Source organism: Bufo gargarizans, chromosome 4, assembly GCF_014858855.1.
Source record: "Bufo gargarizans isolate SCDJY-AF-19 chromosome 4, ASM1485885v1, whole genome shotgun sequence".
Lineage (NCBI taxonomy): Eukaryota > Metazoa > Chordata > Amphibia > Anura > Bufonidae > Bufo > Bufo gargarizans.
Genome location: NC_058083.1, coordinates 157,378,121 through 157,522,299, shown reverse-complemented (window position 1 = coordinate 157,522,299; position 144,179 = coordinate 157,378,121).

Below are 144,179 nucleotides of genomic sequence, written 5' to 3'. Positions count from 1 at the left end.
CATTAACTCTACTGTATAGGTGACATGAAATCAAATGTGTGTTGCCATTAATACTGGCGGCATACCTTAAAAAATACAATTACTTCCATCTCAGCCTTATGTAAATTAGTTGGTAAGTGCCCACGGGCTATTGATTTGCCAGAGAACTCCATACTCAGGTGCAGGCACCAACGTGGGAGATTGAAGGCAAGCGGTTGGAGATAAGGTTCAGTGAACCGTAAGTAGTATGTATTAATCACTGAAGGAAAACTTCTATACCCACGGCTCAAATAAGGATTGGGGTAAACAGATCTATCATATATTACGTAATCCGCTGCCTGCACAGCCATCGGAAAGCTATATAAAAAAGACTGTGTCAATGTAAGGTAATCGTGCTGCATTGAATCACAGCGCCGGCAAACAGATTCATCACGTATCATCTGACTTGTTGCTTGTTCACTTTGAATTAATTGGAAAAACGCAGGACATTAACTGCGCTAACACAAGACGATGGTGCTTTACTAAATCTTATTGCTGCTTATTTGATATTTTTTACAAATAGTAATTTTTTAGAGGGACTGGATTTCAAATCTTGCCATACAAGGTCAGAGACAGTGATGGCCACATGCGCGCTGCCATCTTAACTCACAAGTCCGGTGAGGCAGAGGTAAGCCCTTGCCGGTGCCTGTGCCGCGAGCCGGTCTGAAATAAATGTGGTCAGCGGGAGCAGGCAGTTCGGAGAACAGCCGCCAGGGGCCTTCATCGGGCTGTTCTCAGAACTGCCTGCTCCCGCTGACCGCATTTTTTTCAGACCGGCTCACAGCACAGGCACCGGCAAGGGCTTACCTGTGCCTCGCTGGACTTGTGAGTTAAGATGGCAGCCCGCATGTGTTCGCGGGCGAACACGGCGAATTGGCCATAACTGGTCAGAGCATTTTGTATTAATTGCATTATGTATTTTATATTATGTGTTATATTAAAGAACTATATATTTTTTAGATTAAATGTAATTTTGTTTAATAGCTGGCTATTTGTATATTTCTTGTCAGAGAAGTGCCATTGCTGTTTGTCTTTGATCCCCCAAACCACCTCCATGCCCACTTTCATCTTTTGATAGCTCAGCACTGAAATTTCACTCCTGCGCTGTGCATTCTGGATGCAGCATTCTCTGCCACCTGCATTATAGACTGAAATTCACTGTGCATGTGCCACCTCTGTAGAATGTCAAGGTGTAGAATTTCTATGGCAAGAAATGTGATGTAAGGGAAAGCTGATCCATCAATCAAGGTGAAAGGGGAGGGGGTTGGAGAGCTATTGGTAATGCTCAGTCATTACACTTCCCTGGCATGGCCACGGACACTTCCCAACTAACGTACAAGGCTTGACACAGAATTGAGCCTTTTTTTGTTTTGTTCTTTTAAATAAGCTAACTTAATGAATGGCATGTTTAAAGGGGTTGTCTCGTTCCAGCGTTACTACAACGAGATGAGACACAGTTCTGACCACCTCCCGGACAGGAAACAGCAGAGCACAGAAGTAATGAGAGCTACTGAAATGGCAGAGCGACCTGCTGTTTCCCATCTCGCTTTAGTAAAGGCAATATGAGACAACCCCTTTAAGTATGCTTAGACTTGATTTTATTACACCTATTCAGTGGTGTTATTGGTTTGTAATGTTAAAGGGTCACTGAGTTTTCATAAAACTTTTAATATATCATAGAGGCATACTATATAAAAGGTTTTGATCAGTGGGGGTCTGAGTGCTGAGAGGAAATGAGTAGGACTCAATAGAAACTGTATTGGCCCAGCTTGATTCCATCTCTTGAGAGCACAATATGCAAGTGCTTCTCTCTCCTTGTTCTAATGATCATTGGTGGTCTCAGTGCTCAGACCCCCATTGGTCAAAACTTTTGATATTTCACTTATATGACATATCAAAAGTTTCATGCAAACTGAGTGACCCTTTAAATTGTACCAAAAGCCTCCCTTCAAGAATCACATCTTTACATGGAAAAATGCTTCAAAAAGTTAACAATATAATACTATTAAGAAGAAAATGTCTCTGTTATGGATAGGAGGAGAACAAATTAACATGCCATGCTCACACACCGGCAGATTGCAAGGGCAGCATTGTGTATATTTCCGTCTGTTATATTGTTGAAAGGAGATTTGAGAAAATGCACAGGGCAGATGGCACACAGCACATATTTATACAGCAAGAATGTGAATGCCAGTGCTTACAAAGTGCATCCACGTATATGCTGTTTAATCCACTATATTTTCATCATTTTTACTTTATCCTACTCTGCATTAAATCGCTGAACTCAATGTATTTTACTTTTAGGGAATGACCACATGGAGCTGTCATGATGCAGCCATGATGCGGTTAGGAACCACAGCATCTCATTTTCCAATATCTTTATGGAGAACTAGGTTTCTGAGACAGACCTGGCACATTCCAAATTGTGATGATTGCACCTATCGTATGTGTGATTGACTGGAGGTAAAACATGTCCTGCTGCCTGTGGCTGCTGACCGCATTGTAGCTGCTTGAGTAGCCGCTTGCGGTATATGTTTAACATATTTTACCACGTCTCACTATTTTAAGTTAATCAGAGTGCTAAAGAACCACGAACTTCACAACAGTTCAAAAAACAATCCTGAGCAAAAATGCACCCTAAAAGCATGATTAGACATACATGATTAGTCGTACCCTTACAATGAAGGCCCATTAACAACAGACTTTCATTAAAACTAATGCCTGAAAGTCTAACAACAGTGGAAGGAATGAAATATTGAAAATGCTTAGAGATCAATGGCAAAGTGTGTAACTGCAAACCCTGGAAACATCTAATCTCCATTCTAATTAACCCAAATCGTGCCTAGGGTTATCTGACCACATCTTGTAGTGAGGACATCCTTTTCTTGACTAGAACAAAAGATTATAGCCCTTAAAATGGTTTTCCAAGTCTTTACAACTGATGACCTATCCTCAGTATACGTCATCAGTATCTGATTGGTGGGGGTTCGACACCCGGGACCCTCGCCGATCAGCTGTTTGAGAAGGCACCAATGCTCATGTGATTACTGCTGCCTGCTCTGTGCTTACCAAGCACAGCCTGTACATTGTATAGTGGCTGAGGTTGATATAGTGCTCAGCACCCTTCACTTCAATGGGGCTGTGTTGCAACTAGGCCACATGACCGACTGAATCTGATAAATATATTAGGTTATGCCCAAATGGCACAATTGTGCTGTGAATGTGATGTAGCCACCTTGTGCATGAGGGCCATGTGGCCGTACGAGCCACAACAGCATTATATTAACTAATTAGAACTGCATTGTTTAGTTGGTCTTCATCGTTAATGGCCACGTGGCTTTGCAGGTTACTGTGTGGCCATTAGCAATAAAGACAAAATAAACAATGCGGTTATAATTACTTAATATGATGCTGCTGTGGCTTGTACATCCGCGTGGTATTTGGATGCAAGGCGGTCACATCCGAACCACAGTATACCTGCTCTGTGTGGCCATACCCTTATGCTAAGCGCTTCTCCATGATTGAGACTCTTAACGGGAAGTTATCCAGTTCTACTATATGGACATAGTGGGGGATATTTTCCATGATCTGAAATTTGAGCCAAAGACAGTATATTTCACTCCATAAGAGCATTGTATACCAGACCAAACAAGGCACCTAGGATTTTGAGTAAAATACGAAAAAAAGTATTTTTCAACAGACCTCAAATCAGACCTTAAATCAGACCTCAAATCATACACCCAATCTTCATCAGACCCCCAAATCAGACCCCTAATCTTCATCAGACCTGATCATATCCCCAAATCAGACCCCCAATATTCATCCGACCTCAGATCAGACTCCCAAATAAGATCCCTATTCCTCATCAGATCTCAGATCAGACCCCCAGATCAGAACCTCATTCCTCATCAGACCTCAGATCAGATTCCCAAATCAGATCCTCACTCCTCATCAGATCTCGGATCAGACCCACAGAGCAGGCCCCATTCTTCATTAGACCTCAGATCAGACATAACCCAAATAAATGAACTTTCCTCTCCTGCTCCGGAGAGCACTGCTATACATAAGATCCAGCAGGTTCTCCCTGCACTCACGGCTCCCTGGACTTTTGCCAGCGCCACACTGCACCGTGACCTGACGTTGCACAGCGTCCGGTCATAGTGTGCTACATCCTGGTGCTGTACGCAGTCAGGACACAGCATTGCGTGTGCCTGGAGGAACACCAGGGAGCGGTGAGTACAGGCAGCACCAGGAGCATTATATTTACCGCTCCTTGGTCCTACTGTATACTAATGAACACTTCCATAATGGAAGAGCTTATTAGTATTCACTTCATATGTACTGACATTTTCCCCTCACTTTTAGGGGAACAAAGTGCATCTTGTGGAGCAACAAATACAGTATATCAAATGTTGCATGATGTTCTGTCACTTCAGTCTTGAGATGTTACTTCACCTTCTACACTACCCCTTTACTGGAAAAAAAAGTCACAGTTGATAAAAATGGCTTAAATCTCCTCGACAGGCTAACTGCATGCATTTCCCTCCTACTTTTCAAAACTGGAGAGAGTGTTGTAAAAATGGCAAATGTCGCTGAATTTTTGCTCAGGTAAGCAAAAAAAATCTCAAAGCCCTATCTACAGACTTTTTTAAACCAAACTTGTGGGCTTAATGGCTTTATAAATTTCCCTATACCACATTCTCTGATTCTTTGATGGGTGCAAACTTTTTGAGTGTGTGAAATGAGGATTCAGGCATGTGTAACTAAACTGGCGGCATAGTTTGCTCTTTTATATGGTGGGGCGGAACGTGTACACTATGTGTATGTACCATCAGTCGACTCAAGGCAGTGTTTCATCAAAGCATATGTCAGTTCCATTTTGCTATTGCTCTTTAGTTGACACATTAGTTCTAGCTATGAAAGAAAACTATATATTTCTCTTGACAGGTAATATAAGGAGAGTCAGTAACAGAAAACAGAGCAGAAACAGCTGAAGTGAGTTTAATTATGCAAAAGTCAGTTGCATTGTTAAACCTATAATATGCCTAAGGAAATTAAAGGGAAATGAAAATGAAAATGTGTATATATAGAATGTGTCAAATGATTTAATGCTAATTGTGAAAAAAATATTTGTATATATTAATCATGTAATATATTACATAAATGTATCTTTACAATATGTTTATTCAAAGGCAACAATGGTGGACGTAAGCTATACAAAATATACAGATGTAGCATGCAGCACAGCTGAACTAGTCAGTCCGCAGCTTCTGTTGTGCACTTTCTGGTCTCTCAGTGGTTTTACCTACATTTTTTGTTTCAGCTAACCTGTGGAGCAAAGAATTTCAGCAGTACGTCCATCACGCCGCTGATTCCACAAACTTGGCTGTGATCACCTCCCCCCCCCCCCCCCCACACATTTACTTAAGTCCTGATCGGATGTGCTCCTGTGTTTTCCTGTTCAGTTGCATAATATACAGACCAGCATAGGAAATTAACCCCTAAAAGTAACAATTTTATTGATATACCTTAAAAGGATCCTACTAGGGTCCACTATACATAACAACAGATATATATATATATATATATATATATATATATATAAAGATTTAGACGCAACTAATACTCACATCCAGTATCTGATAGTAAATAGCCTGGGGTAAGGGAATAATTATCCCTATAAATACCCCTATCTTATAGCCTCAGCCCAGGGAGGACTCTTGATGGTAGAGGCCCCCTGTCCACGTACCTAGACTGCTACCCCTTCCAATTCCCTATAGGGGTACAGAGAGGGGGTGGCACTAGATTACCCCAGGTTAAGGTAAGGATAGTTAATACGTCAATGGATCTAAAAATCAGCTGGATGGAGTGACTCAATAAAATTGTTACTTTTAGGGGTTAATTTCCTATGCTGGACTTGTTGACATAATTGTACCCCATTATATCAATGTCTATTGACTTTGCTGGAATTTGCATAATATACAGAAGCACATCCAGTCTGTCCAGTCTGAACTTCAGCCAAAGAGCCTGCAGCCAGTCAGGTGGTCACGCGATCACAGCTGAAAGCGCAGAATCTGTGGAGCAATAAGGGTAAATACTGCTGAAATGATTTCTAGCACAGGTTCACATTTAGGTAAAGCCCTGGAGAACCCCTTTAAGCTGGTCATCTAAATTAGAATTAAATCAGACTATTCTAATGTGTATGTGCTGTGGCATGTCGTTTCTTATAAATCTCCACTCTGTTACCTATCACCATCATAGGAGAATATGAACTCTTTCACAAAAGAATGCTCTTTGCTAGGTATCTTGAAATATTGGGGTTGCTGCTTGCGTGATTCCTATTGCCACCAATAAATCTAAGCCTTCATGCTGTACACAGGGCACAGCACAGAGTGCAGCAGCCGGTAGATGGAGACCAGTGAGCAGTGAGTACAGAGTCAGCACAGGGAGCGCTGTATTCACCACTTCCCGGTCCTACTGTACTAAGGAGCGCTTCCATAATGGTATTCGCCCCGTAAGACGCACTAACATTTTACCCCATATTGGGGGGGGGGGGGGGGGAGTGTGGCTTATATGGTGAAAAATATGGTAAATATATGTGAATAGACATATTGGGATACATTTTCTAGTTTGGCAGTTTAATGACCAATAATATTTCAAGTTCTTTGATTTTCAACAAGCTAACTCTTTAACCCCTCAACTGTCACATTAAATTAGAAAAACAGTCTAAAAAATGTCATTGTTTGTTGTAGATTTTGAATTGGCGCATAACTCAGGTGACTAAAGTGCATTTTAATCCCTTAGTGACATAACTAATTTAAGCCTTTAAGAGTCACTGTACTTTTACACAATTTAACCCCTCAAGGACCGAGTCATTTTTCACCTTAAGGACCAGACTGATTTTTGCAAATCTTACTTTTGTCACTTTATGTAGTGATAACTTTAAAACGCTTTTACTTATCCAAGCCATTCTGAAATTGTTTTCTCATCACATATTGTACTTCATGACAGTGGTAAATTTGGATCAAAATATTTCATTTTTATTTTTTTTAAAAATACCAAATTTACAACAAAAAAAATCACAACTTTCCAAATTTCAATTTCTCTGCTTTTTAAAAACAGATTGTGATACCTCATATAATAGTTATTACTTTACATTTCCCTAATGTCTACTTCATGTTTAGATCATTTTGTGAATGCCATTTTATTTTTTGGGGATGTTAGACGGCTTTTTAAGTATAGAAATCTTAAAATTTTTCAGAAAATTTCCAAAACCCACTTTTTAAGGACCAGTTCAGGTCTGTAGTCACTTTGAGGCTTACATAATAGAAACCACCCAAAAATGACCCCCATTTTAAAAACTACACCCCTCAAGATAAAGAAAACTGATTTTACAAATGTTGTTAACCCTTTAGGTGTTCCACAAGAATTAATGGAAAATGGAGATGAGATTTCAGAATTTCACTTTTTTGTCAGATTTTCCATTTTAAAGGTTAACAGCCAAACAAAACTCAATATTTATTGCCCTGATTCTGTAGTTTACAGAAACACCCCATATGTGGTTGTAAACTGCTGTATGGCCACAAGGTAGGGCGCAGAAGGAAAGGAACACCATATGTTTTTTGGAAGGCAGATTTGGATGGACTGGTTTTTTGACACCATGTCCCATTTGAAGCCGCCCTGATGCACCCCTAAAGTAGATACTCCAATAAAGTGACCCCATTTTTGAAACTACACCCCTCAAGGTATTTAAAACAAAATTTACAAACTTTGTTAACTCTTTAGGTGTTCCACAAGAATTAATTGAAAATGGATATGAAATTTCAGAATTTCACTTTTTTGGGGTAGGTTTTCCATTTTTATTATGTGGGTCTTTATGGTTATGATGATGTTTTGATGGTGAGGATGTTCTTTCTCTTCTCTCTGAAGGCTGTCAGGTCCCACTGCCCCACCTCTCCTTTTGGCTGATTGAAATCACAGGCAACAGAGGGGACTTGAGCTGTTAACACTTCATATCTCAGACTATTTAGGAGTCAGATATATAGGCCTGGTCTTCTTTGAAAACAAGACTGGCATGACAACCTTTTCTCCTCTACATCAGGAGATATAGCCTTTAGAAATCAGATCAGGATTGAAAGCAGCTGAAACCTGCTTTCAATTTCAGATGCTATTACTTCCATCCCGATTTATGAAGGCAATATCTCCCAGTGTAGAAGAGATAATGCTGCCATTCTGGTAATTTAATGCTTGGATTATCAGCTTTCAAACAAGACCAGTCCCATATCCCTTGCTACTACAAAGTCGTGGATATGAAGGGTCTCACAAGCGAACTGTTGCTGTGTAACTGACAGTTTTAATGTAGTACAATATAGCATGTATTGCACTACATAGGAAAAGGGGTCAGACCCCCAAAAGTTGAAGTCCCATAGTGGGACCCCAACATTTATTTCAAAAGTATTAAGTAAAACATTTCCCCTTCAGGCCATTTATTAGTAAAAAATAATGCATGGCTTTATAAAAACATCACATGATCTACTCTTTCAGGTGAACACTGTAAAAAATAAAAATGGGGCCAGAACAAACATTTTTTGTCACCTCACAAAAAGCATAATATGATGAGATCAAAAAGTCATATGTACCCCAAAATTGTATCAATGAAAACAGAACCTCATCCTGAAAAAATAGCCCTCACACAAGACCATCGTCAGAAAAATGAAAAAATATGGCTGTCAGAAAATGGAAACACAAAAGCTTGATTTTTTTTCTGTTCAAAAATACATTTATTGTGTAAAACTGAAAAAAACATCTGGCATTGCCATGTCCGTAACTACCTGCTCTATAAGAATATCACATGAGCCCTCCCAAAGGAAAGGAAAAGGGCCACATATAGGTGATTTCTAAGGCTTGTTTCACACTCCTTTCAGGAACAGCTTAATTCAGATCCGTCTCTGCTGGGCGCAAACGGCATTCCATCGGGCCCCATGGGCGAATGGGATTTTGACACGCTCCCTGCTGAACTGTGATTCATGCTCAGCTTAGCAGGGAGCATATCATGGCAGGCCTGGGAAGCTTCAGAAGTGTCCATGCTGCCATGGTAACCAATTGGAGCTCCATAATTTCACTGCGGGGGCTCTGATTGGAAGGCAGAGGGAGCTGTATCCCTCTGCCCTACCTAGCAAATGCCGCATTTGTGTTGATTGCAGCATCCGAGGGGTTAAATGATGAGGTTTGGCGTGATCACCATTCACCATAATTGCAGCTGGGTGCCTGCTGTATTATACAGACGGCACCTGACGGGTATGCACTGGGCACTGTAGCAGCCCGCTCCATACATTACCTCAGCTGAAGGGGTTAATAAAAATTTGTTTGTTATATATTTGATAAAGTTCATTATTAATGAACGATACTGAGAAGAATTTATTAAACTGCAAAGCATATCAATATGAGAAGGCAATATAAACAAAAGCATCAACCACAAGCGTTTTCTCATTAGTAGCTTGTCATATGAGATATGCTATCGCTATGATGATTTTGTCTAAATTAATTAGATGTGAGTCACAATTAAGAAACCAAATTTTCCAGTTCCAAAGTCGGATGAAGGTACCTTTGATGCAGACAGTAGTCTTAAATTAATGTATCATCAACTCTGACAAACCGAGAAATTACACATAGTCCTTAATTCACACCTAAGGGTACTTTCACACTAGCGTTTTTCTTTTCCGGCACTGAGTTCCGTCATAGGGGCTCAAATCCGGAAAATAACTGATCAGTTTTATCCCCATGCATTCTGAATGGAGAGAAATCTGTTCAGGATGCATCAGGATGTCATCAGTTCAGTCACTGAACGGCGAAAATACCACAGCATGCTGCGGTATTTTATTTGTCCATAATTCCGGATCAGTTGCCGGAATGCCAAATCCGGCATTAATTTATAGACCAGTAAAAATGTGAAAAAAATAGAAACGGATCCGTTTGTCCGTATGACAAACGGAGAGACGGATCCATTCTTGCAATGCATTTGTAAGACGGATCTGCATCCAGATTCGTCTACAAATGCTGTCCGTTTGCATGCAGATTGCCTGATCCGGCAGGCAGTTTTGGCGATGGAACTGCGTGGCGGATCACTCTGCCGCAAGTGTAAAAGTAGCATGTGAGGGCCGGATCGGATGCGGGTGCGTAGTGGAAAAATGTGTGATTTTTCTGCACGAGTGCAAAGCGTTTTAATGCGTTTTGCACGCACGTGAGAAAATCGGCATGTTTGGTACCCGAACCCAAACTTCTTCACAGAAGTTCGGGTTTGGGATAGGTGTTGTGTAGATTTTATTATTTTCCCTTATAACATGGTTATAAGGGAAAATAATAGCATTCTGAATACAGAATGCTAAGTAGATTAGGGATGGGGGGGTTAAAAAATAAATAAATAAATTAAACTTACCTAATTCACTTGTTCGCGCTGCCTGGCTCGTCTTCATTCTTCTTCTTTGAGGACCTGGGAGGAAAAGGACCTTTTGGTGACGTCACTGCGCTCATCACATGGTCCATCACCATGGTGATGGGCCATGTGATGGCTCCGCGCTCATGAAAAATGCAGCATCTTCTATATTCTGCTTATTTCACGCAGCCCTGGCCCCATAGAAGTGAATGGGGCTTCTCTGAAAAATGCAAGCAAGTGGGGATGCAATGCTTTTCTCACTGATGATTGCTGTTTGTAAACCTTCAGTTTTTTATCACGCGCATGAAAAACGCATCAAAACGCATTGTACCCGCACAGAAAACTGAACGCAATCGCAGACAAAACTGACTGAACTTGCTTGCAAGTGTTGTAAAACTGAACTTTTACTATGCAATTAAAATCTTCAAATACAGTAGAGTCATATTTTATGCTGGCAGATCATGAAGGGTTAAGTGTCAGGTCTCAATACAGATAACATCAGCTGGTCGGAATCAATATAGTTTTAGTAGCGTTTCATCATAACAAAGGCAGTACTAATGGTATGCTAGCCTATTAGTGCTTTTTACCTCAAATTGGCTGTAGTCGGAGCACCCACCCTGAGAAGACCGACCCCCAGCCAGCTGGAACCTCTGACCCGTTTAGAAAACCCTCATAGAGTATAAGCCCTAATTCCTCCAACGCGTTTTGCTGGGCAAAACCGACTCTTCCGGGAGCAGCGTGGCGGGCAGTCAAATATAGAGTGGCACTGGCAGTGTTTTGGAAAAACAAGGACTTCATATGAGAGGTGTTCAATAGGTTATCTACCTGAATATGAAAACAGCATTTTCGGAGAATATTGAGCTTACTACTCAATTTCAATGTAATTCCCCTTGACTTCAGCACACTTATTCCAATGCCAGTCATTGCTAATTGACCCCCATTGTATTTCGGATCTGGACTAGATCCTTCATCAGGTTACAACACAAAATTGTTGTTTGTTTTAATTTTCATGGATGATCATTCTAGTCCAGAGCCAGCTAAAATAGATTCTCTCAGCATTAATTAATGTAAGAGCATCAGGTACTTATGCACCTGACTGGTGGCAGAATGTTATTTGATTCTGCTGAGAGAGTATTTTATGCTGCACTGTAGGTATTTGGTTATGCTAGGGCGGTATTTTGTGCTGCACTACGGTATTGTAGGCCCCTCTACTTCTGTTGGATCTGCCCACAAACTTGGGCCACTTTTAGGATTTTCCAGGGTGGCTTTAAGTTCCCAGTTCACCCCTGAGAAAGCCTCAGATCAGGTGACTGGCATCTGCTCAAAAGCTGGATGCTGAATTTTTGTTCAGAGTTAGGGTCCATTCACACGTCCTCAAAATGGGTCCGCATCCGTTCTGCAATTTTGCGGAACGGGTGCAGACCCATTCATTTTCAATAGGCCGGAATTTGCTGTCCGCATCCACATTTACGGATCCGCATTTGCAGATCTGCACTTCTGCATCCGTGCTTCCGTTTCCGCCAAAAAATAGAACATGTCCTATTCTTGTATTCTTAGACTTTTAAGAGTTAGATTTACAATATATCTAACTTAAAAATATTAAATAACATTACAGCAATAAAATTTAAATCCAACTAAATTCTAATATAAATTCATGAGACCTTGAGTTTTTTTTTTTTTCATTTTGTTTTGCCTGTTTTTGTGTTACTGCAGGAAATTGCAGACATCACCAATGCAGCAATAATGGGGAAAGCACAGTATCAATGCATAGCAGGCAGACCTAGGCTTATCCATAGGCGTAGGTGTCTTGTGACTATAGGAGACTCCGTCTGCCTGTTATATTTGTGTCTAAAACATAGAGACTAACTAAACAATGGCTGAAAACAAACAATTGTAGTAGCAACTAGCTCAATGGTACATATGTAATGGCACTTTTTTTTTCTTTTTTACAATGTTTTTAGCAGACAGTATAAATGTTACCTGGTACGGTGGTCTAGTTATACAGACGTTTGCTGCACGTCCCTGCTGTTTTCTTTCCTAGGCTAAAAGACACCGGCACATAACACTGTAGCATGTCTGGAAAAGCATTATGCTACATTGATGTCACTGTTATTTTAAAGAGATTTCTGCACCTAATAGTTTTAAAGGGCACCTGTCACGCTGAACATGGTGTCTGAGCTGCCGAGCAGGAGGAACTGAGCAGTTTTGCATTTAGTTTTTTTATGAAAAGATCCAGTATAACTTGTGAATGAAATACAAGTGTGCTGGCCGTGCTGTGCATTGGGGGACTGCAAAGCACGGGCACCATCCATGTGGCCTGCATTGGGCCCGCAGTCTGTCCGTTTTTTTTTTTGCGGTGCGGAGGCACGGACCGAAATGCCACTGAATCGCTCCGTAGTGCTTCCGTGGCCTTCCACTTCATACCTCCACTCCATATCTTTCATATTGCTGACCCATTCAAGTGAAATGTCTGCGGGGTGCAATAAGGGCACGGCCGGCACATTTTCGCTTGCATGAGGCCTTATACTGAATCTTTTCCCATACTATATATTATAATCTGCTCAGCTCTTCCTGCTCTATTACAAGCAATGTGTGGATTATTTTGCATTTTCATGGTGACAGATTCCCTTTGATGCAGACCTCAATGTTCTACACCAGGCATGCTCAACCTGCGGCCCTCCAGCTGTTGCAAAACTACAACTCCCATCATTCCCTGACAGCCTACCTACAGCTATCATCCTACAGAAGGGCATTGTGGGAGTTGTAGTTTTACAACAGCTGGAGGGCCGCAGGTTGAGCATGCCTGTTCTACACCATATCAATGGCATTTGGTTGTTGTATTATTATTATTTTTATTAATATTTAATAATTTATTTTATTTCATATTATGATTTTGTTCAGCAGTAGAAAAAAGCTCAGCAACAAAAATTAGGGATAAAAGAGAACAAGATGGCTCATCCATGAACACATTATTTTGCACATATATATTGCTGGGCTGAGCAGCAGTGACTGAAGTGGAAATATTGGAGAGGGAATTGGCTCCCTTCTAAAGTGGCTTTCCGGATGACAAAGGTTGAACACTGCTGTCGTTCATAGCTTCATGTACTCATAAAGCTTCTGGTGCATAGAAGCAATCCAGGCTGCACTTGTACATTTTGGAGATGGCACTTTGCTTGCTATGTCCTAATATATTGCAAATAAAAGCCATAATAAGCATGTAATAGAGAACATTATACCACTCCCACACTATTCTGCTAGTAAATGGCTGAAGAGAAATGGAGCAAAACACCTTCCCTGCCTTGGCTGACATTGCACAGAGTGAACAGGCAGAGCAGCTGTGCAGTAGCTTGTAAAAAGGGAAAATGCAGCGCCTGTGCGAGTTCTGTGTATGACAGTAACATATGGTTTTCAGATATTTGAAACCATCAAATCATAGACACAGAGATGAAAAGATAGGAAAAAGGTGAAATAAAATCTTGTATTGCATCTGTCTATCTAAATAGATACAACTCTTAACTTAGTAACACAACATAATTAACTTATTAATAACGCTATAATTAAGCGTACGGCAGCTCTCACCTGCTCCACAGCATCCTCTGGGCACGGACACCGCACCTGGACGTGGGAATGAATGAAATAACTTGAAAAGAAGAAGAAGTACAGCTCAGTTCGGGTGCAAATAAGTGGCTCTTTTATTCCAGCAGTTATAAAATTTCCATGTAACAAGGTGTGAACAGTGACGCGTTTCAGACCTCTATAACATAAGGATCCTTCTTCATGACAAACATGTTATATAGGTCTGAAACACGTCACTGTTCACACCTTGCTGCATGGAATTTTTATAACCGCTGGAATAAAAGAGCCACTTATTTGCACCCAAACTGAGCTGGACTTCTTCTTTTCAAGTTATTTAATTAATAACGCTATAGTAACAAACCCCAAATACCAGGATGGGGCATAACTAGCTGATTGCTGGGGATTCGACCGCTGGGACCCCCACCGATCCCAAGAACAGGGATCCCATTTCCACATTTGGAGCTGCTGGTTGTGCATGCGACTCCATTCATTCTCTAGGAGAGTGCTGGAGATAGGCAAGTACAGCGCTCGGCTATCCCCAGTGCCCCAGAGAAAATGAATGCAGCAGCAATGCACATGTACGACCTGCCACTTCCATAATATAAGGGAAAGGAGTGGTAGGGGTCCCAGTGGTCAGACCCCCGGAGATCAGCTAGATATACCCTATACTGTGCATAGGGAATGACTTCTACATTTCCTCAACCCCTTTAACTCTTTCATGACCGGGCTCAAAAAAGGCCTGAATATCTACCCCCATGGTGCCTCACGCTGTGTTTGAATTCAGGAAAACTGTTATAAAATTCTAACCAGATGGTATAACACGCCCGATAAAACATCACTCTACTCTGACACCGCTTCGGGCGCCTGCTGGAGGCACTGTGGGGATAAAGGGGATAAAGGTACTTTCCTACACATCTGGTGGTCTTGTCCCAACATACACAAGTGGTGGATGGAGATCTTTGCATCATCTAATAAGATCTGTGGGTCAACTGTCCTACCCTCTCCACAACTAGCCCTCCTATCCCTTCATACTGCAGACCAGAAGGTAAAACCATCATATCTCTTTATGCAAATGTTAATAGCTGCCCGCCTATTGCTTCCCACCTACTGGCTCCAGGCCCAAGTCCCAACCTTGGAGGATTGGATCCAAAAAATGGACCAACTCCACAGATTTGAAGAACTTTCCTCCTGGGAAAAGCGATCCCATAAGGAATTCCTCAAAAAATGGTCACCATGGTGGAACTTCAGAAACCCGGACTATTGTCTGACCTCTTGGCTCCCGAGCTAAAGACCCGCTTGTCCAGAAGAACCCATTCCTCCAGCAATGCTTCAATTGTCCCCATAACATTGTTCCTCACCTTTCTGTGTCGCCTAGAGGACGTTATAAAATGCTTTATGTGTACTGTCTGGATCCTTGCTGTATCACTCATACACCTGCATAATACCTGTCTCTTTAAATGCCCAGATATGTAAAGGCTTGCATGCCTATGCTTTGATACCTTGATTCTTGTAATCCCCTGTTTCATGTTGAAAAATAAAAAATTTTAAATAAAAAAAAAAAAAAAAAAAAGGCCTGAATATCCAGGCAACTTTTTATGATTTTGTGCACGTGGTGGATTAGTGACCGTAACTTTTTTATTTGTTTGACTACCAAAATAATATTTGCGATTTTATTCTTTACTTGACACTTAGGACTTTTTATTAGAATGTTTTTTTTTGAGTTTTTTTTTCTTTTTTTAGGGTTAATTTGGGGAAAAACCGTTAATTATCATTAAGTAATTTTTTTATTATTGCTTTATTATAGCTTTTTATTCTTAAATATTAAAACTGAGACAAAAATGAATTATTGCAATGGGTTCACTATTTTGTGACGATTGTTTTCATATATAACATGTATAGGTTTGAGAGAACTATGGACTATGGTGACGGTTTCTGTTAGCGACTGCATTTTTTATTTAAATTTTTTACTTATATTTTAATTAGTTTTTGGCAAATAATATGTCGCCCAGGACCTCTGGAGGACACTGACTCCCCCCCCCCCACATTTTCCACTGTAACTGGGGCATCCACAAGAGCCCCAGTTATAGGGGCAAACAGCCCCCTGTGGAGGCATGACACACTGGCATAGCTGATCAGGGTCTCCATAGACCCTGCAGCTCTGCTCCTGCCCCTGCTCCAGACACCCCCAGCAGTCACGTGACCACTGGGACTAACAGAGGAAGCGGCTTCCTGCTCCTTCCACTATGCACTCGTACGGCGCTCTCCTGCTGGCACAGGAAAAGGCAGAAGCGGTAATAAACCGCTGCTGTCTTCTCCTCAGGGTCCCTGCTGTGTCTGTCATCTGGGACCCTACCTGCTCCTGCTAGATTGCAGGAGCTTTAATCCCAGCGCTGCTGGGGGTGGAGGGTTTTAGTATCTCCCTTATGTTTATCCTGTATCTGAGTCTGTATTAATTCAACTTAGGTGTTTTGATATCCATATTCTTAATTGTTGTATGGTTTTTCCTATATATAACTTGGGGCATCCACATTCAATAGCATAGATCTCTCCTGTGTATTTACAATTAATGTACTCCTTAATTTTATACTTCTTATTGTCCACTGGATTAGTGAACTCTTTTTTAGATACATCTTGTTGCAAAATATACAATCTCCACAGGGGTAAGAGCCCCTTATCGACAACTGTGTTTTTTTGTTCTTTTTGGTTTTGCTGGTAGTGACTACGCACCAAGTTGTCTTTTAGGTTTCTACCCCTTCTATATGTAACTGACTTTTTCATGTTATACATTATATGTACCAATGCATCGTATTATTTTCCGTTGTTTACTTATGACTTTGTAATAAAGTAGTTCTTTCAGTATTTTTAGCTCTATTGTATGCCTTGTGCAAGACGTTTAGGATAGGATAGGTTAGGTTAGCCTCCGGCCCTAAATCTTCTATATAAAAGCTGATATTCTTGCTCAAAACCTTCTTGGGTTGAGCAATTTCTCTTTGCTCGTAGGTACTGACCTACCGGAATGCCTTTCTTCAAGGCCGGTGGGTGATGACTCTCCCAATAGAGAAAATTGTTGGTTGAGGTGGTCTTCCTAAACACTTCTGTTTTATAACTCCCATCAGGCTCGAGGGCAATCTTTAGGTCCAAAAAATGAAGATTCTTTTTGTGTATTTCAGCAGTAAACTTTAGTCCTATTGTGTTGTTATTTAGTGGCTCTACAAATTGTAAAAAGTGTTTTTCAGTGCTCTCCCATAAAATTAAAATATCATCTAAGTAATGTCCCCGTGTTTAGTTAAATCAATGTGCTTTTCCGTGAATACTATCCTCTCCTGCCACCACCCTAAAACAAATAGGCAAAACTCGGTGCACAAATCGTCCCCATTGCTGTCCTGGTGATCTGTAAATAATAACTACCATTAAATATAAAATATTTTTGTGTTAACAGAAAGTGTAAAAGTGACAACACAAATTGATTGTGTTCACAATATTGTGTCCCCTTGGTGCTTAGAAAATATTGGATTGCTTCTAATCCCAAACTGTGCTGAATACAGACTGGCAATCATTGTCGTTTTGTTTACCTGTATGCCCTGAAACCTGACAAGAGTGTCTTTCGCGTCCTTCAAATAGGACGATAGGCCGGGCACAAAAGGGGATATCATCTGGTCCACATAGCTGCTGATGCCCTCACATAAACTCTGGTTCCCTGAGACTATTGGTCTCCCTGGGATGGGATTTATTTTTTTGTGGACTTTGGGAATAGTGTAAAAAGTCGCTATTGTTGGTCTTGGATTAAAGAGAACTTTATATTCTTCTTTTGTTATTAAGTTTCTTTCTTTTGCTGACAGCAAGATGTTTTTCAATTCTCTAGTGTATTTTTCAATGGATTTTCTTTCAAGAGTTTATATGTGCTGGTATCTTGGAGTAATGTCATTACCATCGTTTTGTAATCCACTTTGTCTAGCAGAACATTTCCTCCTTTATCTGAGGGCTTGATCTCCAATTCATTATTATTCATAAATTCACCCAAAGCTGCTTTCTCTTGTTTAGTTATATTATAGCCTATCTGTTCTTTCTTTGATTTTGTTTTTTGGAGATCTTTGGTTACTAGGTCCACAAAAGATTGAATATTCCCATATTTAGTAAAGGGGCGGGGGGTGAATTTTGATTGAGGAGTTAGTGTACTAAAGGGGGCTACTGGTTTATTGTATTCTCCCCTATGTTCTTTCTGTAATTCTTCAAGTATTTGTATAGCTTCCGCCTCACTTCTAATTAGTTCATCACCATCCCTCTCTTTATTTTTATATTCCTTAGGTAACGCTAGTTTTCTAGTGAATAAATTCACATCCTTGACCAAGGTGAAACAGTCAAAGTAAGGTGATGGTGTAAAGGATAAACCTTTTCGTATTAGAGTTTTATGTTCTGGTTTTAAAGTAATTTTGGATAAATTAATTATCTACATTCCCATATATTGTTGATCAGCAGCTATGTCCTCGGTTGATATTCCCACTTGTCTCTGTCTCATAATTGTATTCCCAGCACTAAAGAAGACACCATTGACCCTGTGGTAACACTAGGTTATGATACACTGTGGGAAAGAGACGCAGATGGAAAGGAGGGTGGTGAGTGTGATGGTGGCCGCCCACTCTCTCCATCCTGTAATCTCAATTCTCCTTGATTTTGCAATGGATTTGTCTGACATATTTTTGATTGCTATTTTGATTATTGTTTAGATTTGATGCGTTTTTCTCTGAGTATAACCTGGTCTGTTTTTAGCTTTTCGCTCTATTCCCAATTTCTGATTGGATACACTCCCCTCTGATTCCGATATTTCTGACTCAGAGATGTTTGTATACTGTACAAAATTTTGTGTGTAGTTATTTGAAAATCTAGACCCCCCTGAAGCTTACTTTCTAAATTTCCAAACTCTGCTTGGGTACTCTGCTTGCATTGTGAGGCGTAGAGCCTAAATCCTCTGATATGTGCAGTAGACACGGGCTTGGGGTGTTAGGATCAAGTCCATGTTAATGCGCAGGGACGTACAGAGGGAACGAAGGGGGTGTACACAGTGTGGACGTCAGGTAAAAGGAGGGGTAAGGATGGGATTCCTGCAATTGGAGTCCTTTAACTTAGAACTAATACCCACATGGGAATATGAAAACTAGCTATACGCGTGATGTCACTAGCAGAGACTTTATAGAGCTATTCCCGGCTCTCTCAAACACACTCTGCTCAATTTCATTGAAGACGCCAGTTTGACTGGTGTCAGGGAGCAGTGTTTGAGCTTTTTAAGACAGCTAGTGCACATAGGGTATGAAGCAGCACCTAGGATCTAAATCATTTATACAGCGAAGGATTTAAAGGACAGTAAGCTGTGAGCTAGCGCGCAATTCCGGCTCATTATCCCCTAGCTAGTGAAGGTAGACTGTGAGTTAAATAACTCTATTGTAGAGAGAATAATACAAAGCAACCATGTGACACAGCTGATATTTTTAAAACACCTATATTCTGTTTATTTTATTTTAATAATGCATCTCATAAATGTTACGTTTTAATTAGAGATGAGAGAATTTTTAAAACATTTGATTCACCCGTTCGCCAATGTTTTTGGGGAAAAAATTGGTTCGATCTGAATAAATTTGCGGCGAATTATGCAAAAAAAAAGGCTATTTCCTGGCTGCTGAAAACCTTTGTAGAACACTGTGCCTTGTATTAACACGCATAGGGAGTCTGCTTTGGTAGTGAAATAATACTGTGAGTCCGTATGACACGCAGATGACAGGCGTCGCTCTTAGAATCACAGCATACTGACCAAATAACTCAAGTATCAACTCAGCTTTACAGGTCAATGTTTGCATCAAGAAGAAGCACACTCCTTTTACACCTGTCGTCAGCTGATTCCACATAGATGTCTACAGAACCTGTTCTATTAACGTTTATACAAATAAAGCCCCCCGACAGAGTGGAGAGGTTGTCAGCAGTAAGTCTGTGTTGACTTCACTGATTCATTTGCTTTTCCTCTTATCCGTCAGGACAATAACCCACAAAAAATGGATCCTGGATCCTGTCTGTGGCACATCCGCCTTCACTCGGTCAGCATTTGTTCAATAATCCATCAGTATAACAAAATAGCAAAAGACAGGTGCACTCTGCGGTATTACTAAATCCTCAAACTGGTTTTAAAATTGAGAGATTAGTCAACATGTCCTACGGAGTAGGACATGTCTAAGCCCGGGCACCGCGACAAGGTTTCTCAAGTAGCCCGGGACCTAACACTCTCCTACCTGTGCCAGTGGGCAAATACCAGGAGCCAGTGGGCAAATTACAGGAGCATAAGGCCGACTCACAAACAACTCACCAGTTACCTCCAGCATGTATCCATGCTTGCAATGGGAGGAGGGAGGAGTCTGCAAGTCCCACTCAAGACTGTCTGGTATGGCCCAGGCCTCACAGGTGCACCTAAATGTGGCCTGTAGATGGAAAACAGGCACATTTAAATTGGAGTTTATATACCTCCAGGAATCTCTATATATACAAACTGAATGGAATGACGTGGTATAGCAGGAGGTGCTCAAACCCACATGCAGTCGTGCATATATATAGGGGAGCAAATCCTGCACTTGTGGCCCGTTGCTAATGGCAATCCCCAGCAAAACATGCATACGGTGGAGGATGCCCGCAGCGAACCACAAGTACCACAATAGACATCCTACACAAGGTAACAATTGTGTGGATGTGATAATCAATATAACAATATAACAAAATAGCAAAAGACATCTACAGGCCACATTTAGGTGCACCTGTGAGGCCTGGGCCATACCAGGCAGTCTTGAGTGGGACTTGCAGACTCCTCCCTCCTCCCATTGCAAGCATGGATACATGCTGGAGGTAACTGGTGAGTTGTTTGTGAGTCGGCCTTATGCTCCTGTAATTTGCCCACTGGCTCCTGGTATTTGCCCACTGGCACAGGTAGGAGAGTGTTAGGTCCCGGGCTACTTGAGAAACCTTGTCGCGGTGCCCGGGCTTAGACATGTCCTACTCCGTAGGACATGTTGACTAATCTCTCAATTTTAAAACCAGTTTGAGGATTTAGTAATACCGCAGAGTGCACCTGTCTTTTGCTATTTTGTTATATTGTTATATTGATTATCACATCCACACAATTGTTACCTTGTGTAGGATGTCTATTGTGGTACTTGTGGTTCGCTGCGGGCATCCTCCACCGTATGCATGTTTTGCTGGGGATTGCCATTAGCAACGGGCCACAAGTGCAGGATTTGCTCCCCTATATATATGCACGACTGCATGTGGGTTTGAGCACCTCCTGCTATACCACGTCATTCCATTCAGTTTGTATATATAGAGATTCCTGGAGGTATATAAACTCCAATTTAAATGTGCCTGTTTTCCATCTACAGGCCACATTTAGGTGCACCTGTGAGGCCTGGGCCATACCAGACAGTCTTGAGTGGGACTTGCAGACTCCTCCCTCCTCCCATTGCAAGCATGGATACATGCTGGAGGTAACTGGTGAGTTGTTTGTGAGTCGGCCTTATGCTCCTGTAATTTGCCCACTGGCTCCTGGTATTTGCCCACTGGCACAGGTAGGAGAGTGTTAGGTCCCGGGCTACTTGAGAAACCTTGTCGCGGTGCCCGGGCTTAGACATGTCCTACTCCGTAGGACATGTTGACTAATCTCTCAATTTTAAAACCAGTTTGAGGATTTAGTAATACCGCAGAGTGCACCTGTCTTTTGCTATTTTGTTATATTGTTATATTGATTATCACATCCACACAATTGTTACCTTGTGTAGGATGTCTATTGTGGTACTTGTGGTTCGCTGCGGGCATCCTCCACCGTATGCATGTTTTGCTGGGGATTGCCATTAGCAACGGGCCACAAGTGCAGGATTTGCTCCCCTATATATATGCACGACTGCATGTGGGTTTGAGCACCTCCTGCTATACCACGTCATTCCATTCAATAATCCATCAGTATTGCTAAAGGCAAAAAAAAGAGTGCATCTAAAACAGAGATGACACGTGAATGGAATATTTGAATGTCTTCTGTGTTTTCTACCCACTCCTGCTTTTGGCTAGTTTACCACAAATCATAAGCCAATTCTGATGGGACCATATAGGCCTTAAAAATGCTACACAGACAGGGTCCGTTGTTCGTCTCGTTTTTCCTTCCTTCTGACAGATCAGAAGAAGTGTCAAATAAATGATGATGTCAGCCGAGCCGAAAGTCAAAATAGTGGACCAGTCATAAAGTGGGGTGGGTGGAAACAGCATGAGGAGACCACAGAATGGCCCAATGACAGGGTCTGGAGGTGGCAGCAGCATGAGGAGACCACAGAGCAGCACAATGACAGAGCCTGGAGGTGGCGGCAGCAGCATCAGGAGGAGGCCACAGAGCCGCACAATGACAGAGTCTGGAGGTGGCAGCAGCATTAGGAGGCCACAGAGTGGCAAGGTGACATACTGTGGAGGCGGGTGGCAATACCAGTACCAGCTGAAGATGGTGGGTGAAAGAAAGAGCACTTGGCATCAGATGTGTGGCATCAGGCGGGTAACAGCATCAGAATAGTAGCTGAGGCAGGTAGCCTGAAAAACCGGTCTCTTTTGTCAAATTGTTGGTGTGGCACCATGGATGATCTAGTCTGATGCTTCAGGCATTGGTGTGTGGAAATCATGGCTGATCTATGCCTGATTCATCTTGATGCAGTGTCCCACTATGTGCTATATGTGGGCACTTTAAACTCTTGCTAAATGTCATATCAAACGTATTGTGGTATCATGCTGTGATTCCCTTTAACAGGCTGGCGGTGTCATTTACCTTTATTTGCCATAGGTGGTGCTGGCATCACTTGTATATATAGCTGGGAGGGGGTGTAAAGTTAGTGTGTCCGATGCTAATGAAGAGATGAGGAAGTTAATGGAGGAGGTGGAAATTTGTATTTCCACCGAAATAATTCAAAAAAGATTTTACTGCATATAAGTGCAGCGCTTAATTCTGAATACAAGATTTTTTGTCCACCGAAATAATTCAAAAAAGATTTTACCGCATATAAGTGCAGTGCTTAATGCTGAATATAAGATTTTTTTTCCACCAAAATAAATCGCACAAGATTTTACCACATATTACAGCATCGCTGAATACAAGCTCCTGTAAAGGTCATAGAGCATCTCGGTCATCCGGCATCTATTCACTGCGCTGAAGGATTATTTTGAAAATGTGTAGAAGCCACACAGGGGCCCCCACTCTGCAGATTTATAATAAAGACATCATGGAGATTTTACCACATATAACTGCAGAGCTGAACACTGAATCAAATTAATTTTTCCGCCAAAATACTTAAATAAAGATTTTACCACATATAGCGGAGCATAGAGATGAAAAGGGTCTTCAAATCCCCCCCCCCCCCACTATACGGACTTCTCAGAAATGAGCCTCTGCTCCCGACAGCAGCTCCTGGTAAGGTCATGGAGCGTTTCGATCATCTGGCATCTATTCGCTCTGCTAAAGGATTATTTTGAAAGTGTGTTGAAGCCACAGATTTACGCTGCAGATTTATCATGGAGACATCATGGAGATTTAACCGCATACTGTATAACCGCAGAGCTGACTGCTGAATAAATTTTGTTTTTCGACCGAAATACTTCAATAAAGATTTTACCACATATAACCGCCGCACTGACTGACTGCTACCGCCGCTACTTCCATGAACCCCTGCTGCTTCCCAGGTAGGTAGGCTGCTGCAAAGCAGGAGCTCTACCCAGGGAACGTTTGGCTCCCGACCTCCCACTGCTGCCACCCTGCTGAATCCCAGCCATGCTTTCAACACATATAACTGCTAACGTGAGCTGAGAATATATTTTTCTGTTTGTACTAAAAAAGGCCACTAAACGCTTTCAACACATCTAACCGTAGCCGACGTGAACTGAATGCATTTTTCTTTTTGTACTGAAATAGACCACTAAACGCTTTCAACACATCTAACCGCCGCCGACGTGAATTGAGAATGTATTTTTCTTTTTGTACTGAAATACAAAATAACACATATAACCGCCACACTTACTGACTGCTACAGCTGCTACTTCCGTGAACCCCTTCACCACTACTTCCCGGGCAGGTAGGCTGCTGCGAATCCCCTCCTGACCTCCCACTGCTGCCACCCTGCTGACTCCCAGCCATGCTTTCAACACATATAACCGCCGACATGAACTGAGAATATATTTTTCTTTTTATACTGAAATAGGCCACTGAATGCTTTTGCCACAAATAAATGCACCAGTGAAATGCATATATATTTTTATTTTTTTACTGTAATACGCCCCTATACGCTTTCAACTGAAATAACTGCAGAAGTGAACTGAGCATATATTTTTCTTGTTGGACTGAAATAGGCCACTATACGCTTTCACCAGAATTAACTGCAAAAATGCACTGAGAATATATTTAGCTTTTTTTACTGTAATACGCCCCTGTACGCTTTCACCAGAAATAACTGCAACAGTACAGTGCGTATATATTTATCTTTTTTTTACTGTAATATGCCCCTATACGCTTTCACCAGAAATAACTGCAACAGTGCAGTGCGCATATATTTGTATTTTTTTACTGAAAGAGGACCTCATGTACTATATGATGTCTGGTTTTCATTTTTTACCTTAGTCATGGGATAACCCCTGACCCAAGGACATTGATGCAGATTTTACCGTTTGCCATGGCAAATATATATGTAGCAAAATCCCCAGAAAAACAGAAATATTTTGCTACAATAATCCACAATAGAAACCTTACACATCTAAGCTTAATGAAAAACCATATGTACTATTGTTATTTCAACCCCATGTGTTGAATCACTTCATGAGCCCTCTGTGTATCGAAAATATGTACATGTGCTAATGCTGTCAGCCATGTAACAGAAGCATACTGTTAAACAATGTCTGCTCTGTGCCGCATAAAACAAGCACATTTGTTACTTGTTGACTCAAAAGGAAGATTACAGCAAATCCAAATAATGTATTCTTAAATCATATGGAGAACAATTCAATAATATTTGTCTGTATGACTTTGATATCGTCTTAGTCTGACATAATTCCAATTTCTGTCATTCCTTTTCATCTCAGCGTATGGATGTATCTTGACTCCCTGAACGCTGCACTTTAAAGGCTTTGTCATAACTGTTCTCCTGTACGGCATGATAAGAATTATGGGTGCATCGGCAGGGTAATATATTCTCTTTGAAACAGCGTACTTTCTCTATCTAAATGGGAGATTTAACAGCAGAAAGAAACAAAATTCATGTGCGTATCTTCTAGGGACAGAACACAGGGTTTGTGCTAATGTCAGTGCTCTTCCCAGCAGTAGTTAACGCTGTATTGAGACATTTCATATTATATATTTTTGGTCTTGTGATATATATTTACTTTGATTATGGAAAAGAATCCTGTTACAATAGTTACATAGTTAGATAGTTGATACGGTTGAAAAAAGACATACCGTATTCTTCGCCCTATAAGACGCACCTAAGCTTTAGGCCTCATGCACACAACCGTTTTTTTTTAAGGTCCGCAAAAACGGGGTCCGTAGGTCCGTGATCCGTGACCGTTTTTTCGTCCGTGGGTCTTCCTTGATTTTTGGAGGATCCACGGACATGAAAAATGAAAAAAAAATCTAAGTCAAGTTTGCCATTGAAATGATAGGAAAAAACGGACACGGATCACGGACACGGATGACAATCTTGTGTGCATCCGTGATTTTCACGGACCCATTGACTTGAATGGGTCCGTGAATCGTTGGCCGTGAAAAAAATAGGACAGGTCATATTTTTTTCACGGCCAGGAAACACGGATCACGGATGCGGCTGCCAAACTTCCGTGCAATTTCCGATTTTTCCACTGACCCATTGAAAGTCAATGGGACCGCAGAAAAACACGTTAAACGGGACAACGGCCACGGGTGCACACAACGGTCGTGTGCATGAGGCCTTAGAGGAGGACAAAATATTTTTCATTACACCTCAGGTCAGACCACCAATCAGACCCCCAATGTTAATAAGACCCACATAAGACCTCAAATCAGACCCCCAATCAGACCTCAGCTCAGATCCAATGTAAATGACCCCCAATAAGACCTCTGATAAGAGCCCCATGCCTCTCATCAGCCCCCATATCAGCAATTATGCCTCTCAGCCCCCATTATGCCTCTCAGCCCCATTATCAGCCATTATACCTCAGCCCCCATTATGCCGCTCAACCCCCATTATGTCTCTAAGCCCCCATTATGCACCCAGCAGCCTCATGTTTTATAAAAATAAAAAACACTTACCTCTCCTGCTCCTGGCTGCCGCCGCTCCTCACCTACATCGCGATCCTCTTCCTCCTGCTGTCGGTTGTGCTGTGAACTGGCGCGCACAGCGTTAGGTCACAGAGAGCCCTCAATGGGGGTTGAGCGGCATAATGGGGGCTGAGGACCAGGAAGCGGTGAGTACAGAGCCTTCACCGCTTCCTGCTCCTCTGATACTAATGAGTGCTTCCATAATGGTATTCGCCCCATAAGATGCAGGGGCATTTTCCCTCCACTTTTTTAATGCGTCTTATGGGGCGAAAAATACAGAAGTTCATCAAGTTCAACCAAGGGATAGGTGGGGACCCGAATCCCAGAAGGAAGTGAGACTCAGTTTTCATAAGCATTAATGTTGTTTACTTTTAAGAATTCAGCTAAACCCTTTTTAAAACTGTGCACTGTTCCTGTTGTGACCACGTCCTGAGGAAGTCCATTCCACAGATTCACAGTTCTTACAGTAAAGAAGCTTTGACGCTTCAGAAAACTGAACTTTTTCTTCTCCAATCAGAGGCAGTGCCCCCTTGTCTTTTGAGGGCATTAAACATGGAACAGTTTTTTACCGTATTTTTTGTATGGCCAATATATATATAGTTGTATAGGGTATTCATGTCCCCCCTTAAAGGTCTCTTCTCAAGACTAAATAAATTACATTATTTTAATATTTCTTTATAACTAAGACCCTCCATGCCCCTTATGAGTTTAGTCGCTCTCCTCTGTACTTTTTCCAACTTCAGTGCGTCCTTTCTATGGACTGGTGCCCGGAACTGAACTGCATATTCCAGATGCATGAAACACTTTGTAAAGTGGTAATATTACATCCCTGCCCGGTGAGTCCATGTCTCGTTTAATGCATGACAATATCCTAGGTGGCCTTAGAAGCAGCTGATTGACATTGCATGCTGTTATTTAATCTACCACCCACAAGGACACCCAAATCTTTCTCTATAATTGACTCTCCCAGTGTTACATCACCTAGGACATATGAAGCACAGAGATTATTACTACCAAGATGCATAACTTTACATTTGTCCACATTGAACCTCATTTGCCAAGTTGATGCCCGATCACTCAGAGTGTTCAAGCTTGAAGTTTATGGACATCATAGCTTAGTGTCATCTGCAAAAATAGAAATGGTGCTATTAATCCCATCCTCAATATCATTATTAAATAAATTTAATAATAGAGGGCCCAGCACTGAACCTTGGGGTACACCACTTATAACCCGGGACCATTCTCAATAGGAATCACTGACCACAACTCTCCTGCAGCCAGTTTTCAATCCAATTACAAACTATACTTTCCAAGCCTATAGACCTTATTTTGCCTATTAAATGCCTATAAGGGACAATATCAAAAGCTTTTGCAAAATCCAGAAACACTATATCCACAGCCGCCCCTCTGTCCAGGCTACTTCTCACCTCCTCATAAAAACAAAGCAGATTAGTCTGACAACTTCTGTCCTTGGTAAACGCATGTTGGTTATCATTTATAATATTATTTACAGTCACATACTCATGTATATAGTCCCATAGGAGTCCTTCAAACATTTTTCCTAAAACAGAAGTTAAACTAACTGGTCTATAATTACCTGTGGAGGACCTTGATTCTTTCTTGAATATGGGCACCACATTTGCCTTGCACCAATCGCTTGGCACTGTACCCTAGAGAATCTTTAAAAATTATAAACAAGGGCACAGCAATGACTGAACTGAGCTCTTTAAGCACTCTTGGGTGTAATCCATCTGGACACAGAGCCTTGTTCACATTTACCTTATTTAATTTACCTTGGACCATATCTACAGTTAGCCAGGTGAGTATATTACTGGATGTACTAACAGCCCCAGCACCACAGATATCAGCTCCTTTCTCTTTTTTTGTATATACTGAGCGTAAAAACCCATTTAGTAACTCTGCCTTTTCCTTATCTTCAGTGACTACCTCCCCTTTAGGACCCCAAGTTGTCAACCTCTCCTCCCGCCCCCTCAGTACTGTTAAGACCCAAGTTCTCCAACTTGGTCTCTCTTTTGTACCGATTCCTAATTTCAATAGATTTGACGTCATTAAGGACCTCAACCTTTTTGTTCGCAAGCTCCGTTGGCACAAATTTCATATACTACAGGAGAAAAATCTGTGTCGTGAACTTGGTATCCCTCTGGACATTCTCTCAGACATGCGTTTGCTCTACGATCTTGAAAGGGAATCAGAGCAGCGGGAGGGTTCGGGTCCGTTCACTAGTTTAAAACTTAAAAGCAACAAAATGCCACCTAGTGAATTGTCCTGCGTGGATGTTTTTCTAAACACGGTCTCACAACAGATCGAGGACTTACGCCCCCCTCATTTTTCCAACCTTGACCAGGCCCATGCCACTGTTATTTCTGATCTTGAAAGTTATCGCTCTATAGTTATCGAACCCTCAGATAAGGGGGGGAATACAGTGGTCATGGACCATGGTCAATACAGGACCATGTGTGAATCTTTATTACAGGATTCCTCCACATATGAAGTACTAGCTTGCGACCCCTCTGATGACTTTAGAGTGGAACTTAAAGCAATTTTGGATGAGGCCAGGTCATCACAAATGACGAGTAAAGATTTTTTCTACCTGCTTATCCCCGCATGTCAACGTTTTATTGTCTCCCTAAGTTACACAAGGGAATACATCCACTAAAAGGGTGACCCATTGTATCGGGGGTGGGGAACCTCTGTCAAAATGTAGGGATTTATGTTCACCAGGTTTTGGCCCCTTTTGTGACTGCACTTCCCTCCTATACCCGTGACACCACGGATCTGTTAAAACAGCTGGAAGGGATTCATATTGAAGAGGGAAGTTTATTAGCAAGCATTGACGTTGAGGTGCTGTACTCCAGCATTCCCCACTCCCTAGGTAATAAAGCAGTGGAACATTTTCGTATCCGCGGCTGTCAGTACCCTGCCCACAGTCTATTCGTCCTCCCCCTACTGGAATTCACGTTGACTTGAAACATGTTTTCTTTTAATGGCAGGGTCTACCACCAGCTCAGGGGCACAGCGATGGGGAGTTCTTGTGCCCCATCGTATGCTAATTTGTTCCTGGGCTGGTGGGAAGAGACCCTGGTCTTCACGGAGGAACGGTCTGCATCTATGGACCAAGTGGGACTATGGGCGAGGTACATTGACGACAACTTCATCATATGGAATAGTAGTGAGGTCTCATTCCATTCCTTGGAGGAGATGCTTAATGACAACAACATTGGGTTATGTTTCACTTGTGAAGCAGGCAGCAAATGTCTGCCTTTCTTTGATGTTCTTATCTCTAAAACAAAAGGAGGCAAGCTTGATACGTCTGTATACAGAAAACCTACATCCACTAATACCTTGCTTAGGTGGGAGAGTAGTCATCCGCTCCACTAAACGCGAGTTTAGGCTGATGACCTACGAGTTAGGTTTCGCCAGCGAGGGTATCCAGATAGGGTTTTGAGGGGAGCCTTTAGGTCAGCACTACAGGAAAATAGAACTAATCTCCTCACCCCTAAATTCCACCAGTCACAGACCCCGAGGCTAATCCACCTAATCACTACAAATGATAGGGCGGCATCTGAAATTTGGGAGGTCATTAGAAAAAACTGGGGCACTCTTCTGATGAACCCTGACTTGAGGGAGGTTGTGGGAAAGCACCCACACCTTACCTATCGTCATGGACACAGCCTTCACGATAGACTGGTTTCCAGTGAATATACACTCACCTAAAGAATTATTAGGAACATCTGTTCTATTTCTCATTAATGCAATTATCTAGTCAACCAATCACATGGCAGTTGCTTCAATGCATGTAGGGTTGTGGTCCTGGTCAAGACAATCTCCTAAACTCCAAACTGAATGTCAGAATGGGAAAGAAAGGTGATTTAAGCAATTTTGAGCATGGCATGGTTGTTGGTGCCAGACGGGCCGGTCTGAGTATTTCACAATCTGCTCAGTTACTGGGATTTTCATGCAAAACCATTTCTAGGGTTTACAAAGAATGGTGTGAAAAGGGAAAAACATCCAGTATGCGGCAGTCCTGTGGGCGAAAATGCCTTGTTGATGCTAGAGGTCAGAGGAGAATGAGCCGACTGATTCAAGCTAATAGAAGAGCAACGTTGACTGACATAACCACTCGTTACAACCAAGGTATGCAGCAAAGCATTTGTGAAGCCACAACACGCACAACCTTGAGGCGGATGGGCTACAACAGCAGAAGACCCCACCGGGTACCACTCATCTCCACTACAAATAGGAAAAAAAGGCTACAATTTGCACGAGCTCACCAAAATTGGACTGTTGAAGACTGGAAAAATGTTGCCTGGTCTGATGAGTCTCGATTTCTGTTGAGACATTCAAATGGTAGAGTCCGAATTTTTGCGTAAACAGAATGAGAACATGTATCCATCATGCCTTGTTACCACTGTGCAGGCTGGTGGTGGTGGTGTAATGGTGTGGGGGATGTTTTCTGGGCACACTTTAGGCCCCTTAGTGCCAATTGGCCATCGTTTAAATGCCACGGGCTACCTGAGCATTGTTTCTGACCATGTCCATCCCTTCATGACCACCATGTACCCATCCTCTGATGGCTACTTCCAGCAGGATAATGCACCATGTCACAAAGCTCAAATCATTTCAAATTGGTTTCTTGAACATGACACCAGATCTCAACCCAATAGAGCATCTTTGGGATGTGGTGGAACGGGGATGCGCATCCCTTCGTGCCCTGGATGCGCATCCCTCAAATCTCCATCAACTGCAAGATGCTATCCTATCAATATGGGCCAACCTTTCTAAAGAATGCTATCAGCACCTTGTTGAATCAATGCCACATAGAATTAAGGCAGTTCTGAAGGCAAAAGGGGGTCAAACACCGTATTAGTATGGTGTTCCTAATAATTCTTTAGGTGAGTGTATACCCCCTTCCCATTCTGGCTCTTTGTGGCTAAGAGCAAATGTCAAGGGGTGTTACAGGTGCAGTGGCTGCATTGCTTGCACCCACTTGCAGACCGGGAAAATGTTCCGCAGCAACATCACTGGTAAGGAATATTCTATCCATCACTACATCAACTGCCGAACTCGTGGGTGGTATATCTCCTGACTTGTGAATGTGGCAGGGAACATGTGGGTAAGACCATCCGCGAGTTCCGCAGAAGAATTGGTGAACACTTAAATGATATTTCCAAGGAAAAAGACACACCAGTGGCCAATCATATTCATAGTCACCATAATGGCAAAGCTTGCGTGTCTATTATGGGCATAGACAGAGTTCTTCCCCCACGGCGTGGGGAAGGGGGGGGGGGGGACTGGGACCGTGCTATTCTCCAACGTGAGACTTGTTGGATTTATTATCTTAAAACCATGGCCCCATTGGGTTTGAATGAGCAGCTTAATTTTAGCTGCTTCATTTGAAAGCCATGCCTTTACCATTAATTTTATCCCCCCTTTTTCTCTCTATCCTCCCATTAATTCCCTCTTGGTCCTCTGATTCAACATTCAGCCAGTTGCTGCGTAGATAAGGCCGGTGGCTCATTGGTTAGCCATCTTAAGCTCTGTACTATTAGTCTTGTTGTAGTTACCAGAGGCTCTGATCACTATGAGTCTCCATTGCAACCTCTGATACCCGGCTTAACAGCCTGAGGCATCCAGGTTGCTATGCATACAGCCCACCTCCTGACCGTATATGTAACCGCCCCTGCTATGTGATGCACGTGCTGGAGCGCAGCATCCTGCGGCGCTGCGTTCCACGGCCGGATGGGTCTCATCACGTGATCTTGGCCATGTGATTTGCAGCATTCTTCTGCACTGCGATCCTTGCCGGTGGGGTGCGGTGCCACAGTGCGCCGCTCCTCTACCTTGCGTTCCACCGGTCGCGTAACTCCCTCTACTCGGCATCACATGACCGGAAGTAGGGCGGTCCTGGAATACCGGCTGCGCTGTTCTCTACATGAGCGGACAGAGTATGCACTCCTTACTGACAGCCAATTATTCTGATAGCATACTCTGGGTCGCACTTGGACTCAAGCAGGCTTAACCCATTGGTGTGCCTGCATACAGGTCATTTGTGGTTTTTGGGTGGCCTTGGTCCTACTGGCCTGCCTCCCCTTTAGGAGTTTCTTTTTATCTTTTTTTATGTAAGCTTCAACCACTGCCAATTTTTTTCTTTATACTTAACACTCTTTCTAATGCAAGCCTTCCCTTTTGCTTGCCATCATATGTGTACATCTCCCCTGATGAGTTCATGTGGAACGAAACGTGACACGTCTGGAGTTTACCTCCAGTAGGGTGTACTAGGGATACCGCCCGGGACTAGGGAAAGGTATCCAGACGGGTCGTCCCTTGCGGGGCAAGCACTTCGTATAGATAGGTAGGGAGATATTAGTCCCTGCCCCCTGTTAGGGTGATCTAGGGACTCTTTGCTCCTGACTCCTATCCACGCCGAGGTCAATCGTTGGCACTATCTCTGAATGGCATCTCAGTCTACTGTTTGGAAGTCCGCCTCATTGGAAGTGATTCGACTATCAACTTCTACAGCCTTTGATGGGTGAGAGCGTTCCTGTCACGGCTGAGGATGGGGAAAACCCTCAGCCGTGCGATGCCAGAAGATGGATGGTCGATGCAAGGCCAGGACAGGAATCAGGGAGCAGGTCACCTCCTATCAATCCCTAATTCTGACCCTGTCTTCTAGCCGTATGAGCCGACCCTGATGGTAGGAGGGCTCATACTCCGGAACGTAATATTCCTACTAGCCCTCAGGGTGGCCCTGGTCTAGGAGCAGGGTAAGACTACCTGTTCCTCCTAGATACGGATGAACAGGAGTCTCACTGGCCAAGCTATAAAGAAAGGGGAAACATAAACAGACATATGGCAATGGCAGGTAAGTGAAACTAGTACCACACCAACCTGCCACAGACACACAGCCTGGAACCCATGTACAAGTGCTGCTGTCCACAACAACACAAAGGACACAGCACACACCCCACACACACGGGAACCCAGGAAACCATAAGCTGCAATAAATAAAGAGACCAAAGAAGCATCTTCATAACACCATACATGAACCTATGACCACAAGGGTGGCCCCCACTGGCAGATGGTATATCACAGGAGGATGACTCCAGCTAGCCATGGCTGAAGTACCCCTCAGACTACTGATCACAGCAGAGGCTAAATAGCCCATGTAGCCACACCCACACACAGACACACCCAGTGCACACACACTAGGAAGGAAGTTAACCCTTCCAACACAAGGCAAGGGAAGACGGCCACTTAAAGGGGAATTATACAAATAAGCACACACTTCACCTGTTGCCGCGGGCAACGGTATGCGTGGCAACCATGTCCTGGGGATCAGCCAGAAGGCCGAGACACTGCCACCACATGCATACAACACCAAACGTAGTCACGGGCAACCAAGTGAAGGAAAGTGTCACTAAACACACCATAGGCTGTGACAGTTCCTTTTATATGACATCCTATACTGTTACCATTCAGTGTTTGTTTGTCCAGGCCCACCTGGGCTGTCTTATTGTTTGTCTTTGAGGGTTATACCCTGGTCAGCGCGTCTCATTTTAAACATATTTATTAAATGTTACGTTTAACCCCCTTTGTCCCCTAGGGGATCAGTATATTTTGCAATTCATTTTGGGAGTAATCTGTTAAGCTAATCATTGTATGCTTGGCCCTTCAGTTTGTGGTCTACCTCCCCTTTATCATTATTTAGGGGGCCTACCTGTGCTGACCTTGGTTTTTTAGCATTTATATATTTAATGAATTTTGGGGAATTTGTTTTGCTCTCTTTTGCCACCTGCTGTTCGTTTTGTATTTTTGCTAATTTTATCTCCTTTTTACAGATTTTATTAAGCTCTTTGTAATCTTCAAACGCTACAGCTGACCCCTCAGATTGGTAAATGCCCTTTTTTTTCTTTTATTGCCCTTTTTACAGTAGCTATAAGCCATAGGGGATAAAAAAGGTAAATGAGGCGCACAGGAACACACAAGGACCAACCAGAGGTGCACTCAGTAAAGTGGACTCACCCAGTCCACTAAAATAACGTGAAACTTGTGATAAATGAACTGGGCACTCTCAGGATATAGGGATCATACAGATATTTATTGATGTATAAGACAATAAAAACGACAATAAAAGAGAATGTGGCCCTCCTGTTGGAAATCTATGTATAAAACAGCACTTGCTCACTGTAGCTAGCACTCTGAATCTAGATGGGTATTATAAACTACACATGGCATATTCCTGCAATAAAACGACAATAAAAAGGTACATCACAAATTGTGTGAATCATTTTATTGTCGCGATCTACACTAGGATGATATCTGACACTGGGAAAGCTGGGTAAAAACTCAGTGATAAAATCTGACACTGGGAAAGCTGGGTAATAACTTGCGATCTACACTGAGTTATTATCCAGCTTTTCCAGTGTCAGATATTATCACTGACTTACTACATAATTATTACATAATATTCGCTATATTGCTCTATATTCGTTTTTTAAAATATTTGTAATTTTCTAAAATACGAATATATAGCAATATACCCTAAAGTGGGGAAAATTGGCTTCTACCTCACAGGATTTTGTTTTGCCTTCCTCTGGATCAACTTGCAGGATGACAGGCCAAACTGGATGGACAGATGTCTTTTTTCGGCCTTATGTACTATGTTACTAACACACAAGGAAAATCTATGAAACCTTAGTTTCTTGCTCCTTGTCTTAAACTCTGGTTCTTTAAACTCCACTTATTCACAAGCCCACTTAGTACAGGAAGCCCAGGTAGAGCGAGCTCAGGATGAGTTCAGTGGTGCAATTAATAGCACCTGGAAGCACAAACCACTCTCCTTAACCAGGTACACAGCAGAGAAAAAACAAATGGGTTTCAATGTCAGTGTTACAGACGTTCCCGTGACAGGTGGCAGGAGATAGGTGAGACTGGCAGCACGTGGTTTGATCTGACATGTTTTCCGTTTGGATCAAATTACGTCTGTGTTGTTTCTGGTGCTTGCCACACCTTCTTTTCCCAGGTGTGGCTATTAGGGACATTTAACCTTCTCTATTTATATTAGCTTCTCCCACAATGCTGTGCGGTTTATAGCTCTTGTTTGGACCTTTGGATAGATTGTGGTTGGATCTCGGCTGAGTTCCTGGTGCTTCCAGTGCTCCTTTGAAGGTAATTCTTTTCTTTCCCTTTTGTATTTTGTTTGGGTTCTGTGTTTTGCATTTCCTTATTGTTTGTATTAGGCCTGAAGGAGACTCCTGTTCGTCCTTCCTTTTGAAGGAACAGGTAGTCTCGTCCCTAGGCTTGATACGACTCTAGGTATTCCTGCGTATTAACTCACCTACCTTTGGGGTCTGTTCATACTGGTAGTCAGTCAGGATTTTGGTTAGGGTTTTCACTAGGAGGTGTTCATTTTCCTTCCCTAGTTCTTAGGCCTGATTCCCTGTTCCCCCCTTCCCTCCTATGCTCGGTGTGGTGTTTCCCTTCTACACTAAAGCGTGACAGTTTTATGGAGGTAGTGTTGTGTTGTGTGTGTCCCACATGCCATATTTGTGTCACTTTGGGTAGGTAACAGTGCAGCCCTGTACTCAACCCATACCACTTTCTCTATGTCAGTGTTTCCCAACCAGTGTGCCTCCAGCTGTTGCAAAACTACACCTCCCAGCATGCCCGCACTGCCAAAGTCTGTCCAGGCATGCTGGGAGTTGTAGTTTTGCAACAGCTGGAGGCACGGTGGTTGGGAAACACTGCTCTATGTATTAGCATGATCTGCCATAAATGGTGGCCCAGAACTTGGCGATGGTTCCTAACTTGACTAAGTGCAGGGGCCTAAACCTAGTGAGGTGAAAGAGTAGTCAGACAGAAAGAGGTCAAAACCAGACAGGCAAAACTAGTAATGAATTGGAATAAAAAAAGCTAAGTCTAAATCAGGCCACAATCCAAACCAGAGAGATACGTGTCACGAGGGTGTCAAGAGCCACGTCTGACTCCGTTATACCCGGGGTCAGGAAGTCGCAGCGGGTGGCTGCGCGCTCTGTCTAAAGATAGTGCTGTTTCTTAATGGTAGCTTTCTGGGTTTGCCTTGCAATCCTTTTTGGCTCACTCAGGGATCCGTAGCTTCTTATCCTCAGCTGTTTCTTGTCCAGCAATCCCAACCTCCTTATATTCCCCTCTCCCACTTCTCTGGTTGCCAGATATAGAGCTTCCTGCCTGGACTTCTATACTGACCCACTGGAGCTGTGTAGCTGTGATTCCTGGTTGTTGTTCCAGAGCGTTACCCTCCGGATCCCTGTTGGTAGTTTGTTGTCGCCCACCTGGGATTATATGTTTTGTCTGTATTGTCTGTCCTCTCCTTGGTGTTTTCCTTTAGTGTTAGTGGTGCTGACTAGTGTTCCCACCGCCCTATTCACTACGTAGAGCTCATCTCAGGGAAAGCCAGGGTTTAGGCACGTGATCGGCGTACGGGTGTGGAACCCGTCTAGGGACGTCAGGGCAGTCAGGTGCCAGCCTCAAGGTGAGTTAGGGGTCACCACCTTTCCCTCTCCCTTGGACAGGGCCTTCCCATTTCCCTCCCTTTGCGTCACGTAAGTGATCGGCACGCCGGTCATGATATTATATCTGGCTCATTCACAGAAACACAGGATGGTTTTGCTGCTCAATTATTGGAACTCTTCGATGCAGCAGAATACATAGTTTGGTGTGGAAGTAGCTCAACACAGGATCTAGGGTCCAACATCAAAAGAAACTACGAGTTCAAACATTTGATGTTACTGTAGACATCCAGGAAAGGATTACGAGAAGCCCGAAGAAATTGGTGCAAAAACTATCCCAGCATACAGAGTTTAAACAATGGTGGATTTATTAAATGACGGCAGTACAGTCCAGACCAGAAATCATATGCAGGTAATCAATCCAAATAATAACTTGTGCAGGAAAACTCACAAGGGACAGCCAGACCAGGCCAAAGTTCATATGCACAGAAATAGTCCGTGTAACGTAGTACCTAGGGACAAGACATTTCCAGGGTCCGATCCGAGGTCCAACACGAGACAAACTGTTCCGCATAGAAGTTTCCCACAGGCAGTCTCTAGAGATGGATTAAGGAAGTGGTCAGAGGTCATGCCCAGGTAGTCTGGAAGAATGTGAACAGCAACATACACCCGGGTTGTCAAAACAGCAGTGGGCACTGACCAGCCAGGGAGATCACCTCTTAAACACCTGCTAGCCAATCACAGAGTGCCATGTGTCTATTCCTCATAGGCCATATGATTATCCTAATCCCTGACACTTGTGCGGCCTTAGCTGGTCATTGATCACTTAACCTATGCCTACCCTCTAATTTACTAGAGTTTATGTACAGGTACATTCCCCATCAGCGGCCGGCGTGACGAATAAGATGTGCGTACGTTCGGCCGCATAACCCTTTGCGAACTTCCTCTCAAGCGTGCACGCGAATGCTCAAGCGGCCCAGCATGGATACGAGAACGCGTCGGCATGGATGCCGGAACCGCGTCCGCCCGCAAAGGAGTCAGAACCGAAGATTCCGCAGGCACATGCGTGACCTGTCCCGCTACTCCATTTGGGGCCCTCGCAGGCCGAGCCCCACGAGGATTCGTGGGGGCCCCAATTGACCGCGAAACAGGAGAGGTTCTTACGTGTACTGAAATTGCTTCACTTGAAGTCACACCGAGTGTCACTTATACAAGAGTTAAAGGAGAGAAATACACAGAAGTGTGTGATGTATTGCAGTTGGCTACTTGATGGTTGTAGAGAAACATTTGGACCTGTTACAATAAATTATGTCCGATGAAGCATGATTACATCTAACATTCACAGAATAACAGGTCCTGGCACTTAGAAAATTCACTCGAGCTACACTAACAGCCACTTCATGATCCAAAAACCAGCGTGGCTATGGATGGGTACATGGATTCTGGGTCTAGTATTCTTTGATGAAAATGTGAATATAGCAATGTCCATGGAGATCTATAGAATTCTATTGGAGGGCGTGGGTCTGTATTTATTTAATTTGTTTAAAGGGCTGATCTGGGGGCTGCATGTATTCTGGGGCACATATTTTTTCAAATTCTGCAATATTTTGGGTTTAATTTTTTACTGTGTTCACTGTATGGTACAAGATAGGTCATCAATATCAGATCGGTAGTGGTCTGACACCTGGGACATTCGCCGATCAGCTGTTAGAAGAGGCCGGCACTCCGTGAGCGCTGCAGCCTCTTCCTAGCCCATGTGACGTCAACATACATCGGTCACATGGCCTTGTTGCAGCACAGCCCTATTGAAGGTAATGGGACTGGGGTGCAATACCGAGCATAGCCGCTGTAGTATGTAAATCACTGTGGTTGGTAGATGCTGGGAGCCTGCTGTGCTCAAAGAAGCGCTGGTGTGCGTGGTGGCTCCTTGTAACAGCTGATCAGCAGGGGTGCTGGGACTCGATTAGGTCATCATTATATATTACTGGATAGCTCCTTTGACTTTATTCCGTGGATCAATTTCATTGCAGCAATTCAAAATTTATATCTATTTAATGTCTTGCTACTTTTACAAACTAAAACTTCTTTTCTGTGTGTGTTTCCATATTCTGTGACCCATAACTTTTTTGTGCAGCAAGCTGTAGTTTTTATTAGTGCTGTTTTGGGGTGCATACGACTTTTTGATCACTGTTTAGGACAGTTGCATCATTTTGCGTTAGGCAATGATTACATTTCCATTGCCTGTGTTTTTCATCACTGTAAATACATTTTGTAAATGATTTTATGACAAGTAGACATACTGTACATTAAAGCGGCAATTGTGTTATTATTATACTATAAAACATACACAAGTAATGAAGTGACATAACCTGGAGAGTGCATGTTTCTGACACTGTACACCTAAGTTATTAATTACACAAATGTCTGCCTGCCAAAAATACGATTTCAATTTTCATTTCTCTGCTTTGGTTCAACAGACACATAATGCTCCTCTCTGCTAGCAGGCCTTATCTTAATAAGTAGTTGCCAGGAACACAGCAGACTATAGCATAGACATTACTCCCTCCACCCATACTAACATTTTCTATGGCTCTGTAGAGTATAATTCCCCGACAACAAACCAATTCTAGGTTCTGGCCATAGTTATGAAGTCGTTAAATGCGTCCATGATGTCTAGGTCCTTTTCTGTTCTTCACAATAGCTTGCAGGCTTTTGCGCTATGTCAGGAATATTTTCAGCTAGGTTTACTAATCTTTCTCAGCTGGAATAAACTGCTAATTGCTTCATCGCAAGAAGTAAAAGGAATGCCAAGACATTCATTGTATGACACCTAGGATATACGGATGTGTTTACAAATCCTATAATACTTACAGTTAGGTCCAGAAATATTCGGACAGTGACACAATCTTCATGATTTGTGCTCTGCTTGCCACCACATTGGATTTGAAATGAAACAACTGAGATACAATTGAAGTGTCGACTTTTAGGGGTTGAACAAAAATATCCTGTGAAACGTTTAGGAATTGCCTCCTCATTTCAGGGATCAAAAGTAATCAGACAAATTAACATAAGATAAATAAAATGTTCATTTTTTAATACTTTTTAGACAATCCTTTGCAGGCAATGAAGCCTGGAACCCATGGACATCACCATACGCTGGGTTTCCTACTTTGTGATGCTTTGTCAGGCCTTTACTGCAGCTGTCTTCAGTTGTTGCTTGTTTGTGGGTTTCTGCCACAAGTTTTGTCTTAAAGGGGTTGTCTCATCATGGACAATGGGGGCATATCATTGGGATATGCCCCCATTGTCTTATAGGTGCGGGTCCCACCGCTGGGACCAGCACCTATATCGAGAACGAAGCCCTGCAAATGAAGGAGGGCGCACATCCATTTTTTATAGGGCCTGCGAAAATAGCTCGGCTATTTCCGTCGGCCCCATAGAAATGAATGGGAGCGGGGCCGCGCATGCGTGATACGCTCCCATTCACTTCTATGGGTTGCCAGCTTGGTGGTGGCCGGACCAGAGTCCTCCAGCCACCACCTTGCAGAGCTCCGTTCTCGATATAGGTGCGGGTCCCAGTGGTGAGACTCGCACCTATAAGACAATGGAGGCATATCCTAGCTATATGCCCCCATTGTCTATGATGAGACAACCCCTTTAAGAAAGTGAAAAGCATGCTTGAAAAGGTTGAAATATGGTGATTGACTCAGCCATTGCAAAATATTATACTTCTGTGTCTTAAAAAACTCCTGGGCTGTTTCCGCAATATATATTTGGGTCATTGTCCATCTGGACTGTGAAGCGCCGTTCAGTTAAAGGTACTTTCACACTTGCGGCAGGACGGATCCGACAGGCTGTTCACCCTTTCGGGTTCGTCCTTCCGCTCTTTTGCCGTGCCGCCGGACCGCCGGACCGCCACTCCGTCCCTATTGACTATAATGGGGCCAGGGGCAGTGCTCCGGCAAAGCACGGCAGTGCACGGCGAAAGGCCGCCGGACTAAAAGTACTGCATGTCCGACTTTTTAGTCCGGCGGCCTCTCACCGCAAACTGCCGTGCTGTGCCGGAGCTCTGCCCCGTCCCCATTATAGTCAATGGGGACGGAGCGGCGGTCCGGCGGCACGGCGAAATAGCGGAAGGACGGAGCCGACAGGGTGAACAGCCTGTATTTGCTCTCATGAAGTCTTTGATACTGAGTCCTACTTCCTGGAGAATGTTTTTCATTTGAGTGGATGTTGTGAAGGGGGTTTTCTTCACCATGGAAATGATTCTGCTCTCATGCACCACTGTTGCCCTCCATAACGTCCAGGCTTTTTTGAGTTCCTGAGCTCACCAGCATGCTCTTTTTTTTTACTAGAATGTACTAAACAGTTAATTTGACCATGCCTAACATTTCTGCTATCTCTCTGATGGATTTCTCCTTTTTTTTTTTTGCCTAGTGAGGGTCTGTTTCACTTCCATTGAGAGCTCCTTTGACTGCATGTTGTAGGTTCACAGCAACAGCTTCCAAATGCAAATGCCATATCTGGAATCAACTCCAGACCTTTTACCTGCTTAATTGATTATGGATTAATGAGGGAATAGCCCATTAAATAGGTTTTGAGATGATTGTCCAATTACCTTTGGCCCATTAAAAAAGAGCCAGCCACATATTAAAGAGCTGTAATTCCTAAACTCTTCTTCTAATTAGGATGTGAATACCCTCAAATTAAAGCTGCACTTTAAGCCTATATTGATTATATAACCATCACTGTCCAAATATTTATGGATCTAACTGTAGCAATCCTGCTTCAAAACAATAGGAGAAATAAGGAAAAATGAACATAGTATATATAATATGTACAGCACTGTGAAAAATTTTTAGGCAGACGTGGAAAACATGCTGCTAAGTAAGTACGCTTTCAAAAACAGAAGTGTTAATAGTTTATTTTTATGCAAAGTGAATGAAGAAGAGAAATCGAAATCAAATCAATATTTGGTGTGACTGCCCTTTGCATTCAAAACAGGATAAGTTCTTCTAGGTACACAAAGCTTTTGAAGGAACTTGGCAGGGAGGTTGTTCCAAACATCTTGGAGAACTAACCACAGATCCTCTATAGATATAGGTTTGCTCAAATCCTTCTGTCTCTTCATGTAATCCCAGACAGACTCGATGATTTCAATATCTGGGTTCTGTGGGGGCCATAGCATCACTCCTGGAACAACCTCTCTTCCATGTTTCCTCAAAAACTGTGTCCCAGTGTATCTAGAAGAATTGATGCTGTTTTTATACAGTAAGAAAAGAGTGGTCACAGCCATTTTTTCATTTGTTCATTCACTTTATATTTTGTTAATTGAAAAAAACAAACTATTAACACTTCTAATTTTTAGAGCATTCATATTTTGCTGCATTTTTCCATAACTGCCTAAAACATTTGCACAGTACTGTAAATCCATGAGATCTGGCATATAAATGATTCATGTTGGATAATTATGGATTTACAGCATAAAGAATAAATAGAATAGGAAATGAAACTGAAAAAAAAATAAAAATACTTAGAGAATCAAATACAGTATATACAAGCACTGGAGTACCTGGAGTCTACAGCAGCCTTTTTGTTAGTGCAATTATTCTAGTTATTTGGAGAAGTTTATTAAGAAAATGGAGTGAGGCATGAATGTCATATTTATGATTGACCACAGCCGGTCTCGCTAAGGGTTCTTTCATACCAGGTTTTTGTTTCAGCCAAATTAATCAGTTTAACTGATATACACTGTAGGCTTCTTTAGGACAAACAGATGCTAAAAGCGCATTCATTTTGTCTATTTTGCATTCTTGTCAGTTTTTCTTACTGCATGGAAAGTGAAGATGCTTTTTAATCCAGCAGAAATACTTACAATAAAAAAACTCCCATAACGGTGAACAGAACGTGGTTGCGCATACATGGCTGCTCTCCCTTCACTTCAGGGGGCCCGCTTTGGAGATAGGAGAAGTACCGAGAGGTGGGACCAACACCTATCTGACATTGATGGTATATCCTAATGAAATGCCATTAATGTCTGAGATGAGATACCGCTTTAAAGTGATTGCACACCATATCATTTGTTTTTTGTTTTTTTCAATCAGTTTGACTGATTTATTTATTGAAAAAAAAAATGAAGAAATGTGACTGCCTCTTACTGACACATTCTTTGTCAAAAAATTCAACCAATCACAGATCACTTGCCTTGTTTTTAAAAAAAGACGCAAACTGTTGCAGACTTTGCATCAGTTCTTGGAACAGATCCAGATTCTGTAAAAATAGATTTTGTACCTAAAAACAAAAATGTGATGTGAAAGAGGCCTAACATTACAACACCATTTTTCTACAGAGAAGGGGTGTCCCCTGTGCTGTATTCCCTAGTACCTGTTGAAGAATGCTGGCAGTCTTGCAGACTAGGGTACAGCTTCATAATCAGTACATTATTTTAAACATCTAAAATAAATCTAATTTATGACGCATGACACTTAAATTTTTGATTGTTTTTAAATAATGGGTTTGATTTACTATTACGAATGACCAGATTGAGCGAAAGATTGTGGTTAGTATAAACATATACAAATGCCCACTAGACATCATGCATTGAAGGCATGACGCTGTATAGTATCCCATTAAAGTAAAAGGCTCCAAACACTTCTATGGGGAGCATAGAGGTGGTAAAGATCCGTAATACAGCCAGGTACATAAAGTCTTATCCTGGCTATTAGAGATGAGTTAACCACATTCACCCAGTGGGCCGCAAAAAAACATGTATTGTCCCTGACCAAAGTTACAGCTCCATATGTCGGCACTACCATGCACTTTGGCAGACGCCGACAGGCTCAAAGACTGGCCCACCTTCTGTTCTACATACGTGTGCAGAGCTGATATTGCCCTTTTGGCAAAGAAATGATGGCTTGGGACTCTCCACCTAGGCTCGGCATAATCCATCAGTTCTCTGAAAGGTGCAGAGTCCACCACTTGGAAAGGGAGGGACTGCAGCACCAGCAACTTGGCCAGGAGCACATTTAGCTTCTGCGCCGTTGGATGAGTGCACGCATACTGTTGTCGGAATGACTGACGAGGAGGAGTAGCGGGAGCATCAGGACCAGCAAACGATGGGAAAAACATACAGCTCCCTTTAGCTGAGGTGGTGGAGCCTTGACTGCCTGAAATCGGGTGCGTGCCACTGGATGATGCAGCGGTTTCTGCGGCAGGCTGGACCACCACATCAGAGCCACGGTTCTCCTAGGCCACTTTATGGTGGCGCTGCATATGTTGACGCCACCTTGGCCACGCTTCACCTTCTGCCCACAGATTCTACAAAAGGCCATGTTCACCTCCTCCGGCGGCTTAACAAAAAACTGCCACACAGCCGAGTAGGTGATTTTACCCCCAACACTCTGCACTGACTGACTGCTACCACCTCTGCTTTAGTGAACCCCTTCACCACTACTTTGCGGGCAGGTAGGCTCCTACGAAGCGGGTGGTCTACACCGGGCACGTTTGGCTCCCGACCTCCTACTGCTGCCACCCCGCTGACTCCCGGCCACGCTAGCGACTTGCTGGCTCCGTCGCTGCCTCACGGGTAAGCTACCACCCTCTTCTCCCGATAATGATGAAGTCCCTAATTCACCTGGCTCCCAAGTGCGATCAGCTACATCATCATCATCAAGTACTGTCTGCACGTCACTGATGTACTCCTTAACGGTCTCTGGGTCAGGAGCCTGACCGCTCGAAATACCAGCTCCCACACCACTCTCCTCATCACTACTTGCCCGCCTACCGGAGGAAGCTGCAGATGTCTCCTCCACATCTTGGCTGGCCAGTTGTTGCTGACTGTCCTCTAGTAGCTCGTCCTTGCTGTATAGTGGAGCTGAGCCCACTGCATATAATACTTCTCTGGCTGAGGAAACAGGTGAGGGCACAGGGCCTGCTCCCGGGCCATGCCAACTAAGGGTTGTGTCTGAAAAACCCATCGACTCTTGGCTGGGGTTGTCTGATGTCACTTGGGACGAAGTGGATGATCGAGTCAAACATTCAAGAACTTCTGGGTTGCTGGTCAGGACACGACCGCTAGATGACACCGGGAGCTCAGGCCTCTCGCTGCGACTCCTGCTGCCATGCCCCTTCACTCTGCTGCAACCTGTGCCTGCGCCAGAAACAATTAGGCCTCTGCCACTCCCCTGTGCAGGGCCTGGCACTCATCTGTTAGATCAGATAAATAAAAAGGAAATTAAAATAAGCCCTTTTTTTTCCCTACTAATACACACCAAAAAGGTCTTTAGAACATATAACTACACCGCTGAATGGCAAATAGGCCCTTATTTTTTTCTACTTATAGAAGCCACAAAAGGTTTTAGAACATATAACTGCACCGCTGAACGGCAAATATATATATATATATATATATTTTTGCAACTAATACAGGCCAAAAAAGTGCTTTAGAACACATAACTGCACTGCTGAACTGCAAAAGTATATTTTTTGCCACTAATACACGCCAAAAAGGGCTGTAATTTTCTCACTTCACCACACAACGGCAAATACTTTTTTTGTGCCACTAATACATGCAATAAAGGGTTTTATAACATATAACTGCACTGCTGAACGGCAAATATGTATATTTTTTGCCACTAATACATGCCAAAAAAGGCTTTAGAACATATAACTGCACCGTTGAACGGCAAATATATATTTTTTGTGCCACTAATACACGCAAAAAGTGCTTTAGAACATATAACTGCACCGCTGAACGGCAAATGTATATTTTCTTGCCACTAATACACACCAAAAAGGGTTTTGGAGCATATAACTGCACCGCTGAACGTCAAATAATATATATTTTTTGCCACTAATACATGCCAAATTGGGCTTTAGAGCATATAACTGCACTGCTGAACGGCAAATATATATATTTTTGCCACTAATACATGCCAAAAAGGGCTGTAATTTTCTCCCTTCACCACACAATGGCAAATACTTTAATTGTGCCTCTAATACACGCCAAAAAGGACTTTAGAACATAAAACTGCACCGCTGAACGGCAAATATATATTTTTTTGCCACAAATACACTCCAAAAATGGCTTTAGAACATGTAACTGCCCCGCTGACCGGGAACTAGGCCCTTAATTGTTTTCACTTATACATTCCACAAAATGCTTTAGATTATATAACTGCACTGCTGAATGGCAAATAATATATTTTTTTTCCACTAATAAACGCCAGAAAGGGCTGTATTTTATCACTTCACCACACAACGGCTAGTAAGCCCTTTTTTCCCTACTAATACACGCCAAAAAATGCTTTAGAACATATAACTGCACCGCCGAACAGCAAATAATATATATTGTTTTGCCACTAATGCACACCAAAAAGGGCTATAGAACATATAACTGCACCGCTGAACGGCAAATATATATATTTTTTGCCACTAATACATGCCAAAAAGGGCTGTAATTGTCTCACTTCACCACACAACGGCTAATAAGCCCTTTTATCCCACTAATACACGCTACAAAATGCTTTAGAACATATAACTGCACCGCACAAAGGCTGCACCACTGAACGGCAAATAATATGTATTTTTGTGCCACTAATACACGCCAAAAAGGGCTTTAGAACATGTAACTGCACTGCATAAGGGCAAATAAGATGTAGAAATATTTCCTTATAATAAACTCTGTTAATGGCTGTATCAAACAGCACCTGCACCACAATAACAAGAACAGGTTTGCTGGAGTTACAGAGCTGTATAATGGCAATTTGGTTCCACAGTCAGTGCAGCAAGGTGTAATAGGATTGTTCCTGTTACCCAGGCTGTAAACTCCCCTACTGAATCCTGTTCTGCTTCAATACTGTGAAATGATTCCTCCCTATCCTTTCCCTTAACTTCTATACTGCAAAATAAAAGTGTTAAAGTCTTTTCTACCACTGTCCCCGCTGACAGTCTCTCCCTGCACTAAGAACACTGGAAAATGTCTTAATCCAAGATGGCTGAGGCTATTTATAGGGCTTGTGACATCACAGTGCTGGCTAGCTGCTGATTGACTGCATGCATGGAATTGTGGGTGATCGCTTGTTCCCAGAGTTCCTTGCTCCATGTCCAGCAGCACACGTGCAGCAGCCATTTTAGGAAAAAATGCGAAGCGCTGAGGAAATTCGAATTCGTGCGAATCAAGTTTTACCAGAAATTTTGATCGAATTCCACTTTGTCAACTTCGATTCGCTTATCTCTACTAGCTATATACAGTAGAGTGCAAACCAAACCTTAGAAGTTGAGATTTCACTTCATAGTTGCATAGTGGATTATTTTAATACAGAATTCTCACCAAGGTGATGGTATAAATCCAGGTACGGTATGTGGCAGCCGCACTTACCCTATTAAATTTTAATGTTTAAGTAATTGTAGAAAGTTATGTAGGTCAGGTCAGTTACCAAATGCATCACCAGCCAGCCAAAGAAGCCTTCTGCTGCGTTATGCAGACCTTTATAAAAAATGGATGTCAATGCAATAAACGTTAAGACATGCTGGGAATAGGTTAAAGAGGTCGTTACATATTTAATCATTTGGTTGCGTTAAAACCAGCCTTATTACATTCCTTTCCTGCTGTATATAAAAGAATGAGAAAAATGAAACCATTTATTTCAAGGTTGTATGTACGCTACCAACGTAAAAGATTATATAATGAAAAAATCCATTTAGCAAAAGCCCATCTGAGTTGTTCAGAGGCAGAAGCGCACTATAAAAGATTTAGATTAGGAATATGGCATGGTAGCAGGGGAACTGAATTAATCCCACAAAACATGTCAATTACTGAAAATGCGATGCCACAGTGTTCATGCTTTGATGTGTTTATGAATATAGCCATGCGAGTAAATGCTAGTGAGTTTTAGAGTTTATAGCACTGAATGGGTTAATAATAAAATCCACTTCATTGCATGGTGCAATGGTTTCTACTTGCTAAAAAAAAGGCAATTTTTATGCAATCTTAGAAATGATTGCAGACCATAGTACTGATTCCTAATTACATCTACGTACGTGTCTTGAGATGAGCAGAACCCTTAGGCCCCTTGCAGACAAGCGTGCCCGGATAAGGTCCGGATGCGTTGCGGCAAACCCACGTGAGTAGGTACCCAATTGCAGTCAGTTTTGACTGCGATTGCGTTCCGTTGTTCAGTTTTTATCGCGCGGGTGCAATGTGTTTTGCACGCGCGTGATAAAAAAAAAATAATGTGGTACCTAGACCCGATCTTCTTCACAAAAGTTCAGGTTTGGTTTCAAGGTAGTGTAGATTGTATTATTTTCCCTTATAACATGGGTATAAGGGAAAATAATAGCATTCTGAATACAGAATGCATAGTACCCACACGGAATCCTGACTATTCAGTTCTGCGTTGCGTAAAAAAACACAGCATGTTCTATATTCTGCGTTTTTCACGCAGCCCTTGCCCCGTAGAAGTGAATGGGGCTTCAGTGAAAAAGGCATTGGATCTGCAAGCAAGTCCGGATGCAATGTGTTTTTCACTGATGGTTGCTAAGAGGTTTGTAAACCTTCAGTCTTTTATAACGCACGTGAAAAACGCATCAAAATGCATTGCACCCACCCGGAAAAAAACTGAATGCAATCGCAGACAAAACTGACTGAACAAAATGGTGCGAGTTTCACTGAACGCATCCGGAGCCAATCCGTCACGCTCGTGTGAAAGAGGCCTTACCTTCCACTGCAGGGTTTGCCATGTGTGGAATTGATCAGATATTTTACTGCAGAAATTCTGTCACAGATTTCAATAGGCTTCATAACAAATATAACATCAATACTAGTCTTACATAATCCATTAATATATTTTTACGTATAATCTCATAATATCATTAAGTTTATCACAAGCAGCCGAATCCAGACAGCTACAGCGTCTGCTCGCCAACAAGGGATCATTCGACTTTGGTTTTATTCGACAATCATTGTTATTGGTCCATTTCTATGAAAGGAAGAATCACAATGTGAGTTTTCCAAAGGATGCAGTCACCATGCCTCTCATCTCATTTGTGGTGGAGAGAGATGATTTGTGGTTTTGAGCAAAGAAGTAGCACCTGACAACAGTAAGCCTAATTTTACATGGCTGATGTTTCAGTCTGGGTCCCGTCAGAGTTTGCACCAGGAATGAACAATGACCCCCCCCCCAAAAAAAGAATCCTTGCAAATGCCACCAAATTGGCTATCGTCACCACACCCCTTTTCCACCATCTTTCGTCTTTGCCCAGTCCATGTCCCTGATTTTTGCCACCAGTGATACTAGTCAGGCATTACAGTTTTATTTTATACTTTTTCTTGCTTTCTTTCTAAAAAAAAATATTATAATAATATGTAGGGATACTATTAGGTTTTCACTGGCTCATAGACTATAATGGACGTGATGGATTCGTGAACAAAAAATAGAGCATGCATCCGTGCTAAAAACACTGACCCACGGACCGTGCTAAAACACTGATGTCTGAATACACACATTAAAATGAACGGGGACGTGTGCTGTCCGTGGAGAACGCAAACGTAAAACACTGATGTGTGAATGAGGCTTAAGGCTTGTAAAACTGTTTATGGATAGAAGTATTGGTACACCTGCACATTGCAGATTTTATGACGTTCCATTCCAACTTCATAGACATCACTATAAAGTTGGCCCCCTTTGCATCTAAATCAGCTTTCACTCTTCTGGGAAGGCTCTCTACAAGATTTTGGAGTGTGTCTGTGGGAATTGTTGCCCCTTCAGCTAGAAGAGCAGTTGTGAGGTCAGACACTGATGTTGGACGAGGGGGCCTGTCTTGCAATACTTAAATAGCTGTTTTTTGTATATTTACCACAATATAATTGAATTAAAAGCAATTAAAACATGTAATGTACCCCAAATTAATACCAATCATAACTACAAGTTGTCGCTCAAAAACCAAGCCCTCAGCTCTGTAGAAAGAAATATAAAAAGTTATGGGTCTTGGGATGCAGTGATGCAAAAACATTTTAATGGGGATTTATTAAAAGCAGTAAAACAAAAACAAGTATGTAGCTAGTATCATCGTAATTGTACTAACCCAGAGAGTAATGTTATCATGTTATTTATGCCGCAAAATTTGCAAAGTAAAAAGCCATTGCCGGTATTGCTGTTTTTTTCAATTCCTCCCCAGCAAGAGTTAATCAATGAGTTATGTGTACCCAAAAATGGTGCCATTAAAAACTACAACTTGTCCCTCAAATAAAAAAGCCCTCATACAGCTACATTGAAGGAAGAAATAAATTAAAAAAAATATAGCTCTTGGAATGCACTGTATAATGATGAAAAAATGAAACAAAAAAAAATTGCTTGGTCACTCGTGCAAAATGCATAAGGGGAAGGGTTAAAAAAATTTATATACGGAAATTATTCAACACAAAAACATAATTTGTAATACTGTTAGTAGAGATGAGCGATGTTTTGAAAAATTCTTCATCACTTCAACAAGAAATTAGATTCATTACAAATTGCTTTTCATTGTATGAAGCAGGAGTAATACTGTGTTCAACGCTGATCATGGTATCTAAGACTCACATTCAGGTGCTCAGGGGTTAATCGTAGAGAGGCCGTCTGCTCCCGTCTTGATTGAAGAAATCCCACCAAAGGACTTGAGGAGAGCATGAAGCTGTCACCTAGAGGTGAGCGAATTGAATCAGATGAAGCAGAATTCGATCCGAATTTCAGGAAAAATTTGATTCGCAATGAGTTCAAATTTCCTCACGCTTCGTGGTAACGAATCACAAATGGAAGCTACAATGGTGACTACACGTGTGAGAAGATGGGGCAAGGAACTCTGGAAAGGAGGACTGACCCATAATGCCATGCATGCAGCCAATCAACAGCTAGCCAGCCCTGTGATGTTACATCCCTATAAATGCGGCGGCCATCTTAGAGTCAGACATTTTCAAGTGTTCTGAGTGCAGGGTCAGACGTGAGAAGGTGCAAGGGACAGCAATTGGAAAAACCTGATTGTGAAAAAAAAGTGAAAAAAACGAGCAGGGAAAGAATAGGGAGGAATAATTTCACAGCATCTTCGTGCAGGTAGAGACGTCAGAAAGCACTAGAGACAGTGCTTGAAAAGTGATTTACAAGTGCAGGGAAGGATTATTTGGGGATCCAAATAGCCATTATACAGTTCTGTCATTCCAGCACTTTGTTCTTGGGGTGCAACTGCTATGTTGAAAAGCCTTTAGTGGCTTATATCTTTTCAAACAAGAAAAATATATGCGCAGTTCACTTTTGCAGTTTTATGTGTTGAAAGCGTACACCAAGAAAAAAATATACACACTTCACTGGTGTACTTATTTGTGGCAAAACTGTTTAGTGGCCTATTTCATTATAGAAAGAAAAAATATACGCGCTTTACTTGTGCAGTTATTTGTGACAAAAGGGTTTAAAAATGTAGTAGCTTATTTCATTATAGAAAGAAAAAAATATACACACTTCACTGCTGCAGTTTTTGTGGCAAAAGCGTTTAGTGGCCTATTTCTGTACAGAAAGAAAAATATAAACGCACTTCACTGGAGCAGTTATTTGTGGTAAAAGCGTTCAGTGGCCTATTAAATTATAGAAAGAAAAAAAAACATGTACTTCACTGGTGCAGTTATTTGTGTCAAAAGGATTAAGTGGCCTATTTCAGTACAGGAATAAAAATATATACGCACTTCACTGGTGCATTTATTTTTGCTAAAAGCGTTTACTGGCCTATTTCTGTACAAAAAGACAAATATATTCTCAGTTTACGTCGGCAGTTATATGTGTTGAAAGCGTACAGAAAAAAAAAATGCACTTCACTGGTGCACTTATTTGTGGCAAAAGCATTTAGTGGCCTATTTCGTTATAGTAAAAAAATATATATGCACTTCACTGGTGCAGTTATTTGTGGTAAAAGGGTTTAAAAATGTAATGGCTTATTTCATTATAGAAAGAAAAAAATATACACAGTTCACTGCTGCAGTTTTTTTGGGCAAAGGGTTTAGTGGCCTATTTCAGTACAGAAAGTAAAATATATACGCACTTAACTGGTGCAGTTATTTGTGGTAAAAGCGTTCAGTGGCCTATTAAATTATAGAAAGAAAAAATATATGCATTTCACTGGTGCATTTACTTCTGCTAAAAGCGTTTACTGGCTTATTTCAGTACAAAAAGAAAAATATATTCTCAGTTTGGGTTATGTATGTGTTGAAGGCGTACAGAAAGTAAAAAAAATATACGCACTTCACTGGTGCACTTATTTGTGGCAAAAGGATTTAGTGGCCTATTTCATTATAGAAAGAAAAAACATACACACTTCACTGGTGCAGTTTTTTGTGGCAAAAGCATTTAGTGGCCTATTTCAGTACAGAAAGAAAAAAATATACGCACTTAACTGGTGTACTTATTTATGGCAAAAGTGTTTAGTGGCCTATTTCAGAACGGAAATAAAAATATATACGCACTTCACTGGTGCATTTATTTCTGCTGTAAGCGTTTACTGGCCTATTTCAGTACAAAAAGAAAAATATATTCGGCGGTTATACGTTTGTGTTGAAAGTATGGCTGGGAGTCAGCAGGGTGGCAGCAGTGGAAGGTCGGATGCCAAACGCGCCCGGGGTAGACCACCTGCTTCGCAGCAGCCTACCTAGTGGTGCAAGGGTTCACAGAAGTAGCGGCGGTAGCAGTCAGTCAGTGCGGCAGTTATATGTGTCAATTTTGTATTTCAGTAAAAAACAAAATATACATTCTTAGTTCACGTCGGTGGCGGTTATATGTCTTGAAAGCATTTAGTGGCCTATTTCAGAACAAAATGAAAAATACATTGTCAGTTCACATCGGCTGCGGTTATATGTCTTAAAAGCATGGCTGGGAGTCAGCAGGGTGGCAGCAGTGAAGGTCGGGAGCCAAACATGCCTGGGGTAGACCATCTGCTTCGCAGCAGCCTACCTGCCCAGGAAGTAGTGGTACAGGTGTTCATGGAAGTAGCGGCGGTAGAAATCAGTCAGTGCGGCAGTTATATGTGTTATTTTGTATTTCAGTACAAAAATTTAAATATATTCTCAGTTCACATCAGCGGCGGTTATATGTTTTGAAAGCGTTTAGTTGCATATTTCAGTACAAAAAGAAAAATACATTCTCAGTTCACGTCGGCAGCAGTTATATGTGTTGAAAGCATTTAGTCGCCTATTTCAGTACAAAAAGGAAAAATATATACGCAGTTCACGTCTGCAGTTTTATGTGGTGAAAGAGTTCAGTATCCTATTTCAATACAAAAAGGAAAAAAATATACGCACTTCACTGGTGCATTTATTTCTGCTAAAAGCGTTTACTGGCCTTTTTCAGTACAAAAAGAAAAATATATACGCATTTCACTTCTGCAGTTATTATTATTTCAGTACAAAAAGAAAATATATTCAGCGTTCACTTTTGCAGTTAAGTGGTAAAACCGTTAGTGACGTATTTCAGTAGAAAAAAATATATATTCAGCGTTCAGTGCTGCAGTAATATTTGTGGTAAAATCTTCATTGATGTATTTCGGTCGAAAAACTAATTTTATTCAGCGTTCAGTGCTGCAGTTATATGCAGTAAAATCTTCATGATGTCTCCATGATAAATCTACAGTGTGGGGGCCCCGTGTGGTTTCTACACACTTTCAAAATTATCGCTCAGCGGGACGAATAGATGTTCGATGACTGGGACGCTCCATGGCCTTCCCAGGAGCTACTGTCAGGAGCAGAGGTTCTTTTTTGAGACATCCGTATTATGCAGGGGGAACCTGAAGACCCTCGCCATCTCTGTGCTCCGTCATATGTGATAAAATCTTTATTGACATATTTTGGTCAAAGTTAGATGTGGTGAAACCTTTTGGAACATATTTCGGTCGAAAAACTAATTTTATTCCAACGTTCAGCGCGGTTCGTCGTCCATTTGATTATTATGAAATATGTTTTTTGCACTTGCACTTTATTGTTAATCATGTTTATGTAGATGAACAGATTAATGAACGTAGTATCCTCTGTGTTCATCCTCCATATGATGTCGCCTTTTCCCTGCACCTATGTTCTTTTAATCATGTTTGTGAGATAGTGTTTTGTAATTCATGCAATAAAATGACACTAATCCATAAGTGGTCTTGTAGTTGTTTGTAGGTTTCATATTATGGTGTATACCACAGGCTTATGTGAGCAATTCTATTCATGTTTTTTTGAATAGTATAGGAATCCCTGGTTGGGGCATATATTGGGTTTTGTGCGGTTATATGCGGTAAAATCTTTTTTGAAGTATTAAGGTTGAAAAACAAAATGTATTCAGCGGCCAGCGCTGCGGTTATATGCGGTAAAATCTTTATTGAAGTATTTTTGTCAAAAAACTAATTTTATTCAGCATTAAGCGCTGCGGTTATATGCTGTAAAATCTTTAGTGACATATCTTGAAGAACTTCACGACTCTTCCGGTTTCAAATCTATCTTGACGCTTTGTCTTTTCATTGTCTGTAGAAGTATCTGGGCCAATGAGCAGCCGATACCGCACTTGTATCAATCTTGACAGGATATGTCTCCAGGTGGAGAGAAATTGTATTTTGGAATGCTTTCTCCATTGTAATCACGTTGTTGAATAAACAGAAGACGGATTCTCTCCTGTCTTAGGCAACACTTAATGTCTATTATTAAATTTATTAAATATTGAATATTAAATTGATCCAAAACTTGATTAAAATTATAAGAAGGTAAACTTAAATTCGCCAATATATTATCCCAATCTTCGAGGGAAATTAACAGACAATCAATTTGCCAAGCCTTTTGTGCCGGAGAACGTGTATTATTAAACACTTTATAAAGTTGAGAAATATTAACTTCTGTTCTGTTCCATATTCCCTATAAATGAATAGACGAAGCGGCCACTCTGTGGCCTCCTCATGCTGCTGCCACCTCCACAATCTCTCGTCATCGTGCCATTCTCTGGCACCCTCATGCTGCTGCTACCTCCGCAATCTCTCGTTGTCGTGCCACTCTGTGGCCTCCTAATGCTGCCGCCACCTCCACGCTCGGTCATTGTGAAACCCTGTGGCCTCCTCCTGATGCTGCTGCCTCCGCCACCACCAGAATCTGTTATTTTGCCACTCGGTGGCCTTCTCCTGATGCTGCTACTGCTGCTGCCGCCACCTCCAGACTCTGTCATTATGCCACTCTGTGGCCTCCTACTGATGCTGCTGCTGCCTCCACCTCCAGACTCTTTCATTGTGCCACTCGGTGGCTTCATCATACTGCTGCCTCCTCCACACTCGGTCATTGTGCCACTCGGTAGCCTCCTCATACTGCTGCCACCTCCACATTCTGTCATTGTGCCACTCGGTGGCCTCCTCATACTGCTGCAAACTCCAGACTCTGGGCCTTCTCCTGATGCTGCTACTGCTGCTACTGCCACCTCCAGACTCTGTCATTGTGCCACTATGTGGCCTCCTGATGCTGCCGCAACCTCCAGACCCTGCCAATGGGCCACTTTGTGGTCTCCTCATGCTGTTCCCACCCTCCCCACTTCATGACTGGGCCACTATTTTTCCCTACGGCCTGGCTGACATCATTATTTGTTTGACCCTTCTTCTGATCTGTCAGAAGGGAGGAAACATGAGACGCAAAACGGATCCTGTCTGTGTAGCAGCTGTAAGGCCTGTATGATCCCATTAGAATTGGCTTATGATTTGGTAGTCAAAAGCAGACGTGGGTACAAAACACATAAGACATGCAAATATTCCATTCACGTGTCATCTCTGGCTTTAGCAATACTGATGGTTTTTTGTGGGTTAGGGCTCGTTCACACGACCGTGTGAAGCCCATGCCCGTGCTGTGGACCGCAAATTGTGGTCCGCAATGCACGGGCACCGACCGTGACCCAGCCTCATGGGGATCGTGGACCCTTTCACTTGAATGGGTTCACGATCCCTCCGTTCCGCAAAAAGATAGAGCATGGTCTATCTTTTTGCGGTGCGGAGGCACGGAACGGAACCCCAGGAAGCACTCCGTAGTGCTAGATTTGAAGTGAATGGGTCCGCATCCGTGATGAGGAATGCACAGGGAACGGTGCCCGTGTATTGCGGATCCGTGAATGGGAACCGCGTGCTCGCGATGGGCCCCATTCATTTTAATGGCAGGCGAACCTGAAAAACTTTCAGGTCATATTTTCAGCCACCAAATACTTACTAGAAGTCCTACAACATTCGCAGTGACATACCAGAGGGGGATCAATGGCAAAAATTCCCACAAAAAAGATGTATTTTAATCAGGGGCCATTTTTATGCATCTTAAAGGGAAACTCAAAAATGTGCGCTGCTGGAGCCTAGAAATTTTTTATTTTAGGCCACAGAAGTACGGGACCCAAAAATTAGGCATTCTTCTGACAGATGAAAACAAGTGATTATGTGGCTGGAGGTATATTAGACGGTCAGTGGATAACAATTTTACTGCAGGCCAGTACAGGCCCCCAAACATTAGGCATTCACCGGACAGAACAGAACAAGTAATTATGTGGCTGGAGGTATATTAGACAGTCAGTGGATAACAATTTTACTGTAGGCCAGTGTAGTACAGGCCCCAAGAATTATGCATTCACTGGACAGAAAAAGTGAATATGTGGCTGGCGGTATATTAGGTGGTCAGTGGAGGAAATTCGATTACACGTGGTCATCACAGGTATTGAATTCCTTCGAGATCCATGCCTCATAAATTTTTTATAAATGTGAGGTAGTCCACACTGTCATGAGCTAGGCGAGTGCGCTTATCGGTCACAATTTCCCCTGCTGCACTGAACGTCCTTTTGGACAGGACACTCGACGAGGGGCAAGCCAAGAGTTCCATGGCAAATTATACCAGCTCTGACCACAGGTCAAGCCTGCACACCCAGTAGTCCAGGGGTTCCTCGCTTCTCAGAGCGTCCACATCGGCCGTTAACGCCTGTCAGTCTAGGCTTTCCCTGAGGCTGTATCCGGAGGGTGGCTGTCGATGGGTTGGCTGTAATAATGATCTCATATCCGAAGTGACCAACACATCTTCAAACTGCCCTCTTCTTGGAGGCGCGGTAGGATTGGTACCCGCACCTGTTTCCCTGTGGGTGGAAATTCCTCTGCCAGCAACAGCAGAATGCAGCATCTCTCGCAACAAGGCCTGGAAATGCTCCATTCTGACAGCCCTCTGTGATGCTGGTAACATGTCCGCCATTTTGTGTTTGTACCGGGTGTCTAAGTACATTGCCACCCAGTACTGGTCCTTGCCCTTTATGCTTTGTATACGGGGGTCCCTCTTCAAACACTGGAGCATGAAGGCCCCCATTTGCACTAAATTGGAAGTGGTGGAGCACCCTGGCTCCTGCTCATCGCCCAGGAGATCCCCAAAAAGTTTAAAGTCCCCCTCAAAGCCTGCTCTTCTTACTACTCCTCCTCCCTCTAGCCACCATCCTCCTCTGACTCCTCTTCAGACTCCTGCTGACTTGTCTCAGATGGAGTAGCCCCCCTGGGAATTCATTCAGCATTGCGACTTCCTCATCTTCCAGCTCCTGCTCCTCGACGGCTTCATTAAAGACACGACGCAATGCACGCTCCAGAAAGAAGGCGTAAGGTACGATGTCACTGATGGTGCCCTGGATGCGACTGACCAGTTTGGTGAGCTCATCAAATGGCTGCAGAAGTCTGCATAAGTCGCTCATGAGCAGCCACTGGCGCTGTGAAAAGAAACCAATCTCCCCAGAACCTGTCCTGCAGCAGAGTTCGTACACGTAGTCGTTAACGGCACGTTGCTGCTGGAGTAGCCTATCAAGCATACACAAGGTGGAGTTCCAGCTCATCGAATAGTCACAAATCAGACGTCTGACGGGCAGGTGGTGTCGCCTGGCCTGCCGCAAGATGTCCTGGTCCCCGGGGTATTTGGCAATGAATTGCTGCACGACTAAGTTCAGGACGTGTGCCATGCATGGCACGTGTATAATTTTTTCCTGTTTCAGTGCGCTCAGCAGTGAAACAGGCACACCACTTTACTAACTGTCAAATTGAGTGGGGTGAGCCACTGATCGGCCTGTGACCACAGAGCTGAATTCAGTGCAGGACCGGTGTGGCTCTTGACTTAGAGGCACAACAGCAGCAGCACAGCATGGCAACGTCTGAACTGGAACGTTGAATAGGTTCTGGGGACCATGGGGGGTGCAGCGGATAAGGCGGTAGCAGTGGAAAAGGAGGAGTTAGCCGAGGAGGAGAAGGAGGATGGAGTAGGAGGAGGAGAAGAAGAGGCAGGCCTGCATGCAATCCGTGGTGGTAACACCAAATCCACACGGGTTACATGCTTGACGGCCGTCAGAAGGTTTACCCAGTGGGCAGTAAAAGTTATGCACCTTCCCTGCCTGTGTTTGCTAGACCACGTGTCTGTGGTCAGATGTATCTTGGCACCGACACTGTGTGCCAGAGATATATTCACTTGCCGCTGAACGTGGCCATATAGCTCTGGGATGCCCTTCTGGGAGAAATATTTCCTTCAGGGGACCTTCCATTGCGGTGTGCCAATGGCCACAAATTTTCTAAAGGCCTCCGAGTCCACCAGTTTATATGGCAGTAGTTGGCAGGCTAGCAGTTCCGGTCAGCCGTTGGGCAATAGGGTTATTTGGAATCATCAACTTTTCGCTCTCGAACATTTGGGCCACGGAAGCATGCCTTCTGCCAGATGAACGCGACGATGGCATGGTGGAAGGTGGAGTGGAGGACAAATGGGTGGAGAGAGGAGAAGGAGAAGAGGCAGGACGTGAAGCGTTGGGAGTGTGGCTTTGTGGGTTCTGATGGCGTTGCTCCCACTGGGATTGGTGATGGGAGGCCAGGTGCCTTCTTAAGGTGGTCGTCCCTAGGTGAGTGTTGGGTTTACCACGACTTATGCATTGACAGCACAGGCTACAGATGGCAATACTATTGTCAGCAGCTGACACGTTAAAAAAAGCCCACACTGCGTAGACATGTGTCGGTGTCCTGGGAGCACAAGATGTGACCGTGCATGGTGGATGGCTCGCTCCAGATACATTTGCAGTCTGCTTTTTGCCTCCTGTGCACTGCGAGTTCTGGCCTGCTTCTCCTTCTTCTCCTCCCTATCTGCTGCTCTGTCTCTCCCTCTGAACTCTCCTCCTCTTCCCCTCTTGTGGGCACCCACGTGATGTCCATCGACACGTCATCATCGTCACCTTCACCACCACGGACATTAGAGATCTCAGAGTAGGTAGCAACAGCGGGGACCACCCTCCTTGGGCTGATCTGGGTACTGTCGTCAGACCGCTGGGTGGCAGCCGTGGTTACCTCCTCATCCGATGCCAAGAATGGCTGCGTATTGGTAATGTCTGAGAATGGATGGGAAAATACTTCCTCTGACTGGAGTGGAGGGGCTATGGTGGTGGTGGTGGTGGTGTCTTTTGGGGTGCACACAGTAGAGAGTGAGAAGGGTGCAGATACAGAGGATGAGGAGGGTGCAGAAGCGGAAGGCTGAGTGAGCCACTCAACCAACTCTGGTGCATCCTTCTCCAACTTCCCACTTAGGCTCCGGCCTGGTGCAACTGCCCGACCCCTACCACCACTGTGGAATGGCCTGCCTCTTCCTCTGCCTGTCATTTTTAAAATGACCCTGTGCCAAAGTCCCTAGAGAAGAGCAGTATTTGTGGAAGCATATATATCGCAGGCCTCAATCAGTATTTGGTGGAAGCTGGTATATAGCACCTCGCAATCAGTATTCTGTTGAAGCAGGTATATAGAACCCCTTAATCAGTATTTTGTAGAAGCAGGCATATCCCACCCCTCAATCAGTATTTGGTGGAAACAGGTATATAGAACACTTGAATCAATATTTGGTGGAAGCAGGTATATCGCACCTCTCAATCAGTATTTTGTGGAAGCATGTATATAGAATCCCTTAATCAGTATTTTGTAGAAGCAGGCATATTGCACCCCTCAATCAGTATTTTGTGGAAACAGGTATATAGAACACCTGAATCAATATTTGGTCTAAGCAGGTATATCGCACCCCTCAATCAGTATTTTGTGGAAGCAGGTATATAGAACCCCTTAATCAGTATTTTGTCAAAGCAGATATATCGCACCCCTCAATCAGTATTTTGTGGAAACAGGTATAAAGAACCCCTTAATCAATATTTGGTGGAAGCAGGTATATCGCACCCCTCAATCAGCATTTTGTGGAAGCAGATATATCAAACCCCTCAATTAGTATTTTGTTGAAGCAGGTATATAGAACCCCTTAATCAGTATTTTGTAGAAGCAGGTATATCCCACCCCTCAATCAGTATTTGGTGGAAATAGATATATAGAACACCTGAATCAATATTTGGTGGAAGCAGGTATATCGCACCCCTCAATCAGTATTTTGTGGAAGCAGGTATATCAAACCCCTTAATCAGTATTTTGTGGAAACAGGTATATAAAACCCCTGAAACCTGCCAGATCAGGTTCTGTTATAGGGTGGGGGTGTGCCTATGTGCTGAAATGTCTCAATTGGCTGTCCAATTAGCCGCGAAACGACCGCCGGGCGAGCCGCAGGGCCATCTCTGCTCCCTATGCATGTTATTACAAGGCACAGTGTTCTACACCACTATAAAGGCTCTCAGCCGCCAGGAAATAGACTTTTTTTTAACGTAATTCGCCGTGAATATATTCAGATTGAACCAAATTTCCCCCAAAAAATTGGCGAACTGGCAAATCACATTTTTTTAAAATTCGCTCTAATGTCACCGCGTGATCATCCTGGCTGCAGGGAGTAACATCTTCACCCTTGCGACAGGTCCTTTGGCAGGTTTTCTTCAATCAAGACGGAAGTGGACGGCCTCTCAACGATCAAGTAGATGCTGTGAGTATATTTTTTTAAAATTTTCAGCCACCATCTTAGGAAAACTTTATTCGTTACCACGAAGCGCGAGGAAGTTCGGACTGGTAGCGAGTTGAGTTTTACCTAAACTTCAGGTCGAATTCCAACTCGAATGCTTTAATTCACTCAACACTAATTGATAACTATAGTATGCATTCCCCAAATTCCGAATGTAATTATTATTGCCTGGCATGTATTTTGGTGTCCTTGAGACACCCATCAGTATATTCCATGAAATAACAAGCACTTATGCACCTTGTGACTAAAGGCCTCATGCACACAACCGTTGTTCTGGTCTGCATCCGAGCCACAGTTTTTGTGGCTCGGGTGCGGACCCATTCACTTCAATGGGGCCGTAAAAGATGCGGATAGCACTCCGTGTTCTGTCTGCATCCGTTGCTCCAGTTATGTAGCCCCGCAAAAAAAATATAACATGTCCTATTCTTGTCTGTTTTGCGGACAAGAATAGGCATTTCTACAATGGGCCGCCCGTGGAAAGCACACGGGCGGCTTCCGTGTTTTGCGGATCCGCAATTTGCGGACCGCAGAAAACTGGAACAGTCGTGTGCATGAGGCCAAAGAAGGAAGATGCTCACTGAAGCTCAGTGCTAAAAACAGTACTTTATGGTAAGTAGAGATCAGTAACAATTTCACAAGAAATGTAACATTTATTTTTTCTACTGCAAGTAGACATAGATTTAAGTACATGAAAACCAAAGCAACCAAGGATTGTGAAAATACCTAGATTACCTCCCATTCCATCTATGTTAGTGGTGAATAGGAGCCATATAACAATGGGATCCTTAAGAGGTGACAGTGGACCAACTAATACATCCTGTTGGAATCTCCAAAGGTAACTCTACACTCTAAATGTACTGTGTATGTTTCCTAATGTTGTCCTTTGCTGAAATTCAAACTTCATTTTTCAGGCACTGTATATAATAATGTAAATGTGGAAATAATGTATTATTAATGTATGCCAAAACTGGCAAAAAAAAGTTGCAAACGTTATCACAAGTGCCTTTTTGCACCACCCTCGCCACTCTTGAAAGTGAATGGGAGAGTGGGTATGATTAGCAATGTTTTACTCCAATTTATCACTGCAACAAACCACATGTTGCATTTAATAAAACTGATGAAAAGCACTCCAATGCACAAAAAATTACATAGTAAACTGACATTTCAGTATTACTGTCAGGCAAATGCAGAAAACTGAGATAAGCTTGTTCAATATGACTGTCACATCACTATTTAAAGAGCACTGATAAGCCCGTATCAGACCTTGATAATAATATTCTTCCATAAGCTCTCTTATTCACTCACGCCATATTTATCCTATTAAGACATGTTCCTATATGTGGTCGATACAATTTTTAAACCTGAAATGTACATTCAATTTTGCTATGTATAATACCAGCATGTCCTCAAAGGAATATAGCGCCTGGAAGAGAATGTTAGGCCGTACAGGAAGTGAACACTGATTGACTATGTATTAAAGGGATTCTGCCACCAGGATTAACGATATGTAGATATTTATATGTGCCCATTAGTCTTCATGCAGTGTTTACAATGATCCCTCTGTTTATGCTCTGTGTGCCTTATATTCTTATAAAAAGCAATCTTATTCCTATGTAAATCACCCCTGTCAGGAGCCCAAGGGGTTGTCCCACGATCTCCTGGAGCCCAGCCCTGACCAGGGAGCATGTGCAGTGGACAAGTGGAAGACGGTGCCAGTAGTCGGCATGGGCTCAGACTACAGTGTCCACTGCGCCTGCGCGAGACTACAGAGCAGAGATTACATGACGTCAGGATAGTGCAGTGAATAAAATATGTAGTAGGCGGTGCTGGGCTCCGGATCGATGGGCGCGGCTGGGCTCCAAAAGATCATGGGACAACCTCTTGGGCTCCTGACAGAGGTGATTGACATATGAATAAGAATGCTTTTTATAAGAATATAAGGCACACAGAGCATAAACAGAGGGATCATTGTAAACACTGCATGAAGACTAATGGGCACATATAAATATCTACATATCGTTAATCCTGGTGACAGAATCCCTTTAAAGTAATCTACCATAGTCGTGGTAATAGGCGGTGAAGACCGCTCATGCTTGTACTTATGGAGTCAAAATAATGTTGCTCTGCCTTCCTGTTTTAGGGATGAGCGAACTTCAAGTTTTGAAGTTCGAGTTTGGGTTAGGGTATAAGCTGAACTGCGTTATGGATTCTGTTAGCACGGACCATAACACAATCCCATGACGGGATGCATAATGGAATACCTTTAAAGGAAGTCTATGGTCAGCATAACTGATCTGTCCTGTTTCTGTTATGTAGGAGATGACTACAATTAGTAATTCACTTAAGTGTTCGACTGACCTGTGTGTATTTACTTTTATAACTCAAGGGGTATTTTCATCTGGATGTTTATGGCCTATCCACAAGAAATGCAATAAATGTCCGTTAAGTGCAGATCTCACCTCTGGGAACCACTCCTATCTTAAGAATGGGACCACTGCTATGGGATTTCAGAAAATAGCCTAGTAGGCATGCTCAGTTACCTTCTGACATCTCATCGCAGTAAATCGAGAGATCTGCACATGCGTGGTCTGCTCTCTGTTCACTGCAGTCTGTGACAGGGTCCTGTTCTTGAGATAGGGGGTGGTCCCAGAGGTGGGATCTGCACCTATCGGACATTTATGGCGTTGCCTGTGGATATGCCATATATATCCAGATGGGAATACTCCTTTGGCTGGTGGTTTAACATTTAGTCAGACAATTTAAAGTAAATCAAGTGGTGTATGCTTTGTATGCCTGCTAACAGCTCATCTGCAAGGAGCTTGAATTCCCCTTCCTGTCCTTCTGTCAAATCTAGAGGGTGCATTTCCAAAAATAAAATGATATTCATTTATAAATTGATTATAATAATTCAGGCGCATAATTAAACAATGTAAATTATTATATTCATTACAAGAAAACCCCTAAATCTGTGCTGGATTGTCAGATGTGGATATGGCCTCTATGGTATTTTTCATCCATGTGCTGAATGTGTATGGTGTGGTAATGTGTAAAAGGCCTTCTTTAACAATACCTTTAAAGGGCATCTGTGCAGATGTACCTGTGAAACTGGCTGATGTGCTACATGTGCGCTTGGCAGCTGAAGGCATCTGTGTTGGTCCCATGTTCATATGTGCCCACATTGCTGAGAAAAATGATGTTTTATTATATGTAAATGAGCCTCTAGAAGCAACAGTGGCGTTGCCATAAGGGTCCATTCACACGTCCGTTGTTTCTTTCCTGATCTGTTCCGTTTTTTGCAGAACAGATCTGGACCAGATCTGGACCCATTTATTTTCAATGGGTCCTGAAAAAAATCGGACAGCACAATGTCTGACTTGAAAATGAATGGGTCCAGATCTGGTCCAGATCTGTTCAGCAAAAAACGGAACAGATCAGGAAAGAAACAACGGACGTGTGAATAGACCCTTACACATAGAAGCTCAGCGGTCTCTGCATCTGCCGCTCCCTCTGCACTTTGATTGATAGGGCCAGGTGTGATCACATTTTCACTGCCTAGCTCTGTCAATCAAAGTGTAGAGGTAGTGTCGGACTGGGGTGCCTGGGGCCCACCATACAGATATATTCAAATATTACCTGCTCACACAGCAGCCAGATGCTACCAGATGATTGAATATGAGGGTCCCTGTAGCAGCTTTGAGAAAGTAGGTCCTTGGGAGAAGAGGACACTAGTAGCTTTCCTCTATACTTAGAAGTCATCTCAGCTCTGATCGTGTCTATAATAATAAACTGAGTAGTGTCTTTAATAATCTACAAGTGTTTTATATGAACATAGGCTGGTTGAGGTGCTGCACATTGAATATATGTATGTAGTGCAGTAAGTCTACTGTGTTATGTGCTACTTGTGCAGGGGGTGGGAGACTAGGGGCCACCATGCTCAGGGGCTCACCAGGGGATTCACCTGTACCTCTGTGGGCCATTCCGAACCTGTGCACAGGGCACCTCAATTACAAAGAGAGTAGACTTTCTAGGCATAAAGGCAACGCCCCCGTTGGTCCTAGAGGGTCATTTGCATATATTAAAACATAATTTTTCTCAGCAGTGCGGGCACATATGAACATGGGACCAACACAGATGCCTTCAGCTGCCAAACGCACATGCAACAGGTCAGACAGTGTCATAGGTAGAAATCTGACAGATGCCCTTTAAGTGTGGTTTATTTGTCTACAGCTACAACGACTAGCTAATGCAAATCCATACTGCAGCGTTCACATGCCCTTTGGGAGACAAGAGGTTAAATCTTTCCTTCACTTCTCCAGCCTTTTAAAAATGCATTAAGAAGGAATAGAGAAATTATTAAGGAGCCCAATCGGCAGTGAGCCTGCTACCTTGTTTTTGTATCTTGCTCTTGCATAATTTAATAGAAATACATTAGCTAAATAGGCCAGAGCACTAACTTGTATTTTTACACACTGTAACTTTACTTTGGATACAGTGCCTTTTATTTAATTAGCTGTCCCATTAATTGCTTTGTTGTTTTTTCATTAGGTGTTAATTTCTTAGTAAGGTAGTTAGGTAATTATGGCCTGGTCAAGCACCTGACAGGTAATAGATCTACAATCCATGGACAGCCATTAAAAGGTCATCGCTGGTGATGCAAGCTCATTGTCCCGACTAGAGATGAGCAAAGCCAAATCGATTTACCTGAAATAGTGTAAAAACAAAAAAAATTATACTTACCTGAGAGTAATAATACAGTTTAAAATTAACAGATAAAAAAAATGAAATCGTACTTACCGCCTCTATTTGCTTGCGATGGACTGGCCACCGCCATCTTGATTGAATATCTCGGTCGAAATCCTGTGCGTGTAACGACGTCTTTTCGGGCCGTGCAAGATTTTGCGCAAGATCTTCAAGTAAGATGGTGCCAACCGGCCCGCCACGAGCGATTGGAGGCGGTAAGTAGGATTACATTTTTTTTCCCTGGTAATCTTAAACTGTATTATTACTTTCAGATGCTGCGATCATGTATGAATGCGGCGTCTAAGCGGAACAATGATGGGGAGCGGCACTATCGCAGCTCCCTGTCACTGCACCGGCTACATACAAAAAAATGTACTTTGTGACAAAGTAATTTGACATAAAGCAAATATTTTTGTAAAACTCGGCATAGCATTTTCAAAAAATTCGCTCATCTCTAGTCCTGACCTGTAAGTGCCAATTTAATATAAATACATTGTACGAAGAGAGAAATCTCATCATTTTCCCATCTGTGCAATGTCTTGGCAAACAACTGACATCCTATCTACATACTACGTACTTATGCAAACCACATATATTCTGCATATTGCACACTCCTACATATTTTAAAGGTTGATGGACTCCTAATTAGCTCTGTGTCGCCTTTTCAAAATCTCCTAATTGACTTTACGTGTTGCTGATGTAGAAGGGGACTGCATGTGTTCAATAACTCATCGTTGTCTACCATGCAACTCACTTTTCATCTAGATCAAGTTAATTCAAGCATTCTATTCCCATTGAGTGCAAGCAGAAGCAGAGAGCAGGATAATTCTTATTTGCATGATAAGAGTGTTATAGGAGTGTGTTTTCCATCATGTGATCTGACAGCCCAAGCCGAGAGCTACAGTGGAAGGATAATATTCAACTGCAGCACATATATTTATTAAAAATAACTCTGTATTATGTATTAGATTTCCATCTCCTGCCTTCAAGTTCGGCTTCCTGCTCAATACGTAAATTTATATCTTTGTTCTTTTGGGAAATGAAATTATCTCAAATAAATGTGAAAATAAATTTGATGATTTTATTTAAATGTGCAGGCAAGCACCAGTCTGTGAGAGATATGTGTATTTTAAAGCAGTATAATTATCCAGAAAGATTACGCCGTGCACAAACATGATTAACGCTACTGGTTTACGGCATAAAGGCAAAGTTTTGCAAGTTTGCTTTGCTAAGTCTGCAGTGATAATTGTGTGCTAATGAAGCAGCCATTTATTTCTGTGAATCTGTATTTTGACATTATGAAAAGCCATGCACAACCCATTCACTGTGTAATGCGGTCCCATAATTCAGTGCACAATTGATTCAGTATACAGTGTGGTCCAATAATGCACCACACCGTGCATTTGTAACACCCCAGAGTGGCATTACCACCTCCTTTTGTACCCCCACTATCTGCATTGCGTGATCCTGAGTCATCTCATAGATATTTATTGCCATTTCCTGCAATGTGTGTATGCATTTCCTTGCAAACCAGTGTTAAAGTGTAATGTGCCTGGTTCACCAGTAGATGGCGGCATCTAAGACAGAGATAGTTTCCCTGGAGTGGAACCTTCTAGTTCCTTCCAGCCCTCTCTAGAGCGAGGGAGGAGTTAGTTAGTTAGTGAGAAGTCTAGCCTACCTCCTCTTGGGGAAAGGTTGTGTGTTGGCTAGCAGAGCCCTTCCTCTGAAGCCTATATGGTTGCTTCTCCCCTCCTGGGCTTGCATTGCCTTAAACCCCAAGCTAAGAGAGCTTGATGCCAGAAAGAAGTTCCTAGGATTAAAGTAAGAGACAGACTACAACTAAGTAAAGTTCCAGCAGAAGAGGAAAGTTCCTGTTTACTCCAGCTAGCATAGCAGAGCTGAGAAAGCTACAGCAGAGCTGAGATTGTAGAAGAATTTTTGCTTGCAAGAGTTAATCCAATACCGGCTGATGACCAAGATACTGTTTGGAAACTGTTTGGATTACCGTTTATGCCAAGTAAAGTTGTGTTCAACGTTAATACAAAGTCTGGACTCCATTTATTCTACTTATTCACCACCCAAGTTCAACAGCCCCCCTTTGCTTCGGACTACATGACAACTGGGATTCAAGGATATCCATGTAGAAGCACCGTGACACATGCATACAACGTCTACAGAGACATTGTAGGCCACTCTACACCACTTTGGCAATCCTACATCTAGGTACCCACACTACCAGCTACAAAGGGGACTCCATGTCCTCGTTGTTTAACTGCAACGATTACTTGCTCTATAAATGGGACATATTTTATAGAAACCTCCTAAGGGGAAAGGGATACCCCAGATTCTGGCAATAGGCCGCTGCACATTCACTGTAAAATGTGGTCCCATAATGCAGTGCACAATGCATTCAGTATACAGTGTGGTCCCATAATGCACCACACAGTGCAGTCACTGTATAGTGTGGTCCCATAATGCAATGTACAGAGTACATACTGTCCAGTGTGGTCCCATAATGCAATGCACAGTGTATTTGCTGTTCAGTGTGGTCCCATAATGCAATGCACAGCACAATTACTGTACAGTGTGGTCCCACAATGCACTGCACAGTGCATTCAGTATATCATGTGGTCCCATAATGTAATGCACAATGCATTTACTGTGCAATGTGGTCCCATAATACAATGCACAGCACATTTACTGTATAGTATGGGCCCATAATACACTGCACAACACTGTCACTGTCCAGTGTGGTCCCATAATGTAATGCACAGCACCGTTACTGTCCATGGTGGTCCCATAATGTAATGCCCAGCATTTTCACTGTCCAGTGTGGTCCCATAATGCAATGCACAGTGTATTTGCTGTTCAGTGTGGTCCCATAATGCAATGCACAGCACAATTACTGTACAGTGTGGTCCCACAATGCACTGCACAGTGCATTCAGTATATCATGTGGTCCCATAATGTAATGCACAATGCATTTACTGTGCAATGTGGTCCCATAATACAATGCACAGCACAGTTACTGTATAGTATGGGCCCATAATACACTGCACAACACTGTCACTGTCCAGTGTGGTCCCATAATGTAATGCACAGCACCGTTACTGTCCATGGTGGTCCCATAATGTAATGCCCAGCATTTTCACTGTCCAGTGTGGTGCCATAATGTAATGTCCAGCATGTTCACTGGACAGTGAGGTCCCATAATTAGAGATGAGCACATTTCTCAAAAATTTTATTTGGCCAGTTCGCTGAATTTTTTCGAAAAAATTTGGTTCGATCTGAATTTATTTGTGGCGAATTGCGTTAAAAAAAGGCTATTTCCTGGCTGCAGAGAGCCTTTATAGTGGTGTAGAACGCTGTGCCTTACAGTAACACGCATAGGGAGTCTGCTTTGGTAGTGAAATAATACTGTGAGTCAGTATGACATGCAGATGAAAGGCGGCGCTCTTAGAATCACTGCACACTTCACTTATTTGGGCAGTCACAGGGCCAAAACTGACCAAATAACTTAAGTGTGAACTCAGCCTTACAGGTCAAATTTAGCATCAAGAAGAAGTGCACTCCTTTTACACCGTCGTCAGCTGATTCCACATAGATGTCTACAGAACCTGTTCTATTAAACACTTATACAAGTAGAGCCCCCTGGACAGAGTGGAGAGGGTGTCAGAAGTAAGTTTGTGTTGACGTCACTGATTATTTTGCCCTTCTTCTGATCCATCAGAACAATAACCTTCAAAAAACGGATCCTGTTTGTGGAGCATCCGCCTTCACTCGGTCAGCATTTGGTCAGTAATCCATCAGTATTGCTAATGCCCAAAAAAAACAGGAGTGGATGCAAAACAGAGATGACACGTGAACGGAATATTTGCATGTCTTCTGTGTTTTGTACCCACTCCTGCTTTTGGCTGCCAAATTATAAGCTAATTCTGATGCAAAATAGGGACCATGTTATGCAGGCCTTACAGCTGTTACATAGACAGGATACATTGTGCGTCTCATTTTTCCTTTCTTCTGACAGATTAGAAGAAGTGTCAAATAAATGATGATGTCAGTACATGTAGCGGGGGATAGCGCAAGATTCAAAACCAATAAAGTTGTTGGACAAGCGAGTCTTCAACCTTTATCCAGCAAGCACACACCAGTTAATTTTCTTCTTATAAAACATCCTATGAGACATCAAGAGAGTCATAGTGAAGCACTGTAGCAACCAGTTGTACCTGCTTCCTGATGTTATACTCACAAGCGGGAAGATAATATAGGCGTCTCAAAGGGAAGCTGTCTTTCATCACACTCCCTGCAAACCATTCAATATTGCTCTTATAGTGAAGATCCGTGAATAAAATTCATAAAAATGATTTATTATACTTGCATTCAACAGAATAAAATGCGCAATACTAAAATAGACATCAGTTTATGCTCCTGCCCGACCCGGGTTTCTCTCCAAATAGCTTCATCAAGAGCGTAACCTACAAACTTCCCACAATCCTTAAATCCCAAAATTACCTCCACCCATTACTCTTCATTAGCGTCTAGCAAGCTCAAATCCATATTCCAGCTTCCTTCAATTTAAAAAAAAACAGGAATCTGCACTGAAAATCTTTTTAGCACAAAAACAAAAGTAACCAATTTATAACACCAAATAGGAAATGTAACCCTAGTTCGATTCAATCTACTAGTTTCCCCGATGTAGAAAACAATTGCATCTACTCTGGTCCACTCAGTCTATGAGGCACGGTTTTAAATCAAACTCCACGTTCAGACCATGCGGTTGTATCGTACCCATTTCATATATCCATTTCACTTCGGTTCAATCAATTTTCTTTATAGTGTCACCACCTCGCCAGTTAGCCTGCACACGTTCCACCCCAGTGAATATAAGACCTCTCGGGTTTTTACCATGTGCGGTTTTAAAATGTAGCGAGACACCGTGAGTTTCTAATCCTTTTTTAATATCTCTTATGAGGACTCACATGTAATATCACCCACAATTTTTGTGTCCTTATTTTTCTTGTTGGAGTGCATGATAATTGCTTGTTTCACTTTCTGGGTTGCGGTTTTTACAAGGTAGGCAAAAACCGCACCAAGAAAATTTATTCCATTTAATCCTCTGTATGTACCAGACAATTTAGAAAATTAGGGACCTTCCTAAAAATAAAGTCGGGTCTACTGGGTATTACTTTTTCTATGACTGGGTCATTCTTCAATGTTGCCCAGATTATTGAATTTTTATTTAAACCCGCCTGCACAGAATACTGTGTAGAGAAGGAGAATCTAAAATCCTTCTTTTTTACAGCACTTTCATTATTTACCTTTTCCTCTCCAGTTTTTTCTATCTCCTCACTACATTGGATCAATTGTTGTTCACCGTATCCTTTTTCTTTAAACCGTCCCTGTATAATTAAGCTCTGATCTTCATACACCGCTACTTCTGAACAGTTGCGTCTTATTCGTTTTAGTTGGCCCTTAGGTATATCATCCAGCCATGGTTTGTAATGGCAACTGCTGGTATCTACAGTATATACCCGTTGACATCTATCTCTTTAAAAATAGGCTTTAGTTTTATACTGTCCCTTCTCAATGTAGATGGTCAGGTGGCTACTTTCACACTTGCGGCAGGACGGATCCGGCAGGCTATTCACCCTGTCGGAGCCATCCTTCCGCTGTTTTGCCATGCCGCCGGACCGCCGCTCCATCCCCATTGACTATAATGGGGACGGGGGCGGCGCTCCGGCGCAGTACTGTAGTGCATGGCGAAAGGCCGTCGGACTAAAAGACCTGCATGTCCGACTTTTTAGTCCGGCGGCCTCTGACCGCTAACTGCCGTACTGCGCCGGAGCGCCGCCCCGTCCCCATTATAGTCAATGGGGATGGAGCGGCGGTCCGGCGGCACGGCGAAACAGCGGAAGGACGGATTCGACAGGGTGAACAGCCTGCCGGATCCGTCCTGCCGCAAGTGTGAAAGTACCCTAACCGAAATGTTACTAATGCTACTGGTGAATTTTATATTCCAGGTGTTATTGTTCAAGGAACCTATCAAATTCTCTAAACCTGTTCTTTCCCTTTCCCACACTAACAGGCAATCGTCTATGTATCTTCGCCAAATTGTTAATTTACCCAATTGGGTACTGTTGTGTAGCATGGGGCTTATTCTCTCCTTCTCCCAGGCGGTCATGAAAATGTTTGCAAAACCCGAGTCTTTGTAGGAAGAAGTCCCCACTAAACCAAAAGTAGTTATGTCTCAGGCAATGCAGGGGTGACTTATTAGGGTCTTCCTTTAATACATCAGCAACAGCTCTAAGGCCCAAGTCCTTGGAAATTATAGTGTATAAGGAGGTAACGTGCGCTGTGGCCAGCCACAATCGGTCAATCTACTAGTTAATGAATTGATTCCAGAGACGATGAGCCGTCCGGGTAAATTTTTGGTAATTACAGGGGTGACAGAGTTCCTAATGGACAGATATTCATATTCTTTTTAATTGAGTACACCAGTACGGCGTCCCTCTTGTAGTAATACTTCTAATTGTGTTTTATATTCAATCAATGTTTTTTTTGTGAGGCGAAGGTATGTATCTTTATCGGCTAGCTGTCTTCTTAATTCTGCATCGTATTTCTCTATGTCCATTATAATCAAACCACCCCCCTTATCTGCTGGTTTTATTTTTATTTTTTTTATTTCTTTCCAAACTTTTTAATGCCTCCTTCTCCTTCTTAGGAAGGTTATGCGTCCTCAGTTTGCTTCACTATGTATGCGTCTCTCTTGATGTCTAACAGGATGTTTCTATAAGAAGTGGCGCACAAAATGGTGTGTGCTTGCTGTATTAAAGGGAGTCTTTCACCTAATCTGAGCGTTTTAGACTGCTCAGATCAGGTTATAGACTCTTTGACCCTCATTACAATCGTACCTTTCTCTTCTGTGTCCCTCGTCCAGATAATGAAAATAACACTTTTTAAACTTATGCAAATGATCTTCTGAAGGTGCCCATGGGCGGCGTTACTGGGCGATGTGCCCAGAAAAACACACCACCAGCCGGCGGACGTCACGAGCAGCACCAGAGGACGGCGGGCTGGGAACTGGCCCGCACCTGCGCACTGCTCTGCCCATTATGGGCAGGGGAACAGCTTTTCATATTGCGCATGCGCCGGCCAACTAAAGACAGCTGGCACATGGGGCATCTAATTCCCTGTGCGCTCAGAGCGCGTGCTTACAGTGGAGATTTAGAGGAGTGGACTGGGCGGGCACCAGGAGAGCTGATTGGACAGCGTCTCTGGCAAGGTGGTGATGGTAAGAAAGATGCTGAATGAGGCGCTCGGTGAGTGGAGCGATGCAGATGGTGCCTGGACAGGGAGAGGATGACATTCTAAAACAGATAAAGCTGTGATGGGGGAGCAAATTGAAAAGTATATAATGAGAGAAAGGAACCTATGTGATATACGGTGATGGGTGATATATGGGTGGTATGTATCGCTCACAAGAGGAGAGGAATCTTAATGTGTAGAAGTGAAGTGGAAATAGAAATAAAACTGCTATGAGTATTGGGATGACTAAACTAGGGCTTGGTGGAGTTGTATGTACTAAGAGTGGCTGGGGGTGTATAAGAATGATGTGCTATAGAGATTAAATAAAATGTATATAATATATTATATAAAATGAACAAGGCGTCATTGTGTATTTGAAACGAAATGGAGATATATTTAGAGAACCAGGAATGACCAAGTTAAATGGCCTAGATAGTGTAGAAGAGATCTATTGGGTGCACCAGTCAAAAGCACTTGTTCTCGAGGCTCTCATTAAGACCATATGGTTCAAGCATCTGTAGTTTGAAAATCCAGAACATCTCCCTCCGTTGGAGTGTTCTAAATCTATCAGAGCAACTGTCAGAAATGTGTTCAATAGGTGTGATGGAGATCCTAGTGGGATCTTTATCATGGGTAGCGAGAAAATGTTGCGATATGCTATGCTTCAGAAAACCCTGTGTGATGTTCCATCAGTGTTTATTCAGGCGTTCCCTCAAGGCCTGGATTGTGCGGCCGACATATTGCAGCCCACAATCTCATTCAAAGAGGTAGACCACATAGGATGAGAAGTTCACAAAGCTTTTTATGGGGAAATCTTCACCCGTGATGTTGCTCTTGAAGGTCTTGGTCCGGTGGGCAATGTTGGTGCAGCATTTGCATTGAGTATGGCTGCATTTATAACTTCCCACAGGATCAGGAAACCAGTTGGCCGCAGTCATGGTGATGGATTTCTTCTTTTTCAATTTGCTTGGGGCTAATAGGTTTTTCAATGTTCTCGCCCTCCTGATCGTAATTCGTGGCCTGGGTGGGATGGTCTCTTTAAGATAAGGATCAGTCTCTAAAATGTGCCAGTGTTTGGTTAAAATGTTCCTTAAAACCTCATGATTGGAGTTATAAGTGGTAATAAAAGCAGACTTGTACTTCTTCGGGTCTACTGTTTTCTTTGGTCACCAAGCACTCTTCTTGACTTTGACTACTTGCTCGCATAAAAGCACCATCAATAATCCCTCTGGGATATTTCTTATTATAAAATCTGGAACGTAAAATCTGTCTCTCTGCAATAAAATCACTCGTCGTCGAACAATTTCTTAGTATCCGTTTAAATTGGCTGAAAGGTATGTTGTCTTTCCATTTCTTGTAGTGTGCACTTTTATAGTCCAGGTAGCTGTTGCAGTCGACTTAAAAAAAAAAAAAGTCTTGGTAATAACTGTTTTATTTTCTAAGTATAGGACTAGATCCAGGTATTCAATTGAAGTGGTTGAGCTATTTGCTGTAAGTGAGGATCCAGGTGTTATCAAGATAGGAAATAAACGCCTGGGCCTCCTCATCACTGCCTTTCCAAATCAGGATCAAATCATCAATATACCGTTTATTAAAAACAATCATATCCTTCTAATAGTGTTCATTGAAAATAAATTCCTCTTCGATCCGGCCCATGTAGAGGTTCGCAAAACTCAGTGCGAAACGCTTTCCCATCGCGGTTCCCTTACGCTGTCTGTAAATCTTACCCTCGAAAGAGAATACGTTATGTGTCAAGATGAACCGGATTGTATCTAAAATGAACAGTTTGTGTCTTGGCGAGAGTTGGTGATTTGTTTTGAGATAGTGGCTTGCCGTCTGATGCCTGCCTCATGTGGAATATTGGAATATAGAGCCACTACGTCCAATGTCAACCAACAATATGAGGGGTCCCAATTAAATTCCTAGTGAGATGAGTTGGGACGAATCCCTTAAGTCAGAGCGGAGATTCGCAACATGTTTCTGTAAAAAAAAACATCTACGTAATGTGAGAGATTGCTGGTCAATGAATTTATGCCCGAAATAATGGGTCTTCCTTCTGGATTCTTCACATCTTTATGGATCTTTGGTAGATGGTAAAACATTGCCGTGTTGGGATGATCAATTCATTGAGTGGATTGAGGGGGAGGGATTCGAAGTTCGATGACGAGTGATTTTATTGCACAGAGCCAGATTTTATGTTCCAGATTTTATAATGAGATATATCCCAGAGGGATTATTGATAGTGCTTTTATGCGAGCAAGTAGTCAAAGTCAAGAAGAGTGCTTGGTGACCAAAGAGAAGCCAAAGATAAAGATTTACAGATAGCGTAAGCAGACCGCGATGGGGACGCGTTTCACGCTGAGTTTTGCGAACCTCTACATGGGCCAGTTCGAAGAGGAATTTATTTTCAATGAACACTATTGGAAGGATATGATTGTTTTTAATAAACGGTACATTGATGATTTGATCCTGATTTGGAAAGGCAGTGATGAGGAGGCCCAGGCGTTTATTTCCTATCTTAACGATAACACCTGGAACCTCACTTACAGCAAATAGCTCAACCACTTCAATTGAATACTTGGATCTAGTCCTATACTCAGAAAAAAAAGTTTAAGTCAACGGCAACAGCTACTTGGACTATAAAAGTGCACACTACAAGACATGGAAAGACAACATACCTTTCAGCTAATTTAAACGGATACTAAGAAATTGTTCGACGACGAGTGATTTTATTGCACAGAGCCAGATTTTATGTTCCAGATTTTATAATAAGAATTATCCCAGAGGGATTATTGATGGTGCTTTTATGCGAGCAAGTAGTCAAAGTCAAGAAGAGTGCTTGGTGACCAAAGAGAAGCCAAAGAAAACAGTAGACCCGAAGAAGTACAAGTCTGCTTTTATTACCACTTATAACTCCAATCATGAGGTTTTAAGGAACATTTTAACCAAACACTGGCACATTTTAGAGACTGATCCTTATCTTAAAGAGACCATCCCATCCAGGCCACGTATTACGATCAGGAGGGCGAGAACATTGAAAAACCTATTAGCCCCAAGCAAATTGAAAAATAAGAAATCCATCACTACAACTGTGGCCAACTGGTTTCCTGATCCTGTGGGAAGTTATAAATGCAGCCATACTCAATTCAAATGCTGCACCAACATTGCCCACTGAAAGCCAGGATAAGATTTCTTAATGAAGGACACGGAGCAGTTCATCCCTTCTGTGACTCCGTTCGCCCAGGCAAACGAGGTGCAGAACAGCATGACACCGCCGTGCCCTGCACATGTGGTATTCTGGAGGGGCACTGTGAATCGTCCCTGCAGTGGAGGCTGAGGACATGGTGGAGGATGAGAAGGTAGAGGTGGACATTTTCGCAGGACCAACGGCATGAGAACATGGAGGTGGAAGCGGTGTCACCTAGCCAAGTTGCTGGTGTGGCTGTGCAGGAGCCACATTCACCAAGTGGGCCGTAAAAGACATGTATTGTCCCTGACCGTAGTTACAGCTCCACACGTCGGCACTGCCGTGCACTTTGGAGGCTCAAGGACTGGCCCACCTTCTGTTCTACATACGTGTGCAGTGCTAGTACTGCCTTTTTGGCAAGTAAATGACGGCTTGGGACTCTCCACCTCGGCTCGGCACAAGCCATCAGTTCTCTGAAAGGTGCAGAGTTCACCACTTGGAAAGGGAGAGACTGCAGCACCAGCAACTTTGCCAGGAGCACATTCAGTGCCACTTAGGACAAAGTGGATGACCGAGTCAACCATTCAAGAACCGCTGGGTTGCTGGTCAAGACACGACCACTAGATGACACTGGGAGCTCAGGCCTCTCGCTGCGACTTCTGCTGCCACCCCCCCCCCCTTATTCTGCTGCGACCTGTGCCTGCGCCAGAAACATTTAAGCCTCTGCCACTTCCCTGTGCAGGGTCTGACACTTCTCTGTCTGAAATACTGTTAGATAAAATAAATAAGGAAAAAGGAAATTAAAACACCCTCAAAGTATGTAATTTTCTCACTTCACCACACAATGGCTAATAAGTCCTTTTTTTCCCACTAATACACGTCAAAAAGCGCTTTAGAACATATAACTGCACCGCTGAAAGGCAAATAGGCCCTTATTTTTTCCCACTAATACACGACACAAAAGGCTTTAGAACATATAACTGCACCGCTGAACGGCAAATAGGCCCTTATTTTTTTCCACTAATACACGCCACAAAAGGCTTTAGAACATATAACTGCACTGCTGAACGGCAAGTAATATATATTTTTGTGCTACTAATACATGCCAAAAAGGGCTTTAGAACATATAACTGCACCACTGAACAGCAAATAATATATATTTTTGTGCCACTAATGCACGTCAAAAAGTGCTTTAGGATAAATAACTGCACCACATAAGGGCAAATAAGATGTAGAAATATTTCCTTGTAATAAACCCTGTTAAAGGCTGTATCAAACAGCATCTGCACCCCGATAACAAGAACGGTTTGCCAGAATTACAGAGCTGTATAATGGCAATTTGGATCCGCAGTAAGTGCAGCAAGGTGTAATAGGATTGTTCCTTTTACCCAGGCTGTAAACTCCCCTACTGAATCCCGTTCTGCTCCAATACTGTGGAATGATTCCTCCCTATCCTTTCCCTGAACTTCAATACAGAATAATAAAATTATAAAAGTATTTTCTATTACTTTACCTAGTGCCTGCTGACGTCTTTCCCTGCACTAAATACACTGGAAAATGGCTGAATCCAAGATGGCTGAGGCTATTTATAAAGCTGTGACATCACAGGTCTGGCTGGCTGCTGATTGGCTGCATGCATGGCATTGTGGGTGATACCACGTTCCCAGAGTTCCTTGCTCCTTGTCCTAACACGCGCAGCAGCCATTTTAGGAAAAAATTCCACGAATCGTGAGGAAATTCGGATTAGATGTGAATCAAATTTTTCCAGAAATTCGGATCGAATTCCACTTCATCAACTTCAATTCGCTCATCTCTACTCATAATGTAATGCCCAGCATATTCACTGTCCTCGGTGGTCCCATAATGTAATGCCCAACATATTCACTGCAGTGTGGTCCCATAATGCAATGCCCAACATATTCACTGCAGTGTGGTCCCATAATGCAATGCCCATAATATTCACTGTACAGTGTAGTCCCATAATGTAATGCCCAGCGTATTCACTGTAGTGTGGTCTCATAATGCAATGCCCAGCATGTTCACTGTACAGTGTGGTCTCATGATGTAATGCCCAGCATATTCACTGTCCTCGGTGGTCCCATAATGTAATGCCCAACATATTCACTGCAGTGTGGTCCCATAATGCAATGCCCAGCATAATCACTGTACAGTGTGGTCCCATGATACAATGCCCAGCATATTCACTGTACAGTGTGGACCCATAATGTAATGCCCAGCGTATTCACTGTAGTGTGGTCTCATAATGCAATGCCCAGCATGTTCACTGTACAGTGTGGTCTCATGATGTAATGCCCAGCATGTTCACCGTACGGTATGTATTTAATTATATATCTACTGAGATTTTATCGGTTTACAATTTCTTTTCCACAGACCCAACATTCTCCAGTTGGTTCAATTGTTCTGTACTCTGCTAAGCATTATTTGACTTCATTTTGGTTTTCAGTGCATTAAAAAACTCATGAATAATGCAACACATTTCCAGCTCTGTGTCTACATGCAAATTCTCTGCAGTTAAGTGCCTGAAAATGCATGAAAAATGCTTTGGAATTCCTTAAAAACATAAGTGTCAGATTTACATTTTGCTACACTGATCATGCCCCGGTTTATAGCAGCATAGCTGAATATTGCCGCCTTTCCCACAATAGCTACCTGTAGAATATCTAATACAAATTATATAAAGGCGTTGTCCAATTAAAGGGGTTTTCTGAGCTTCTGATACTGACGACCTATCCACTGATCGGTGGGTGTCTGACACCCAGGACACTAGCAAATCAGCTGTTTGAGAAGGCAGCAGCACTCCTGTGAGCGTCGCTGCCTTCTCGCTTACCAAGCACAGTGCCGTACATTGTATAGAGGCTGTGCTTGGTATCGTGCTCAGCCCCATTCACTTCAATGGGACTGAGTGAGATATCAAGCACAGCCTCTATATGTATGGCACTGTGCTTGGTAAGCACGGGGAAGCCTGCGGCACTCCTGCAAGGTTATGCAAAAGAAGTAAAAAAACATGAGGTAGAAGCCCATTTTCCTCACCCTAGGGTGTCTTGCAATCATAACACTCCCTGGATCAACCTCCCTTCTCCAAAAATCTAGTAACTATGACCTGTAATATTATTATACTTAAAGGGGTTATCCAAGACCTATAATGGTCCCCCCCATATGCCCAGGCCTCTCACACAGATTGTACTTACCTCGCTTCCCAGCACCCGCATCGCTTATGATGCCGGCACGGCAGCTGCCTCAACTCCCTGTTGCGAGGATGAAAAAATCCTGCGTTGGGTCAGCCTATAGCAGGCCCCTCACAGGAACGAGCCTCCCTAGCATCACCTGCGATGCTAGGGTTGTTCGTTCCCGTCACGGCCTGCTATTGGCTGTAATGCCCTCTATATGCCCAGGCCCCTCACACAGATTTTACTTACCTAGCTCCCTGGCACCTGCGTCGCTTCTGATGCTGGCACAGCATGACACATATATTATTAAGGTGCACCACACCGTCAAACAAAACAAAGCTAGACTTAAAACTGACACAAAAACAACCTTAAATGATAAAAGACCCCCCCCCCAAAGTCTCTAGGAAAAACCTCTTTAAATTACCATGCTAGTGGAGAAGTGAGAATGTGGGTTGCCCCAAAATTATCACACTCATTCAAAGTAAGAGTCAAAGAAAAGTCAACAAATCAACCTGTCTTGCCACTGTTGATTACTAAAAGTCCTCAGAGCCACTGCCTTCTCAAACAGCTTATTGCCAAGGGTCCTGGATAGTGTTGAGCAAATCAAAGCATCCAAAGTGGAATTTGATCCGAAGTTTGATTCTCTGTAAAGCCGAATTTCCTTGCACTTCCTGGTAATTAATGATTTTTTCTAAAACGTCCGCTGCACGCGTTACAAAGTGAAAGTAAGGATCCCGGGAACATGATATGACCCATAATGCCATGAAGTCAGTTAATAAGCAGATAGCCAGCCCCTGTGATGTCATAGCCCTATTAAAAGCCCCATCCCACACGGTCTCCGCAATTTCACTGTAAGCTGAGATTAGGTAAAGATGTGACAATTGTTATGCACTAGGGATAGTGTTACAGAAAGCTTTTAATTGTAGAATATTGGATAGGGAGAGTGCAGGGACAGTCTAGGGAGATCATAGGGAGAGTTTTTAGGCAAAATCATCACACTCATTCAAAGGTAATAGTCAAGGTAAAGGTCAAAGAAAAGTCAAGAAATGAACTTGTCTTGGCACTGCTGATTACTAAAAGTCTGCACTGAAAAGCAATATCTGTATATAGTTAAGGCCCCTTCACACTGCCTGAACAACAGGCAGATTATCGCTAAGAAGTGTTCATAGGAATCGGCAGGTGTAGAGGTGCCACCGATTACCTGATAAATTAGCAAAACACTTGCTCATTGGATAATAGTGGTCATCTAGATCATCTTTTGCTGGCAGCAGATCGTGTTGTCTAAACACGCTCTGCTGCCGGCAAACAATAATTCAGTATGGGTGACGAGGGATGGCATTAGTGATCCCTCCTCCCCATACTGTGGAGGGGATCACTGCATGTAAATACAGCGGTCTCTTTCACTAACGAGCAGGTGATTGTCGGTAAGGAATACTTACTTCACAACAATCACCTGCTGAATTGACCAGTATAGAGAGTCCTTCACCCATAAAATCAGCACTTTGGAGGACTGTTAAGTGGGTACACATTACTAGCTTATGATGCATTCTAGACTCACTGGGTTTTTCTGAAAGCTGGCTCATTTAAATGTTTTAGGAACATTAAATTAGTCATATCTTATAAAACAAAACATTAAATAAAAGTTAATTCACCAGCAAAAAGGGCTAGAATTTAAATATAGACCTAATAAAAGTACACACACAGACTAAAACATGGATTTATTATCTAAACACTAAAAATACATTTAAAAGTTGTTTTCTCTATGATGTCCCAAAGACCCAACCTGATAATGGGTTTTGAGGTGAGTATCAGTGACCCATATAGTATTTACAATATTACAGCACTCGAGGGATCCCAGAACAGAGTTGTTTCATCAAGGTCAAAGAGAGCAGGCTGGTAAAGTGTCTAGAATTTTCTCACTCCAGCCAGCACCATTACATTATATATCTTGATGTTAGTCATGAGGGACTCCTGTACTCTTGCACTGACAGCTAACTGCCAGCACATAATGCCACTGAATATGATGGCTTGTTATGGGATGGAGTGAACATAGAACACTCAATAAAGGCAAAGGCAAATTATCATATTTACTTAAATTCATGAAAACTCTTACTTTCAATTTGAATATGGAAATGTGAAATAAGGAAAAGCCATTCTTTAGAAAAATGTATCCTGAAATAAGCTAATTTGTTGGGACACTGTAAATGAGGCAGCGGCATTGGAAAGATGGGACTGTGGACAGGTTTTTTATTTTCAATGGGGACACCTTCTAACCATTGGGGTTTTCAGCTCCTAGACTGGCTGGAAAACCCAAAGCTTTGAAGGCTTTCTGCTAGACTTCACCCACCTTTGTGGACCTGCAGAAAGAGGCATACTCACTTGCTCCCTGCTGCTGGGTTCTGGCTTCTTTAGTCCCTCTGCTGCCAATCACATGCTCCAGTCTCTACTCATAAATGTCAGGTTGACGGGGGCCACATGTGCTGCTGCAGCTAATGACTGGCTGCAGCAGTGACATGTTCCCCATGTGTCACATTATATATGGGGGACATATTACCGCTACACCAAGTCATTGGATTCAGCAACACACATGACCCCAATGACACCAGAAGTATACGAGCGGGGACTGGTGCAATTGAAAGGCAGTGGGGGACTGAAGTGGAAAATTGCCAATAAGTCTTCATACACCACTTATCTTTAAACTTTAAAGGGGTATTCCCATCTTCAGTTTTCATACTCACCTTCGTCCAGCGCGACATTCACTTCCTGGATTCGGCTGGGCTTGATTGACGTCTTCTCCCGGCCTGGCCACGCTTGCCTAGAAGACTGAAGTTTTTCTCCCGGGCGGGTCACGCAATGTCCTGAACGCGCACGCTGCCGCACATCCGCCATGGTGACTTATTCCTGGCCTGTATAGTACAGACCCGGCGTGCGCATTCATGGCTATGTACTGTACTGGCCAGGAAGAAGTCATCATGGCGCATGCGCGTCGGCGTGCACGTTCAGAACATTGCGCGGCTTGGCCGGGAAAGAATCTTCAAGCTTCTGCGCAAGCGTGCCCCGGCGGGATTCGACAGGAGAGGTGGCCGTAACCAGGGGAGACGACAGACAACAATCAGGTAAGAGTGGACTTATTTTCTCAAAAAGGGTGGGAATTGGGTGATAAAATGTATTTAGAAAAATTATCACTGTCAAATCATTAACAGATTTAACAGTGATCATTGTGATGGGAATAACCAGCACCCTGCCTAAGCTGTGTTCATGGCATTGCACTCAGCCAGCCAGAATCCTCTTCTGTATTGTTGCGGGGCAACCACCCTGAAATAGCTGCCTTCAGATGTATATTTGATTTGGCTTTTCCCCTTTTCATGTTCCAAGGCTTGTTAAAAAGTCAGGCTAGGAAGCCACTTCCAGAAGGTGGCGCTAGCAAGATGGTTCTCTTTCCCTGGGAGATACATTTTCCATATCCCCCCCCCCCCCCCCCTCCTCCCTTGGAGCATTGACAATAAGGCTGAGTTCACACGAGCGTGACAGATTTGGTCCGGATGCGTTCAGGGTGCGTTCAGTTAAACTCGCACCATTTTGCAAGCAAGTTCAGTCAGTTTTGGCTGCGATTGCGTTTAGTTGTTCAGTTTTTTCCGCGCGGGTGCAATGCGTTTTGATGCTTTTTTCACGCGCGTGATAAAAAACTGAAGGTTTACAAACAACATCTCCTAGCAACCATCAGTGAAAAACGCATTGCATCCGCACTTGCTTGCAGATGCAATGCGTTATTAACGCAGCCCCATTCACTTCTATGGAGCCAGGGCTGCGTGAAAAACGCAGAATATAGAACATGCTGCGATTTTAAAGCATTGCAGAAGTGATGCATGAAAAAAAATGCTCATGTGCACAGCCCCATTGAAATGAATGGGTCAGGATTCAGTGCAGGTGCAATGCGTTCACCTACTGCATTGCACCCGCGCGGAAATCACGCTCGTGTGAACTCAGCCTAAGTCTCCATACCATGAAGCACAGCTAAAAAGTCTCCATAAACAGCTGGTCTCTTTAAGGGGAGCCAACACCCTGCCTAAGCTCATGTTAGTTAGACGTTATTAACAGACCCTAAGGCCCCTTTCACACGGGCGAGTTTTCCGTGCGGGTGCGATGCGTGCGGTGAACGCATTGCACCCGCACTGAATCCTGACCCATTCATTTCTATGAGACTGTGCACACGAGCGGTGATTTTCACGCATCACTTGTGCGTTGCGTGAAAATCGCAGCATGCTCCTCTTTGTGCGTTTTTCACGTAACGCAGGCCCTATAGAAATGAATGGGGTTGCGTGAAAATCGCATGCATCCGCAAGCAAGTGCGGATGCGGTGCGATTTTCACGCATGGGTTCTAGGTGACAGTCTATTCACTGTATTATTTTCCCTTATAACATGGTTATAAGGGAAAATAATAGCATTCTGAATACAGAATGCTTTGTATAATAGTGCTGGAAGGGTTAAAAATAATAAAAAAGTTAACTCACCTTCTCCTCTTGTTAGCGCAGATGCCGGTCTGTTCTTTATCTGTGGGCTAAAGGACCTTTGATGACGTCAGATCACATGCTCCATCACCATGGTGATGGACCATGTGATTGGAGCATGTGATTGGAGCATGTGATCTGACGTCACCTCAGGTCATTCAGTCCACAGCTAAAGAACAGAGTGGCATCTGCGCGAACAAGAGGAGAAGGTGAGTTAACTTTTTTATTATTTTTAACCCTTCCAGCACTATTATACAAAGCATTCTGTAGTCAGAATGCTATTATTTTCCCTTATAACCATGTTATAAGGGAAAATAATACAATCTTCAGAACATCAATCCCAAGCCCGAACTTCTGTGAAGAAGTTCGGGTCTGGGTACCAAACATGCGCGATTTTTCTCACGCGAGTGCAAAACGCATGACAATGTTTTGCACTCGCGCAGAAAAATCGCGCATTTTCCCGCAACGCACCCGCCTCTTATCCGGGCAAAAAACATGACGCCCGTGTGAAAGGGGCCTAAGGCTGAGTTCACACGAGCGTGACAGATTTGGTCCGGATGCGTTCAGGGTGCGTTCAGTTAAACTCGCACCATTTTGCAAGCAAGTTCAGTCAGTTTTGGCTGCAATTGCGTTTAGTTGTTCAGTTTTTTCCGCGCGGGTGCAATGCGTTTTGATGCTTTTTTCACGCGCGTGATAAAAAACTGAAGGTTTACAAACAACATCTCCTAGCAACCATCAGTGAAAAACGCATTGCATCCGCACTTGCTTGCAGATGCAATGCGTTATTAACGCAGCCCCATTCACTTCTATGGAGCCAGGGCTGCGTGAAAAACGCAGAATATAGAACATGCTGCGATTTTAAAGCATTGCAGAAGTGATGCATGAAAAAAAATGCTCATGTGCACAGCCCCATTGAAATGAATGGGTCAGGATTCAGTGCAGGTGCAATGCGTTCACCTACTGCATTGCACCCGCGCGGAAATCTCGCCCGTGTGAACTCAGCCTAAGACTGGGCAGCGTTTATGCAGTTTTTGCATATTTTTTAACCCAAAACCAAAAGTGGACTAAGAAATGAGGTGACATAAAAATGTTCTTTTTAATTCTCTTTCCATTAGGTGAGCTTCTATATTGGGGCAGTTAGTTTCTCCTACATCATATTACAGCAATGCAGCATTGTGTCAGATATAAAGTGGATATTTACCAGAATAAAGCTCACTTAAGCAAGCTCTATGCAGACAAGATTTCAGCTCTGGAGTAATTGATGTATTGCATGCTATTCACCTATTTGGTGAATTCTGGGAGAAGAATTCCGGCCTAATTAGCGCCAATAGAACTGTTGTACATGCTTTGCACCACACTTGTTTAAGATGCTTTCAGACACTTTATGTGACTCGTCCACCAAGGCACATGCCTTAGTGGAAAGGGCTTGGCTGTGTGGGAATTGCAAAATTTGGCACGTTCTTTGGAGTAATCAGCCAATAAAAATGCAGTGTAAATATATGGGCAAATTTGGCATGAGGGTAATACTTGAAGTTCAGTTTGCATGAGTCTGCACTGGTATTAAATTTAGTACATTTTAAACCTACTAACTTTAAGTCCTAGTCATAAATCTGCAGTGGAACTCCTTAACATGACTAACCACGCCCTTTTCAAAACTGGACTGAGTGGTGTAAAAACTGAAAAAGTTGCAAAAAACCCCCTTATTTTGTATACTTTTTTAAAGCCAGAATTCTGGAGTGCAGGACTTGATAAACATCTCCCTTAAGGCTCGTTCACACGTCAGTTATTTGATCAGTTATTTCCATCAGTTATTGTGAGCCAAAAACCAGGTGCGGGGCAAAAACACAAAACAGTTGCAGATCTTTTTATTATACCTTATCTCTGTGTAGCTTCCATTCCTCATTTTGGCTCAAAAAAACTGATGGAAATAACTGATCAAATAACTGACTTGTGAACTGGGCCTTATTCTACACAGTCTATAGGCAGTATCGTACATAGAGAAGTAAGGGCCCCACAGCAAGAATCAAACCAGGCCCCCCCCCACACAGGACAGAAGGGTTTCTGCCTAAACCCTTTTCAATGGGACCCTTGTCAAATTTTTCCACTGCCTTATTTGCTAAAAGTTGTTCCTTTAGAGCAGTGGTGGGGAACCTTTTTGCTGCCGAGGGCCATTTGGATATTTGTAATATCGTTCGCAGGCCATACAAAATTCTCAACTTAAAAATGTGACTGCTGTATTTGGTCAAACATATAACTGACTTAGGAGTAAGTTACAGAAATTGTGCTTCAATTACTGTAAAAAAAATCTAAAGCGCTATATTTTTGCTGCACAAAATGGTGCCTATGTAAGTAGAATGGAAATGGTGATTTTTAGTTAAAACTTAACTTTTACTTTTTTATATATAGAATAAGGTCCCTAGATATTCTGTTATGGTACAAAGAAAGTGCATAATAACACAAGGGATACAAAAATAAATTTGTGCACGGCGGCACTTTACATACAAGAAAATTAGTGAGCGGCGGCACTTTGAATAACCAGTGGTCCTACCGTACAGTCCAGGATTCTCTGGTCACCATGGATGTTCAGTAGAATTTTGGTTTGCTGAAAAAAGCAATTAGGGCTGGGCGGGGGTATTAGTGGGTTAGAGGTACCTAGACAACCCTAGTATATGGGTGCTATCTCGACCTCCCAGCTACAAAATGGTGCCTGCACTATATACAGTCAGGTCCATATATATTGAATCAACACAATTCTAACATTTTTGGCTCTATACACCACACAATGAATTTGAAAAGAAACAAACAAAATGTGCTTTAACTGCAGACTGTCAGATTTAATTTGAGGGTATTTACATCCAAATCAGGTGAACGGTGTAGGAATACAGTTTGCATATGTGCCTCCCACTTGTTAAGGGACCAAAAGTAATGGGACAGAATAATAATCATAAATCAAACTTTCACTTTTTAATACTTGGCAGCAAATCCTTTGCAGTCAATTACAGCCTGAAGTCTGGAACGCATAGACTTCACCAGACGCTGGGTTTCATCCCTGGTGATGCTCTGCCAGGCCTCTACTGCAACTGTCTTCAGTTCCTGCTTATTCTTGGGTCATTTTCCCTTCAGTTTTCTCTTCAGCAAGTGAAATGCATGCTCAATCGGATTCAGGTCAGGTGATTGACTTGGCCATTGCATAACATTCCACTTCTTTCCCTTAAAAAACTCTTTGGTTGCTTTTGCAGTATGGTTTGGGTCATTGTCCATCTGCGCTGTGAAGCACCGTCCAAACGAGTTCTGAAGCATTTAGCTGAATATGAGCAGACAATATTGCCCGAAACACTTCAGAATTGATTCTGCTGCTTTTGTCAGCAGTCACATCATCAATAAATACAAGAGAACCAGTTCCATTGGCAGCCATACATGCCCACACCATGACACTACCACCACCATGCTTCACTGATGAGGTGGTATGCTTAGGATCATGAGCAGTTCCTTTCCTTCTCCATACTCATCTCTTCCCATCACTCTGGTACAAGTTGATCTTGGTCTCATCTGTCCGTAGGATGTTGTTCCAGAACTGTGAAGGCTTTTTTAGATGTCGTTTGGCAAACTCTAATCTGGTCTTCATGTTTTTGAGGCTTACCAATGGGTTACATCTTGTGGTGAACCCTCTGTATTCACTCTGGTTAAGTCTTCTCTTGATTGTTGACTTTGACACACATACACCTACCTCCTGGAGAGTGTTCTTGATCTGGCCAACTGTTGTGAAGGGTGTTTTCTTCACCAGGGAAAGAATTCTTTGGTCATCCACCACAGTTGTTTTCCATGGTCTTCCGGGTCTTTTGGTGTTGCTGAGCTTACCGATGCGATCCTTCTTTTTAAGGATGTTCCAAACAGTTGTTTTGGCCTCGCCTAATGTTTTTGCTATCTCTCCGATGAGTTTGTTTTGTTTTTTCAGCCTAATGATGGCTTGCTTCACTGATAGTGACAGCTCTTTGGATCTCATCTTGATAGTTGACAGCAACAGATTCCAAATGCAAATAGCACACTTGGAATGAACTCTGGACCTTTTATCTGCTCATTGTAATTGGGATAATGAGGGAATAACACACACCTGGCCATGGAAAAGCTGAGAAGCCAATTGTCCCATTACTTTTGGTCCCTTAACAAGTGGGAGGCACATATGCAAACTGTTGTAATTCCTACACCGTTCACCAGATTTGGATGTAAATACCCTCAAATTAAAGCTGACAGTCTGCAGTTATAACACATCTTGTTTGTTTCATTTCAAATCCATTGTGGTGGTGTATAGAGCCAAAAATGTTAGAATTGTGTCGGTGTCCCAATATTTATGGACCTGACTGTATATTACATATACTACAGGCGCCATTTTGACCACATATAGCAGTCAAATTTTTACATTCACAATGGATTATGGAAGGAAGCTCATCAGCTTTCACTCTCCCTGCCTCTTTCTTTGCAACTGGCAACTGTCCCTACTTTTATCCTTTTCTCAGCCTCAGATCTGCCCCCCCACCTCCATCAGCCTCAAATCAGACTCCCATCAGACCTCCCAGTCTCAAATTAGACCCCAATCAGACCCTCCCTAGCTTCAAATCAGGCTCCCATCAGACCCCCCAGCCTCAGATCATACCACCAGCTTCAGATCAGACCACCAGCCTCAGACCAGACCCAGATCACACCCTCTATCCTCAGATCAGACTCTCATCAGACCCTCACTAGCCTCAGATCAGCCTCAAACAGACCCTCCCCAGCCTCAGATCAGCCCCAGATCAGACCCCAAATAAGCCCCCCAGCCTCAGATCAGTCACCATCAGCCCCACCCAGACCTCAGATCAGACATTTAAAATAAATAAATAAATAAACTTACCTCTCCAGCTCTGGATGGTGCTGCCTCTTGACAGATTCACTTACCCTCCCTTGTCTTCTTCCCTCCGCACTGTACTATGACCTGACAGTGCACAGTGTCAGGTCATAGTGCGCATCTACGTGCACTACGTCCTGACACTGTATGTGTCAGGACACAGTGCGGGGCTGGAAGAAGACCAGGGATGTGAGGACAGCCAGTGCAGTGCTGTTCTCACCTTCCCATGCCTCCCACATGCCATAATGGAGGCAGTCATTAGCATTCTCACAATATGTTCTGGCAGAGGGCCGGGGGCCTCATGAAATGATCCTGCAGGCTAGATACGACCCTCGGGCTGGAGGTTCCCCACCCCTGCTTTAGAGGGTAGAGTCCTGACCAAGTTTTAACCTCCAGTAGAAGAGGAGATAATCCCAACTAAGACTGGGCCCCCTCTTGCCCTGGGCCCCATAGAAGTCGCATGGTCTGCCGCTATGGTAGTTATGCCCCTGTCTATAGGTGTGCCAGATTTATAGGCCACTGTGATAAATCTGGTGTAGTTTACTGTCTGTCTTTGGCCTCATGCACACGAATATTGTTTGTTTCAGTGTCCATTCAGTTTTTTTTGCGGATAGGATGCGGACCTAATCATTTCAATGGGTCTGCAAAAAATGCGGACAGCAGATCAGTATGTCCGTGTCGTAGCCCCGCAAAAAAAAAAAATAGAACGTGTCCTATTCTTTCCAGGCATTGTTACAAGACGGATGGCATACGGATGTCATCCGTTTTTTTTTTGCGGATGCTCAATTTGCAGACTGCAAAACACAAACGGTCGTGTGCATGTAGCCTTAGGCTAGGTTCACATATGTGTTGCGAAATCTCACAGTCTGTTCCAGATACTACCACACACTGCCGGATCCCCATTGACTATTATGGGATCCCACAGGGCTCCGGCTGCTTTCTGGCATAAATGCTGGCTTTTGGCCAGACAAAAATTCCTACTTGCAGCTGGATCCCCATCGGATCTCATTATAGTCAATGGGGATCTAGCGGTGCATGGCAGTATCTGATTATGCTGGATACTCTGTACTTCGGTAATGCTGGGTTCAGACCTGAGCGTTCTAAAAGGAGCGCTCTGTATGCGCGATTGTACCGGCGTTTGCAATCGCGCATACAGAGACAAGCGAACGCCCATTGTCACACGTTCCCGAAAGTCTATGTACGGGAACGCGCGACAAGACGCCCCAAAGAAGCTCATGTACTTCTTGGGGAGTTTGGCGTTTTACAGCGCGATCGTACGCGCTGTAAAACGCCCAGGTGAGAACCATTCCCATAGGGAATCATTGGTTTCTCCTTGTTGAGAGTTTTACAGCGCGTAGGAACGCGCTGTAAAACGCTCAGGTGTGAACCCAGCCTAAGTCTGTTCCTCTGCAGGAACACACTACCGGAGTTTACTACGTATATGTGGATGTAGCTTAAATTTACACTTTCTTACTTTTAGACAGTAGTAGTAAATGTGGGCCATTGTGCTGATTATTTGTGTATGGAAGTTGTAATTGCTGGATGAAACAGATAATATCAGACATTTCCCTGTCAGCAGATACTGGAACCCTTTTTATGACTTTAAACTTGTTAATAGAACATATTAATAGGGGTTTTCCAGCCCCATCAAATAATTTATTACCAACAGCCTAAAATTGTAAAAAGTTTAAATTAGGGTGGGTCCACAGATAGGTTTTTAATGGGGCTTTTGTGCACTTTTGATGTTTTAGCTGCGTTTTTTCCACCTGTGGTTTTGGTGCTTTTTGTGGCAAAAATTCCAACTCCAGATGTTTGCTGAAAGTGTATGGGAAATATAAAAAGCAGAACACACAAACATTTATTTGCTGCTGACGTTGTTAATAAGATTTTTTTTTAACACAGCATGCTGAAGCTTTTGGTGTTTACACAGTTGTTTAGAAAAAAAGGCTGCTAAAAAAGTCCACCATGACGGCTTTACTATGAGATTGACCCCTTGACCTCTGTAGGGGCAGGAACACAGGGAGTTTAAAAGGCCACCACTCACTCTCACCCTCAGTGCTTTCCAAATTACCAAGTGGGTGCAGCCCTAATTTAGGCAATATATATATATATATTATTTTCTTTGTGTTAATTCATACTCAACCCCTCCCTAATTTTCAGGGGGGGAATATCTGGGCCGTCATGGTGGACTCAAGGAAACAGAATTACCGGTAAGTCTAATTACGGTTTTTCCATTTCGTCCACCATGATGGCTTTACTATGAGAGCTACCAGATTACTAAATAGGGTGGGCAACTGCTTGCAGAACCTTCTGACCGAAGTCAGCAGAAGCCGAAACATTAATGCGGTAATGTTTGATAAAAGTATTTATACTTGACCAGGTGGCCGCTCTACAAATTTTGGCTAAGGAGACATCCCCTTTTTCTGCCCACGAAGAAGCCATAGCTCTTGTAGAGTGGGCTTTTATATTTGTGGGGCTGTTTAGACCCGATTTTTGATAGTAACAGGCAATGGTAGATCTAATCCATCGTCCAATGGAGGCTTGTTTGGACCTGCGTATTGAACAAGAAGATTATCATTTTTCCTAAATTCCTTTGTTGAATCTAGGTACTGTATGATAGTATCCCGAACATCCAGGAGCTGGAACTGATCGTGTGATGGACAATCTTTGGGAAAAGATGGAAGGACAATTTCCTGGTCTCTGTGAAAGTCCGACACGACCTTCGGCAGGAAACCCGGATCCAGACGTAAAACTATACTGTCTGGAAAGATAGTGAGGTATGGTTCCTGGCAGGACAGTGCTTGGATTTCGCCCAATCGTCTGGCTGAAGTTATGGCTACTAGGAAGGCTGTTTTTAATGACAGGTGTTTGAGTGAAATATCCCGAAAAGGAGAAAAAGGTAACCTTGTAAGACCTCTCAGGACCAAGTTCAAGTCCTATTGAGGCGTCCTAGGGGTTAAGGATGGCCTAAACCTGGAGGCGGCTCTTATAAACCTCCTTATCCACCTATGACTAGCTAGGTCAGTATCATAGCAAGCCCCCAAGGCCGAGACCTGTACTTTAAGAGTACTTGGTCTCAGGCCCAGATCTAAACCTCTTTGAAGAAAATCCAGTACTTTCTCAATATTTGGGGTAGAGTCTACTGGCGGGTTCTGGCCTAGCCAGCTACAGTATTTCTTCCAGATTTTAAAATAGATCGCAGAGGTGACTTCTTTCCTGCTGGATTTGAGGGTATTTATAACCTTCTCAGATAGCTCCCTGCTTTTTAGGACCTCGCGCTCAGGATCCAGGCTGATAATTTGAACAGTCCTGGATTCTGATGAAGGATTGGGCCCTGAGAAATGATGTTCTCCTGCGGGGGAATTCTCCAGGGTTCTTCCAGAGCTAGTTCCCTTAGTACTGGGAACCAATTTCTTTTTGTCCAGTATGGAACAACCAGTATTACTGTTACTGGGTCCGACCTTATCTTTTGCAGCACTCTGGGTATTAGCGGCCAAGGGGGAAAGGCATAGACTAGACCCCAAGTCCACCTGATTGAGAATGTGTCCACTGCTCAAGGGTTGTCCCTGGGGTTTAGAGAGCAGAAAGGATGGACTTTAGCGTTTTTTCTTGACGCAAACAGGTCTATCTGGGGGGTACCTTTGAGTCTAGGGCCCATTCTCCTGGATCTATGGTCATCCTGCTGAGGAAGTCCACCTGTATATTTTCTGTACCCTTTAAATAGATAGCTGTGATGGAGGGAACATTTCTTTCTGCCCAGAAGAATATTTTTTCCGCCAGATTTTTTAAGCTTGGGGATCTTGTGCCCCCCTGATGCTTCAGATATGCGACAGCTGTTACATTATCTGAAAGGATTTTCAGGTGTTTTCCGAATACCTTGTCTTGTGATGCCCTCAGAACCTCCCAGATCGCCCTCAGTTTTCTGTGGTTCGATGACTTTGTTCTTATGATGTCCAACCAAGTGCCCTGGTAGCTTAGCGAGTCTATTTTTGCTCCCCATCCTGTGCCGCTTGCATCTGTATATATTTGTATCTCTGGATTCTTTATCCAGGTTACACCTCTTAGCAAGTTTCTGTTTTCCGTCCACCAGTTTAAGTCTTATGTGGTTTGGGATGGAGATTCTTTTTTCTAGAGAGCACTGCCTCTTGTCCCAATTCTTCAGGATCCACGACTGGACTTTCCTGGTATGAGCCTGGGACCAAGATACTGCGGTTATATAGGAAGTCATCATACCGAAGAGGCTCATGGCACTGCGTATGGAGCACTGAGACTGACTCTGGAACTTTCTTGTTTTGTCTATAAAGGATTTTATTTTCTCCTTAGGGAGGGATGTAATCTGGGAAACTGAGTCCAGGATCACTCACAAAAATTTAATTCTGGTTGATGGGATTATGCATGATTTCTTTAGGTTTAGTATAATATTTTTATTCCTTCTGCTCTCAAGGGGGGATATCATTTCCACTACGAGCTTCGTGAATACCCGTGGGGCAGAGGAGATTCCAAAGGGTAACACGGTAAAATGGAAGTGTTTTACTTCTCCCAAGTTGTCCACTAGGGCGAATCTGAGGTATTTCTGAGATGTTTTGTTTATAGGGACTTGATAGTAAGCGTCCTTTAAGTCTATGGACGTCATGAAATCTCCGGCTTTGATCAAAGGAATAATGGATGTTATGGATTCCATCCTGAACTTTTTGTATGTGACAGCTTTGTTTAGTCCCTTTAGATTTATAATAGTGCGGAAGGTACCGTCTGGTTTCTGAACCAGAAATAAATTGGAGTAGTACCCCCTTCCTCTTTCCATACTGGGGACTTCTGCTACCACTCCTGGATCTATAAGTTGAAGGACCCCCTGCCAGATTTTTTTCTAGAGTTTTTGGGCTGTGTGATGTTATTTTGAACTTTTTTGGAGGGGCTGAGGAAAATTCTATCCGGTAGCCATTTCATAGGATGTCTATGGCCCACGGATTTTTGGTGATGGATTCCCACCGGGACAGAAAATTCCTCAGTCTTCTCCCTACTCTGGCGTCATTGTTTATCTGACTGTCTATTCTGCCTCCCCCCCCCTTCTGGTAACTCCACCTAGCTGACTTCCCTTTGCCCCTATAGGGTCTAGTCTGGGAATTGAAGGAACGAAAGGGTTTCTTTTTACTTTCCTCCGGAAACCCTTTCTTTTTATCTGCAGCCTTCTCAAGAATGGAGTCTAACACGAGTCCAAAAACGTATTCCCCGGAAAAAGCTATAGAACATTGCTTTGCTTTTGATATTCTATCCCCTCCCCATGCTTTCATCCACAATGCCCTTCTAGCTGAATTGGTGAGAGCAGTATCCTTGGTGGCGAACCTCACCGACTCCGCTGAGGCATCCGCCATGAAGGCAGTGGCTGATCTGAGGAGTGGAATAGAATTTAATATTTCCTCTCTTGGGGTTTTGTTTTTAATATGGTTTTCCAACTCATTGAGCCACAAACACATGGACCTAGCAACCGACGTCGCAGCTATGTTGGTTTTAATACCAAACATAGATGCCTCCCAGGATTTTCCTTTAAAATAATAAAAGTCTTCACCTCCATCAGGAGGCCTCTCTGTGAGGTGCCCCTGGTAGGGACAGGAAACACTGAGGGTGAGAGTGGGTGGTGGACTTTTAAATTCTCTGTGTTCCTGCCCCTACAGAGGTCAAGGGGTCAATCTCATAGTAAAGCCGTCATGGTGGACGAAAATGGATAAAAGACATGCAGTAAAAACTCCATGTAGTATTGTGTTTTTGAGTGAACAAAAACTGCCAGAGCATATTTGTGTATGTTAGGGGCCTTATACTCCCCTTATTAACCCACTTTTGCCCGCATGGCAATGTTTTCCAAGTTCTCTACTGGTCTTTCTTCCCTTGCTTTCAGCGAGGACTTGTACCAGCTGCAGCCATTCACTGGCAGCGGCACTGACCCCAGTGGTACGGTATTAAAGGGCTGGACAACCCCTCTGAATACTATTAATCCACCTTCATAAATGCACAGCAGCACCCTGTTATTTAAGAAGGACCTATAGCTCTGTTTTTATTTGTAGTGTATGAATATAATGCAATAACCACCGAAAAATCTGTCAGTCAGAATCTGCGTTATTAGTGATAGTACTTGTCATCCAGCATCTGTTACCAACAGCTGCATAGAATGCTAAGGATTTTACGCAGGGGAATATTTCTGACTGGAATGTTATGTAAATGTCACTAATATACAGACGTGGACAAAATTGTTGGTACCCTTTGGTCAATGAAAGAAAAAGTCACAATGGTCACAGAAATAACTTTAATCTGACAAAAGTAATAATAAATTAAAATTCTATAAATGTTAACCAATGAAAGTCAGACATTGTTTTTCAACCATGCTTCAACAGAATTATGTAAAAAAATAAACTCATGAAACAGGCATGGACAAAAATGATGGTACCCCTAGAAAACACAGAACATAATGTGACCAAAGGGACATGTTAATTCAAGGTGTGTCCACTAATTAGCATCACAGGTGTCTACAACCTTGTAATCAGCCATTGGGCCTATATATATGGCTCCAGGTAATCACTGTGTTGTTTGGTGATATGGTGTGTACCACACTCGACATGGACCAGAGGAAGCAAAGGAAAGAGCTGTCTCAAGAGATCAGAAAGAAAATTATAGACAAGCATGTTAAAGGTAAAGGCTATAAGACCATCTCCAAGCAACTAGATGTTCCTGTGAGTACAGTTGCACATATTATTCATAAGTTTAAGATCCATGGGACTGTAGCCAACCTCCCTGGACGTGGCCGCAGGAGGAAAATTGATGACAAATCTAAGAGACGGATAATCCGAATGGTAACAAAAGAGCCTAGAAAGACTTCTAAAGAGATTCAAGGTGAACTTCATGCTCAAGGAACATCAGTGTCAGATCGCACCATCCGTCGTTGTTTGAGCCAAAGTGGACTACATGGGAGACGACCAAGGAGGACACCATTGTTGAAAACGAATCATAAAAAAGCAAGACTGGAATATGCCAAACTACATGTTGACAAGCCACAAAGCTTCTGGGAGAATGTCCTGTGGACAGATGAGACAAAAATCGAAGTTTTTGCCAAGGCACATCAGCTGTATGTTCACAGACGAAAAAATGAAGCATATCAAGAAAAGAACACTGTCCCTACTGTGAAACATGGAGGAGGCTCTGTTATGTTCTGGGGCTGCTTTGCTGCGTCTGGCACAGGGTGTCTTGAATCTGTGCAGGGTACAATGAAATCTCAAGACTATCAAGGAATTCTAGAGAGAAATGTACTAGCCAGTGTCAGAAAGCTTGGTCTCAGTCGCAGGTCATGGGTCTTGCAACAGGACAATGACCCAAAACACACCGCTAAAAACACCCAAGAATGGCTAAGAGGAAAAAATTGGACTATTCTAAAGTGGCCTTCTATGAGCCCTGACCTCAATCCTATTGAGCATCTTTGGAAGGAGCTGAAACATGCAGTCTGGAAAAGGCACCCTTCAAACCGGACACAACTGGAGCAGTTTGCTCATGAGGAGTGGGCCAAAATACCTGCTGAGAGGTGCAGATGTCTCATTGACAGTTACAGGAAGCGTTTGATTGCAGTGATTGCCTCAAAAGGTTGCGCAACAAAATATTAAGTTAGGGGTACCATCATTTTTGTCCATGCCTGTTTCATGAGTTTATTTTTTTACATAATTCTGTTGAAGCATGGTTGAAAAACAATGTCTGACTTTCATTGGTTAACATTTATAGAATTTTAATTTATTATTACTTTTGTCAGATTAAAGTTATTTCTGTGACCATTGTGACTTTTTCTTTCATTGACCAAAGGGTACCAACAATTTTGTCCACGTCTGTAACTACTGGCAATGGCCATCAGAACGTTGTAAATGCATTATAACTAGAGATGAGCGAATTTCTCAAAAATTAGATTTGGCCAGTTAGCCGAATTTTCCGTAAAAATTCAGTTAGGTTCGAATTTATTTGTGGCGAATTGCGTTAAAAAAACAGCTATTTCCTGGCTGCAGAGAGCCTCTATAGTGGTGTAGAATACTGTGCCTTGCAGTAACACGCACAGCAAGTCTGCTGTGGTACTGAAACAATACTGTGAGTCAGCATGACATGTAGATGACAGGCGTCGCTCTTAAAATCACTGCACACTTCAGTTATTTGGCAGTTAAGGGGCCAAAACTGACCAAATATCTCAAGTGTGAACTCAGCCTTACAGGTCAATGTTAGCGCCAGGTATAAAGAACCGTGCAGAGGCCCAAGATCCTACTATAGCGTGAAAGAGCCGCAAGAGTGCACTCCTTTTACACCATTGTCAGCTGATTCCACATGGATGTCTACAGAACCTGTTCTATTAAACGCTTATAAAAGTAGAGTCCCCCTGACAGAGTGGAGAAGGTGTCAGCAGTAAGTTTGTGTTGATGTCACTGATTATTTTGCCCTTCCTCTGATCCTTCAGAACAATAACCCCCCAAAAAACAGATCCTGTCTGTGGAGCATCCTTCTTCACTCAGTCAGCATTTGGTCAGTAATCCATCAGTATTGCTAAAGCCCCAAAAAACTAGAGTTGATCCAGAACAGAGATGACACATGAATAGAATATTTGCATGTCTTCTGTGTTTTGTACCCACTCCTGCTTTTGGCTACCAAATCATAAGCCAATTCTGATGCAAAATAGGGACCATGTCATACAGGCCTTACAGCTGGTACATAGACAGAATCCGGTGTGCGTCTCATTTTTCCTCCCTTTTGACAGATCAGAAGAAGGGTCAAATAAATGATGATGTCAGCCAGGCCAAAAGGCAAAATAGTGGCCCAGTCATGGAGTGGGTAAGGTGGGAACAGCATGAGAAGTCCACAGAGTGGCCCTATGACATAGTGGTGAGGTGAAAACAGCATGAGGAGACCACAGAGTGGCCCAATGACAGTGTGGAGGTGGCAGCAGCATCAGGAGGCCACAGAGTGGCACAATGACAGTGTGGAGGTGGCAGCAGCAGGATCAGGAGGCGCACAATGACAGAGTGTGGAGGTGGCGGCAGCAGCATCAGGAGGAGGCCACAGGGTGGCACAATGACAGTGTGGAGGTGGCAGCAGCATCAGGAGGCCACTGCACCGCTGAACAGCAAATAATATAGATTTTTTTTGCCACTAATACACGCCAAAAAGGGCTTTAGAACATATAACTGCAATGCTGAACGGCAAATAGGCCCTTACTTTTTTCCACTTATACACGCCACAAAAGGCTTTAGAACATATAACTGCACCGCTGAACAGCAAATAATATATTTTTTCCCACTAATACACTCCAAAAAGGGCTTTAAAACATATAACTGCACCACTAAACGGCAAATAGGCCATTACTTTTTTCCCACTTATACACGTCAAAAAGGGCTTTAGAACATATAACTGCACAGCAAAAAATATTGTGACGGTAACATACACTACACACAGGGGGGAGGATAGTGACCACTGCACTCTACCCTCACCCCTGGCCCTGCCTACTTGCCTCATACCCTAACTTAGGATACGTGCTGGGAAGACAGACAAGACAAATAACGGAACGTGAACGGACCGGGTCAATACCTAGAGAGCTACAGAGAACTAAGGAATGAGCAGAGAATAGTCAGGAAAAGCCGAGGTCAAATACCAGGAGAGAAACAAAGTACAACAGGAGTCCGCAAAGAATCGTCAGGTGGAAGCCGGGGTCAGGATACCAGGAGAGATGCGCAGCACAGGAGGAGCAGGCAGAGAATCGTCAGGGAACACAGGATCAGGTAAGTATGCAGGAACAAAACAATCACCAGATACCTAAAATTAACAGGCAACCTGTGGCCAGCAGGCTGCCTGTATTTTTAGTGGTGAGTGAGGGTCATGTAACGTGGCCAGCGTCACATCACCGACAGACAGACAAATCGAGTACCGCGGGATCAGCTTGGCGCTCAAGGCAGACCTAGGAGCAGGGAGCCTCCCATCTAGAAAAGCCGCCCTGGGAACGAGGCCAAACACAGATCCTCGCTCCCGAAGCTAAGCAGCAGGTCTGCGGCTCATGGGAGACCGAGTGCGCCTTTGGCGCCCCGTGACAAATATTTTTTTGCCATTAATACACGCCAAAAAAAAGCTTTAGAACATATAACTGCACCACTGAACGGCAAAAAAAATTTTTTTTTTTGCCACTAATACACGCCAAAAAGCGCTGAAATTTTCTCACTTCGCCACACAACGGCTAATAAGCCCTTTTTTCCACTAATAAATGCCAAAAAATGCTTTAAAACATATACCGGTAACTGCACCACACAAGGGCAAATAAGACAGAAATATTTCCTTATAATAAACCCTGTTAATGGCTGTATCAAACAGCACTTGCACCCCAATAACAAGAACTGTTTGCTGGAATTACAGAGCTGTATAATGGCAATTTGTATCCGCTGAACTTCTATACAGCAAAATATACGTTTTCAAGTCTTTCCTAGCACTGTCCCTAGCACCTGCTGACGTCTCTCCCTGCACTAAGTATACTGGAAAATGTTTGAATCCAAGATGGTTTCCGCTATTTATAGGGCTGTGACATCACAGGGCTGGCTGGCTGCTGATTGGCTGCATGCATGGCATTGTAGGTTATCCCTCGTTCCCAGAGTTCCTTGCTCCATGTCCTAACACATGCAGCTGCCATTTTAGGAAAAAATGTGATTCGTTGACTTCGATTCGCTCATCTCTTATTATAACCATATCTTTATCTTTATGTCATCTGTGTGTTTACTCCATGTGCAGAAAAATCACTTTTGTTGCTATGAAAAATGTCTCCCAAGTGCACAGCTGGATGGGCTTTCCTTTTGAAAGTGTCCAGCCCGCTGCCATTCTCCACTGTCTGCTCCTCCCCTAACCTCCCAAAGCTTCTTTCCCTGCATCAGGTTAAAGCAGGGGAGAGGGGAGGAAGCCTTAGGAGGTTAGGGAAGGAGCAGAGAGCGGGAAGGGTGGCAGGCTGGGTACTGTGAAAAGGAAAGCCCGCCCAGCTGGGCACTTGGGAGACGTTTTCCATATGAATAAAAGTGTTTTTCCTGGACATGGTGTAAACACACAGATGACAAAGATATGGTTATAATGCTTTTACAATGTTCTGATGGCCATTGCTGGTAGTTACATTGGTGAAATTTACCTGACAGGCTCCCTTTAAATCTTCAGTTTGAGTGATAAAACTCAGTTAAATGAAAGATTAGCAATACTGGAGGAAACCAAGTACAAGAGGCATGCAGAGCAAAGAGTATCACTAAACGGAAAAACACAGCACATAATAATGGATATCTATACTGTCACACATGAGCAACTTATGGTACAGGGCCATGTGCAGCCTACAATGCCATTATCCTTAAAGGGGTTATACCATGATTATTGTAAAAAGTGAAAATCAGACATCATATAGTACATGACAATCTCCTTCTAACAAAGCTAGATATAAGTGTACAGGGTGATATATCTACAGTGTTGAGCAGAGTCAATCACATGCAATATAGACCCCAAGGGTGAGATAAGGAAAAAAGAGCGCCAAACCCCGTTCTAGAACACAATTGTTTCGGGGGATACCAATTCCCCGAAACGCGTTTAGCCACATATGTGTATTAAAGGTGATTGATCAGAAGCGCTGGATTCTTGCTGCCTTCCATCACTACGACTCTACATGCGAGTCTAATGTTTATCAGTACATTACAGAAAATAATGAACTTTATCACAATATGCTAATTTTTTTAGAAGGACCTGTATATTGCAAGTGATTGACTCTGCTCAACACTGTAGATATATCACCCTGTACACTTATATACTATTCTGTTAAGTGTCTGTAGTCACAAACACTTTGTTGAGCCGCCTCCCCCTCCCTTTTCTTTCCCTTTTTGCACGATCCTAACCACCCCTGTCAGCGCCCAGATTTTTTCATTCCTTTGGGATACGTTGTGATCCCTAAGGGTCTGAATTAACTTCCGCTTCTTATTTTTCTGTTCGATATAACAAAGCTAGAACCAGCCCTGTACCACACATGGATCCAGAGATCTCCACATTCATTGCTATGCTGAGTTTATATGAAGCTGGCAGCTCAAGGGGAGTGTCTTTTCTGCTGCAGCTCAGGGGGCGCAGGCTTGGACTGGCCCACAGGGGTACAGGTGAATCCCCCGGTGGTCCCCGGAGAAAGGTGGGCCCCCAACCCCCTGCACAAGTGGCACATAACACAGTAGACTTACTGCACTACATACATATATTCAATATACAGCACCTCAACCAGCCTATGTTCATATAAAAACTATTAAAGAACCTACCCAGTTTATTATAGACTTGATCAGAGCAGAGAATCGGTACAGTGGGCCCCCAAAATACATTTTACTGGTGGGCCCTAGGCACCCCAGTCCAACACTGAGGCGTGTCTCAGTTTTCTCCCTATCACAGCTCAGGAGATAGCTGAAGGGTGGAACTGAGCATGCGCGGCCTTCTCAGTGAGCCAGACAGAGAAATAAGGAAAGTAACAAACAGCAGGTGGCGCCATACAGATTTATTTTATTGAATAACTCACTGGCTATACAAAATGTTTAATTACATGCAATTACATAAGTATTCAGATCCAGGTGCTGGTCTGAAAGCTGTAGAATATTTTTCATGGGACACCCACTTTAAATAGGACCTGTCACCTACTTGCATTCCCCATGTAATAACATTTCTGGAACATCTATTTTTATGACTCTATGATTCTTTAATTATTCCTTCTACAAGTTACGAATGAATTGCCAGCAGTTTGCAATGAAAGTCCAGCTGGGTGTTACCAGTTGAGGGTGTGTCCCTGCACAGTCTGACACTATCCAGTCAGTGCTGCCTGTGACCAGGGCCGTCTTTACCAAGGGGCAAAAGGGGCAGCTGCCCTGGGCCCAGTTGCTCCTGGGGGGCCCAAGGCAGCTGCCTCTTGAGCCCTGCTAGCTACTGCCCTGGGTGTCAGGCTGTCGGCTACACAGGCATCATGATCGTACTGTGCTAATGATCTTAATTCTAGGACCTTAATGAGTTTTGCTCTAGGACCTTAATGACATCATTACCATGTGACCAGTAACCTAGCAATTACTGGTCACATGGCTATGAGGTCATCACAGGTCCTACAGAAGTTAACTGTGGAGCTTTTTTGTGTAAAGATTACATCAGAAAAAGGTGACAGGGGCTGTTATGTTAATATACTGTAAACTACTGTATAGTGGGGTGCTGTATATTGTGTGGTGGGCTGTATATTGTGTGGTGGGCTATATATTGTATAATGGGCTGTATATTGTGTGGTGGGCTGTATACTGTGGGGGGTGGGGGCCTGTATACTGTGTGGGGGCCTGTATACTGTGTGGTGGGCTGTATACTGTGTGGTGGGCTGTATACTGTGGGGGGCCTGTATAGTGTGGGGGGGCCTGTATAGTGGGGGGGAGTGCTATACTGCTGTACTGTATAGTGTGGGGGGCTGTATCGTGTATAGTTTGGGGTGCTGTATACAGTGAGGTGTTGTATACCGTGAGGTGCTGTATACTGTGGGCTGCTATACTGCTCTACTATATACTGTGGGGTACTGTATAGTGTGAGGTGCTAAACTGCATACTGTGTGGTGCTGTATACTATAGGGTGCTATACTGCATACTGTGGGGTGCTGGGGTGCACTGTAACACTAGGGTGAGCCGAGCCCTGGTCTCCTTCCTGCAGAGCGGTGCCCACTTCCAGCCTGAGCCCAGCTGCCCAGAACACTGATCCTGAGCCGCTGGAGTCTTCAGAACTGGAAGTATTTACAGTCATTCACTGGACTCTACCAGATGTGTGGATTTTTTGTGTGTGTGTTGTGGTGGAGAGCGTGATTGCATGCTAAGGTGTGGGAAGGCGGGATCCAGGGGGCCCAAGTAAATTTTTGCCCGGGGTTCAATCAATATTAAAGACGGCCCTGCCTGTGACAGTCTGTTCAGAGACCCCCTACTAGTAACAGAAATTTGTGAAACGGAAAATAATTTCCATTATTCTGAATTGGGTTGTTTCAGCAGCAAGTACATGGATTTCTGCAAGCCCTATTAAGATGAATGGAACTGATTTTTAGTCGCAGAAATTTTTTCAACCAAAATTGACACGTGAAGGCATCCTAAGGGCTCATGCGCATGACTATATACATTTTGTGGTCTAGAAATTGTGGATCTACAAAACACAGATACCGGCAGAGTGCATGCTATCATTTCTTTTTTAACTCCTACAGAAATGTCCTATACGTGTCCGAAAAAAAGGGGCTGCAGAACGACATACTGATGCGGACAACACACGGTGTGCTGTCCACATCTTTTGCAGACAAGTATAGGACATGTTCTACATGTATCTTTTTTACGGGGCCACGGGACAGACATACAGATGCAAACAGCACACTCTGTACTGTCTACATATTTTGCAGCCCCATTGAAATGAATAGGTTTACATCCAATCCACAAAAAAATGTGGTCATGTGCATGAGCCCTAGAGGGGTGGCACAGAAAGTCAAGTAACAACTCAAAGACAGCACTGAATATCTGTATATTGTTTTCTCAGCACTTCCAACCAGACATATTCTCTTCCTGGAGCTGGATATTCCTGTCCTCTGATATTTGTGTCACGCTTTGCATTTCTATGAAGTAATACTCCTCAGGCATACTGTATGCAGAGATGATCTATAGATGCCCCGCGGCTCGGTGGAACAGATATTATGTCTTGCCCATAATTGTATTATTTTTATTATTTATTTAATAGCTCAGGAAAGGTCAACATTGTGGAGCAGACGTACCGGTCAGTAATAATGTCAAAGCAACCATCTTTTAGATCTGAAAAGGTCACCCATGCTTCCACACAGCATTTACTTATATTAAATGATGCAATTATGCACACATTTTACATTAAAATGTGATTAAATGAATGCTTTTACAACAGATACACGTCTGCAAGGAAAGTTACCTGTCACATACCCAATAATGGGGAATTCAATTCTGAGGTCTCGGATAAGTAAAATATTATTAGAATGCTGATTATTATCAGGCATTATTAAAATCACTATCATATTTCATTGAAATGCAATGTCATGTTTGGCATTTTAAATTAAATAATAAAACTTCTGCATTTCATTCTAAAAGTTCATTGCAAAGATATTTGCAGACATGGACCTGGCATGTCACGTGGCACATTTCTTCAGAATCCACGTTTTTTAGGCTCACAACTACAGTAGAGATGAGCGAAGTTAGGAAAAATTATATTCGGCTACTTCGTCTAAAGAAATTTGATTTGTGACAAAGTACTGCATTCCTTTGTATGTAGCGGGCGTAACGACGGGGAATGGCGATCACGCCGACTCCCGTCATTGAACCCCTCATCGCTGTTCGTGGCATCTGAGGCTGCAATTTACGCCTTTCAGGGGTTAATCATGGTAAATCAAATAAATGCTCACCTTATCCATTTGCTCAAGTACGGGCCGTCATGGCCATCTTGATTCAAAGACACCACGCGAAATCGGGCCGTGCACGGTGACATCATCACTGATGTGGTGACGTCATACTTGCTTATTGCAGTCACCACTAGGGGGTGCTCGGTGCATAAGAATGCATACAGTTACTGTAATCCTTTATTACTGACCTACCCCTGCATGGCGGGTGCATGAAATACTTACATCGGGAAAAGCAGCATCACTGGAAAAATAAAAAAGAGGTGACTCTCAGGTCACTGGGTCACATGATGCATGGGTGACATGTCACTGGGTCACATGATGCATGAGGCAGGATAACCCGAGACCAGCGATGCCTGAGGGTGAGCAAGGGAGCTGGTAACCAGTGGTAACCAAGGTAAGTTTGATTCCGACCACGTGTCTGGATCTGCAGAAAAGGTCCCTGAAGCTTGGTCATCAATACTGGAAACCGGACAACCCCTTTAACGGCTGAGTTAACCCTTTCAGGACACAACCTATTTTTATTTTTTTGTCTTTACTCCTTGTCTCCCAAGATTCATGACTTTAACTTTTCTGTTCACTTAGCCATATAAAGACTTTCTTTTTGAGGCACAACTGTATTTTTTAATTCCACTATTTAACAATATTTCGGATTGGAAAACGGGAATAAAAAAAAAATGCAGATCTACCAATGTTTTTGGGACTTGTTTTTATAGCATTCGTTGATCGCCAGAAATTAACCCATTCTGCAGGTCAGTACAATTATAGCAATACCAAATTAATGCTGTTTTAATGTTTTATTACTTTAAAAAAAACTGTTAAAAAAGCATTGCATTTTTTTCTACTATATTTTTGCAAGGAGAGCTATAGTTTTATTGGTACCATTTTGGGGTACATAAGACTTCTTGATCACTTTTGATTCGATTTTTGAGGGGCGAGGTGACAAAAAAAGAGGCAATTTTTATATGTTATGGCGTTCACTGCTCATGATAAATATTTTTATATTTTAATAGTACATTTTTGGAAACACAGGGCCCCACCGCTAATTAGGGAAGTGAGGCATTTTGTACACAGGCACACAATATAGGGGGCACTATGGGGACATTAGCTTTTTTGTAGTGGCACAAATTAGGGCTCATTCACATGACCGTTGGTGTCCCGTTCCCATATTCCGGACCACATTTGCGGATCCGCAATACACGGGCACCATTCCGTTGTCATTTTGCATAACGGATGCAGACCTATTCATTTCAATGGGTCCGCAAATCCTGAGATGCGGAACGGAAGCACGGAACGGAACACTATGGAAGCACTACGGAGTGCTTTCTGGGGTTCCGTTCCGTGCCTCCGCACCGCAAAAAGATAGAACATACTCTATCTTTTTGTGGAACGGAGGGATCGTGGACCCATTCAAGTGAATGGGTCTGCAATCGCCATGCGCCTGCCCCACGGAAGGTGCCCGTGCATTGCAGACCGCAATTTGCGGTCCACAACATGGGCACAGGCTTTGCACGGTCGTGTGAACGAGCCTTAGGCCTCATGCACACGACCATTTTTGTGGTCCGCATCCGAGACGCATTTTTTGCGGCTCGGGTGCAGACCTATTCGCTTCAATGGGGCCGCAAAAAATGCATTCATTGCACCGTTCCGTGGCCCCGCAAAAAAATATAGCATGTCCTATTCTTGTCCGTTTTGCGGACAAGAATAGGCATTTCTACAATGCACCGCCCGTTCCGTTACGCAAATTGCGGAAGGCACAAGGGCGGCTTCCGTTTTTTGCGGCTCCACGGTTTGCGGACCGCAAAAAAGGCACAGTCGTGTGCATGAGGCCTAAGGTGGCAATTTTCTACTGTCTATTTTATAAGGGTTTGTTCACACGACCGTATGACTTTTTCAGTGTTTTGCGGTCCATTTTTTAATGGATCCGTTTTTCAGTTTTTTGTTTCAGTAGTGTTTACGGTTCCGGTCCATTTTTCTGTATGGCATATACAGTATACAGTAATTACATAGAAAAAATTGGACTGGGCATAACATTTTCAATAGATGGTTTTGCAAAAACTGAACGGATCCGGAAGACATACGGAGTACATTCCGTATGTGTTCTGTTTTTTATGCGGACCCATTGACTTGAATGGAGCCACGGAACGTGATTTGTGGGCAATAATAGGACATGTTCTATCTTTGAATGGAATGGAAAAATGGAAACGGAATGCATACAGAGTACATTACCTTTTTTTTTGTGGAACCATTGAAATGAATGGTTTCGTATATAGACCGTATACAGAACTAAAAAATACGCCTGTATACGGAACGCAAAAAACATTTGTGTGAACGAGCCCTAAGGAGAATTATTACTCCTGGGGGTCATTATGGGGAGCTTTTTTACTACTGTGGGACAATGGAGAACATGATTACTAGTATGGGCACAGTGGGGTTATGATTCCTGTTAGGGTCACTGTAGGGGAACTATTACTACTGAAAGAGAATTATTACTATTGATGGGACTTTTTAAATAACTATTACTGTTGGGGGTATCCTGACAAAGTATAAGCTTAGCATAATTATTTTTGGGGCACCTTATGTTTGCAAGAATATTAGTGTCAGGGGCAATATTTGCTTGGTGCAGTTATTTTTTAGGGCACTGCATGACAATAAATATTGATGGGTGCACTATCTGTATGGTAGCAGTATTTTCAGGGGGACTGTTTCTGCAGTATAATATTGGGGAACACAGCAGGCACAGTATTGGATGTGGCAGGGTGGGGTGTTGAGAAGGTGGGAGGATGATGGAAAAGTAGAAACTAAGATGTTTGTTTGTCAAACTCTGCAGAGACAAGAGATGGCTGAAAGACATCACATTATCATGGTGGTCTGGTCTGAATGGAGAAGATGAGGAAAGAGAACATCTACATCATAGGAGACATTACTGGATGTAAGAGGTATGTGGCACTGTATTACCCTGTATGTTTTGTAGTGCTGTTGTCACGATCATGGTCATGGTCGTGACTCCTATAACCGCATGCAGTTGCCTGCGGTCTTGGTTTTGTTGTCAATCACAGGTGAGGGCTAAAGTATGTTACCTCACCTGTGGTTGCCGCTGGCAACATTGTGTATGTGGCAGCAGAGCAGCCTGTGCGGTGCTAGGCAGCTTGCTGCAATAGGCATGCGGTTGTACCTGGCAACCTCTCTTTAGGTGTGCCTTTTATCGGTGTGCACGGAGTGTTTTATGTGTTGTGTGCACTTCCCCTTTAAGTTGATGTCTTCCCTTCCCTGGTGTTGGAAGGGTTAACTTCCTTCCTAGTGTGTGTGTGCACTGGGTGTGTCTGACTGTGGGTGTGGCTACTTGGCCCTATAAAGCCTCAGTGAATAGCAGTAGTCAGTGGGGGTTCTTCAGCCATGCTTGCTGGAGACACCCTCCTGGTTATTTACCATCTGCCAGTGAGGGCCACCCTGGTGGTCATAAACGTTATGTCTGGTGTTAGTTTATGGTTTATCTGTTATTGCAGCATATGGTTTACTGGGTTCCCGTGTGATGTCTGTTGTGTGCTGTGTCCTTGGTGTTGGTTGTGGATAGCAGTACCCTGCTCTTAGTCCAGGGCCACCCTGAGGGCAAGCAGGAATATCAGGTTCCGGAGTATGAGCCCTCCTACCTTCAGGGTTGGCTCATACGGATAGGAGACAGGGTCAGAATTAGGGATGTGTAGGAGGTGACCAGCTCCCTAATTCTCTGTCCTGGCCTTGCATCGACTCCATCTGCTGACACCGCACGGCTGAGGTTTTTCCCCATCCTCAGCCGTGACTGCTGTATGTAATGTTAGGAGATTAATACCAATTGTTTTTATTGTTTATTTTTATATGTAGAATTGGGCCAGGGGTGGTTTGGACATAATAATTTCCTTTGATATTAGTATATTAGTACAGCCTATGGGACTTTTACTGGGCTCCTATTAACAGGCAGTTTGGCTGCACAAGGCTCTAGGCTGCAATTTTGCCATGGTGGAGTGCTTGATAGGAAAACATAGTGAGCCCCCCAGGTACATTGTGGTGTGCAGAGAGGTTAAAGAAGTAACTACAATTTACATAATGTGCTTCTCTAATGGGCCACATTTTGTGGGAGTGCTGCTTTAAGGTATCTATTAATCTAAGCCCAGTCTCAGAGAATCTACATGATATCATCATGACAGTACCAAAGAAAAGGAAACCTAGCCAAGGACACATCTAGATAACTTCTCATCTCAGACATTGATGGCATATCGCTAACATATGCTATCAATGTCAGGTAGGCACGGGTCCTGGAACCCGTTCCTATATCTACAAATGGGGTCCCTGAAGTGAACGGAGAGCAGGCCATGCATGCACTGTGTGCTCTCCTTCTCTTTGGAGCTTGGTTCTGGAGATAGAAGCAGGTCCCAGAGGTAGGATCTATCTGATATTGATGGCATATCTCTGAGCTTAAAGGGGTATTCCCATCTTGCTACTTCATCCTCACCTGCAGCCAGCTCTGCTGTTCACTTCCTGGTCTCCTGCAGCTAAAGCTGGGCAGGCTTAGGCAGCTAGAGTGAAGGCCGGCCACGCCTCCTTATGACATCACACTGAGAGCTGAGTCCTGCGTGCTAGTTCATGTAGATAGTATGACTCATCAGTCTGGCAGCCTGCAGTGTGTGAGGCCCCTCCCCCTGCTGGGGAATCATCAGAGAGCCATGGGAAGTGAGCTCAGTGCACAGTAACACGTGGCTGTTCTGCAGTTTTACACACAAAATCTCAGTCTGATCTTTTACAAACCCATTCTGTGCATCAAAAACTATAATTCCATATTATACATTAGCTCAAAAGCTTGACCAACCCCCACCCACCAGCAGTGATGCAGATTTGTTTCCAGTTTCCATTATAGCTGTACTCCAGTTGTGTATAAACCTTACACTATGTATCTTTATAGATGCATATACAGCTCAGCTACATGTGTCTTCTCCAGTCCCCTAACATCACTTTGGCTGAATGGCTTCATATACAGCCCTGCTATATCTTTATTCTACTCCCCCACTAGCACTGTGTCTGAAAAGCTTCATTTACAGCACTGCTACATCTGTTTATCTCTTCAACCAGCTCTGTGTCAGAACAGCTGCATATTCAGCTCTGCTACATCAGTTTCTCTCTTCTACCAGCAATGATGCTGACCCGCCACATATACAGCCCTGCTACATCAGTTTCTCTCTTCCACCAGCATTGATGCTGACCCGCAACATATACAGCTCGCTACATCAGTTTCTCTCTTCCACCAGCATTGATGCTGACCCAACACATATACAGCTTTGCTACATCTGTCTATTCCCTTCCCCACTAGAACTATAGCTGAACAGCAGCATATTCAGCTCTGCTACATCCATTAGACCCCAAGTGCCTCCATAAGCCCCCATCAGCCTCCATGTGCCTCAAACAGCCCCCATGTGCCTCAAACAGCCCCCCATGTGCCTCCATAAGCCCCATTCAAATAGCCCCCCAATGGCCTCCATAAGCCCCCATTCAAATAGCCCCCCAAGTGCCTCCATAAGCCCCATTCAAATAGCCCCCCAAGTGCCTCTATATGCCCCCATTCAAATAGCCCCCCAAGTGCCTCCATAAACCCCCATTCAAATAGCCCCCAAGTGCCTCCATAAGCCCCCATTCAAATAGCCCCCCAAGTGCCTCCATATGCCCCCATTCAAATAGCCCCCCAAGTGCCTCCATCTGCCCCCCAAGTGCCTCCATCTGCCCCCCAAGTGCCTCCATCTGCCTCCTAAATGCCTCCATAAGCCTACCACGTGCCTCCATCTGCCACCCCAGCGCCTCCATAAGCCCACCATGTGCCTCCATAAGCCCACCATGTGCCTCCATCTGCCACCCCAGCACCTCCATAAGCCCACCATGTGCCTCCATCTGCCACCCCAGCGCCTCCATAAGCTCACCATGTGCCTCAGTCTGCCACCCCAGTGCCTCCATAAGCCCACCATGTGCCTCTATCTGCCACCCCAGCGCCTCCATAATCCCACCATGTGCCTCCATCTGCCACCCCAGCGCCTCCATAAGCCCATCATGTGCCTCCATCTGCCACCCCAGCACCTCCATCAGCCCACCATATGCCTCCATCAGCAGGCACCTACCGAACTTTTCTTCTCCTGGTCACGAAAGCCATAATGGAATCTCTAACGCTAGTGTGAGCCCACCCTAACTTGCTGATGAAGACCACTAGCATTTCACTTGTAAATAATTATCACTATGCTTTCATGTTTCACATTTCTTTACTGTGCAATTATTTCTTACCTTTCACCTGTTGTGTCTCCTAAAGTAAAAGCTTCAGTACAAATTTCCACCATTGCTTTCAGTGGTTGTTATTATTCTGCATTACTAATGAATTAGAAAGTATGATGCTGCTCATTAGTAAATGTTACAAAAACATTGGAGCCATTGATGTATTTTGGGATATGCAAATTCATTAAAATCCCTTCTTACCTTCAGACAATAATTAAAGCACAGCATACAGATTTCAATTTAAGTTAGTGATATAGTAAATAGTCAAGATTCATTAGATGCTATGTGAAGCAAATTGAATGGAGCTGTCAGATTTAAAGTTACATTATTCTTGCCAGGATATTCAGTTACAGCCTTATTACAGCTACTCATGTACAGAAGATATACCAATAAATCACTTGTATTGAATAATGAGCTTGATGCTAATTAAAATTATATTACTACTTGTTTAATAAAAAAAAGTGACAGCTGCCGTATGGCGCGAATGTCCTTGTGCCTTTCAGATATTAGCATACTTCATCATTGGTACAGGCTGTATGTAGTCTATAGACAGCTCCTAGTTTAAAGGGGATGTGTCATCAGAAAAATTACATGTTGTTTATATCACATTTTTATGTTTCATCAAATTTTTTGATGGTCTTATTTTTAATTTTCCATGTCAATATCTATTAAACAAAATCCCATAAAATCCTACAGTCTTCCCACTGGCCAATAAGCCAAATAATAGGCACCACTTCTTGGTCTATATAGATCACTTTACTACAGTTACCTGCTTATCTATACACATAAGTGATATCATTACAGGAAGGATTTGAATGACAGATAAGACAACATCCACTATTCACAATAAATGATTGTCAAAGTTTATATATTTGTTCCTTGTACAATGGCCTCTGCACAGGTCACAGATCATGCCTAGAAAACTCTCCCATAGTAGTCAATGAGGTCCCCTCCTGACCATTGTGTCTATGGCCAATGGGGCTGCAGTAAAGCAATTTTCTTAATGCTCTTTAAATGCTGTTAAGAACAGCTCAGGCAAGATGGCCTCCCCCATAATTATGTTCAGGACTAGAATAAAAAATCTGTAACCAGAAAACAGAAACAGATTAGAAAAAAGGATAAAATATGTATTGTTATCTGGTTTTAACTGGGAGATAACATTTTAGGTGACACATTTCCATTAAACTAGTGCAATAGACTTTCTCAGAGGACATATATATTTAAAGTGAGTTTTTTGAAATTGTATCCATTATTTATAAAGCAGTTAATACTCAATCGCAATTATTCATAAAGTAGTTAATGCCAACTAATTAACAGGAGATCAATGATGGTAGCAAAATATAGTGACAGACATGCTGATTTCAGGAAGGTGCCATTAATGAAGAATTTTTAGTCACCTCACTTCCCAAAATTCATGATTTCAAACTATCAAAAAGTTGTATGTACCCCAAAATGGTACCAGTGAAAACGGCATCTCATCCCACAAAAAAACTAGCTCTCACATAAGACCATGGCTAGAAAAATAAAAAAAATATGGCTCTAAGAAAATGGTGACACAAAAGAGTGATTTTTTTTAAAAATGTTCTTATTATGTAAAAGTTAAAACAATAAAAAAAATAGACATATTTGGTATGGCCGCATCCGTAACAGCTGGCTCTATAGAAATATCACATGATTTACCAGGTGAATTCTGTAAAATAAAAGAAAAACTATGCCAGAAGAGCTTTTTTTGTAGATTGACTGATCAAAAATCTTATGTACCCCAAAATTGTACTGGTAAAAAGTACAGTCTATCCTGCAAAAGGCAAGCCCTCAGACATCTGCTTTGGCAGAAAAAGAAAAAAGTTATGGATGTTAGTGTATGGTGATGTCAAATACAATATTTTATTATACAAAAATAGTTAAGCATGGAAAAAACTATATAAATTTGGTATCACCATGATCTTATCAACCTGCATAATAAATGTATCATATATACCACATGGTGAGTCTCATAAAAAATAAAAAATAAAAACTGACAGAATTTAAATTTTCCCCAGCCAACTGTACCACAAAATGGTGCCAATAAAAATGGCTTGTTCTACAAAAAATGAGACCTTACACAGCTCAGTCAGCAAAATAAAATAAAAAAGTTAGGGCTCCTAATAACCATTTCAGCAAATTCCATGTTAGAAAATGCAGATACCATTCCTTCCCTTGTGAGTTCTGGCGTATCCCCAAACAGCAGTTTATGATCATTAATGGCATGTTGTAGTTGTAACAAAGAAAGTTATGGTCTAAAGCACCATTTTCTTGGTAATTTTCCCAGAAAAGTGTTATAATTTCTATGAATCACCTATTGGGTCAAAGTGCTCACTACACCCCTTAACATTTTCTTGGTTGGTGTAGTTTCCAAAATGTGGTCACTTTTTGGGGGTTTCCACTGTAGGAGAACCTCAGGGTCTCTTCATATGCAACATGGTGCCCAAAGACCATTCCAGCAAAATCTGCCGTCCAAAAACCATATGGTGCTCTTTTCCTTCTGAGCCCTGTATGGGTGTTTAGGTAAACTGCAGAATCAGGGTAATAGATATTGAGGTTTGTTTTACTCTTATACATTGATGTGTTGCAGGAAAAAATTGATTCATTGGATTAAACGGATAAAAAATCGGCAAAAATGTGACATTTTTAAATTGTACCTCCATTTTGCTTAAATTCCTGTGGAACACCTGAAGGCTCAACAACATGTCTAAAACCTGTTTTGAATAAATTGAGGGGAGTAGTTCCTAAAATGGGTCATTTTTGGGTGGTTTCTATTATGTAAGCTCCTCAAAGTGAATTCAAAACTGAATAGGTCCTTAAATGGCTTCTGTCACCTGAAAAATGGGTAGACATTAGCGATGTGCTAATGTCAGCTGAACATAACTATATTAGTGCCATCTCACTGCCTAAAGCCTTTATTGAGAAAAACAAACTTTTATAATATGCTAATTAGCCTCTCGGAACAGGGGTGGGGGGAGGGGGTGGGGGGGGGGGGAACTAGGCTTTGAACCTGCTCCTAGAGGCTCTATTTGCCCACCTCTTTTCACACTCTTTTTCTCTTGATTGACAGAGCCCAGGTAGCACTGCTCTCCTCCCGCCAGTTGTGTCTGCAGGGTAAGCCTCGCACCGTTCAGTATTCGGCGCAGATGCAGTGAGGAAGCCAGCAGCTGCCGAGCGTCCTTCCCTCACTGCGCCTACGCCGAATACTGAACAGCGCGAGATTTAGGCCTCTTTCACATAGGCGTCGCGTGTGAGGGTCGGATGGGATGCGGGTACGTCGCGGCAAAATGCACAATTTTTCCACGCAATTGCAAAGCGTTTTAATGCGTTTTGCATGCGCGTGAGAAAAATCGGCATGTTTGGTACCCAGACCCGAACCCAGACTTCTTCGCAGAAGTTCGGGTTTGGGTTTGGGATCGGCGTTGTGTAGATTTTATTATTTTCCCTTATAACATGGTTAATTCTTAATACAGAATGCTAAGTAAATTAGGGATGGAGGGGTTAAAAAAATAATAATAATTTAACTCACCTTATCCACTTGTTCGCGCTGCCCGGCTCGTCTTCTTTCTTCTTCTTTGATGACCTGGGAGGATAAGGACCTTTGGTGACATCACTTCGCTCAACACATGGTCCATCACATGGTCCATCAACATGGTGATGGACCATGTGATGAGCGCAGTGATGTCACCAAAGGTCCTTTTCCTCCCAGGTCATCAAAGAAGAAGAAAGAAGACGAGCCGGGCAGCGCGAACAAGTGGATGAGGTAAGTTTAATTTCATTTAATTTTTTTAACCCCTCCGTTCCTAATTTACTTAGCATTCTGTATTAAGAATGCTATTATTTTCCCTTATAACCATGTTATAAGGGAAAATAATAATGATCAGGTCCCGATCCCGATCGTCACCTAAAAACTAATTAGCATATTATAAAAGTTTGTTTTTCTCAATAAAGGCTTTAGGCAGTGAGATGGCACTAATATAGTTATGTTCTGCTGACATTAGCATATCGCTAATGTCAGCCAGCTTAATACCCAGTTTTCAGGTGACAGAAACCCTTTAAAAAAAGCTGTTTTTGGAAATTTTCTTTAAAAATTGCTTCTAAAATTCTAAGCCTTCTAAGGTTCTAAAAAAAATGTTTAAATAACATTACTAAAACTATGCCAACGGAAAGTAGACATATGGTAAATGTTAATTAATAACTATCATATGAGGTTTGACAATCTGTCTTAAAAGCAGAGAGATTCAAATTTAGAAAATAGTGAATTTTTCTAAACTTTCTGTAAATTTTGGATTTTTGTTATTGATAGAGATAAAACATATTGATGCAAATTTAATACTAACATGAAGTACAATGTGTCACGAGAAAACAATCTGAGAATGGTTTGGTTCCAAAGGTTAATATACTAGGGATTGCAGTAGTTAAAGGGAACCTGTCACCAGGATTTTGTGCATAGAGCTGGGGACATGGGCTGCTAGATGGCCACTAGCACATCTGCAGCACCCAGGTCCCATAGCTCTCTGTGCTTTTATTGTGTTAAAAAAATGTTTTGATCCATATGCAAATGAACCTGATATGAGTCCTGTGTCCGGAGATGAGTCCAATTTTCTGAGCGCAGCACCGCCCCGCGTCCTCCGAATCTCCTCCTTGCTGGCTGATGTCACAGAGCTGGAGCGCCAAAATCTTGCGATGCGTGAGCAAGCGCATGCGTAGTTCGTTCCCTGTGCTGATGCCAGCACAGGGAATGAACATGATGCCGACACTGCGCATGCGCTAGCTCGCGCATCGCGAGATTTCGGTGCTCCAGCTCTGTGACGTCAGCCAGCAAGGAGGAGATTCGGAGTACGCAGGGCGGTGCTGCGCTCAGAAAATTGGACTCATCTCCGAACACAGGACTCATATCAGGTTCATTTGCATATGGATCAAAACTGGAGTGGTTGGGGGTGCAATTTCAAGTGCTGTTTGATACAGCCATTAACAGGGTTTATTACAAAGAAATATTTCTACGTCTTATTTGCTCTTCTGCATTTCAGTTACAGTATATGTTCTAAAGCATTTTTTAGCTTGCATTAGTTGGAGAGAAAAAAAGGGCTTATTAGCCGTTGTGTCGTGAAGTGGTAAAATTACAGCCCTTTCTGGTGTGTATTAGTGGCAAAAAATATATATTATCTGCCGTTCAGCAGTGCAGTTAGATGTTCTAAAGCCCTTTTTGGCGTGTATTAGTGGCAAAAAAATATACATTATTTGCCATTTAGCAGTGCAGTTATATTTTCTAAAGCCTTTTGTGGTGTGTATAAGTGGAAAAAAATAAGGACCTATTGTTCAGCGGTGCAGTTATATGTTCTAAAGCCGTTTTTGGCGTATATTAGTGGCAAAAAAATATATATTATTTGCCGTTCAGCGGTGCGGTTATATGTTCTAAAGCCTTGTGTGGCGTGTATAAGTGGAAAAAATAAGGGCCTCTTTGCTGTTCAGTAAAGCCCTTTTTGGTGTGTATTAGTGGCAAAACAATTATATATATTATTTGCCAATCAGCGATGCAGTTATATGTTCTAAAGCCCTTTTTGGCGTGTATAGGTGAAAAAAAGGCTTATTAGCCGTTCTGTGGTGAAGTGAGAAAATTCTATACTTTTTTGGGGTGTTTAAATTTCCTTTTTATTTATTTATTTGATCTAACAGTATGTCAGACAGAGAAGTGCCAGGTCTTGCACAGGGGAGTGGCAGAGGCCTAAATGTTTCGGTCATCCACTTTGTCCCAAGTGACATCAGACACCCCCAGCCAAGAGTCGGTGGGTTCATCAAACACAACCCTTAGTTGGCATGGCCCGGGAGCAGGCCCTGTCCTCAACCTGCCTCTGTTCTTTTCTGTTCCCTCAGCCAGAGAAGAATTATATGCTGTGGGCTCAGCTCCACTATACAGCGAGGACGAGCTACTAGAGGACAGTCAGCAGCTACTGGCCAGCCAAGATGTGGAGGAGACAACCACCGCTTACTCCGCTAGACAGGCAAGTAGTGATGAGGAGAGTGGCATGGGAGCTGGTCAGAGAACATTGAGGAGGACATCAGTGACGTGCAGACAGTACTCGATGATGATGATGTAGCTGATCGCACTTGGGAGCCAGGTGATTTAGGTGCTTCGAGAGAAGAGGGTGGCAATATGCGCGTGAGGCAACGACAGAGCCAGCAAGTCGCTAGCATGGCTGGTAGTCAGCAGGGTGGCAGCAGTGGGAGGTTGGGAACCAAACGTGCCTGGGGTAGACCACCCGCTTCGCAGGAGCCTACCTGCCCGGAAAGTAGTGGTGCAGGGGTTCGTGGAAGCAGCGGCTGTAGCAGTCAGTTAGTGCAGAGTGTTAGGGGTAAAGTCACCTACTCGGCGGTGTGGCAGTTTTTTGTTAATCCGCCGGATAAGGTGAACATGGCCATTTGTAGAATCTGTGGGCAGAAGAAGCGTGGCCAGGGTGCTAATGTTTGGCACGACGAGCCTGCGTCTAAAGTACATATGCAGCGTCCCCATAAGGTGGCCTGGGAGAACCATGGCTCCAATGTGGTGGTGCTGCATCATCCAGTGGCATGCACCCAATTTCAGGCAGTCAAGTCTCCACCACCTCAGCCGAAGGGAGCTGTCTGTCCTTCCCATCACCTGCTGGTCCTGATGCTACTGCTCCTCCTCCTACTCCTCATCAGTCTTTCCGTCAGCAATCGATCACCGAAGCGATTGCCAAGAGACAGTAGTATGCGTGCACTCATCCAACGGCGAGGAAGCTGAATGTACTCCTGGCCAAGTTGCTGCAGTCCCTCCCTTTCCAAGTGGTGGACTCTGCACCTTTCAGAGAACTGATGGCTTGTGCCGAGCCGAGGTGGAGAGTTCCGAGCACTAATTTCTTTGCCAAAAAGACAGTACTAGTCCTGCACTGGTATTTAGAACAGAAGGTGGGCCATTCCTTGAGCCTGTCGGTGTCTGCCAAAGTGCACGGCAGCGCCGACGTGTGGAGCTGTAACTAAGGTCAGGGACAATACATGTCCTTTACGGCCCACTGGGTGAATGCGGTTCCTGCAGAGCAACACCAGCAACTTAACTAGGTGACGCCACTTCCGTCTCCACGTTCTCACGCCATTGGTCCTGCGAAATGTCCGCCTCTGCTGCCTCATCCTCCACAGTGTCCTCAGCCTCCACTGCAGGGACAATTCACAGTGCCCCTCCAGCATACCACATGTGCAGGGCATGGCGGTGTAAAGCTGTTCTGCACCTCATTTGCCTGTACGAATTAAGTCACACAGGGGAGGAACTGCTCCGTGTCCTTCATCAACTTTATTTACAGATACCTATACAGGCGTTGAACCTATCTTGCCCCAGGTAAAACTTAAAGGGAAGCTGTCACCTGCTTTTACCATTTTAAGCTGTCACCATCGCTAGAAAACTCGTGCAGGCGCAGTACCGCCTGCGGCCTGCGCCTGCGCGATCATCAAGCTCCTGAGGGCAACAGCCTCAAAAGTCTCACTAGGCATGCACTGAGCCCAGTGATGTAACCTGAGCGCTGTTGCCCTGAGGAGGTTGATGATCGCGCAGGCCGCAGGCGGTACTGCGCCTGCGCAAGTTTTCTGGCCACCGACAGGAAGAAGGATGGGGCATGTCTAGAAGGTAGACTATGACGTGGGGAGGAGGCGGAACCGTTTGCCAGGGCTGTGGTAGGTTATTTGAGGATCAGGAGGCGTTCTTGGGCACTGCAGGGGGGCATCACTGGGTACCGGAGAAGGAAAAAAACGCCCCTCTGGGCACCTTGGAGCCTCATTAGCATATCATAAAAAGCGCTTTTATATCAAAAGGACAAAACGAAATAAAGTAAAAAGAAGACTGCTGGAAATAAGGTACTTTAGTGAACATAGCGATGGTGACAGCTTAAAATGGTAAAAGCAGGTGACAGATTCCCTTTAATAATTCACTTTTATTTTGCTTATATTAAAAACGTGTGCTTAGTACCTTTATTTAAATTTTATTCAATGAACCAAAAAGAGAAGTTAAAAATACAGTATCCACTCCACTGCGTAGTGGAAAATATTAATCAGTTGATCAAGAGGGAGAGTACGTGCACTTTCTCTCACCCCTATCACTTTACAGGCAGTTTGCTGCCTTAATGCCGCTGCAGTGCCACTATGAACTGAACTAAGTAGTGGGAGCAACGAGCAGCCTTCCCTCTAGGAATACAGCACATAAATCATACGCTGTGCTGTCATATCTATTATCCCTTTTTCCGTGGACACTACAAGCGGAACATTCACGGATTATGATACCGTGTCTAAATGCTAAACTAATCTAGCATTGATAAGTAGGCCGGCCGGACTACTACTAGCTGACTAACTGTGGAGTGAATCACTGAGTTAAAAACTAAATCTGCCCTCCGACATGTTTCACCAGATAACTGGCTTCTTCAGGGGAAATGGGCAGCAATGAGTACCCTATCAAACCGGAGGTTTAAATACCTGGTATTGTGATTGACAAGCATTGCATCCTGTGAGATGTGTGACTAGGTGCCTGTCAACTGGCTACGTCTAAAACCACCCCCCCTCAGGAGTAGGGAATCGCCAATCTGCACCATCTAACCCATTCATCATCACTGGCGCGTCATCGTCATCCTCGTCGCATGTTTAGAGCGTCATCAGTGACGTCCTGCCCTTTCCATTGCTGCGCCGACACTTAGAGCATAGGAGCTCATTTGGTTAGACTGCGCATGGGAAAAATACTATGCGATCCGCAGCTGCGCGAACACTTAGAGCTGAACACAGACTAAGCATGTCGCCTATGCACTATGGGGGTGCTATAATATGTGAGGCTATTGATGTGCAACTGAGTGAATGTGCTACTAAATGTAATACTGGTGATATAGATTAAATAAAGGTGCATAAGATTACTCTTAACCCTACAGTGACCAATATGGATATGTGTTATACTTTATAAGTCACATCACATCTATGATGCCCAAGTGTCGCTTGCTGCTTACATGTGGTCTCGTATGAGCAGCTATAATTATAAAATTATAACACAATGTGAACCATAGTGCTTCAACTACTAGTTGGCAGGGATCTAGATGGGGTGACGGTGTAAAAACAATCCACCTTAGGGGTTAAGCCATATTACATATATGTTATATAATATGAGCATTTACGGTTCTAACATGCTATCAGCTGCAGTGCCTCAACTGTATACTTAAAGGAGGGGCTACACAGGGTGATGGTGCAGAGGCGTTCTGCCACAGGAATTAATCCATACCTAGGCACAGGTCACACTTACATACATGACATTATTTTCAGATATGATAGTGCATGCTTGTTGTTGTTGTTTGGGTGCATTCTAGTCATTATTGGTAATACAGACAAATCCCTGTTTGCAAAGAGAAACGTAATTGGTAATCAAAACCAGTGATTCGGGTACTCAAAATTTGGCTCTATATAGATGGGTGTCAACTGACACTTGAAAAATAGAGACGTCGTAAAATAAAAATAACTGAAAATGAGTGGTTATTGCCACTCAAAAACTCTCCCTCATTTTCACAGGAAGGCAGTAAATGCAAATCCCTCATTGAGCCCCTTAGGACTAAGACTGTCTAGTCGGTAGATCCATCTTGTTTCTTCTTTCAGAAGAATGGCGTCAAGGTCACTCTTTCTGACGCCTAGGTTTTTTTTACAAATGCCCCAAAATTTGAGCACTTTGTGATCTCCATCATGAAAGGCCCTAACATGTCTGGAGATTGACATGTCTGCCTTGGTATTAATGCTACTAATGTGCTGGCAGATCCTTCTCCTAAACTCTTGAGACATCTTACCGACATAAATCTTGGGGCATGAGCATTGGATGGCATATACTATGCCTTTGGTCTTACAATTTATGTATTGTCTAATGTGGTATTCTTTTTCATCTACAGGATTGATGAATGATCGACATCTTCTCACAAGAGGACAGAACACACAGTCCCCACACGGGTAAGTGCCCACTATTTTAGATGTTAGCCAGGTGGTTTTTGGTGGTACAGGACGATAGAAACTGTGGACCAATGCGTCCTTCAGATTCCTACCACGACGGTAGGTAACACTGGGATTCTGTGTGATAACACTCCTTAGATCGTTGTCCGCCCACAGGACATGCCAGTGTTTCTTTAAAATCCGGAACACCTGATTATTTTGGGCATCAAAGGTGCCAATGCATCTGACAACTTGTGCCCTGGGTACTTTGGATGCTGCATTTAGCAATTCTGTCCGGTTGAAGGTACTTGCCCTGGCAAATGCCTGGTGCAAGACCTTTTTTGGGATATCCCCTTGCACGAAAGCGGTCATACAAGGTATTACACTCTTTAATAAAACTGGCATCATCTGAACAGTTCCTTCGGGCTCTGATGTACTGTCCCACAGGTATCCCCTTTCTGAGTGGTCTAGGGTGATAACTGCTCCACTGCAGTAAGTTGTTCGTCGCTGTGGGTTTCCGATGGATCTTGGATTGGATGTGGCCATCAGGGTCCAGGAAAAGTCTGAGATCCAGAAACGTGATTATGTTATCATGGATCTCAGAGGTGAATGTCATCCCGATAGAGTTAGTGTTGAGGCTGTGAACAAATTGGTGAAACTTATCAGTGGTACCTTCCCAGAGTACTAGCACATCATCAATGTACCTACCCCAGAAAAGTATGTGCTGGGTATATTCAGAATAGTCATGTGTAAAAATAATAGTGTCCTCCCACCACCCTAAAAACAAATTAGCATAATTTGGTGCACACTTACTACCCATTGCGGTACCAACCGCTTGTAGGTAGTAGTGCCCATCAAAAAGAAAATGTGCGTGAGTAAAAATTAAAGGAGAGTTAAAACAAACTCATTATGTGCCCTGAATTGGGTGCTCTTGGTGGAAAGAAAGTAGATACTGCCTTAATCCCTAAATCATGCCTAATATTGGTGTACAAAGCCTCAACATCGAGACTTGCTAACTTCGTTTGTGATGTGACCTGTATATCCTGGAGCCTGATGACCACATCCTTGGTATCCCTAATGTTTGAGGGTAAACTAGGTACAAATGGTGATAAAAACTCATCTACATATTGACTGATATTTTCAGTCATACTGTTATTGCCAGAAACTATCGGTCTGCTTGTGCACCTTTGGAATGGCATAGATAGTGGCAGTTGTTGGATGCATCTTAAAGAGGTATTTGGATTCCTCCTTAGAGATGAGTTTTTCTTCCTTTGCTGCAGAGAGTCTAAATTTCAGGTCACCTAAAAACTTGTCTGTTGGATTATAGTCCAGCTTTTCATAAGTGTCTGTTTGCTTGACCAGGTCTTCAACCATCTTTTTATAATCCAGTTTGTCCATAAGGACAACGTTACCACCCTTATCCGAGGGTTTTATTACCAAATCATCATTCTTCTAAAGCCTGTAGTTCTTCCACCTGGAGATTGAGCTGTATGGTGGGTATTTTGGTATTAGGGGGTTTTAAGATCCCTTGTCACTAGTTGGAAAAAGGTATCTATATTCCCATATTGAGAGAATGGAGGCGTGTACTTAGATTGTGGTTTTAATGATGACAGGGGTGCCTCAACTAAATCATGGGCATCATCGTTGTAAGTGTCCAATGATTCTAAAATGGCCAAAGCTTCTTTTCTATCTTGGCCTGCGTTCGCTGGAAGTCCCTGGATTGTTGATTAAAAGATTTATGAAGGGCAAGGGTGTATGCTCACTTGCTTGCGTAGTGACAGACGAATTGTCACCATTTGGCAGAGGGATGACTTCTGGCTCTCCACCTTGTTGGACCCTCGCTACCGGTCCAAAATGGGGCCTTTTTTACACCCGCTGAGAGGGAGGGGCTCTACTTGTATAAGCGTTTAATAGAACAGGTTCTGTAGACATCTATGTGGAATTAGCTGCCGATATTGTAAAAGGAGCGTGCTTCTTCTTGACGCTAACATTGACCTGTAAGGCTGAGTTCACACTTGAGTTATTTGGTCAGTTCTAGCCCCGTAACTGCCCAAATAAGTAAAGTGTGCAGTGATTCTAAGAGCGACGCCTGTCATCTACATGTCATACTGACTCACAGTATTGTTTTACTACCACAGCAGACTCCCTATGCATGTTACTGCAAGGCACAGTGTTCTACACCACTATAAAGGCTCTCAGCAAGTAGGAAATAGACGTTTTTTAACACGATTTGATACGAATAATTTCGGATCAAACCAAATTATTTTTTTTCAATTTGGTGAACCAGCCGAATCAAATTTTTTAGAAATTCGCTCATCTCTAATTAGTAGAAATATAATGGCCACCATTCTATTAGTACAACACCTGTCCTAAACAAAGAGCATAATCCCTGACAAGTAGAGCAGAGAGGAAGATGAGGCGACTCTTTAGTGTAGTGAAGTAACTTTTGCTGTGTGATTAGGACAGGTTTTGTACTAATAGAATGGTGGTGACCATTTTATTTCTCCCAATGATTGCTCCCCAGACAAAATGAGTCATTATAATTAATGAAATCTATTTGGGAATATATTTTATAATAAAGTAATTATTTAAGTATTTTATTTTTCTTAATTCCCGGACAACCCTCTTTAAGTGTATCCAATGGCAAACCAGTATCTCCAAAGGTAGAACTTTAAAACATCAATCCTGACATCAGTGGAGTTCAATCACCTTTCATTTTATCTTTAAAGGGAGTCTTTCACGCAGAGTCACCCTATTAACCTAATAACAGTGTTATGTCCACGGCATCCCCCCTATTAGAACGGGGCTTACCGTTTGTTCTTGCTAGCATCGTTGTGGAGAAAAACACTTTTAATCCGCATGCAAATGAGTCTGTGAAGGTGAGTCATTTTCATACGAAGGCACACCCCCTCCGCCGCGTCTGCCCGCCCATAGTCTCTGTTCTAACCTCCCTCCTCCCGTCCGTAATCCCGCGCATGCGCACGCTAAACTGCGATGCCCCGGCCTGACAGTGCTCATTCAATGGACAGGAGGAGGGAGGTTAGAACAGAGACTAAGGACGGGCAGACGCAGCGGAGGGGGAGTGCCTTTGTATAAAAATGACCCTGGGCACCTTCACAGACTCATTTGCATGCAGATTAAAAGTGTTTTTCTCCACAACGATGCTAGCAGGGAACAAACGGTAAGACCCGTTTTAATAGGGGAGATGCCGTGGACATAACACTGTTATTAGGTTAATAGGGTGAATCTGCGTGAAAGACTCCCTTTAACAATTATAGATATTAGTGGAGAAACCTTTGGGAATTGGCCTTTATCAATTATCAGTACTTTTTTTTTCAATTCCTATCTTTCCAGACCTGATCTCATATTCTGCACATATTATTATGATCGGTTGAGCTAAAATTGTGAAAAATATCAATGTTTCACCTACGGAATTAAATGATGTGCAGAAATGTGGTTTAACTTTAATTGCCTCCACAAATTTTTATTGGATGTGAACATACAAATTTTTTTATGTATCAAGCTAGGCGTTCCACATATTAATTTTTAATGTTTTGCATTAACGTTTAGATGTTTATCATTAAATGAATGGGACAATTTCCTTTTTTACTGGGTAAATGAATAATGTATGAGGAAAGTGTGAAAGCATTCTATAATATTCACATGTGCTACTTTTATAGTATTCTAAGGAATTATTTTCACAATCACACAATTTTTGTGAATTCTGTGAGAGATCTTTTATTTTAGTTGGTAGAAAATGTCCTGCATGCAGGACTTTTTCTCCTGTCTAAAAAAAATGACAACAATGTAAACTTAGCCTTAGGCCCTTTTGATTTGGATTAAATTTATTCGCATCTGAATGAAATCTGACAACAGAATTTAGCGTTTCAGACCTGAAACTAATTTTAAAAAATTTGCTCATTTCTAGTCATATCATAAAATCTAGATCGGTAACTGACACTATAATTTCCTAAAATCTTAGACATAGGTGAGAACTTCAGTCAGAATCATCAATAAAATGAATACATCACTCTCTGAAGACAATAGTGACCTAAAGATTAATCTTTCTTTTATTAAAGCATTGTGAAAATGATCTAACAAAAAATCAGTGTAAAGTGGATGATATTACCAGGAACCGACTAATAAATGGAAGGCTCTAGACAAGAGTCCGTTTTTAAATAGAAAAAATGTGGATGGGCACTCTATATGAAGGTAAATAGGACGTAATTTATTGATAAAATTTCATAAAATGCAAACAATATATATACCAAAATAAAATAAAATATAATATACCACTCTATATCAAAATCTATAAAAATTTGGAAACAGATCAAATCATCAGGCTGCTTCCCGAAGTTGAGACTAATATCCAATATAGATCTCACTTTTTAACAGAACTGGTTTGCTCTGAAAGTGAGGTTCTATAATGGATAGAATTGTTCGGACACACAGTCTCCGTTGTAAATGATAGTGTCTGTCCAAATATGCATAAACAAGTTAAAATAACATATATAATTTCATTGGTACAAATGTATGGTCCTATTAATTGTAGCCACTTGAATTTCCTGTTTGGAATCCTTGATAATTTTAAATACTATATGTAACAAAGTCCTGCTCAGATTGAGACTCTTTGTGAATGGGAGACAGTCTCCTTTTGTATCCACATGGAGTTCGCTACAGATATGACCGGTCTTTCTAGTGTTAATCTTTAAGATAACGGCATCCAAGTCGAGTCACTAATAAAAGTCCTTAATGGTACAATGGATCTTTCTTCCTCAGTTGGTAATGTATAATGCGTCAAGAAAAGTTTTTTACCCACAATGTGGGCTTACCTTTGCCTATAGTTTGCGGGAACTTGCGACTCAGTTTGTTCTCCACATAATACGCCGGCGTCCCGGCTAGCAGAGTTGATCGCGTCCCACGTGTCTCTGCTGCTAATTAGCAGGCGCTGGTTTGGTATGGAGAACACGTCTTTTTTTCGGCGCAGGTAGATGACGTCTTTTCAATTCGTTCAGATGGGTTCGAAATATTCCTTTTTCTTCTTAGTGCACTTAAGTTCTTTGAGATCGGGGTATCTTTCAAGGTCCTACGCCACTGAGGAAGGGGATAGCATCTCCCCGAAACGCGTCTGGCGTAGGACCTTGAAAGATACCCCGATCTCAAAGAACTTAAGTGCACTAAGAAGAAAAAGGAATATTTCGAACCCATCTGAACGAATTGAAAAGACGTCATCTACCTGCGCCGAAAAAAAGACGTGTTCTCCATACCAAACCAGCGCCTGCTAATTAGCAGCAGAGACACGTGGGACGCGATCAACTCTGCTAGCCGGGACGCCGGCGTATTATGTGGAGAACAAACTGAGTCGCAAGTTCCCGCAAACTATAGGCAAAGGTAAGCCCACATTGTGGGTAAAAAACTTTTCTTGACGCATTATACATTACCAACTGAGGAAGAAAGATCCATTGTACCATTAAGGACTTTTATTAGTGACTCGACTTGGATGCCGTTATCTTAAAGATTAACACTAGAAAGACCGGTCATATCTGTAGCGAACTCCATGTGGATACAAAAGGAGACTGTCTCCCATTCACAAAGAGTCTCAATCTGAGCAGGACTTTGTTACATATAGTATTTAAAATTATCAAGGATTCCAAACAGGAAATTCAAGTGGCTACAATTAATAGGACCATACATTTGTACCAATGAAATTATATATGTTATTTTAACTTGTTTATGCATATTTGGACAGACACTATCATTTACAACGGAGACTGTGTGTCCGAACAATTCTATCCATTATAGAACCTCACTTTCAGAGCAAACCAGTTCTGTTAAAAAGTGAGATCTATATTGGATATTAGTCTCAACTTCGGGAAGCAGCCTGATGATTTGATCTGTTTCCAAATTTTTATAGATTTTGATATAGAGTGGTATATTATATTTTATTTTATTTTGGTATATATATTGTTTGCATTTTATGAAATTTTATCAATAAATTACGTCCTATTTACCTTCATATAGAGTGCCCATCCACATTTTTTCTATTTTTAACCACATTTTTGAGGGGTGTACTCAAACCGTGGTTGGTGCACCTACCGTGGAGGAACAGAGGTGAGCGGATCTCTAAAACCCCTTTTTTTATTTCAAGAGTCCGTTTTTGAATGAGAGATTTAAGACAATATTAGTCATTGATGAAGAACAGAATAAGGAGTATGGGCACCCTTCAAAAGTTGATGTGGCCATTGCTAAGCTGTTTAAGTGGATGGTAGTATCCAGGGAATACTGTTCTAATTTCCATGATCCCATGCATGCCGATAGTACTGGTTACCGTTCCGCTAACTCTCCAAACCAAAGTCCCAGAATTGTTTCTCCCTTTTTCCCTGATAACAACACAGCGGTGGATTTTAATCGGCCACAGCAGCCGCTTTTATTATTTACATCTATAATGAACATTACCGATGAAGGAAGGTCCTCGAAGCCTCAAATAATTAAAATCCCATTCGGGGAACTCCACCTTGCCTCCAGCTGTTAAACACCAACTCAGAGGCACCAACCGATGGACCCCTTAAATCCGCCACCAACCAAGGGAGTCCAGACCCAACTGTAGGGCCCTCCCATCCTCAGCCACCCAGCAATTTTGAGGACCTCCCACCGCCATCAACTTACAGCCTTGAAACCTTATGCCTGCGTGTCTTTCCACATACATAAGGCAATCTCAATGCCCCCTTGCAACCCCAAACACCATAGGTCAATACCGGCAGCATTCAAATGCACCCCATCACCCCTCCCACGCCTTGTTCCAATTCCCGATGCCGAACAGAACCGTTTCGAGCCACGACCTTCCCACCTCCCGATTCACCTTGATTCTGACCTTGTTAATATGATCCACCTACCGAGCCTCTCTCCACACCTTCCGAGGCACTATGTCTGACCAAACCGTCAACATCCCTGGAAATAAAGCCCACAAGCACAACAAGTCAAACTTTATATCCCTTATTAACTCGCGGCACGGTCGCGAACCCAGATCGTTCCCCCCCCAACATGCAGAGCTAATATATCCGGGGGGGCGATCAAGCCGCACAAAGCGATGGACTTCTGGTAAAACCCCACTCCACAGTATACCTCTCTAACCAAGCCATAAAACTCAATTGGCGTCCCTCATGGCGAACCGCTGCCCTTAAAGCTCCCCAAAACACATGCGAATGTCCCAAGATCCATATGAGAGCCGATGAGGAACCTGAAAGAAACAATAAAAAAGGAACACACTAGTGCCAACAACAGCAATACCCACCATAAAATAACCTAAACAGAGCCCCCTACCCTCTCCCCGCCCAGTCGGACATACAAGCATAATCTCATTGATTCCCAACTGCCAATCTTCCGAATTACCTCTGCTCCCAAACCTCGACGAACTGCCTCCGTAGCAGCCCCTATCCGAAAATAATGGCCTGTATAATCCCTAGGATCCACCCACAACGACGACAACGCTCCCTGAAAAACCGCCACAAACTGAAAACGAGACAAGAACGTGAACCAACAGCAGTGAACTCACCCGACGCCCAACAACCCCATAGTCCGCTAAACACTTCACCGGACACATATTACAACCCGTAACAGGAAAAAGAACCACACAACAACCTCTACCTTCCACAACATTTTTCAACCTCATAATCTGAAATTCCACCCGATTCTCATAAAGGTCGACATCTTCCACAAACAACCCACTCAGACGATTAATACTCCCACTAATTCCCCAAGCCGAAGAGCCCTGAAAAAATCCAACGCAAATGCTAACCGAAATAGCTTAACCTCGCAGTCTGAATGACATACTTCACGGAAACGAGCCCCATTCTCCATCAACAGCTGAAACTAAACCGGTCTACGGTGGTCCTCACCCGAACATAATCACCGCCATCCTTTTAATGCCTGAGCCACTAAAAACGATTTTGTGACATCAGGAAACCCATGCAACTTAAAACTGAATGCCAGACCCGCCACACACCTATTCAACTTTGCCACCGACCACCCCTCCTACTTACAATTTCCCCAAAACAGCAACAATGGCACTTCCAAATCCTCCCTTGATGTCTGTAAAGTGCTGTGGAATATAGTAGTGTAAGTGTAGTGTAAGTAGTTGAATAAAGAAATATAGCCTGTTTCCTTTGGTTCTGTTTTGTAACATTTATAAGGAACTTAGACACGACAAGGGAACAAGGACAAGGGAACTACTCAGACACTGAGACATTATAAAATATAGAAAGGGACTTTTGCAGTATTTTGAATCGTGTGTGTGTGTACATAATGTCTAGATGTACTTTTCCTTTATACCATTATGCTTCCGATTGGTTGCTTTAATAAATGCTTGTGATTGGACATATTAAAATTGTTGGCTAAAGGGAGATGGTTAGAGTCCCAATGTACAACTAATAAAATTGGCTCTACGGGCATTGCACGGCAAAGAATGTTTTAACCAGCAAAAGGGGTAATAATGGCATTGTTAGCCAGTTTCAATTTTAGATCCAGAGTGATTACTATTACTTAGATGACCGGTTAATAAAAGTCAACTCTGCAGAGGTTCTCAAGCATGACCTAAATATTGTTCTTTCAGAAGTCCTAAGACTGGTATGGATTATCAATTGGGAGATATCCCATATTATCCCATCCAGGTCAGTTTCTGGTATTATTGTTGACAATGTTGGACAATCATCTGATGATGAATTATCTTACTGCAGAGTGGTTGGGTCACATTCAGAGAGAAGCTTGATTTCACAGTCCAGCCAGACTGGTTTCAATTTGGGTAATGAAGATTTTCAGTTTATTAAGTTTAGCAATCAAAACAATTTACTTGGCAAGACAGCACATGAGATCTTTACAACAGAAAATTCTAATTGTCTGGAACAGAGACCTACACAGTTAAAATTTCCAGATAAGCCAGATCCTCTGTGAGATAGTGGTTCCTTCACTCCCCATCATGAATCTACGGTAAATCTCATGATCAAAAATGGTTTAAACTCGAGCCGGGGAGCTCACATGCATTGACAAATGGCGAAGGGGACATGGTGATCATAAGAAAGGCTTCTAACTTCCAATCACAGAAAATTAGCTAGTGGAACTTTGTGGCCTACCAGAGGTAGATTTAAAGGGGTTGTCCGGGTTCAGAGCTGAACCCGGACATAAGCTCCCATTCACACATTTAGCCTGTATCAGTGGAGCACTGTAGCATTTCTAGCTGCAATGCTCCCCCTTGTCCTGTCCTGCATAGCACAGGACAAGGGCTTTTTCATCACTACCAGTGACATACCGGGCTTCTCATGGGCATGCTAAGAGGAGGCTTCCGCCTAGCAGTGAGCCTGGTGACTTCACTGCCACAAATGGGAGGTCTTTAGCGCTGCCCTAGGCTGTTTTACAGGCTAGGGCAGCGCTAAAGACTGCCCTATAGTGCTGGTAATGTCACTAGGATCACTACTAGGCGGAAGCCTCTGCCTAGCATACCGAAAAAAAAACTGGTATGTCACCGGCAGTAAACAAACAGCCCTTGAAATGCTCCAGTGCTCCACTGATACAGGCTAAATGTGTGAAGGGGAGCTCATGTCCAGGTTCAGCTCTGAACCTGGATAACCCCTTTAATGGCTACTTGCAAGAACACAAAGGTAGCCTTATTTTGTTCCCTTTGTAAAGACATCATTTTACAAGGCAGATTGGCTTGGGGAAACTCGTAAAAGGTGTTGTGTAATTGGCTCCCCTGGTCTAGATGCTTTAATTCCTATATAGGGATCTGGACTGCACTACAGGGAAACCACCAGGATGATACCTCTTGGAATAGTCTCTGTTCAAGTGATGGCTGACCCATGGAGGTGAAGAGAAACTAGTGTGGGGCATCAAGGGATCAGGAAAAATTATAGTCAGAGAGAAGTGGAGGTCAGGGCAGGCAGAGTTAATGTGATCCTACTGTATAAACAGTCTAAGGACAGGTAGGCCGAAACCTGTGTGGCTTGCTGGGAAGAAGGAGGGTGGTGGATCTGGGCAGCCGGAATGCAGAAAGGAGAGAGCAGGTGAAAGAAGTAGGGAAGTGCAGAACTGTGGACAGTTGAATTGTACAATAACTGGATGGTAGCAAGAAACATATATCAAGCACATATCAACACTGGCAAATAAGGTACATCCCTTAACCATACATCGATATCTATGTAAGCATACATGGATATCTGTGCCAGTATAAAATGAGCAGATGGGTGAGAAAGACCAGGAAGCAGAGACCTGAAGATCATCAGAGCGGGAGTGGTAAAGGATTGGCAGAGAGTTTTTTTTATGCCACCCTGATCCTTTAAAAAAATATGATCACCTGGACAACCCCTTTTATTGAAAAATGCCATTAAAAAGTAACATTATTCACCATCACCATCAACAATATGATCAAGCCAACAAACTGGTGTTTAAGAGTGTACATTCACATAAAAAGGGTTTTCTGGGATTTTAATATTGATGGCCTTCAGGATAGGCTATTAATATTTGATATGCAGGCGTCCAGTATGCCGAACCTCCGGCGATTAGCTGTTTCAGACTATCACCGGTATAGGAACTACAAAACTCCATTCACTGTGTAATGGAAAGAGCTGGTAATTCCAGCACTGCCCCCATTGAAGAGAGTGGGAGCAGCGCTGCAGTTACCAGAGATGTATCATTCTGGAGATGAAAGTATCCTGAAACGGTTGTTCTACAGGAGTGTGGGGTGTTGGACGCTTGCTGATCAGATATTGATGGTTGTATCCTGAAGATAGGCTATTAGTATTAAATGCCAGAAAACCACTTCAAGTATTGGCATTCAATCAAAACAAACCTTACACCTACTGCATGAGAATATGAAAACAGCAAATCAAAGGTGATAGAAAAGGTTTCAGTCAAAGAATCAAAGGAACATGTCAAAAAAGGCTTGGACTCCAACTGTCTGAACTCTATCAAAAGACATCCAGATTTTTCAATTTCTTGAAATTATGCAGAATCCATTAGCATGACTGCCTGAGTTGAATATTCTTCCTTGGAAATGCAGATGCTTCTTACATTTCCACAAAGACCGGTTTCATGTACGGTCCTTGATATGTAATGAATCATTTCCATATGACTGTGTAACGTAAAGAAGCTCCTTATACCAGGTTACAGAATGGAACAATCCAGATGTAACATACTTTTCTCCTACTGAGAGCTGCATTCATATTGTGGAACAGGAAAAAACGTAGAGCTTCCATCATGTTTACTGGGCCATGACACCTATTATATCACTGTCACTGTGCCCAGCTGTGTCAGAATACACTGCATGTGCTGTGGATACCTAACAAATGTAACCAGTCTCTTAGAAAGTAAATCCTTTCCACAATAATACAGCCAAGATGATTTCCATACATAATATACAATACATACATTTACCAGTAAGGAAAGAGGCATCAAAAGGTTAATCCATATAGGATGGGTAATTACCTGTTTTACAATTTAAAGGGGTCTCCCACAAAAAAAAATATATACATTTTTTAAAAAAGCAACCTGGAACTAAATACTATTGTTATTGCATACAATAAAAAAAAATTCAGCATAGCCATTAAGGTATAAAAGAGTTTTTCTCTTATCCCTATATTCATGACCTATTCTTAGGATAGGTCATCAATATCAGATCAGACTCCTGGCACCCTGGCACCGATCAGCTGTATGCTCCTGTGAGTGCTGCATTGTCTTCACTATTTACCTGCAGGGGTGTAGCTAAAGGCTAATGGCCCCTGATGCAAGAGTTCAGCTTGGGCCCCCTTCCCTCAGTGCTTTGTGGCTAGGGGCAAGGAAGAACATAGCTTTCGTGCTGCCTAAAGCCTTTTTTGGAGTGTATTAGTGGCAAAAAAACTATTTGCCGTTGTGTGGTGAAGTGAGAAAATTACAGCCCTTTTTGGCATATATTAGTGGCAAAAAAAAGTATTATTTGCCGTTGTGTGGTGAAGTGAGAAAATTGCAGCCCTTTTTGAAGTGTATTAGTTGCAAAAAAAAAGTATTATTTGCCGTTCAGCGGAGCAGTTATGTTCTAAAGCTTTTTTGGTGTGTATTAGTGGCAAAAAAAAGTATTATTTGCCATTGTGTGGTGAAGTGAGAAAATGACAGCCCTTTTTGGCATATATTTGTGGCAAAAAAAAGTATTATTTGCCGTTCAGCGGTGCAGTTATATGTTCTATAGCTTTTTTGGCCATTCAGCGGTGCAGTTATATATTCTAAAGCTTTTTTGGTGTGTATTAGCGGCAAAAAAAAAGTATTATTTGCCGTTGTGTGGTGAAGTGACAAAATTACAGCCTTTTTTGGGGTGTATTAGCTTCCTTTTCATTTATTTATTTGATCTAACAGTATGTCAGACAGAGAAGTGACAGGCCCTGCACAAGGGAGGGGCAGAGGCCTAAATGTTTCTGCCGTAGGCACAGGTCGCAGCAGAGTAAGGGGGCGTGGCAGCAGGGGTCACTTCCAGAGGCCTGAGCTCCCAGTGTCAGCTAGCAATCCTGTCTTGACCAGCAAGCCAGCGGTTCTTGAATGGTTGACTCGGTTATTCACTTCATCCCAAGTAATATCAGACATCCCCAGCCAAGAGTCAATGGGTTTGTCAGACATAACCCTTGGTTGCCATGGTCCGGGAGCAGGCCCTGTGCCCTCACCTGTCCTCAACCTGCCTCTGTCCTTTTCTGTTCTCTCAGCCAGAGAAGTATTATATGCTGTGGGCTCAGCTCCACTATACAGCAAGGACGAGCTACTAGAGGACAGTCAGCAGCTACTGGCCAGCCAAGATGTGATGGAGACATCCGCCGCTTCCTCTGCTAGGGGGCAAGTAGTGGTGAGGAGAGTAGCGTGGGAGCTGGTGTTGCGAGCGGTCAGGCTCCTGACCCAGAGACCGTTGAGGAGGACATTAGTGATGTGCAGACAGTACTTGATGATGATTATATTATGTAGCTGATCACACTTGGGAGCCGGGTGAATTAGGGGCTTCATCATCATCGGAAGAAGAGGGTGGCAGCTTGCGAGTGAGGCAGCGGTGGAGCAAGCAAGTCGGTAGCATGGCCGGGAGTCAGCAGTTTGGCAGCAGTGGGAGGTCGGGAGCCAAACGTGCCCGGGGTAGACCACCCACTTCGCAGGAGACTAACTGCCCGGAAAGTAGTGGTGCAGGGGTTCACAGAGGTGGTGGCAGTCAGTCAGTGCAGAGTGTTGGGGATAAAATCACCTACTTGGCGGTATAGCAGTTTTTTGTTAAGCCGCCGGAGGAGATGAACATGGCCATTTGCCGAATCTGTGGGCAGAAGGTGAAGCATGACCAGGGTGCCAATGTTGGCACCACGGCCCTGCGTCAACATATGCAGCATCACCATGAAGTGGCCTGGGAGAACCGTGGCTCCAATGTGGTGGTGGTCCAGCTGCATCACCCAGTGGCACACACCCGATATCAGGCAGTCAAGGCTCCACCACCTCAGCCAAAGGGAGCTGTCTCTCCTTCCCATCATCTACCGGTCCTGATGCTCCTGCTCCTTGCACTTCTACTCCTCGTCAGTCATTCCATCAGCAATCGATCACTGAAGCGATTGCCAAGAGACAACAGTATGCGTGCACTAATCCAACGGTGCAGAAGCTGAATGTGCTCCTGGCCAAGTTGCTGGTGCTGTAGTCCCTCCCTTTCCAAGTGGTGAACTCTGCACCTTTCAGAGAACTGATGGCATGTGCCGAGCCAAGGTGGAGAGTCCCAAGCCATCATTTTTTTGCCAAAAAGGCAGTACCAGCCCTACACAAATATGTAGAACAGAAGGAGGGCCAGTCCTTGAGACTGTCGGTGTCTGCCAAAGTGCATGGCAGTGTCAACGTGTGGTGCTGTAACTACGGTCAAGGACAATATATGTCCTTTACTGCCCACTGGGTAAATGTGGTTCCTGCCCAGCCAAACCAGCAACTTGGCCAGGTGGCGCCACTTCCGCCTCCACGTTCTCACACCGTTGGTCCTGCGACAATGTCCGCCTCTGCCTCCTCATCCTCCACCGTGTCCTCAGCCTCCACTGCAGGGACAATTCACAGTGCTCCTCCAGCATACCACATGTGCAGGGTACGGCGATGTCACTCTGTTCTACACCTCGTTTGCCTGGGCGAACAAAGTCACACAGGGGAGGAACTGTTCTGTCTCCTACATCAAAAGATCGAATCCTGGCTTTCTCTGCGACAACTCAAAATCGGAATCATGGTGACCGACAACGTGAAGGACATGGTGTCGGCACTGCGTCAAGGAGGGCTGAGCCATGCGCCCTGCATGGTGCACGTGTTTAATCTGGTTGTCAAGCGATTCCTGAAGTCTTCCACCCATCTGCAAGACATCCTAAAAATGGCCTGGAAACTTTGCATGCACTTCAGCCACTCGTACACTGCAAAGCACAACCTCCTTGAGCTGCAGCCGCAGAACAGGGTCCCCCAACATAGGCTGATATGCGACGTTTCCACCCGTTGGAATTCTACCCTACATATGATGGACCAACTATACGAACAGAGAAAGGCCATGAACGATTTCTTAATGATCCAAGAATGGAGACAATCCATCCCTGTACAGTGAGTGCGCTGAGTTTAGGGCCAGGCGTGAGTACATCTTCACTGCCTTGCCCTGTAATTAGTGGTGGGGATGTGGCAGAAAGGGCAGTGAGCAGAGCCTCTGGGGAGACAGTTTTATTGCAACATACGGTATCTTATGACAGAGCCCCTTTTAGATCAGAACAGGCCTGGTCCTTAAGAGGTTAAAACAAACCTGTGTTCTCTGCAAGAATTTATAAGACTAAGGCCCATTTCACACGGACGAGTATACTGTGCGGGTGCAATGCGTGAGGTGAACGCATTACACCTGCACTGAATCCTGACCCATTCATTTCAATGGGGCTGTGCACATGAGCGATGTTTTTCACACATGTGCGTTGCGTGAAAATCGCAGCATGTTCAATATTCAGCATTTTTCACGCAACACAAGCCCCATAGAAATGAATGGGGCTGTGTGAAAATCACAAAATTCACGGATTGTTGCTAAGGAGACGAGGGATGAGTGACCCGGGAACCCATTTATTTTATTATTTTCCATTATAACATGGTTATAATGGAAAATAGTAGCATTCTTTAATACAGAATGCAAAGTCAAATGTCAATTGAGGATTAAAAAATAATAAAAACATGTATTATCCCATTCACTTGATCGTGCAGCCGGGATCCTCTTATTTGTTCTTCTTGAAGGACCTGCAAAAGGACCTTCGCTGACGTCATCGCACTCACCGCGTGGTGAGCGCGGTGACATCAGTGCAGGTCCTGCTGAATGAAGATAAAAGGTCCTTCTATCTTAATTCAGCAGGACCTGCACTTACATCAGCAAAGGTCCTTTTGCAGGTCCTTCAAGAAGAACAAAGAAGAGGATGATGGCTGCGCGATCAAGTGGATGTTTTTATTATTTTTTAACCCTCAATTGACATTTGACTTTGCATTCTGTATTGAAGAATGCTATTATTTTCCATGATACCCATGTTATAATGGAAAATAATAAAATCTACAGAACACAGAACCCAAACCCGAACTTCAGTGAAGAAGTCCGGGTTCGGGTCTGGGTACCAAACATTCAAAACGCATTGCACTCGCGCGGTAAAAACTGAAGAACGCAACAATTTTCCCTGAACGCACCTGCATCCTATCCGGCCCTCACCCGTGACGCCCGTGTGAAAGAGGCGTAAGATTTTTTTTTTGCCGTTTCTGAAGCAAAAACAGGCTGTATAGGCAAATTTATTTCCTTTTTATTATTATTATTATTACTATTAATTGTTAAGTTTAGCTTTCCTTTGCAGCTTCTATTGATTTTAATAGAGGAGGTTGTTATGTTTGAGACAGTGAGGCAAGTATGGGAAGGCATGAAGTAAATGATACCTATTTCTAAAAGAAAATTTGAATAAATGCAATACCTAGAAATATGGCTTGATAAATAGCACTCAAGACCTAAAGGAGAAGAGAGTGAAACACAGAAGAATTAGTCCACAAATTTTGCTGTGTTCCAAAATTTCTGTTGTATAAAGCACTACTGTGCAGATAATGAAGTAATTCTACATAGCTTTACTAAGGATGGTTAATGTCCCATCATTGCTTTGTTTCATTATAATGTAGTTTAGCTGTAACATTATCCTAACAATTATTTCTTTAATAATGATAAAAGAATCCTTTCTGCTGAAAGAACTAATTACCATTATACAATGAGCAGCAGGAATATAGCAGATCTCATAATACATAAAAACAATTAAACTGTAATTACAAATAGTGTTGTTAAAAATAGATAAAACATTCATTGTTTCTGCTAGCTAGGCTGAAAAGATAATAGCGTTACTTGGTGTTCTGCTGCTTCACACCTCAACAACGGATCCGCATGATATTAAGGACCATTTAGACAATGGCATCATAATATTGATCATCACAATGGAAAATTCTTGTAAATTGAAATTGTATTTTTGGCAATTAATAAGTAGTGGGATGTTTCAAATTAACACTTGGGGTTCAGGATTAAAGTGGCTTCTTGGGAAAGAGTATTCATTGTAATGAAAACTAAACCTTAAAGTGAATGTCCACTCTTGAACTACCTGTTACTTTAAACAGGTCTAACAATCTGTTCCCATTCATTGATTAATATATGTTCATATGGGTGAGAACTCATTTGTTTCTAGTACAGAGCTCCAAGTCCATGATTCACAACTTCCTGACTGACATTAGACACCACTAGGGGGAGCTTAGGAGTTAGCCAAATTTACTAATACTGTCTAAAAATAAGTCAGTGTAAACTTAGTTTTAAATTGCACCAAATTTATCACAGTGGCTGATATTGGCTGATAAATCTGATATACGTACGGACTGTCTAGTCTACCTTCACACCACCTTGTTTTTAGCTTAGTCTTACACCAGATAGGCACCAACACTTAAAGGGGTTTTGCCATCACATACAATGGGGGCATATTTCTAGGATATGCCCCCATTGTCTGATAGGTGCAGGTCCCACCTCTGGGACCCGCACCTACAACGAGAATGGAACAGGGGAAAATAATGGAGGGCTGCCCTCCATTTATTTCAATGAGGCCGCCGAAAATTGCCGAGCGCTGGCTCGGCTATTTCCGTCTGTCCCATTGAAATGAATGGAAGCAGGGGCCGTGCGGTGCGCTCCCATTCACTTGTATGGGAGCAGCGGGGAGCAGCGCTTGGTCATGGATGGACCCCAGGAAACCCGGGGTCCTCCAGCCACAGCTCTCACCACTCTGTTCTCATTGTAGGTACGGGTCCCAGAGGTGGGACCACACCTATCAGACAATGGGGGCATATCCTAGCGATATGCCACCATTGTATGTGATGTCAATACCCCTCTAAGCCATGCTTTTTACCACTACACCACAGTCCTTTGCACTAAGCAATGCCTCTTGTGCGAGGCACAGAAATCTTAGAAAAGTGTCTAAAATATTTAATAAATGCAGTGCAAAGAAAGGGCACCAGTTGTTTGGGGCATAAACCCATACCTGTTTTAGTGACACATATCTGTTCCTGATAATAGCCTGCTTATTAGTGGAGGTAAGAGCTGCATTTGCATTTATATATGGTGACTAGTGATCATTGTTTCTCAGCAGCAGTTTACATAGGACTATCTGCTGCTGAGAAACTTTGACTCTGGGCACTGCATCAATTATGCTTTCATGTGATGAATGAGCCTTGTGCAAATGATTGTTCACAATAATTGTCCTGAAAATCTGCCCCTACAAAAGGACCTTAAAAGGGGCTTTCCGGTTTGAATCATCATTCTTTAAAATAACCCTTTATACAGGTTGTAACAACGGCTGTTCTGTGCCACTGTTCTCCTGCTTACCGCTGTGGTCCCGGGTACCGTGGGTGATCTGCTGCCAGTGCTTCCCATTCACCATTGCAGTCCTGGGCTCTGTCTGTATAGGTACTGTTACGAACCAGTGGGTGTGAACCCACTGTGCCATGTGTCTTACCCCCTCTAATGGCGTTGTCTAAGTGAACCCCTTGATCTTCACAGTACCCCTGATGGTGGGGATAGACTTTCCTGAGGGGAACACCAGGTTGCTACCTCTTGAGGAGGATTGGCACACGAGGCAGCTGGTCCAGGCGGACCAGGAGGTACCTGAGCAAGTTACTGGAGGTACAGGCGTTGTCAGCAGGCTGAGTCATAACCAGGAGCAACAGTGCAGGACCAAAGGATGAGGCAGAGGCGAAGTCAGACAGGTAGAAGGTCAGGTCAGGTGGCACAGGTACAGGTCAGGCCATCCGGATCTGCAACAGGAGAGTCAAGGCAAGCAGGCAGGGATCAAACAGGTAGCAGAGTCCAGGAATACAAGTACGAGTCAGGAACACAGGAACACAAGCAGATATCAGGAACCTTAGCAGGACACAAGGTCCTGAACACTGAGGCATCTGGGAAGGGGGCTAAGCCACTTATATATGTGCAGGAGGGCTAGGATTGGTCAGTGAGGTCAGTAGCACAGAAAATGACATGCACCGGCCCTTAAGGAAGTGCTGCAGGAAACTGTGATCCCAGAACAACAGTATCTACACAGACAAAGCCCAGGACTGCAGAGGTGAATGGGAAGCACTAGCAGCAGATCACTATTGAACATGGCTCCAGGGACTGCGGTGGTAAGCAGGGGAACAGCGGAGCACAGCAATCGCTGTTACACTGTGTTCCTGACTCATACTTGTATTCCTGGATTCTGCTAGCTGATCCCTGCCTGCTTATCTTGACTCTCCTGTTGCCGATCCGGATTGTCTGACCTGTACCTGTGCTGCCTGACCTGACATTTGCCTGTTTGACTTCACTTCTGCCTCATCCTTTGATCCTGCACTGTTGCTCCTGGTTATGACAGCCTGCTGACAACACCTGTACTTCTGGTACCTTGCTCGGGTACCTCCTGGTCCTCCTGGACCAGCTTCCTTGTGTGCCAATTCTCCTCAAGAGGAAGCGACCTGGTGTTCCCCTTGGGAAATTCTATCCCTACCATCAGTGGAACTGTTAAGATCGAGGCGTTTACTTAGACAACACCCTTAGAGCAGGTAGGACACGTGGCACAGTGGGTTCACACCCGCTGGTTCGTGACATAGGTAACTGACATTTTTCTATGTATTTCTTTTACCTATTTTGCTCCTATCTTCCGTTCTGAGCTGTCTATGCAGCTTTTTCTTATTTCCTGTGATGTGTTCATGGGCAGGGAAGTGATAGGGAAGTGTCTATGTAACTAGCTGGGTGGAAGGTAACAGGAAATGTCACATACAGGATGGAAACAAACCAAAGTGATTTGTTTACATGGTGAAAATGGGACATGTGAGTCTAAATTGGAAAGGAAAGCTTAGGAAAAGAATGAGGTAAGCAACTACGTGAGCATATCTGTTAAAGACCATAATAATCCCGAAAAAAAACATTTAACATTTTAACATAGAATAGTCTGTGGAGCTATTATTGCTGGTGAAAATACCAGAAATTCTATGGAGACTTGAAGAATTCCATTATAATTCAAAAGGATCTGTTAGAATTCATTGAGATTGTCATAGTACAATTTTGTATGATCCCTAAACAAGGGATATAACCATGTTTTCTGCAATGCTCCAGATTTAGAGGTAAAAGAATGAGAAGACATGTCTCATGGTGGTATTTGAGTTTTCCTCCATCTCTTCCAACTGTAAACGGCAGAAGACCCTCACTTTATTAGCAAAGCCCTGAGTGTCAACCTTACAACCTAAAATACAAATGAGCCAATAGGAATGCAAATGTGTTTTAGCAAACAGTGATGTATACCGTATATCCTCACAGTATACGGTACATATGGACAAAATTAAGATAGCTCAGCATAGGAAAATCAAAACAGAGGAATTCTTTTGTCCAGATGCATGGCATTCCCTCTGTAGCCATCTTTTATACCAAATATTGCAACCCAGAAAATTCGAAGATTTAATTATGTTTAAAAAAATCCTACTGTATTAGAATCAATTTGAACAGATCTGTTTTGGCCTCATTATGTACAAAGGGCAAGATGCTAGTGTTAAGAGTCTTATGTTCACTAAAACTAAACACGTTCAAGAAGTTTCTATGTAAATATGTGTGGCTGTGTGCCATTGGGTACATGTCGGTCCCATATTCAGAACATTACTTTAATAACACTTCTACACTACATGAAAGTTTTGAAGAAACCTACTGTGGATGTAAGGTAAGTAGAAATACTTGTGCCTCCTATTAACAATTTGTTGTGTTCTTAAGAGGAAAATATTTTCTCATCAGTCCCAACCTGCAAGTTTATCAGATTGTAATATGAAAAGCCTTTTATACAAAGCTGCACATAGACTAATTTCTATTATACACAAGATTAAGTGTCCCTAAGGTTATGAAACTACCATATCATAGAATAAGGAACATAATTTCCGATTCTCTTATCTTTCCCCAAGGTGCTTTTTGGAAAGTAAATTGATAATTACCCACTGTGGATAATGTGTTTCAAATAGCAATTCTAGTAAATGCATTTTTTTTTACATTTTAAAAGCACCCAAGTCAGTATATTCATCAATGTAAATACATGTAGTAAAGCTCCAAATTTTTATTTTCAATGAAAAAATAGCAGTTATTACCTGTAATTATTGGAGGGAACGCCATAACACTCCAAATTCAGGAATAGCTACTGTAATGACACTTAAAAATCATTATGGACTTAAAATGATTATAGTTTAAGATATCTAAAATAGAACATGGAAAGTTATTACTTCTTAAAGACCAATCCAGCACATTTGTATGAGCCCCATAGGGGAGAAGGACTGATGTAAATCATGACAATGTCTTTACAGCACTGTGGAATATGCTGGCACTATATAAGCAATGGAAAAGTAAAAAGCAAAAATAAAAAACTGTGGGAATATGTCATGTAATTCTAAATACTATAATTTTTCCATGTAAAACTATGTCCCCATGTAAACTCTATAATATCACATGATATATCCCATTAGATAAACACCATTAAAAAAAATTATGACAAAACAGCTTCTTTGTCACCTTGCCTTCCAAAAAGTCATCAAAAAGTTTCATGTATCAAAATGGTACCAAAAGGCAAGCCCTCAGACATCTACATTGGCAGAAAATGTTCTGGATGTTAGTATATGGTGATACAAAATATAAAATGCTTTTTAATAAAAAAAAAAAATTTATTATGCAAAAGTGGTTAAACGTGAAAAAAAACTATATACATTTGGTATTACCATAATTGTATCAACCAGCAGTTATCATATATACCACATAGTGAACCTCATAAAAAATAAAACTAAAAAACAATTTATGCCCAATTTACCTTCCAAAACATCAGATAAATAGCGATCAGAAAATCAAATTTACCCCAAAATGGTGCCATTAAAATCGACAGCCTGTCCCGCCAAAAATAAACCCTCAAAAAGGTCCAGTCAACAAAAAAACTAAAAACGTTATAGCTCTTAAAAACCATTTCAGCAAATTCCATGTAAAAAAATCCAGATGCTGCTCCTTTACTTTTAAGCCATGGTGTATCCCCAAACAGCAGTGACCACAAATGGGGTGTTACTGTATTCAAGAGAAAATGAGTAGCAAATTGTGGGGGGACATTTTTCTGTTATCATTTGTGAAAAAAAAAAGTTTGAGCCTAAAGCACCATTTTCAAAGCCAAGGGTCAAAGTGCTGACTACACCTCTTAAAAATTCCTTGAGTGGTGTAGTTTACAAAATGTGGTCACTTTTTGGGGTCTTCCACTGTAGGGGAACCTCAGGGTCTCTTCAAATGCAACAAAGACCATTCCAGCAAAAGCTGCCCTCCCTAAACTATATGGTACTTTGTGCCTTCTTAGCGCTGCCATGTATGCAAACAGAAGTTTACAATGACAAATGGGATGTTTACGTAAACTGCAGAATCAGGGAAATAAATATTGAGTTTTATTTTGCTGTTAACTCTGTATGTGTTACAAGAAAAAAATGTATTAAAATGGAAAATCTGCAAAAAGTGAAATGTCGCCTTCATTTTGCTTTAATTCCTATGGAATACCTAAAGGGTTAACATTTCTAAAATCAGTTTTGAATAGTTTGAGGGGTGTAGTTTCTAAAATGGGGTCATTTATTGGTGGTTTCTATTATGTAAACTCCTCAGAGTGACTTCAGAACTGCTTCTATAATTCTAAACCTTCTAACGTAACTAAACATTACTAAACATAAAGTAGTCATATGGTGAATGTTAATTACTAGTTTATGAGGTATCATTATCTGTTTTAAAAATAGTGACATTTTAATTTACAAAATAGTGAATTTTTCCAAATTTTGGGTACATTTTGGATTTTTTTCTTTATAAATAAATATTATAGGTATAAATGTAATAGGTAACACATATTGACTCAAATTTACCATACCACATACTGTACACTGTGTCAGGAAAAAACAATCTAAGAATAACTTGGATAGGTAAAAGCATTCCAAAGGTCTTACCACATTACGTGACACATGCCAGATTAGAAAAATTAGGCTTGGTCAGGAGGGGGGATAAAAGGCCTGGTTTGGAAGTAGTCAAAGCCGCATCGGGAATGGACATATCCTTTCTCGGCAGGGCCATGGCTACAAGCCACCGCGGCCACAGGCAGGTTTTCGGTAGAATTTCAGCCTGGACAAAATTACGCTGTAAAACCCCCTAAGAGGTTTGAGGGTTCTCTGAATAAATATAAAAATTGTCACTTAAAGGAGTTATCTGGGAATTAAAAAAATGAAAATACTTAAATATTTCTTTATTATAAATATTTTGCCGAATACCTTTCATTAGTTATAATGGCTACTTTTGTCTAGGGAGCAATCAGCAGGGGAAATAAAGTGGCAGTCGTCCTGTTAGTACTCACAAAACATGTCCTAATCACACAGCAGGACAAGTTACTTCAGAACACGGAAATCATCTTCCTCTCTGAATACAGCTGATAAGATCTTCATCTGAATCTCTGTGGGAATGGAGTTCATGAGGAGACATGAAGTACAGAGAGGATGGACAGGACAGACTATGTGGGGCTGTTGTAATAGAGAGTGCATACTGTATAAGTGCTGCTGCTCATTGACCACATCCCCACCTCCTCTCTGTACTTCATGTCTCTTCATGATCTCCATTCACACAAATTCAGCTATAGATCTTATCAGCTGTATTCAGAATCAATAACCTGAGAAGCAGAGCAGAGAGGAAGATGAGGCAGCTCTTTACCTCAGTGTTGTGAAGTAAACTTGTCCTACTGTGTGATTAGGACAGGTTATGTGTATACTAATAGGAGAGCGCCCATTTTATTTCCCCTAATGATTGCTCCCCAGGCAAAACAAGCCATTATAACTAATAAAAGGTATTTGGGAATATATTTATAATAAAGTAATATTAATGTATTTTCATTTTCTTAATTCGCAGAGAACCCCTTTAAGTTAGGATTCTGACCAATGACACTGACTGCTGTAGGCGAAGTAATGGTCACATGACAAGCCAATCAGCTGTCAGCTTCTAGAAAGAGATGCAACATTATGTATACTAAAACCGTGGAACGCCAAATAAATTTATGTATAAGCTGCAATTGTGCTTAATGTACACATGTGAAATTCAGAAGGATCATGTAATATGAAGACAACAGAACAGATTTACTATTTCTTTTTCTAATGTTGACAGCTGGAACTTGGGAAGGACATCCAAAAATACACTAAATTTATCACAGTGGCTCATGATCTCTGATAAATTTGGTGCATGGCTAGAAAGTTGTGTCTAACTTTACACCAACTATTGGTGGGCTTA